This window comes from Labrus bergylta, chromosome 17 (assembly GCF_963930695.1).
Source record: "Labrus bergylta chromosome 17, fLabBer1.1, whole genome shotgun sequence".
Lineage (NCBI taxonomy): Eukaryota > Metazoa > Chordata > Actinopteri > Labriformes > Labridae > Labrus > Labrus bergylta.
In genome coordinates, this window is record NC_089211.1 from 21,968,607 (window position 1) to 22,110,670 (window position 142,064).

General features: G+C 41.2%; 8 protein-coding genes across 15 annotated transcripts in view; 3 read left to right on the forward strand and 5 right to left on the reverse strand.

Annotated features, from left to right (window-relative positions):
• The first annotated feature begins 11,334 nt into the window (after positions 1-11,334).
• Positions 11,335-69,367, forward strand: znf462 (zinc finger protein 462). The gene is made up of 13 exons (XM_020648676.3): positions 11,335-13,555; positions 41,987-42,240; positions 42,452-47,670; positions 47,991-48,125; positions 49,570-49,982; positions 52,918-53,036; positions 55,021-55,218; positions 58,533-58,788; positions 58,884-59,023; positions 59,848-60,071; positions 62,062-62,368; positions 63,107-63,245; positions 64,866-69,367. The coding sequence occupies exons 2-13, from the start codon at positions 42,027-42,029 to the stop codon at positions 65,083-65,085; spliced, it is 7,584 nt and encodes a 2,527-aa protein (XP_020504332.2). The 5' UTR covers positions 11,335-13,555; positions 41,987-42,026; the 3' UTR covers positions 65,086-69,367.
• Positions 69,368-76,506: 7,139 nt separating this feature from the next.
• LOC109995083 (aryl hydrocarbon receptor) lies at positions 76,507-94,866 on the reverse strand. 2 transcript variants are annotated; one of them, XM_020648685.3, is made up of 11 exons: positions 94,479-94,866; positions 90,467-90,645; positions 84,748-84,854; positions 84,565-84,654; positions 84,233-84,353; positions 83,943-84,082; positions 83,537-83,742; positions 83,332-83,441; positions 83,029-83,170; positions 80,555-82,166; positions 76,507-79,016 (listed from the first exon to the last, which is right to left on the reverse strand). In XM_020648685.3, the coding sequence occupies exons 1-11, from the start codon at positions 94,535-94,537 to the stop codon at positions 78,891-78,893; spliced, it is 2,892 nt and encodes a 963-aa protein (XP_020504341.2). In that variant the 5' UTR covers positions 94,538-94,866; the 3' UTR covers positions 76,507-78,890. The 2 variants fall into 2 exon arrangements, with proteins under 2 accessions (XP_020504341.2, XP_020504340.2); XM_020648684.3 differs by having other exon boundaries at positions 76,507-79,019.
• Positions 94,867-95,796: 930 nt separating this feature from the next.
• mat2al (methionine adenosyltransferase II, alpha-like) lies at positions 95,797-104,991 on the reverse strand. 3 transcript variants are annotated; one of them, XM_020648695.3, is made up of 10 exons: positions 104,852-104,991; positions 103,064-103,150; positions 100,140-100,217; positions 99,044-99,166; positions 98,837-98,949; positions 97,661-97,804; positions 97,286-97,504; positions 96,996-97,178; positions 96,278-96,411; positions 95,797-96,187 (listed from the first exon to the last, which is right to left on the reverse strand). In XM_020648695.3, the coding sequence occupies exons 2-10, from the start codon at positions 103,134-103,136 to the stop codon at positions 96,085-96,087; spliced, it is 1,170 nt and encodes a 389-aa protein (XP_020504351.1). In that variant the 5' UTR covers positions 103,137-103,150; positions 104,852-104,991; the 3' UTR covers positions 95,797-96,084. The 3 variants fall into 3 exon arrangements, with proteins under 3 accessions (XP_020504351.1, XP_065822017.1, XP_029136020.1); XM_065965945.1 differs by lacking the exon at positions 104,852-104,991 and adding an exon at positions 103,249-103,436; XM_029280187.2 differs by lacking the exon at positions 104,852-104,991 and having other exon boundaries at positions 103,064-103,436.
• A 129-nt stretch (positions 104,992-105,120) lies between these two features.
• si:ch73-234b20.5 (uncharacterized protein LOC449923 homolog) lies at positions 105,121-109,590 on the forward strand. Of its 2 annotated transcripts, none has more exons than XM_020648701.3 (3): positions 105,121-105,277; positions 107,311-107,481; positions 108,957-109,590. In XM_020648701.3, the coding sequence occupies exons 1-3, from the start codon at positions 105,275-105,277 to the stop codon at positions 109,092-109,094; spliced, it is 312 nt and encodes a 103-aa protein (XP_020504357.1). In that variant the 5' UTR covers positions 105,121-105,274; the 3' UTR covers positions 109,095-109,590. The 2 variants fall into 2 exon arrangements, with proteins under 2 accessions (XP_020504357.1, XP_020504358.1); XM_020648702.3 differs by lacking the exon at positions 105,121-105,277 and adding an exon at positions 105,538-105,697.
• hnrnpd (heterogeneous nuclear ribonucleoprotein D) lies at positions 109,444-116,799 on the reverse strand. The gene is made up of 7 exons (XM_020648696.3): positions 116,300-116,799; positions 116,005-116,173; positions 114,369-114,530; positions 114,153-114,284; positions 113,944-114,043; positions 111,440-111,595; positions 109,444-111,324 (listed from the first exon to the last, which is right to left on the reverse strand). Exons 1-7 carry the CDS (start codon positions 116,464-116,466, stop codon positions 111,257-111,259), a joined length of 954 nt encoding a protein of 317 aa, XP_020504352.1. The 5' UTR covers positions 116,467-116,799; the 3' UTR covers positions 109,444-111,256.
• A 1,676-nt stretch (positions 116,800-118,475) lies between these two features.
• Positions 118,476-124,241, forward strand: enoph1 (enolase-phosphatase 1). The gene is made up of 6 exons (XM_020648672.3): positions 118,476-118,820; positions 120,302-120,403; positions 120,681-120,883; positions 121,827-121,959; positions 122,154-122,277; positions 123,374-124,241. The coding sequence occupies exons 1-6, from the start codon at positions 118,737-118,739 to the stop codon at positions 123,511-123,513; spliced, it is 786 nt and encodes a 261-aa protein (XP_020504328.1). The 5' UTR covers positions 118,476-118,736; the 3' UTR covers positions 123,514-124,241.
• Positions 124,242-126,281: 2,040 nt separating this feature from the next.
• tmem150c (transmembrane protein 150C) lies at positions 126,282-130,132 on the reverse strand. The gene is made up of 8 exons (XM_020648693.3): positions 129,952-130,132; positions 128,377-128,460; positions 128,204-128,257; positions 128,086-128,118; positions 127,916-127,983; positions 127,635-127,759; positions 127,353-127,530; positions 126,282-126,776 (listed from the first exon to the last, which is right to left on the reverse strand). Exons 2-8 carry the CDS (start codon positions 128,448-128,450, stop codon positions 126,568-126,570), a joined length of 741 nt encoding a protein of 246 aa, XP_020504349.2. The 5' UTR covers positions 128,451-128,460; positions 129,952-130,132; the 3' UTR covers positions 126,282-126,567.
• Positions 130,133-133,990: 3,858 nt separating this feature from the next.
• sec31a (SEC31 homolog A, COPII coat complex component) overlaps positions 133,991-142,064 on the reverse strand; it is an 18,697-nt gene continuing 10,623 nt past the window's right edge. Inside the window, exons 16-30 of one of the 4 annotated variants that reach the window (XM_020648678.3) lie at positions 142,030-142,064; positions 141,391-141,685; positions 141,107-141,285; positions 140,900-141,026; positions 140,509-140,654; positions 140,059-140,232; positions 139,264-139,521; positions 138,688-138,780; positions 137,540-137,639; positions 136,566-136,943; positions 136,006-136,061; positions 135,114-135,371; positions 134,726-134,845; positions 134,552-134,623; positions 133,991-134,235 (exon numbers count right to left, since the gene is read on the reverse strand). The exon at positions 142,030-142,064 is cut by the window's right edge and continues 274 nt beyond it. In XM_020648678.3, coding sequence (XP_020504334.2) covers positions 134,056-134,235; positions 134,552-134,623; positions 134,726-134,845; positions 135,114-135,371; positions 136,006-136,061; positions 136,566-136,943; positions 137,540-137,639; positions 138,688-138,780; positions 139,264-139,521; positions 140,059-140,232; positions 140,509-140,654; positions 140,900-141,026; positions 141,107-141,285; positions 141,391-141,685; positions 142,030-142,064 — 2,471 coding nt within the window. In that variant the 3' untranslated portion in view covers positions 133,991-134,055. The remainder of the gene's footprint in view (positions 134,236-134,551; positions 134,624-134,725; positions 134,846-135,113; positions 135,372-136,005; positions 136,062-136,565; positions 136,944-137,539; positions 137,640-138,687; positions 138,781-139,263; positions 139,522-140,058; positions 140,233-140,508; positions 140,655-140,899; positions 141,027-141,106; positions 141,286-141,390; positions 141,686-142,029) is intronic. The other 3 variants (XM_020648679.3, XM_020648680.3, XM_065965430.1) reach the window with 3 other exon arrangements.

Genomic DNA, 142,064 nt, shown 5'->3' on the forward strand with positions numbered 1-142,064 from the left:
AGTGCTGGTAGATGAATGTTGGGTCTTTGTAAATAATAAAACCTGCTCTGTTAAAGTGTCTTCAGATAACAGGTGTTGTGAATTGCAACTATATGGAATTTGGTTTTAACGCAAATAACACACCACCACTGTTTGCTGGAGAGAGGAACTTGAGAACGTGTGGACATTTAATACACTTTACTCCAGAGGGAAAGATGGAATTGGTCCCATTAATGAAAGAAGCACTAGGATCCCGGATGTTGCATAATGGATTCAAAAGACATAAGAAAACACTTTTGGACTCAGGCACAGATAAACACAGATAGATATGAGCAGAAGATTTATAGTACCAATATGAACTTTGTTTGGTTTAATTTCTGAGGCATGCTGTATGTGCTCTGTTTAAGTCAGTGTTGATTAACTCAACAGTTAGGAGGCAGGTAAATGCTTTCGACTATTTTCCCAAAGTCAAGTACAATCATTTGCAACTTGGGCTTTGATTGCCAAAAAGCATTTAAGTCAACTTTTTACCCTGTGCAATTACTCAGAGGAGATGTTGATGCTTTGAGGCTTTCGGGAAAGTCAGCCAATAATGTAATGGAATCTCTAAAAGGAGAGCAAGTTTAAGAGAATCTGTCGGGAAAAAGCAGAGTGCATGGCTTACAGTAAGATTAAATGCTTCTCAGTGATTCAGGTGTGATTTTTAGATATGCATGTTGGTGTCTTTGTTTGTCTCTTTCCTGCACTCTAAACTCTCTCTGTATTAGCCGATGTGCCTTTAAGGGGGGCTGACAGCAAAATGGATTAAATGGGGTTTGCTGACGGAATACATATCAAATCTGCGGGCATGCAATTGTGGGCTGCGGCATTTGCAAGGCTTATGACTTCTGCTGAGGCTGTGGATCCATCATGCCTCGCACCGCTCTCTCCTCTTCTCCTTCTTGCGTTTCACATATGGAGGGAGTGGAGAAGGCAAAGGGAAAGGGCTCTTGATCACCTGCTTTGTCTGAAGTGAGTCACCTTGCAAATATATGAATAGCAAATGCAGGAAAAGTAATCTTGTGGCACACTGGTACATCCTCCTATTTGCATACCTGCCAGCCCCTGTAGTTAGCTACAGAATTCAGGATGGCATCTCAAATACGCAACTGTACGCATATTTTTTCTTCCTTTCTTCTGTCTCTTTTTTTTTTATTTCATCACGCCTTCCTTTGTCTCCTTTTTCACTCCTGTCCACCTTTCCCTCCCTCTTTTATTTGCCCTTCCCACCACCTCACTCATCCTTTCCCCCCCCCCTGTCTCCCTCAGACATCAGGGTATATTTCCCCCCCGGCAGGATGCATGACAGGGGAGCAGGTGGAACCGAGAGCAAATGACAAATCTCCCTCTCCCCTCTCTCCCCACATCTCACCCACTGTCCTGCCAGAGGGCCCTCCTCAGCGCTACGTCCTCCCTCCTCCCAGCACCTTCCCGTCCTATCTGACCGCATTGATATTCAAATCTAACCCCGCTGCATTCCACCTTCTCCTTTGTCGTGAAGGTCTCGACAAACCACCGAGGGAAGGGAAGGCAGAATGTGAGCTTATGTCCCCACCCTGATTTCCTGAAGTGACAGGGCATGTGCTGTAGGTGGAGCAGTCATGTCCACTTCAATAACCTAAGATTTGCCCCTAAATAAGCTGGAGCTGGTTAATGAAAGATTTGAGACTGCTTAGGTAAGAAAATAGTCCACTGCTGGGGAATGCTTCATGATTTAAACTGGTTTATACACCATACGAGACACAATCCCCAAAGATTAAAAGCATAAGAAAGTTTGAAAATACTATTTGTGTGTCTGTTCTTGTTGTTATTGACATGGTCCCACATGACATGCAAGTACAGCCAACGTCTCACATCTGGCCATGAGCTATCATTATCTTTGCCTTCTTCTCTCTGATGAATCTCTCCAGTTCCTTGCTGAGGAGCCAGGCTTTATCTAATGGGCTCTTTCAGCCGTGGTTTGCTCGGCGGAAGCCTCTTACAAACCCATTTAAAGAAGGGTCTATGGATTTCATGGCTCCCCGGGCACTCTCTGCTTCTTTCAATAAGGTGAAGTCCAAGGCTTTATCCATCCGTCAATGGGCCGAGGGGAACAGTGGATGCAGCAGTTTTTAATCCCAGAGATGCCACTGTCTACTGTATGCTTCGGCTGTTCCCTGATAGGAGACCTGAGTCACCTGGGGACTTTTTAGTTCCTGTGGCAGAGCAGATTTATTGTAACATAGATGGGGATAACAACAGGGCACACTGGACACCGCCTCAAGGCAGAAACATGGATGGACGGAGAGATGGAGAGGAAGAGGCAGGTTCAGCTGATTCTGGATTTGAAACTAGAGGGTACAAATTTGAATTTATAAATTTGACCTACTCTGCAGCTCAGAGTGATATACCTACTACAACACTTAACAAGAGGAAGAGCCTAGAGCCATGTAGTGATGTTGCTAAATGCTAACATGGTCTATGATAACAGCCTGATGCAAAGCAGGAGTAATCGTGACCATGTTCACCATTATATCAGTCTGTTAGCATTTCACATTTGAACCCCCTCCCCCATTTAAAATCAAGGGTCCAACAGTACCTTTCTGTCAACGGTCAACTCTATAAAGGAGTCATCACCCAATGATTTCTCAAGAAACGCTTTGAAGCCCAGAGATGGTGGTTGCTGCACTGGAAATGCTATGTCAACAGAACTTTCAAATTAAGTTTTGACTAAAGTGGGTGACCAATAAACTGACAAACTTGGTGACAAATAACATAAAGTAAAAATGTAAAAATGTAAAAATGTATTGCTTCACATTAATTCCTCTTCCTGTTCAAGTAAACTCCTAATGTTTACATTCATGTTTTGCCTTTTTATTGCCGTTGATAGATAAAAAACATAGCTTAGCCTTAGCTTTAAAAACATTAGGATGCCATTTGTTACATCCCATTCATTTTAACATCTTTCTCTGCCTCAGCCGCTGGAATACAAATGAAAGGCTTAGTGGTCGAGGACCAATCGATGTATGATTCAGTTAGTTGGAAGCAAATAAAATGTGGTCAATCTTTTGCCCTTTGATAAATCAGGACCAAGAAACATCCACACCTCTCTCTCTCTCTCTGAAATAAAAGTATTTTCTGTTCTCAGTCTCTTCTACTGCGCCCCAGAGAATTGTAGGGCAGTGGTTAATGGCATTATCCGGGGCAATCACTTCACTGAGGTCAGAGAATGAGGACTTGAAAGCAATAAAATTCCCCACAATGAGAAATTATCCACCAGCACACACACACAGAAAAGCACACGCAATGATATTCCTATCGTGCAAAAACATCGAGCAAATCACTTCATCATGGATTAAAAAAACAAATCGAGGAGAACAGCGTCTTTACATTATTCATCACACATATTTTCATCTGTAGAATTCTTCACAAAGCAGAAAACAGACAAGCCACAAACTGTAATCAAAGTCAGACATGTTTCATTTTCTGGTTGAGGTGGAAATATGTTACTTTCTACAACAACATGGTAATTGAATGCTATGATGTGGTATTTTGTTACAGACATTCAGGGGCGGCTGTGGCTCAGTTGGTAAAGTCGGTCGTCTCTCAACCGGAAAGGTTAACTCCCCAACTCCTTCGACAACATGTCCGATGTGTCCTTGGGCAACACACTTAACCCTGAGCTGCTCCAGCTGCTTCGTCGGTGGCACATTTATGAATGGGATAAGTTACTTCTTATGGTCACTTTACATAACAACCTCTGCCATCAGGGTGTGAATGGGTTGGTGTGACATGCAGTGTAAAAGCACTTTGAAGTCCATTTAACATTCACGGTTTCCAGAGGATGACTTCTAATGACCCTGTTTTTTTTTTTTTTAAAGGATATTCTTGGTCGTTTTATGCCTTTAATGATACGACTATAGATAGTGATAGGAAATATTGGAAGGAGAGAATAGAGGACAACACATGACAAACATCAAGGACTCAAATCGCAAGTTGCTGCAAGGACTGTGGCATCCGCAATAGCGATAGTTGGTAAAGTGGAGAAATAACAATGAAACTGTATAGAGCCACAACAGGCTTCCTCAATGAAATAATGCACTAAAATGATTAGCTAAACCACTGCTACCAAGCATTGACTCAAATCCGAACTTGTCCAGGAGACCCAGAAAACACGAAACGAAAGGCAAAGGCTGCCCGGGAGACCTTTGATAACCCAAAAGGCTGGAGTCACAACAAAACTCTCCAGCACCCCAAGTTATACACTGGGAAACAGGCATCCATCCCTCCATCCATTTTCTTCCGCTTATCCGAGGTCAGGTCGCGGTGGTAGCAGGCGCAGTAATCAACCCAGACCTCCCTCTCCCCAGCAACGTTTTCCAGCTCCTCCTGGGGGATTCCTGGGCATTCCCAGGCTCAACGGGGTATATAATCCCTCCAGCGCATTCTGGGTCTGGTCCCAGTTGGTCGTGCCTGGAAAGCCTCTAAAGGGAGGCGTCTAGGAGGCATCCTTAACAGAAGCCCAAACCACCTCAACTGGCTTCTTTCGATGCAGAGGAGACGGGCAATTGACATCAAATACACACAAAGTTCTGAGTTGGTGTTTATAGATACACCGTCACTACCTCTGAAGGTGAGATAATGAGTCAGCACAGAGCACTGGAGACTCGGGGTATATGAAAGCTCCCCACACCTGGGCTTGATCAAAGCCAATTAGTGCCACACACACCTGATTGCAGTGAGTAGATTCTCTCACCACTCTCACGGAGACCGAAAGATTGAGTGCCCTCACACTCGGTGCACGGAGCTTGAAAAACGAGATTATCACGGTTAAATAAGGACGTATGGTCGCCCTATAACGTGCACAATTAAGAAATCGTTTAAGCTTACTAGCTTAACTAATAACTAGCCAAACGTACTACCCGTAAGTGGTCGTTTTTGTTTTTAGCAGACACAACTTTGAACAATCTTTAGCCTTCTACTTTAACTGATAATAAGCCAAACATCAATATGCTTTCATTGTGGTTTTGGACAGGCCTTGCCTGCATTAGCATTTAGCTTGATCTTAGATTAGCCACACAGAGCTAACAGAGTGGTTAAACACTTCAAAAGAAATTGTTCATGAAAAAGTATAGCCTTGGGTGACTTTATGATAACATTCAGTTTTTCAATTCTGTTTTTTATGTGTTCCTTTATTCTTAAAACTCGTTGGTGATCTGACAGAAATATGGTATCCAGACATAAACATTCATTTACATACAGCCCTGATCAGCAGCACCATCAGGAGGAGTCACAGTCAGTCAGCCATGGAGGAGAGGAAGGATGAACAGGAGAGGCAGAGAAATCCCTGAGCGCTTCAGAAAGGTGATGCATCCAATGACATCTACAGATCAGAGTATGATAGACAAATGAAAAATGGAAAGGTTATGCAAATCACCAGGCAGCAGTTTGCTGGTTCTGTCATGTTTGCACCATTCTTTCAACATCAGGGATTTTTTTTTCAATCTGTGTCTGCAAAACTGTATAAAAGGTTTAAATACAACGATTACTTTAATCAACCTTGATGCTAAATGGATTTCTCTCCATTTTAAGGTGCTGTGAATGAAAATGTATATTTTGTCTTTTGTATATGTTGTTTTTGCTGAAGGTCAAAGGAAGCAAATAATTGTAATGGCACAACATGTTTTAGTTGTATTCAAGCCAAACAATACATACACAATTTGCATTTCATAACTAAAGATGCACTCTAAATGAGTAGTCATCTTTTACAGGGAGTAGCTTTTTTTAAATATTGAGAGTAAAAATGAATCGCTGCCTTGATTTGTCTGCTGTAACAAATTGTCATGTTCCACGAAATACATAAAGTGCTCTCATTCAAAAGAGTGTTTTAAGTTCAGACTGCTGGAAATTGCATTCAGATTACACAGCAGGTATATGTGTTGTTCATTGTGCTGCCTTGATATGTTCTGTAAGTGCAGTGTAATGATTGCACCGCTTGTTCTCTTTTTGATTTGGAGGAAAATTTGACTAGAAACGACATGAGGTGAACAAATCCAACAAAATAAAGGACGCCTGAATGACAGGTTTTCTTCCTTTTCTAGACACCTCAAAAGTAATTTCTCGACTTTTTTTGTAAAGCATGTTCACAGGTTGTCATTCTTTTCACTCTCTGTATTTGCATATTCCTCTTAAGAGTCTTGTGGAAGCTGGACCGAGCATGCATTGAAAAGACGGCACAGAAACATACAATGCAATGTCCCCAGTCTGCAAAGGTAACCACAGACAAACACAGACATGCACACCTTTCAGGCAAGGTAGGGCCTCAAATCCCCCTGATTTGCATCTTTTAACTGTTGGAAAAACAAACAAAGAAAAAGACAGGCGACCACGAGGAGAACAAGCAAACATTCAAATGTAAGCACAGCAGGTCAGGTCAAGATTTTTCTTTAACAGAAATGCTTTCTCAGCCATCAATAATAAGTGTTTCTGAAAACATAAAGACATTTCTGAAGCATTTCTGACGAGTTGAAGGGCTTATCTAAATGTAATAGTCATTGAAGTGTCAATAATTCAGGATGATTCCTCTATTAAGACACATGCCACGACCATTTGCCGGATGTAACACCCCTGCCTGAAGGTCCTCAGTAGCAGGAGACACCTGTTTAATTCCCATTTTATGCACCTTGTTATAGTTCTCTATTGGCATTCAGGTGATTCCTCAAGCTGCAGCCGCAGTGTATTTCTTTTCTGTGTGGGGGAAACTATTCAAGGGAGACGACGTAGAAACTAATGAAAGAAACAATGGTATTCATTGCTGTTTGTTACATCATAATCGTAAAGAAAAATCAATTATAATTAGGTAGACATGACAAACTGTTGGAGGAATCTGTCATTCCCTCTCCTGCTTACTCAAGATTAAAACAAAAAAAGCATCAGAGAACCTTCACATGTTCATTATGTGTGTACGGGGTTGTCTGCTTTTCATGATGCAGAGACATCAAAAAGAAGCAGTATCAGAACCAGCTTTTGTTTCACCATGTGTGTTTACACCATACAAGGAATTTGACGGTTTGACTTTGCTCTTAAAGGGATTCTTCACCCGTTGAAACATGAATCTGTATTGACATTGGGTCATATATGTAGTAGAAATGTGAAATAAATTTTGAAGTTGGCGCCTTCTTGGCTGAGAAAAGGCAGAAATTGTCTTTTTGGCTCATGTGGATGAAAAACATCAAATCCCAGAATGCACAGTACCGCAGGCCATTCCCACTAAGGTCAGGTTTACAGACAGATTTACTTCAACACATAAGGCCGTTTCTTCAACTGATTCTGAGATTTCTTCCAGAAGGAATTGGTGTCTTGGAAATTCCTGGCAGAAAACAGACTCTATGTCTGTGTCCATAGGCAAACAGTGAGAGCACTGACACTACCAGTCCGCCCCAGCTCGAGCCGGCCCCAGCTTGAGCCGGCCCCAGCTCGAGCCGGCCCCAGCTCCTCGTCCTCACCGCCGCCGACAGGCAGGCCTTATGTCGCGGCTGCTGAGCTGGCAGCGGCCAATGACGCAAAATGACGATTTTAGCCTCATCGGAAGCTCCTTTTCAAACTTAAAAATACAAAGATTTCCCATCTCAGGGGAAAATGAGGGCGGGATGCACGACCAAAAAAAAAATACTACCAGGTTTCTAATGATACAAAGCTTAATGCAAATGGGTGAAGTATCCCTTAAATATACACTCAGAAGAAGGACAAGCAGCCTGACCAAGGTGGCAAAAACATTAAAGCCCCTGCGAGGAGTTTTTAACTGGTTATGAAACCAATTGAAAATAATACTCATGAGTATTAATGACCTCAAAAAAGCAAACAAGACAATCAGCGTCAATATTGACAAGTCTGTATTTTATTTAGAGGCAGGGTTGGTAATTTTCGAAAACTAGCATGATTTTGAAAGTAGCATTCCCTCAGTGTGCCGTCTGCACCCACCCCCTCCCCTCTGTGGTCCCTCAAAAGCCACGCCCCCTCACTTACACCCAGATATTGGTGAGAGTTTTTATATTCTTACAACTTCTAAAGATGACAAATTTTCTTTGTTCCTTTTTCACAGCGCATGACTTATTATCGTCTGTCAGGACCTGAAGACAATTTCAAACGTGTATCTGGAAAATATTACCAACTCTGCCTTTAAAGGCTTTATATGCGATTTTTTGATCCAGCAGATGTCGCCCTTGAGCACCAGCATGAAACCAAAACAACTCGTGCTGCATTGTTGTGTTAGCATGCTAATGCTAGTGATCTTTATTATGCTCGTATCTTCACACTGCATGTAAATTTACCTGAAATGAGCGTGATCTAGAAACACAATTAAGCAGTGAGTACAGTATGTTATTCTTCTTTTCTCTAGTCCCTCAATTAAACAACTTTTATACGTGAGGGGAGGAGTCAGCCGGCCGTCCAGGCGATGTAAACAAACAGAAAATAGGACTCTGAAAACTCTGAAAACATCACAGACAGTGGGACTCGGGTGTTACACCCATTGTAGACAGTCATGACTCACAGAGTTATTTTCAGAGGATATACTTGATTTCTATTATATTTAAGTGTGAAAAATCGCATATAAAGCCTTTAAAGCCTCTGTGCCGCCATACAGGTGATTTCAGTTATTCTGGCTGAGTAGACCAGGACAGGTTGTGAAAAGGTGGCGCTATGGTGAGAATTGATCAATTCTAAGCACCAGAGGATATGATAACAGGTCATCAAGCACTTCTTCCCAAACGGTTTCCTCAGCAGCCAAGTGGAGCTGTCAGTCAAACAAACTAGACCACACCCACATATTCCTGACAAGAGGTATTATTAAGGTGTCAATCACTAACACCTGTGCGGGTGTACAGAGGCTTTAATGCCTGTAATTGCTGCCATGGGTCAGACGAGCATTCACTATGAGTGACACACTTGACTGTTATAAAAAAGGAGGATGGCTTTAATTTTTGAGACAAGATCAGCAAAGAAGAAGACGTTTTGCTTTGTCCACAGGGGGCGCCAAAATCAAACCAAAAAAGTTCATCTCTGGAGCTTTAAAGGCTTGATATGCGATTTTTTTGATCCAGCAGATGTCGCCCTTGAGCACCAGCATGAAACCAAAGCAACTCGCGCTGCATTGTTGTGTTAGCATGCTAATGCTAGTGATCTTTATGATTCTCGTATCTTCACACTGCATGTAAATTTACCTGAAATGAGCGTGATCTAGAAACACAGTTAAGCAGTGAGTACAGTATGTTATTCTTCTTTTCTCTAGTCCCTCAATTAAACAACTTTTATACGTGAGGGGAGGAGTCAGCCGGCCGTCCGGGCGATGTTAACAAACTGAAGATAGGACTCTGAAAACTCTGAAAACATCACAGACAGTGGGACTCGGGTGTTACACCCATTGTAGACAGTCATGACTCAGAGTTATTTTCAGAGGATATACTTGATTTCTATTATATTTAAGTGTGAAAAATCACATAGAAAGCCTTTAAATTACTATGTGAATGCCTACAGATAAAGTTGTATTTATATAAAAAAACATTAACATTTGTAGAAAATGTCAACATTAGTGAAATGGTGTGTAGTACAAAGGACACTAAATTAAATATAATACACTTGGTTATGATGTCACAAGTTGCATATATACACAAATAGCTTTCACTAACATCTCTTAGGTTTATGTATGACATGAAGGTTTCCCATCTTCTGCATGTCTACATGTCCTATAATCCAGCGAGACATAATCAAGTATAATCTTATGCCAGTGTGTGTTTTAGAGAAACTCCGGCTTGTTGTTGAGGATCCTTGAAGCCTCATGCTGTGCGGGCGACAATCCGTTTTATCTCCTCGTATCTCTTCTGGCCTCTCTCCACTGCAACACATCAGACCTCTCATAATGTTTGCTGACCCATGCAGGACTCTGCTGCGTCTCAATTCCAGTCTTGGGAACTTTTCAAGGAGGCGCATTTGAGCTCTCACCTGCTACATTTTCATTCACCTCTCTGATGAAACTCATTTATTCATTTTTTATTTGCAAAAAAAGAAAAAAACGAACTGAGAATGCTTGTCTGAACAATAGACAAACCCTGTTGCATAATATTAACGCTTCCAAAAAGCCACGTTCTAAATCTGTACAGCGACCTCACTCCTCCTGCTCTCCCACCGCCCTGTCCATCTGAATCCCTGCAGACTGCTCTGTTTTTAGCAGTGCTGGATGGAGTGCGGGGGAGGCCGGACCAGTGGGGATGTCCTGGTGCAGCCTGTCCTCTGCTGCACGCCGGACTCCTGCATGGCCATCCCATATTAATCAGATTTGCCGCAGCAGCCATATGTCCGAGCAGCGTGATAAACCCTGGCTGCTACCTGGCACCCACAGGACGCACTGTCAACACAGTGTGTGTGTGTTTGTGTGCGTTTACATGCAGTGTGTGTATTTCACACCTTGTTTCCCCTGAGACAATCCATCAAAGATCTGTTGAGACATCAAAAACCACTACTGGCAAACATATTACAGGTGTGTTGGTGTATTTATAATAAAAATTGACAAGAATAATTGAATAAAAGGGCGTCAGAGACAACGCTGAAGGAGCAGGAAGTAATTTTTGGGCCAGCTAAACATTGGCCAAAGTGTTAGGGAAATACATGCAGCTATGTACGTCACTGCAACAGGGGTACTGGCACTATTGACCTCAATTTAAAAAAAAGGCTCATTCCTGTTTCCATCTGTCGCCTTCTGCGTATTATATATTTAAAATTCTTACATAGCACTGTTTAACAACACTGTGCATAACCCTGTGTTACTAAAAACACCGGTGACACAAAGAGCAGCTCACTTGATACAAACACTGAGCTTTTCTATTACATTTCACAACACAAATATACATCTTCCACAATCCATAATTCATATAGCCGAAAACCTCGACAAGAGGCAACACCAACACTTGTCAGACATGATTAACTACGTCTGTATCTTACACAAATTTAATTCCTCTCTGTGTCTCTGCCTGTAAATCAACCAACAATCACCGGCGGAGCGTGCGCACAAGATATGTGGCTGAGGCGTGTCAGGTGTTTGAACGTCACACAGCATTGTTGAGATGAAGAAAAAAAAAGATTTTATGGGATGCAAAGTACTTTTTGTCATTTTACTGTTTAATTAAAAAAGCTGCGGAGTACCATTTAGATGCTTCTTTTTAAAATCAGGGAAGTTGTCATTGCCATCTACTGTCTGCAACAGACAAAAGTACAACACAGTGCACCTCTTTACAAACTGATCACAGTCATTCATATCATCAAGTACTATATAACAATTATTACCTTTATAGATAGAACACTTTTGTTAGCAAATCAGTGATTCTCAAAGTGGGGTCCCAGGACCCCCAGGGGTCCGCGAACCATAGCTTGGGGGTCCGTGGAATAATTTACAAACAATTGTAAAAGTGTGCTATATCATTGAAATAACATATCTACAAACTGGGACCTCTTGCACCAATAAAAATCAGCTATTTTGTCCAATAGTCCCGCCCACTTTAGTTTTGTGCCTTTAGATCAATTCTGATATGATCGTGACATGTCTGTCACCTTATAGTGTGATAAAAAAAACCTCAAAACAAAAAACACCTCAGAGACAACATTTTCTGAAAGTTTATCAAATTAATTACTTCGAAAGTATAAATGTTGCCTAATTCGTTGCAAAGTACTACATAGTACATTATCACATAGTATTAATATATGCTTATCAACGTTACGATAATGAGGGGGTCCTTGGAAAAATGTCTCACCTGAAAGGGGTCCAATGGTCTAAAAAAGTTCGAGAACCCCTGCTTTAGATGACCTGAAATACATGACAAGTATTATAAACATGTTGGCATTCTGCATCAAAGCTATTTAAAGCTACTGTGAGGAGTTTTTTAGAAGGCTGCGAAACATACTGAAATTAATACTGATGTGTCTAAAAATTGATCTAGAATAGCAAACAAGACCATCAACATAAGGATTGGTTATTTCTATACAGTTATTTATCATGTTGCTGCAGGGTAGGTGTCAGATGAGCACACTGAAGGTTGTTTGTTTTCTCCTTTTCCATAGGAGACAGCTAAAAATAAAGCAGAATGTGATTTTTTTTCATCTGATTTTCGTTTATGTACTGGACAAAATCTGCAGCGATAAGATTTACCTGTTTGTCCACAGGGGGCGCCAAAATCGCCCACAAACTAACAGTTCCTCACAGGAGCTTTAAAGTTTGTGTTTCATTATCTTCCTCGTATTATTTTGCTACATGGAAAATAAAAATATCTCCTGAACAAAGGGATAACTTTCATGGCTTTAATGTGAGCGTATGATACATTCAGATGCAAGAATCTAATGAGCTTTTTATCAAGCAATTCATTTAAATATCTCTCATTAAAAGTAGCATTTTACATAAAAAGACTCAAAAAATATCTTCTGCTGCAAGAATACGACAAGAAGTAAATATTCTTAAAATGTTACAGTGCAGCAGTCCCATAGTGACAACATGCTACATGATTTCCATCAGAAGCCATCCATGCAGATAAATCTGCCAAGATGACATTATGGTCACTCGATCATGCATGGTATAGACATCTCCTCACTCCTCACTCCTCACTCCTCACTCCCCATGCACCATGCCCGACCCACCCTCCTCCTCCTTCTCACCCACCCACCCATCCTTTACGCTGACATACATCTGAGCAGGACCCTGCACCTTTTGTCTTGGGCTCATTCTTTGTTAGCAGCTGGTGGACAGAGCTGCAGAAACAGCAGCAGCATGTCTACATCACACTAATGACAGCGTGCTGCAACACACAAGGCTTCTTCTTTTTTTTCATTTGGATTTAACACCCTTATAAAGTGTTGTTCATCATTATGATAACATATATGTATAGAATATATGTGAAGATGATCAACCTTTGGGAGGAGTGGGATCATGTTGTAAATAAATTTTATTGTTCATGTATTCATTTTATTTATTTAAAATGTGATGTTTTATTTTGCATCTATCTATCTATCATGTGTCTGGATGAAGTATGCAGCAGCATCATCATCACCACCAAAGTGAACTGCAGATAACCTCATGACGTGGCAGACACACACTTACACACACACACAGTATGGAGAGCCTATATAAAATCTACAGCTTCCGCGTGTATCTGCTTGCTGCTCTGAGCCGCCGATAAGGGCTTTGCAGGCGATCTGACTTCAGTCTACATGAAGGATGAGCTTCTCAGACAGAGACGTTGTCCATCCTGCTGATGCTCCCTCGTCTCGTCGTAAACTCTTGTGCACCCTCTGGTGCTTGCTAGTCTCCCAAACTTCTTTGTGTGTAGCCCTGCTTTGCAGATTGTCTTCCTTGTCTGTGTGGTTGCTCATTATTCAGAGACAGACGGATCTCAGGTCATCTGCAGCTGCAGCAAAGGAGAAGCAGGAAAGATGGCGATCATCCATTAGACCGACCGGGCGCACGCATGAAATACGAGGACAACTTTTGGGAGGATCGCTCGAGGAGAAGATTGTACCAGTGAGTTTTTTTTTTTTTTGCACTATATTTCCAGTTTTCGACCCTAGAGATTGTCGGCTGGGGCTTTCAAGGTCTTGCGAGAACGTCGCTATGGTAGATCATGGGATATAATCTGGAGAGCGCCTCGTGAATGACCTGGAAAGAGCTGACCCCCTCTCTCTGTTCTTTCTCCGTGTCTCCTTTTTTTTTAAAGTCCAGGTCCTTTTTGGAGAGGAAAGGGGAAGCCGGGGGGGTTTGAGATTTTTTTTTTTTTATAAGTCGGGTGGGCGCTCCATGCAGCCAAAGTCAAGTGGGTCTTCTCGCCAGTTAATATCCTAACCCATGTAGCTCTGCCTCGCCATGTCGCCCTGTCGGTTTGTTGTCAAAGTGACACAAGGAAATGGACGCTTGGCGGTGTTAAAAAACGAGGGCTCGTCTGCGTGTGTTTTTTTTTTTTGCGGAGTGTTTTGTTATTCTGACATGTCTGGTCAAGGGAATTACTGTAACCCCGGCTGTGCATGCATGCGTCCCCCCCCTTCCTCCCCCCCCACTCTCTCTCCCCCCCCCCCTCTCTCTCTCCCTCTCTCTCTCTCTCTCTCTCTCTCCGGCCGGTTGTGCGTGCGTGTTGTTGCGCGTTAGCTTCATGGGAGAAGCCATTGCACGGATTGCTCTCCTCTCCCAAAGCAAGCCTCCATTAGCGACACAGAGGAGCTGGCATCCAGTCACACACACACACACACACACACCAGGAAAAGCTATGTCCAGTGTGAGGAGGATACATGTACCCCCCCCTGTCCTCCCCTCCTCCAATTTAAAAAAAAAAAAAAAAAAAAAAAAGCAGCCTTATCTGGTGACGATTTCGCTTCTCCACAGAGTTGGAGCTACATGTCACCCAGATGGTTCTGAAACGACTGTGTGGCTTGATGTAATCTTTTTTTTTTAATTCTACTATTTTGTGTTTGTTCCGGGTGCTTCTGGATTATACATTGCCAACCCCCCCTCCCCACACACACACACACACACACACACACACCCCCCCTTTTGCTCTGTGTTTGGATGTCTAGTCGCTGTCATTGGTCTCAAGTCAGGTATGTCACACTAGGAGGGCTTCACCATAAAATGGAGGAAAGCAGATGAGTCTCCAAGGAGAGCCCTGGAGTCAGACAGGCAGGGGAACAAAGGTTGTGTTCAGGAAAAAAAAACCTTCTTCTTCTTCTGCTGTTTTCTTCTTCTTCTTCTTCTTCTTCTTCTTCTGCTTCCTCTTCTTTCTTTTTTTCTGCTCGGAAGTTTAGTCAGCTAGAGGAAGCAGCAGAGAAGTGAGGTCCTTTACTGTGATGCGTTCAAGGTTAACTCCAGACTTTTTAAACTCCTTGCCGTGAACTTGCTGCTGTACCTAATTGTAATGATTTTAAAAACACACAAGTTTGACTGAATTTTTGAAAAGATCGTTTTTGTCTGCAACTTTTATTGGAGGACCAGGTTGTGTTGCTCTGATGGCTGAGGGACACATGAATGCGATGGGAATTCTAATGCTGATTTATGCAGTTGTTTTGGCAGTGGAGGTAGTTAATGTTCAACAAAGTGGTCTCAACACACACACACACACACACACACACACACACACACACACACACACACACACAGTTTCTCGCTCGTGTGTGTGCAAGAAGTGCAGATCGTTTTGTTTGTTTTAAAAGGGAAGTTCTCGAGATGATTCTCTTCTTTTGTTTTGAACGTTTTCTGACGACAGTTTGGTTCCTCTGTTGTGGTTTTGAAAGAATTTGATGGCTTGTAATTCCAAAATGACGTGTTTAGGTTCCTTGTTTTACTCCTAATTTACAGCTAATGAAACACCAGGTTTTAATTGGAGGCTAACACGCTTGCTACTGTCAGATTATACACATTTAAAAGTTACATGGACTGAAAGTTGAGGTACTTTTTTAACACGTCACATCCTGAAGGTGTCTTGTTGGTCAGCCTGTCAGAGGAGGTGTGCAAGCAGGAGCGTGTTCCTCCTGTGTGTGTGTGTGTGTGTGTGTGTGTGAGTGTGAGTTTGTGCTACGCTCTGCAGTTCCCCTGGCCACTGTGTGAAATCTTGCTGACAAGGAGACTGTGAGCTTGACACACTGTGCTGCGACAATGCCGGGGCTGAGAAGAGCAATCAAAATGGTGGCGATGCTCCTTCTCCCATGGCGTGGCATGCAGGGCAAACAGGTTCTCAAGGAGGAGCCGATAGAGGACAGCCGGGGCGGGAATCTGCTGCCGTCAACACAATTTGCCTGGCAGACGGGTGCAGTGCATGTATAGTCTGGAGGAAGGTGGATGTTCTGCAAACGAGATCAGTGATTTAAACTCAGGATATGATTGTTATGTTTGCTTTTTTTTTGGTGTTGTTGTTGTCTGGAGGACGCTCTGATTGTCACAGGGATTTCTAAAAAAACGATGTCCTGTCATCTCTGTGTGCACTCCAGACTTGGTGTAGTAACTTTCACAAGTCTCCAACACATTCTTGACTCGATCTCAGTTTGTAAAGCTTGTTCATGCTACACGAGCAGCTCGTCTCGATGCATTCTCACTCAGGATTTCAGGTCAACTCACCAGCCGGGGGTCATGGGTCAGAGGTTGTTTGCGTTCATCGTGGCAGAGATGGCGTTCAAATATTTTGTGTTGAATTGAACAGAAAGCTGGAAATGTAACATGGGCAACTTCTCTAGAGGCCCCCATGGTCTTCATTACATATGGCAATGAACAACAAGCACAGGACCTTAATGTGACCTTTATTCTCTCTTTTAGCCCTGCCTCAAAGAGCGCCATTGTCTATGAATTTAGATCTTTAACTGTAAGAGGTATGATTGGTTGTTTGATCTACAAAAATGGATTTACACTGACAGTTGAATAAGCATTTCAGTCAAGAAATATGCTAAGCTTTGCCCTGTTCTCCCATGTAAGGATAAGCTGCTTTTCTCTGTTTTTGTAAATGTTATGATTGTAATCCACTGTTGAGATGGTGGACAGTTGGAGCTCCTGTGAGCATCTTAAATCTTTCGTTGGTTTTGGCGCCCCCCCAAGTGGGACCTCATCTCTTTACTGGACTTGCGTTCAAGTTGTATTTTAAATCCCACCCAAAAAATCTCACCCTTCTTTCTTTTAACCATGAACTGCATCACTCATGAGAATCTTTGTTGTGGAAAGTGTGAAAAGAAGAGGCTGTTTTTTGGGGCGTTGTTGTTAATCGTCTTGTTTGACACCTTTTAGCAACCGTTTTAGAGTCAGACGCCAAAAAAGAATTGTGGAAATTCTCAACCTTCTCGCCGATGGTCACGTTTGCTTGTGTGGCTCGTAAAGAGACATCAGTATTACTTTTATTCTGTTTGGTAACCCGCTACAGGAGCTTCAGTCAGACAAAGCAAGGTACATGGGGTTGTGGCCTTATTGGCCAAAGCTCTTTTTTTAAGTTATTGGCAATAATGAATAAAGGATTTAGTTTTAGTAGACACATTCATACTTCTTAAAGCATACTTTAAATAACTGAATGTTATACCATTCATATTTATGGAAATATTATGATTGCATGGTGCGTGTCTTTAAGCAAATTAGTTGTGAAACAAGTCAACACAAATGTAACATTCAGCAAACCTGGGACCTGGTTTGCTTCAAGCTCAGAAATCTATGTTGTTATGAGGGAAATGTTTAAAAAAATACTTATTACTATTACTTTTGTGTTTGGGGGCGCTCTAGAGGGGGCCCATAGCTTTGTTTTGCCCTTGGTCTCTTTCTCAGGTTTTCCGTCCCTGCCTCGAACACCTCCACATTTCAAAAGTGGCTATTATTTAGTAAACAAACTCTAAATATTATATATTTACACATCATTGATTTATAAATTGGATAACCAGCCAAAGTTGAAGCTGGTCAATAAGATTAAGTTTCAAATGACCACTAAACTATGTATTTTCCTTTTAAGCTTTCGTTGTATTATTCATGTCCAAAGAGTGTAACTGCCTAAATATTTCTGCCATGTTTGGAGTGCTATGAAGAAGGATTGTCATGACACCAGAATTTGAAACTTAGATATGATACTGATCAAAATCAAAGGATATTGAATGATATCATCTTTGAAACCCTGGCAACACATTTAGAAGATCTAGGTACCCAGTATTGGGTAATTTCTTGATTTTACTTTGCAGATAATGCTAGCAAACCCCTCCACTCTGACTTAAAAGTTGACATTGTATTTGTGCTATTAGACGGTGAACAAGCTTCCTTTTTGGGTTACAAATGCGTCCGAAGATTTGATGGAAAAACTTTTTGGTACCTTTTGATTCCTTTGAAAGCTAGTCCAAATCAAGCTAGTTGAAAGTCTGCCTCTGCATTTTATATATTCTACATGAAAGTGCAGTTCAGCTTTCAGGTTTACGGTGACAGGGCAGAACTGGACTATGTTGGCTACTTCTGGAGTAGAATTACATAACTGGACTGTTGCAAGGTATTTCAGGATTACTCTTAAAAAGCTCGACAAAGAGGACAGATGAAGAGAGACTTCTGTGATGGTTTGAATGCTGGAAGGAAGTGGTTGTGAAGCTCACGTCCCTCACTCAGATACTCTTTCTCAGTCACACACACACACACACACACACACACACACACACACACACACACACACACAGACGCAGAGCAGCCCTCCCCTCGCTCTCTCTCATTCACTCACTCACATTGGGTGATGCACTCCTCCATTCTTCTCTACCTGGGGCAGTGAGGAAGGCCAGGGAGACGCACAAAAGCAAATTGAAATGCTCCAGTGAGTGCTTTCTTGACATGATGCATGGCTCATGAGATGCAGCCTGGCCCTGCTGCTACACTTGTAAGCGTGCTGGAACAGACCGGCCCCAGTTCAAAACACTAGTGTCTTCACAGTGCAATGCAAAACCCCTCTCACCACCTTCTACCGCATTTTCCTGACCCCCCACCCTTAACTCCTTCAATACACTGTGTTTGATTTGGACTTTGATTTAAGATGTTAAAGTTTGACATGATTGCAGAAAAAATAACATTTGACTAATTGAATGATGTGTGTTCATGGTTGGACTACTGAATGGGGCTACTGGGCGCAGGCTTAGGGGCCCATGGGGTCATGGGGTCCCTAGACCAGAGAGGGTTTTTTGTAAGACTGTTACCATTTGTCTTTGGGCAGTTACTGAAAAAAATACAAAACTTTCTCTAAAGGATGCAAAAAGGACTACAAATAGACACAAAACAACTACAAAGCCATGACAAATGACTGCAAAGAGACACAGAATGACTATTAATGGACCAAAAAACAAAACTTCAAAGAGGCACAAATGAGAGCACATGACAAAAACTACCACAGACAAACTACCACAAAAACTGCCCACAAGCAACTACAATGAGACACAAAATAACTAAAATGAACTCCCTGAAGGAGACACAGGTGACTACAAAGAGACACAGAAGGACTAATAATGGACAAAAACAACTTCAAAGAGACACAAAGACAACTTCAAAGGGACACCAAACTACTTCATAGGGACACCAAACTACTTCACAGGGACGCCAAACTACTTCATAGGGACACCAAACTACTTCATAGGGACACCAAACTACTTCATAGGGACACCAAACTACTTCAAAGGGACACCAAACTACTTCATAGGGACACCAAACTACTTCATAGGGACACCAAACTACTTCAAAGGGACACCAAACTACTTCATAGGGACACCAAACTACTTCAAAGAGATACCAAACTACTTCATAGGGACACCAAACTACTTCATAGGGACACCAAACTACTTCAAAGGGACACCAAACTACTTCATAGGGACACCAAACTACTTCAAAGGGACACCAAACTACTTCATAGGGACACCAAACTACTTCAAAGAGACACCAAACTACTTCATAGGGACACCAAACTACTTCATAGGGACACCAAACTACTTCAAAGGGACACCAAACTACTTCAAAGGGACACCAAACTACTTCAAAGAGACACCAAACTACTTCATAGGGACACCAAACTACTTCAAAGAGACACCAAACTACTTCATAGGGACACCAAACTACTTCATAGGGACACCAAACTACTTCAAAGGGACACCAAACTACTTTGACACAGACAACTACATTAAGATACAAAACAACCACAGGGAGAAACTACAGTGTCATAGTAGGGAAATTTGCAAGATAATAAAGAGTGTATTTTCCTATGATGCTAACTATGTTTAGAGGAACTAATTTCCTCTGCCATCATCTTGTTGGTCTACTCTCTGTACTCTTGTAACATATAGAGGTATTTGTTTGAGTATCAAAGCACACAACGGTTTAGTGCGTCTTGTTTTAAGGTTACCTAACAACTGCTTCTACAATGACGAGTTTACATGACTCAATTTTAAGTAACCACAGGGTAAAATGTTCCTCTGACCTTTATGAAGAGTTTAATTTTTTTGCAGAAATGTTAAGACGTAGAAGCCAAACAATCAGCTTATAGCAGTATTAGTTTTGCCTTCATGAAGGAGGTGGCTGTTTTCAGTGGGGAATTAATCAATTGGAAATTGAACACAAGTTGGTGTTTCCGATTAATTAAAGCTCCTGTGTGGAGTTTTTAGCTGGTCATGGAACAAACAGAAAATAATCATGATGTCTCTACATGGCCGCCAAAAGCAAACACAACCAGCAGGTAGAAGATTGATGATTTCTAGATAGTTAATTATATGCCTGTCGCCCCTGCTGCAGGGTAGGTAGGTGTCTGACGAAGCGATCAACAGCATGCCTCAGAATCAGCCTTTTAAAAGAAAATGTTGAGTTGTCCTGCTTTGTTCACAGGGGACGCCGACAACAATACAATCTGAATGTTCCTCACAAGAGCTTTAATGTATTTAATTTGCTGCTGCAACATTAAGGGGAAATGTTGTTTCCGCTTACTTAGATGGATGAATCAAAGTTGTAAAGCTACTAGAGTGGAGTTTCCCCAACTAAGGATTTAGAGATAGTCAGTATGTGATTAGTAATATTTTGACTCAGATATAACCTTTGCACTCATTGGTCCATATTCTCATTTGCAACATAAGAGATAAACCAAGGGATTAAACTATTTGTCTTCTAGACTCAGTTTAAGATAGGACTTGATCCATCCCTTTTCAATAAGTTGATATTTAGTCTTGATTTATTTGGAGAACACTGACAAATCTATGTGAAATTAGACATTGAGCACTCCTACAACCCAATATAACCAGGTGAGGTCGGCAGTTAAATTAGGCTCTTTTGAACAAGTCGTCAAATAATCGTCTAATTGGGGTCACCCCTATTAGCTACTACCTATGTAGGCCTATTGATACTGAGATTAATACTGACAGTTTTTTTTTTAGTGAGCATAAGATGAAAGGTTTTTATTTCTGGTCGAAGAAAGTGAAATGACTTTCAGACCAGGCAGGTAATCTAATCTGTTTGACCTCTGAGTAAAAGGGGCAACACCCTTTAACTCATCAAGTCTGCTACAAAGAAAGACTGGATTACTAAAGACAAAGAAAGTCAAAGAAATGCAAAACAACCACAAACAGACCCTAACACAAACAGCTAGTATTTCTGTTAAAGAGGAAGGGTGTGGGGCATTTAAATATCTGTGTCCAAGGACCATTGTCTCATCAACTGTCTATGTCGAGGTCACTAGGCAGGCTGTTGGCCTTCTTTTTCACATCAGGGTTTAAATACAACAAGGAAGTGGTTTGCTGGAGGTGTCATTCCAGTTTCTGTTGTCAGTTGCCACCTCTCAGCGCTGTATAACTGGTTCCTCCTCTCTGCTGCTTTCCATCAGAACATCAACAGCTCAAGCGTCACCTTTCCCCTCCTGAAAACACAAATAGCTCACAGTCGTTTCTATCCTCGTCTGCAGTCTTTCTCACTCCACATCTGCTAAGCACATGGGGAGCTAGATTTTAAGTAAATTAAGATTAATACTGTGAGTACAAAGTGGCTGTGTTGGTGAGACAAGTTTCTACAGTGAGGTAAATTAAGCCACCTAGATGGCAAACTCAGGTTTTTCTGCATTCAGGATTTTTGTGCTTCTCCATTAAGACACAGAGCACCAACTCTGTCAGCATCAAGCTGCCTGTGGTGGGGGAAAAAAAAAATCTTGAATTCTTTGGAGACGCCCGTTCCTTGGGCAGTGTGGTGCCATAGCACAAGGCCTTCATTGAGCAGGAACAGGAGTGGTCTTGTAGAAGGGATCCACTCTGGCTCGGCCCACGAAGCAACAGAGCTGTCCAAGGACGATTAAATATTTAAGAGCTTGGAAAGGAGGTCTCAGTGGTAAGTTAATATTGATGGGTCTCTCATCTTTCCCTTCTCAAAGTTGTTGGGTTGCTTCGTGTGGATGGTTTGGTGAACCTGGAGAGAAACTTCAACACTTCTCTCTTAGATCAACTTAGAAGCTTTTTAAAAATCGTCCAAAAACCAGCCTTTCCTCAAACTTTTCTGTGATGAATCCAGATTTATTTTGACATATTTTAGCACTTTTTGTCATTCGCTTCCTGCGTCTTCTTTGGGTCACTCTGAAATTCTCCATCCTGTCAGGCTTGTAACCTCACCCACTCCCTGTAACTGGAGTAAGTGCCATGTCAGGCTTAGAAGGAAGTCAGCATTGCAGTGTTTTCTGGCAGTTGTCCATTAAGCACCACTTTTCTAGAAGCCCTTCAGTGCATCTCAGTGTTTTCTTGTAATCTTCTTTAAATGTCTCTTATTGGTGGAAAAAAAAGATGCATTTAAATTGATCAAAGGAAAAAAAATAAGAAAATCAAAGTTTGAGAATTTTGATGGAGAAGAGATAAGAAACCTTCTTGCTCCCAGTTGGTGTTTTCCCACATGCAAAAATCAGAATTCACTCGTTTCTTCATACTGTGAATATGTCAGATTACAGGTAGAATTCATACAAAGCCAAAAAAACTGTAGTGTCAGATTTGTCCGCCATCTTCGATTCCTGCTGCAGCTTCTTTACGTCATATCCTGCATTCTGAGACCCCTCCACAACCCCCACCACCACCTCCAATCAGACTTCACGCTATGAGAGACGTGTGAATAACAACTTTGGAAAATTCCAGGTGCAAGCTGTCCTTAAAATTTCCTCTTAATTCAAGGTTGGAAACGTTTGATGGAGCTGAGATAAGAGACCCTTTCGCTCACAGCGAGAACAAGAAGTCTGATCGTGGATCCTTAAAATAGTACTGTAGAGTCTGGTTTCTTGGAAGCTGACCTTCGTCTGTCTTTGTTCCCTGTTGTCTATATATACCTTCTGAGATAATACAGAGTATATTGGAGACATGCAGCAGATAGATTTGCGTCAGGAAATGGTTTCCTTGGAGAGATGGACTCCAAGGCTGCGTGGAATGTAACGCTTCCCGGAGTGATTGTCTTTGCGGAGAAAAAAAAAAAGCCACTTCCTGGTTTCTCTCCAAGATCTGTCCTTGGACTTCCTTCACTTGCCCCACTCTTGTATTTTTCTAGCCTATGAACCCTGTTTTCTTGGGTTGCAGGAGATCTGAATGAAGCATTTTTTCAATATATCTGACTGTGTTTGAGCATGTTTGGATTGTGCATGGAGGTGTAAAAATGTTGTTTTTAGTAGTAGCCCACTTGTCTACAGTCCTTGATAGGATTCATTCATTGAGAATTCTCTTCAAGCTTGAGGGAAGAAACCTCTTGAGAAAAACCAAATATATCCACCTATTCCTTCCCATATAAGATTGTAAAAATAATCACGCCTAAGGCTGTTAATTAAATTGTGCACTTAATCATTTTTAGATGGAATATTTAATCATGTTGCACAGGGCTGCCCCAAGTTTTTATCTTCTGTGCTTTTCAGTCTAGAGATCTACCTCGTCTATTTGGAGCACTGGAACATGTTGATGTATTTTTGGGTCACCTGTTTTTGATAATCTAAAGATAAATCCTGACTGATGGCTCGAGACACAATCCTCAGATCTACTTCATGACGTCGCCTTCAGCTTTGAAGAAAAGCAGAGCGGCTTTCTTGGTGGCCATCTTTGCGCAAAACAAAGCCCACACGTCTCACTTCTGCTTTCTGCCGACCTGCCGTGACAGTCAGCAGACGAGCAGACAGGAGGGGAAGCTGCTCGCTCAGGTCTGTGCTCTTAAAGCTAAACACTTCCATCTGTGTAACAAGATAGCGGAGCGGAGCAGAAGGCTGCAGCTCCAGCAGGGACGGTCAGAGAAGACCTTGAGGAGCTACAAAATGGTGGACGGCCAATGCCACTGATACTCCGGCTATGATTGGCTGTGTCTCTCCTTGGCCACGGTGGGGCTGGCTGTGTGAAATGGAGTCCCTCTTGTGTGTGGAGCATTGGCCCAGCCTCAGCTCTGATGCAGAAGATAATTCTGTCAGCCCCCAGAGAGAGAGAGAGAGAGAGAGAGAGAGAGAGAGACGAGAGAGCAGCCAAGTGAGGTGACTGTGCCGAAGAAGGTTGATCTGTAGACTTCCACAGAAGTCAAACCAATGCATTATCTGCTCGCTTCCACCTCTTATCTTCTCTCAACTTCATCATTCATCGGCTTCTAACTTCTTGTTATTAACCTTCATTTTTTTTGATTTCTGCATTAAACCGACCAGAAGTGGCTCGAAAAAAGAAAAAAGATCAGCTCAGATAAAAAGATTCATTTTATGGTTTTGTTAACAGGAATGAGTAGAGCGACTGTGAGGGTATTTATTATCTAACCTCTACACCCTGCAGGCTTTAGCTGAGGGATTTACCAGCCCTCTGTTTTTGTTGCTTTGTGAACATTTCAGGCTTGAAGGTCACATAAAATATCTCTGAAGGCTTGTGATTAAAAGGTAAACGCAGGAGAATAAAAAAAGCTGTAAGCGCTACATTTTGAATGGAGTACTTTTTTCCTTTTTTTTTTGTTTTTTTTTGTTTTTGTATTTTCTACGGCGAGCTTTCACCATGACTACCTGAACGATAGCACTCGCATGAAAGGCAACCATTAATGTTTGTCTCCTTCTAATCTGCTTGGTCATTATCTGCTGCGCAAAGGAGGTCAAATGTTGCTCCTGTGAGCTGTTTTCACAGCCTACCTCCTTTTTTTTTTTTTTTTTTTTTAAGGAACAATCTGAGCCATTTGCTAAACACAAAAGCTACCCTTGGAGCAAGGTTACCTGGTGCACCGTGCTCAACAGATCCTTTTTTTTTTTTTTTTTTTGGCGTGAAGCTTTAGAGAGAAACATGCAATTAGTAAGTCTGATATCTTTGATTGGGAAAAGAAATGTCTTAGTTTACAAGGAGAGCATATACAGAGACGAGTGAGTGCAGCAGTGATATTAAGTATTAAAGGCTGTCTGACTGGGTGGGTGATGTCAGGTAACCATCTGTCAGAGGGAGACAGGCTGACACAGGCGCTGTCTGACCTTGCAGTATGGACGACACACACATAAAATAGAAAACGATCATCTCTTCCTGGGATTAGCATAGCGCTGCAACTGGAAGCCAAGCGAATGGCCCTCCTCTCTCTCTCTCTCTCTCTCTCTTTCTCTCTGCTGTTTGATGTGAGGACTTGCTTGTTTGAAGGCCTCAGTCGGTTGAATACTTTGAGGTCTGGAGATCAAAATCCTTCAGTCCTCCAGATGTTGCCCTTTATCATCGAGATAGCACACATCACATCATTAACTTTGTATATATATAAACAACATGTCTTAATCTCCCTGTTGGACAAAATCGAAGCCAAAATACCACTTGTGTAGGGCGCTCGCATACTGCATACTGCATACTGGTTTTATTTGGAGCCAAGACAAGTGCAGTAGAGGTTGGCTGGTGAAGCCACGCCCTCTCCCCTTACCAAAAAAAACCCCACATTTAACGTATCGAGTAATGTCTCCAGCAGATTTACAGATTACAACAGATGTTTGTGTAGGTTTGAAGCAGACACTCGCTGATATGAGATTTCTTATAACTCCTGAGTTAGTGTTTGTGTTGGTTCCTCTCCCCACTCCTCATCTAATGCTGATAATCTGGTAAAGAACTCAGGAGCAGGAGCCGCATTTGTCAACAGAGCTGTCAATCATGACTTTACGTCCCCTCTTATATTCATCAAGGTACTAATCAAAACTAAGGTTCTCTTGGACATAAATCATCGTGATGATAACTAACCATCACGGCAGTATCTGGGTTTGAGAGATAAGAAAATTGATGTGTGTTTTAATTTTCAAGTTTTGTGACTACCCTCCCGCCTGCATTTGTGTTTTGCCCTTCTGTCTGTGGGTTTGTGTCCTGCGTCGCACCACCACCACAGCGCCTGACTTGCACCATTTGTTTGTTGTATAGTAGTGGTATCATGGTGATGTTTTTGGTAGTAAACCCTACACCATTTGGTTAAAAACTGTACTTTCTTGTGGTTTTGTCAGGCCTTAAGAACCAGGTCGTGACAGTTTGTCCATGTCACAGCTGTTAACATGAAGGAGGCGGGGTTTATGAACTATACTGCAGCCAGTCAGTAGGGGAGCTTTTTACCTTTTGGCTTCACTTTGAGGGGGCTTGTCGGTACATCCATCTTTTTATTCAGTCTATTGTTCATGCATAGATTTGATATCAATTTAGACAACATCCCCAGCATGAAAGGTAGAAGTAATCCAGTTTTAAGTGCAGGAATAACACCTTTAGTTCCATTATACTATCATTTAGTCAATCTTAATGCATGGTGGTAAGAAAACACGATCTTCCACTCTACCCAGAATTCTTAAGGGTCGTCTGGGCCTGTGATGGGTTTCCTTTTTAACATCCTCTTGAATGTGACACCATTGAAGGTCAGGCCGGAGACAGATCAGCAAAGCTCACTGGATTGCAGCGTCTGAAAGGCTCTCCACCTGTATTTACCCATCCTCTGAGACAATCTGGGATTACTTAACTGTTTCCCTGAATGTTCTCCAAAAACCCAGACTTTCTTTGTGTCTCATTCAGTCTGTTAAAAGGAAGAAAGTTAAACGCAGAAGGCTACTGTTGGTAGTCACTCTGGGCTTGGAATGGGTTAGCATATTTGGCCCCTGTATGCATGGACATACCTTCTTAATAAAGGGTTGTTAAGATTCAGTGAGTTGCACTGGAAAATTAAAAAGTGAGCTGATGTGCGTCTAATTTGATGAAATTCAACTAGATAGGTCGGAAATGTCAAAGTGTACAGCAAGGAGCCAATGCAGCATTCTTGAGAGGCTACTGAGGATTCAGATCAGGCAAACAGGTTTAAAATCAGATTTGAGACGCTTTAACTTTTCATTACAGAAGGAGGACAGAAGAATAATGGTAGCACCAAGACCATATCTAGATCAGGTTATCTTTCTGTAATGGAGGAAGCACTAAAGGAAAAACTACCAAGAGGCAAACAGCATGCTAAAAATAACTGACAGACCGTGTAGCAGAGTCTGTCCTCAACCTGCAAGACTTTCATGTGTTCTGATTTCTTCTGAGCTACTAAAGATTACTAAAGAGTGCGTGTGAATTTTGCAAACATGACAGGGAATACAAGTTGTCATCTGATGAAACGGAGGAAGAATGTTTTGATCTTAAATCCTAAATATAGGGCACATACACATGGGGTGATCAGGGGCGTGTCCAGAGGGATGGCCAGGGGGGGTTGCATGGGCCCCCATCTTGAAATCTGACCGGCCACCCTTGGTGCCAACCCCAAATCCTAAACTTTAATTAACTATTTGCCTTGTCAGAGGCAGGAAAATGTTCAAATCAACAGTTTTGGCTGCGTTATAAAAGACTGATTTGTTACAGTAAAAAAAAAAAAAAAAAGTCTGACAAAGAAGAACAAGTAAACTAGAACGGTAAGTTTGGCTTATTAACGGTATGTAAAGTTTGCTGACTTTGGCTAGCAACAGTAAGCATAAGCTAATGGTCATATCAGGCAAAGCAGTCATAGAATTGAGCAGGGGCTTGTTATATTTCTTATGAATTCACCTTTAATTTCAAGAGTATGTCATTTATCATTTGAGTGTTGCCTTCATTACGAGTGCTTCTCTTCCCTCTTTGACATTTCAGACGGGCTTGTGGCTTAACATGAAGGAGTGCTAGAAGAATGTTTCTGGTCTGGGCCATGTTAGCTGGTTGATGGTTGACCTACTTTTCTGAATCCCATAGGCTTCCTGAAACAGATTTGTTGGCAGATTTGTTGGCAGATTAACGCCAGCGTTTTTTGGTCAGGTGGCCGGTAAAATCTTATGACAACATTGAGATTTTGGCCACAGTCAGAGAAGTTTGGAACATTTTGGCAATCCACAGTTGGTTGATTAATTATTAACATTGCACAGTCTCATTTGACTCCAAATGATGGCTGTATGGCTGGGCATTTAGCTAAGAGGAGTTATTATTGTTGCACAATCCTTTATGTGTAGGTTATCTTTTGGATATAATTTAAACCTACATTATCAAAACCAACATACTATAATATAAAATGTGTGTGAGGGCGCAGCAATCATACAACCTGCCCTATTATGTTTTTTCCTTTTTTTCCATTCCTGTAGAAGTCTGATGAATGTGATGACAAAACGTTCATACCGAACAGTATTGATTCCTCACATCTCCACTGAAATGAATGAGGGCTGGTCCATTGATCGGCCAGGTGGGATCAATGTTTCATCTCTGTGTATCCAGACTTCCTGAAAATGAGCAGCAGCATGTGATCGCGTCATTTTAAGACGCTCTCGGAGTCAGGAGTCAGGTCTCTGTCCTGGTCACATGTTGTTCTTATCATGCAGGAGCTGAAACACTATTTCTGAAACATTATGTCTATCTGTTGCATTAAGGTTGTCTGATTGTGGAATTTTGAAGAAAGACAGGAAATGTTGGAAAGAGAGTGGTGTTGATTTGCATTTAAAGGACAGAGTCAAACCTACAACTGATGCATTAAGGACTGTAGCCTCTTTATATGGGGCACCTGTCCTACAGTTCTACAGACTGAGCCCCTGAGGTTTCCTGTAAAGTAATATGGATTAGTAATGTACAGTAATGACTGGAGTCCTAATTTAGTATTCACAAAGCTCCTGAAAATTTCCCAGAAGTTTTGGGATGTACACAAACAGACTTTCAGACTTTCAACCTGACTTCATCAGGAGCTTTTTCCTGCCAGCCACCTAAGAGAATTTCTGCAGAAGTTAGGTTAAGCCATTGTGGGAACCCAAGTATTAGTCAAGAACATCATTGTGAGAAATTGGTGGTTGATGACATTTATAGCCTGCGACCAGCTCGCAACAAGTGCAATCAGTGTTGAAGCAATGAAACTGCTTCATCGTGCTTTCTGTTTACCAGTATGTTCCTCTTTGCTCTCTTGTTGATACTGCAAATCTATCACCCCTCCAACTCAGGTTAAATGAGTAAGATTGAAAACAGCTTTAGTGAGAATTGGTCTTATCCCAGTGACACTTTAAGCAAGCATTGTTACATGCTAATAACGACAATGCCAACATCTGAGGCAGATCATGCTGTCCGTGTCTGCTAAGTGTGCTAGCATGACAGCATACGTATGTGTTTACTCGTACAGCTGAGGTTTAAGTATTTGGTTCTGAGTCAAAGAAAACTTTGACCTGATCATAAAGATGGATAAATGTCAAGAGAAAACCAAAGTAATGACAATTTGTAATACTCAAATCAAAGTCTTTTTCACTTTTCTCTTTTTTTCCTGTAAAAAATAGTAAACCGACTAATACTGAAACTGGTAGCTGCTGCCACATTTTCCATCTCATTGGCAGTTTTTTTTCTTTCGTTCCTCTTGTAGTTCCTCGTCTTCTTCCCTTTTCCCCCCACTCTTCTATTTGAGTCCTTCTACTATCATGTAGATGTTGTTGACTGTAAACTTTGGTTAGTTCCTTATGCAGGAAACCCAACACTTCAGGTCACAAGGGGACACCTGTGTGGTAATCTGTTAAAAAAATTAGTGATACACAGCCCTAATGTAGCCTACTGTATCTCCACTTTACATGCTTGCTAACATAATATGAGGCTTCAATGCAGTGCTGTGGTTGTATCTGTCAATATGTTATTCCTCTGTGAAGGACTTGGGCACCAGCACAGTATTGGAATATGAAGGTCATTCGGGTCAGACCAGCTTTTGAATTACTGTTGTTATCTGCTACATTGCCAACCGATAAAAGCCCGACTGTGAGCCAACACAATCGTAAGCTGAATGCAGACCAAAGCATCACTAAAAAAACATACACGTTTTTTTAATGTCTGGGCACCATTCCTAATCCGAACCAAAATAACCCCAAAGTGAGCATTTAGACATTTCGGGAGATCATTTTTGAAGGAGAAATGACGCATATGAGACAATTTCAATTGGTCTTAATGCTTTGTTCAGAACCGTATTCATGTCATTGTGTTTTTTTAGTTAAAATACAGAAAAGAAAAAAATATAGGCACACGTTAATTCGGCTACATGTTAGCCATCTATCCAAATGCTAATTATGTCTTTCCTGGTTACCCTTTTGGCCGTGGTCTCTCCATTATCCATACATCATGCTGTAACATGATTTTATAAATGTACCCAGCCCACTGCTTATTCAAATGTAGATGGGTGCTAAGGGGCGACATGAACAGGCTGTCAACATACTTTGAGTCTTCATCCCTCTTCAGTTTAACTTGTTAGCAAACAGTTGCAATTTTCAACATCAGTCGGTTACAGAGCAACATTAGTGTTAATTTGGACTCATATTTCTGGCAACCAAAAGAATCTAAGTCCAACATTCAAAGTCTTTTATCTCTGTTTTTGGTCTCTACCAATTTAGGAAATATCTGGCGCTATAGGTGCTAAATGCTCTGCAATGTTCACCTGCTAGTTGTGTATGTTTGGTGCGTGTCACTTTTGCTGAAAAGTAGCCACTGTTGTCAAAAGTGACATTACATAATCATGATTATTATCTGATTAATCAGATATATTAACATACAGTCAAAGATATTATTAACATATTGTCAAAGTAGAGTAAGCTTGTGGCAGACTAAGGATTTCCATAGTCCAGGTTGATTAGTCAGATTTGTCTCGACTGAGGTTCTGACGAATGAATCGTTGAGTCATCGACTTTATCAGGTCACCCCTAAAGTAGAGAGTCATTAAGTTGGACAACTGCTTCAGTAACAGAAATGACTGAGGTATAAACTTTCCTTGCTAACATGATTGATGATGCTACCTTGAGCTAGTTATTAGAAATTATAATAGGTACCTTTTTGGACAATATATCGACAGACATAATGGGATAGACGGGATCAACTGAAAAGCCATTAGTTTTGTGTTTTTTCTGTTTACTGAGACCTTTTACTCGCTGGCATGACAACGTCACACACAGGGAGTTCATTCAGGCCTAAATGTAATTTCCACTGGTATGGACACTGAGACGTTTGTAGAACACATTTTAATAAACTATTATAGCCAAAAATGTTTTATCAAGATACAGTTCAACAACTGTTTTTGGGGTCAAAGAGGATACAAGGTTAAGCGAGTTCACTGCGGCTCATCCAGCAGTGGTGTGCTAAGATTTCCCACAGATGTGGAAGGAGTGACTCAGTTGAGCATCTAGTCTGTGGTGGCTCCATTTGCAACTCAGGGCAGCCAGGCTGGTCACTGAGACTGAACTGTTTTAGTGTTCTGGTATAATAATGAACTCCAAATGGCTAAATCCAGTCTAGCTTAACATATTGTTACCTTCACAAAGATTTAACATTATCACTTTATAATAACTGCACGCTGCATCATTAGTTAAGAATTAGCTAAGCCAGGATGCACTATATCTTATGCCTTAATAACCTCAAAGGGACAGTGGGGGTCCCCAGTCTCTGGAACCTTTATTTCGGGAGTACTGAGCAGAAACGTTTGGAAACCCCTGAAGTAGCACACAGCCATGCATACACACTAATAGATGGAGTTGATACTCAAAAGAGAAAACAATGTTTTTAAGACATTAAAATAGTCTGTATGTGCACAGTCATAGTGATGCTTAGAGCTGCAGCTTTAATACCTTGACATCAATTACTCCGGCAATTATTATCTCAGTTTCAGTTTAAGCTCATGTGAGGAGTTTTAAGCAGGTTATTAAAAAGAGTGAACATAGTGATGCCTCTATGTGAGCTACAATAGCAAACAGGACTGATCATTTCTACATAAATGTAGTATTTGTTTAAAGCGTGTAGATTCTGTCACCTGAAGTCAGTTACTGATGAACCACTCTTTGTTTACTTTTTTAGTACCAAAGATTCTCAGTAACCGATATGATCGACTGTCCTGACAGGTAGAGGCGCTGCTTGGCAACAGGCAAGACAGGCAACTGCTTGTAGCCCGAGCCCAGTAGGGGGCCCCTGAGGGCTAAAAAACTTTAAACCAAAGCAGTGGCCTACAATGTGCAAATTTTGCAATGACAGTAGGAAACCTCCCTGAGGGGGCCCCATCTGACAGGTCTCACTCTCGTTGCCCTGCTAAGGAGAGCACCAAAGTTGGCCAATGACAGTCAACAACCAGTTGAAAAATTAAGAGTAAGCTTTGGGACACTGGCAGACATAATGGTTATGAATGCAGGTTGGATGGTCCCCAATTGATGTTGGCCGAGGGCCCCAACAGACTCTAGAATCGCCACTGGTCACAGGAGCTTTAAATGAAATTTTATATAGAATGTCAGAAAATTAAGAAAATTTTGTTTCACTTGAAGGGCAATCGAAAACCTAAACATTTATTTAACTCTTATTCAGTGTTATCTGTAGAAATAGAATCTCCAACTTCTAGTTGAATCTGTTTTTACACATCAAGGAATTATTTTTTTGTCAAATGACTACTTTGCAAAACAATTTGATAATCAAGATTTATTAGAAAATATCTAAAACACCTGCTGAACACTGTGTGGTTCCCTTTGTTGGGCATAAAAACATCTCCTACCAGCAGATGCATGGACTGTGAAGGTGTCCTGTGGTATCTGGCATCAAGGCGTCAGCAGCAGATCCTGTAAGTCGTGTTTGCTGCAAGGTTGGGGCACAATGGTGGGACAAAACAAGTTATTTCAAAACACCAACTTTTGACTCTTTGAGAAACCAAAAGCTCAATGAAGATATCATCAGAATTCCTGAAAAAAAAAGACAGTTTGCTTGTTGCTACCTCACTTCAGTTTCCATAATGTCCCTGCAGTGTCTTCACAGTGAAAGCAGCTCGTTGCTGCCAGTACTGTACTCTTTTAATGACTCAATCTTTCTGTCCCATTGATTTAAGTTTGAATGATGTAATTTAAGATGTAAGCCCTAAAGTGCTAATTTTTGATTCAGTCTTTTTTTTTTTTTTTACCTGTTACAAGGTTTTAGTCTTTTAAAAATCCTTCTGTCGCAGCATCGTATTACAAATCTGTAATGTTCATGTCACCAAATATCATTTTAGTTTTGAGCTGTATGACTGACTTATGACGACTGTCAGACAAAAAAGCTCCACACAAAGTTTGTATCTGCTATATTAGGAGTTAAACGCTCATGTAAACCATCACATTTTAAAATAATCTAATTGACAGGCTCTAATCATCACAGTAATCTTCACACCTAATGATGCTGTCACCAGGGGAGGGGCGGGTGAAAAAAACAAAACGGAAACTTTGGCTTCACATGTAAGCCTTTCTTGAGTATTTCTATATCTCAGTTGTATCTGATAAAGGGAATAATTAAAGGTTTAGTGCCAAGATAAATATCTCTTGTTGCTGCTTGACTTGGCTCACACTTGCATCAGCAGATGTTGGATTTCAGGACGATGATTTGAGCCCTCAGTTAAAAAGCTGCAAGAGGGCTGCCGAGTTTCCGGCAGCAGCAAAGACGGGGGAGTTCTTACAAATCAACCAAAACAGACAGACTGTACAGTCGTTTAAGAAAACAACTGGAAACCAATACTAATTTCAATCAGGATTAAAATAACGACTTTGTGAAATAAAATGAAAAGTAAACATTCTTTAATATTTCAGACATGCTTGTGCAAAGCAGTTTCACACCATTTAAAAAAAATAAAAAATAAAATAAAAAGAGGTCAACTTTAACAACTTAAAGTGCCAAAGTATCCTTAAAATAATACATTTGATTGAATTAATACATTTTGGCAAAACATCCATGTTGTCTATGGACAAAACAAGCAGTATGAACACATCATCCAGGCCTTTTTTTAACAGATTAATAGGGGTGGGGGGAAAAAATTGATTTATGTAAAAATCAAGATTCTTATCTTCTGAGATTTTAAATAGATTCACAACTTCCAAAAGTTAATCATTTGGCTAATTAGTCACTCCGTGCTAAGCGCTAAGGCTAGCTCTTTAACTCAGTGGAATGACACATGGAGCAGCAATAAATTCAGCTAGTCTTATAGGTGACTGGAGTAGGTCCTGAAGTATGTGCTTATTCAAAAATAGACTTTGAATCCATGAATCATTTTGAATCAAAAATAGATTCTCATTCCAATCGTGACCTCAAGAATCGAAATCGAATCTTGACACACCCAAAGATTCCCAGCCCGAACGGTTGAATCAGTCTAATGAAGAAAGGAGTCAGGAGTTGATCACTTGCTACATCAGAGTAGTCTCCACACCTGCAGCTGCTTCACCTGTCAGTACTGCAAATATTTATTTTTAAACATGACCTTTTGTCCTTCCTCTTTTGAATTTGATATCATTTCAGTGTTGTTAGAGCTCTGGGATTATCGCCATTATCTCTCATTGTCTCCAGATTTCACTGATTCTTAAACCATCACTAAACCTGTTTTCTCCAGTATCCAGTCACAAGGAGGCATACAGTATGTTGTGGCAGGAAATGCTTTTAAGTGAAGTGATATGCCCAAACAACTGGTGCATTTAGTCACTTTGGAAGGAAACATCAGGTGAGAAAAAGGAAAGGCATCGACAGGCTCCTCACAGAATCACATTATTAGTTATTTACACATAGAGATGGTGTGCGAGCATGCAGAAGCTTCTGGTTAGGAACCTGTTTGCTTTGGGGTGCGGCAGACTTCTTGTCTCTTGTGTCTGCAGTAAATTTATTATTCGAAAAAAAAAAAACTCACAGCAAAGAAATGCAAAACCTGAACTTCTCTCTCACACCAACCCTGCGCCAGTGGGGTGGAGACCCCTTTATTTTGAAACCTTGTTTGTTCGGTACTTTTGTTAGATTTTGCTATTCGAGCTTTAGGCTGTCAACATGTCTGAGGGTGGAATTCAGGTGGATACAAACTTTCTATATCAGATAATATCCACCTGATTGAGAAATGTTGAGAAAAATAAACATTGTAACTAATATTCCTGCCCAGCTCTGTGAAGAACTCTCTGGTCTTTTGGAGGCCATTTGTGCTGAACTGTCCCTACATTGCATTATGCAGTCTGTTATCATTTGTGTTGTCGAGCACTCTTATCAGACCTGGTGCTCTGCGATCTCCAGGGCTGATGACATCAGAGGATGGGAGTAGCCATCTTGATCTCCAGCTCTCTATCTCCTGTTTGTGCAAGAGGCCAAATTCACACTGGTGCTGTGACGCAACATTTTTTTCCTGCTCTTCCGCAGACACAATGAGATCTTTTCTCTTCTCTGCATAAACCTGGCTAGAAGAAGCCTGCCGACTCAGAAGATCAGAATTTGAAGTATTTTTTTTTTTTTCTCCCTAAAAATAAACAAGAAAATGAATCAATGTTTCTCTGATGCTGTCATCTCATCTCTGCAGAAATCGATTCCCTCAGCTCGGGACTATATCTGCAGTTATGGCAGCCAATGTTGTTCTCCTCTAAAAAGCCGTCTGTCAGTCACAATCAATGGGTCATTCATTATCGCAGCGCTGACGAGATGCACGTCCTGTCTTGTTTGCCAGATGAATTATCTGCAGCAGGGACGCCCGCTGTATGATGATAATAATAATGATAGAACACATCAGTGGGTTTTCTCTCTCAGACGAGCTGAGATGGTGGCGCTAACCAACAGTTAAGGACAAAACCTCTGTACTCCTAATCAGCTTAATGCTGGCTTACTCAAAGGCCCTCTTTCAGACGGAGCAGCTGCTGTCAGGCCGTTTGAGTAGAGGGTGTGACTGCTGGCACAGCTCGCCCATGCAGAGAGACCGGTTGGTGATTAACAAATGTCAGTAGACTTTGGAATCTGGGGAGCCCAGTCTGATGGCTTTGTCCTCTGTTGGTCTTCCAGGTGGCTCTGTCATGCTCCCTCTTCCTCCCACCCTTCCCGGCTCTCCCTCTCCTCTTCTCCTCAGGGTTTTTTCCTGAGATAAAGAAGTTCAGACATGCCTCACATTTTTAGACCCCCCCCTGTGGAACGTCTAAGCAGCTTCACCAAAAAATGCTTCATTCCCCCCCCCCCCCCCCCCCCCCCCGACCCTGCCGCTTACCCTGACCTACTCTTGCCTTTTCTTTTGGGAAAGAGGATTCTAGCATTTCCCCTGAAAAAATCTCCCATGATGGGAGAGATAATGTCCCGGAGAAATGAAAGGAGCGAGCGGAGCAAGAGTGTGTGAGATGTTTTCTGCTGAGCCCGTGTGGGCAGAGGGCTTGGGTACATCTGGCGGATAGATTTCTGTCAGCGGCTCTCCAGTGTCAGGCCGCCTGCCTTTGAGGAAGAGGATCAGATCTGTGGGTCCATGTTGTGCGCTGGCTGAACACCTAAGTCAGCACCTAAAATGGCTGCCCTTGAAGCTCGGCTCAGAGGAGGATCTGAGCAGCTCAGTCACTGCCTGTTAGAGCCCCGGCTGACTAGATGAAAGCAGCAACACAATCTCAACCCATTAACTTGGTGTGTCGCAGGGGCTGACTGGCTGAAAAGACACATCTCGAAGGCAGATGGTGCTCGTGTAGGAGGCTTTTTTTCTTCTTTTTCTTTTCTACCCATGGTGTTGCTCTCCAAAAGGATTCTCTTGATATCCATGTCAAGGAACCTGGCATTAGGAGGAAACTTTGTTCAAAACAGCAGTGAACTGCCAAGAGAGCAGGGTGGGGCCCCATGGTGAGGCTGTAACCTGACCCTGAACAACAATGGATCCCCTGGTTGCTCAGGGACATACTGGCAGCTTGGCTAGCTCAGGGAACAGGATTCCCAACAGTCTCTGGTTGGATCTCACTTGTAACTTCTTGGTTTCACTATCAGTAGAAAATCATTTGATAGCTAACGATACACTTCATTACAGCTCTATTTGAATGGAAGCTGACTGTGTAACTCAAGAGCCAGTGACTACTTTTTGTAGGAATTTGTTGAATTTGTTTGAGGCACCGAAATAGAAAATCAGGACCAAAGAGTGGACGTATTTAAATTCTTGTCAGTTGCCCAGTTTCTTGAAATGTCACTGGAACGTGTCTTGCAAACTGCATGTTGCTGATCTTTCTCAGAGACGGTGTAAGACTTGAACACTGCCGGCTTTTTCTTTTACATTTAGCCATGAAAACAAATCAGAGTTTATCCAACGGGTGACCCACTATGTGCCCATTAAAAAGCCTCTTTGTCAGGTATATTAGCTCACCAGCCTTAAGTATTGCGACGCAACAGATACATATCGGCTATTGCCATCAGTGCATGTCCCATGATGTTAGCGCAGATATTGGCGGTTTAACTGAAGTTTAACTTATACATTCGAGCATCCATATGAAAATCTCATGGCAGACTTTTTAATAAGATCCTCTCTCGAATGAAGATAATTCATATTTATCATGCAGAGATTAGGAGTTTTATTCATTTGGACTCTTTGTCTTCTCCCAATTTGTTTTCCTTTTCTGAAACTTGTAACAATCAAACCATGGACTGTATAAAACATGGACATAGTATCAGTGACATCAACCATTGGTTTCTGAAGAGGCAGTTTGAACCCAATGATGGCAGTCGCCATATTGGAAATGTTATCTCAACTTAACTTTCAATCAATCTAGAAACAGACAAAGAGGCGCAACTGAGGCCGGCATTTAGCCTCCTACTAATCTTCCCATTAAAAAAATGTGAATTATTTAAATGAAATGGTTTTTAAACCAGGCTGTAAATGGGTATTCCAGCATTAGACCTAATGGGGATTCCTTGGCTTGGGGAGCCAGCCTCTAGTGGACTCTTAAGGAACTGCAGTTTTTGCAGATTTCTGGTAAGATGAAAACACACAGTGCTGTTTTATTTATGACGCTCTAGTTCTGACAGAAGCTGAATGAGGCGGCTGTAGTGTGAGCTTGAAGTCATAAGTGTGATTTTCTCCTTTAGAAATTCGTTTTGAAATGGATTGAATGATAGAATGCATATTATTCATCATTATGAGTTTATAATCAGTGTTTTGTGTTTCTATATCTGAGGTCATTACTAAAGCCATTGATGACACTCCTTCATCCTCTGATATTTCAGGAGGAACGAGAGGGAGGTGATGGTTTAGTAAGATTGGATTTGGGTGGATTTTCAACACGATTCACTTTGTATTGTGATGTCATTGTGGTCTGGTTGGATCTACAAAGGAACATGGGTTCTGGGTAAAGCCCTAATCCTCTTTGAATACGTGCAGAATATTTTTATGTGCCCTAATGGAATACACAAATGAAAACTTGTTATTAGAAATGCACAATAAGTCTTTTTTTAGCCAATACCCATAAATACCTAAAATCATAACCTCAAGTTTATTCCCACCTGAAGGGGTCAACTGCTATAATGTAGGACGCAAAGATGCATGATTACATTATCAATCTGTCTGGGATCCCTTTGTGTAACATTATAGCAAACCTTTTTTTTTCTCAATGGTTTAACAATGATTGCCAATAACAAAAATACTAATATCTGTCCAAATCGCTCTCAAAACGTAGCTCTGAGTGCGTTTTTCTTTGGGAGATGTCCATCATCTAATAACTTTGTTTCTGTAAAATGAATGTTTTCCATATCTGCTGAAACATGTTGTGTCCAAGGTAATCGTCATGTCAGTTTGAGTGGACCTTTTTCGCACGTCATCCCTCTCTTTTCTCTTTCTATTCTATAATGGGAAGCTTCACAGAAAAGGCAAAAAAGATTTTCCTAGACAAATGAGCATTGTACAATGAAGATTTGATGCTTGTACAGCATCTGTCTTGGTCATTTCCAACGGTCACAAATAGAACTGACCTCAAGTGTGCACATAGTGTGTGTGTGTGTGTGTGTGTGTGTGTGTGTGTGTGTATGTTTTTGTGCATACCTTTGTGTATGCACAACTTTCGACGTGCAAAATCTTTCAAGTTTTTTTTCTTCATCTGACCTTGATATGAAGGGGTGGTCTAAATAAAGGAAACATCTGGCATCATATCAAAGAGCTTCTGAGGAAAAACGTCATCTTGCTCATTAAGAGGAGATTTGAGCTCCAAACGCTGTCTTAAGCTCTATTCACACATGCACAAAACTTGTGAAAAAGTCCCTGAAATTTACATGGTGAGCTGCATGTGTGAATGCAAAAGGCCATATTTTTCATGCCAACTATATCAAGACTTTTTTTCTGCCAGGTCCCTAGAAGGGATGGGCTGATGTGTGAACACAGCAGGTTAGAATCAAGAACATCCAATGCAAGTGAGTGGGAGTGGGTGATGACGTTTTTATCATGCCACTAGAGTACGACTGTTGTGATGAACCTGCCTCAATATCTTTTCTACTCGTCAGTATGTTCTTCTCTGCTCTAATGATTATACTGTGAATATGTCCAATTACACGTAGCATTGATATAAAGGCAAAAAACCTTCATCATAGCATTAGACTTTGTTTCTCAACGTAGGAACATTTCAGGTGAAGACTGTCCTGAATGTGTGAAAACGGCTATACAGGTTCTACTTGTATGATGATTGAAATATGTTCATGCCTAAAAAATAGTCCATAGTGTCCATGGAGCAGCTTTTAAATTCTAAAACTGAAATGATCTTGAATTATGGAAATAGAAAGAGTGATTTTGTAAGGGATGCAAACGGTCCTTTGAAATGGTCTCATACTGTAACCCATTGGCCAAAGTGCTTCTATGCAGAGCGCTCGACAGACCTAATGGATCTTAAAGACATATCCATACCCGAACCATAGCAGTCCCTCCATGTCAGTTGTGTCTTTGTGTGTTAGCTTTGGATTTGAGCAGTTTGGGTATGAATGGGAGCCTTGTTTTAAATCTCAGCTTTGTAGACTCACAAGTGCAGTCTTGTAGAGACTGGGACACAGAGGTGCTGATTCAGTTCCTGTTAAGAAGCATCTATTCCTTTTGCTTCCTTTAAACAGGGTTATTCTTGGTTGATGCAGTTTGTTCATGTATAACCGTTTTATGTCTGTTTTCATTATTTGTTCTCCTACACTTTTTTAAAACCAGAGCCATCCTTACAATTTCCAATCTAATTCTAATAGATGTAAAGACGTTTGTCTGACTTTGAATTGTAAGTCAAATTTCTCAAAGTCGGACCAAGAAAATGGGATTTGGTTTTCTCTTGCATGTATACGCCTTACTCTGACTCAAACTGGACTAGGCCTTCTGCACATGCTCCAAAGCTCGTGCTCCAGGCTTTGACCCGGAAGTTGAACAGCGTTAATGCGTCCAAGAAAGGCGGGAAGAAAACAAGGTGACGTCATCAACATGGCGAGTCTAACTTTACAACTGTAAAGTTTGACATACAACCAGTTTGCCGCTTGTTAAAACGTGTTTAATTATGTTAAACAGGTTGACTGGGAGAAGGTCCAATCGTAATAATCTGATTGGGGTTATTTCGGACCGTCGTAGCGGAGTCGGCCACCAATTCTACCCTGGTGCTTGTATACTGGGACAAGGACAGAAGTCCGATCCAATGGGACAACTTACTTTATTACTGTAGGCTGACTTAACTGTGCATGTAATTGAACAGGCTGATAGATTTTTTTTTTTTACGTTAAGCAAAGTGCTGCACAGAGAATTACCCTCTCACAATCATGCATCAGCAGCATGTTTGAGCCTTCACTCAAAGATTCACCAGAGAAACTATTAACTTTGTTCTTCTGTGACTTAAAGTTTTTTTTGCTATTGTGCTCTGGAGAAACTGTGAAAATATTGTATTGATTGGGTTTGGATTCAAGAGTCGAGGTTAAAACTGTGCCCTTTAACCACCTGTCTCCAAAACCAGTGAGCTACAAATCCTATTTGTGATATTAAATTGTTTTTTGAGACAAAAATTACAATTGATTGGGGAGCCATGATGAAAGAGCTGTGAAACAATGGTCACATCATCAACATCCATTTCTCAGGCCAGGGCCCAGCTGAAGAGAAGCCCAGAGACATAAAGCCTTCATCTCTCAGTTGATTCATTCAATCTTATTTCAGAGCAGTTGAAACAATCTGATGGAATAGTCTGCTCTAAATACTGAGCTATGGAGCTGCTCTCCAGCTGTTGCTTATCCCAAGGTAATACAAATGGGACAAATCAGCCCATAATCCCTCCTCAGCCCTTCCATTGTTCTTGGAACGATGCTTTGCTAAAAAAAAATGAGACCTTCTTAGTATTCTGAGTAACATCAGCATCTGCTGAAATCTCTCGTTTGTCATGTTTCGTGAGGCTGGTGGACAGCTCCGGGTATTTCAGTGATTGATGATGTTCTCATTTTCCGATGAATTTGTGAGTCTCTATCTATTTAAGTCTTCTTAATGAGGCAGCAGAAACAAACCTATATCTGTTTTTCATGTTTGAAAAAGTAGCTTTTGCAGTAACAGAAGTTCATTATTTAAATTTGGCATAATTGTATTTGTTGGTGTTATATCAGCAGAAAACATGAAAACATGATTGCAAGCTTGAGATTTAAATTTGCCATCTTTAAATTCCCAAATATAATCCTACAGTAAAACCACCATAAAGGAGTAATTGCTTAAGATGTTGTGTCTAAATTAACTCTAATTCTAATTACAGACAAATTATCCATAAAAAAAAAAACATTTTCCTTCCTGTGCCACATTTACAACAAGGTGTCCTTTTTTTTTTTTCTTTTTTCTTTTTTAGCTCATCATTGCAAACGCAGCTTAAACAGCATCTAAAAAGTGGCCAAATGAGGCTCTGCTTTAGGAGAATATCTCTCAAGAACATACTCATGAACATTCGAGAGCTTTATATCTTTTCTCTGGCTATTGTCTTACTTGCGGAATAGGATGTGTCATCCATCCTGAAGCAGATCATTCTTTGTTCAAAGCAGGAGTTGCTGTTTGTAATCATACCAGATCATCAGCAAGCTCATTTTTATGGAAGAGCGTGTTCACCACTAAGAACGCTGAAGCATTATGGAGGATAACATAAGTCCAGATGTCCTGAAATGACATCCCAACAAAGCTTTGTAACAGCTCTGTGCAGAGATTGTCCATGCTTTAGTAAAATGTTTTGTAAGCCTAAAGCTCCTATGGATTTCTTGATATGATTCTCATACTTTGACATTTATTCTGCTGCGTGCCCTAAGTATTTTTTTCCCCTCTCTTCTTTTGCAGGTTTCCCTGATTTTCCAGGGAGTGCTCCCTCTCTTTAGTGATGGAGGTACTGCAGTGTGATGGCTGTGACTTCCGTGCCGAGTCATATGACGACTTGAAGACCCACATTCAGGAAGTGCACACTGTTTTCCTGCAGCCAGCAGATGCCGATGAGTCTGACTCTCTGAAAGACGAGGATGAAGATGAGCAGGGAGAGGAGGAATGTGAGGATAAGGAGGATGACAAGGATTATGCGCCTGCTAAAGCTGGAATGAGTATGCTTTGCACATAAAATCTGATTTTGGAGTTGATTTCTTGGGTTTAAGAAACACTCATTGTGGGATGATTGAATGGGGGTATACACATTGATTTATGTATTGCTGGTTTTCAATGACAGTAAAAACAAGAAGGCTTCATAATATCAGTAAAATGTTGCAATGAGCTATTTTTAGCAGACATTTTATAAATATTTCTTTCTTTTTTTAGGCCCCAAATCTACTGATGATTCCAACCAAACACCGCAAAAGCCGACAGCTGAGACTCATCTGCCGTTTTACCAGTGCAAGTTCTGCGTCCGTTACTTCAGATCGCAATCGTTCTTAAGAAACCACACCAAAAAAGTGCATAATGTTGTAGAGGAGGATTCAGATGCAAGTGTCTCCTTGCAAACAGCTAAGCAGCCCAGCTACACTGTTATAATGCACAAGGACAATTCTAAGGTGTATTCCTGCCAGTATTGCACATACAAGTCTCCGCGCAAAGCAAGGATATTGAAGCATCAACTGATGTATCACAGCAAAGTTCCTTCGGAAAGTGTCGGCGATCCTTCTGAGGCTGGAGAAGATTCTGATCCAGCCTGTGGGCTGAAGGGGACGTTTGCTTGCGAATGGTGCGACTATCAGACTGACCAGAAGGACAGCTGGACTGCTCATGTGGTCAGAGAACACAGCGACAAGGTCAAAATAGTTTCCAGCATTGCAGAGCTGGAAGGGGAAGCCAGTGCAAGCTCACCCAAACCAGATTCTCCTGCTGCCTCCCAGAGCCCGAATCGATCAAAAATAAGTGTCACTGATGAACATGAAAAGGACGATTCAGTAGAAAAAACAGCAACATTGGAGAAGCCCGCCCTAGAGATTGCCTCCCTTCAGTTTGCACAGATTAGTGCTGTGACTCCTAATAGCACAGGTTCCTCTATTTTGTCCAAGAGGTTTGCATCATCTGAAGTTCCAAACAGTGTCATAAAGATGGATTCCAGCTTACTCAATGAGGAAGACTCCCGGAGCAGCTTAGAGGACGACGATGACGAAGATCTTGGCGATATCGACGATGACACCAGCTACACCGGGACGCTGTCGGCAGACGCAAAGCAGCTTTTAACTGATGAGGATAATAAACTTCTAGAGACAAAAGGAATACCCTTCCGGAGGTACATGAACCGATTTCAATGCCCATTCTGCTCCTTCCTAACCATGCACAGGCGGAGCATCTCCCGCCACATCGAAAACATTCACCTTTCTGGTAAAACCACAGTGTATAAATGTGATGAATGCCCGTTTATTTGCACCAGCCCTCTTAAACTAGGTACGCACAAACAGAGCCACAGTTCCTCAGATTTAGACACCTTGGACCTAACAAGTGACAGCCCAGAACCTCAAAATGACAAAGCTGCGGAGCCAGTTAACGGGGGCAACGTGACCTCCAAAGTCAACGGAAAAAGGATAACCAGCACACCCAACGACCAGCAGAACCCTCATCGCTGCTCCCTCTGCAGCTTCTCCACCACCACTCTGAAAGGTCTACGGGTTCACCAGCAGCATAAGCACTCCTACTGTGATGACCTTGACCCAACTGTCTTTGAAAGCCAGATGACCGACCAGCCAGACTCCGAGGTGGACGCATCTCCAATCTTCCTCCAAAAAACCCAGACCTCCATTTTAGGACTTGCAACCAAAAAGCCCTTAGCTACAGGCAAACGAGCCAGGAAGTCCATCAACGACCTGCCTTTGGATTTGTCCTCGGTAAAAAAGCGAACAAGAATCGATGAGATCGCCAGTAACCTTCAAAGTAAGATAAGCCAAAGCCAACAGGACATGATCATAAACCTGGATGAAATGGAAGATGAAGACGCGGGAGAAAATCACACCGGCGCTGATAAAGATAGTGGAAACCATGACGGTAAGAACCCTGTCTTCACTTATAATGCACAGCAGCTTAACGCGAGAGAATCGCTGATATCAAATGATGGAGGCAGAATTGGGAAAAGAAAAAGCAACCCTAAGTCGAAACCTAGAAGCATTCCTATATCACTAACTCTGTCAGACGATAGCGAAAACATCTCTGTTGACCCAAGTGATGGTGCAATCCAAGAGAACACTGATTATTCAGAGGAACCGGGGACTGCTCGTTTCTACTGCAAACACTGTGACTACCACAACAAGTCGGCCCGTAGTGTCAGCACCCATTACCAGAGGATGCACCCTTACATTAAGTTCAGCTTTAAGTACATCCTGGATCCCGAGGACCAGAGTGCGGTTTTTCGCTGCCTGGAGTGCTACATTGAATACACCAACTACAACGATCTACACCAACACTACATGGATCACCACCCCGAAGCAAGCAACGTGCTCAACTTCAACCAACCAAATCTGGTATACATGTGCCGCTTTTGTTCGTACACGAGCCCGAATGTCCGTAGCCTGATGCCCCATTACCAAAGAATGCATCCCACAGTGAAGATTAACAATGCCATGATCTTCTCCAGCTACGTAGTGGAGCAATCCCACAAAACTGGTGAGTCCCAAACGCTGAGGGAAATATTAAACTCTGGCCCCAAGAATTTTAATTCCGCTTCCTCAACCCCTAGATCCTCTTCCAGCCCGGTGCTTAAAACTCCCTCTAAGACGCCGGAGGTTTGTGCTGAGACGGACACTCTCAAAGAGCCGATGGGTGGAAATGTTGTAGTATACGATTGTGATGTGTGTTCTTTCGCTAGCCCCAACATGCACTCTGTTCTGGTCCACTACCAGAAAAAGCACCCTGAGCAGAAGGCCTCTTACTTCCGTATACAGAAAACCATGAAGGTCATCTCTGTGGATCAACCTCAGCCTGTTGCAAACTCCTCGTACAATCTCAGCATGGCTACACCTTCAAAACAGTCGAGTGCCCCACTGTATGGAACAGATGAAGAAATGTACTACTGTAAGCACTGCGTGTACAGCAACAGATCTGTAGTGGGCGTGTTGGTCCATTATCAAAAACGACACCCAGAAGTTAAAGTGACAGCAAAATACATAAAACATGGTGCTCCCACCCCTGGTTTGATGAAACTAATGGACGAATTGCAAATCTCCGCTCCCAAACAGTTTTTGAAGCAGTTTCAAAATAACGGTCACGATGGATCTAACAACTCGAGCCCTAAACAGGGAAGTGGTGAGAAAGGAGAGGACGAGTTGTTCTTCTGTCAGCAATGTGACTATGGAAACCGCACTGTAAAAGGAGTGCTCATCCATTACCAGAAGAAGCACAGGGAAACCAAGGCCAATGCTGACCTCGTACGTCGTCACACGGCGGTCGTCCGGAGCCAGCGTGAGCGTGCGCAGTTGGTTCAGTCGAGCAGTGTCTCTTCTGCTGTGATCCCAACCCCTCCAGATCCTGAAAACGCCACATCATTGCGTTCCCTCAAATGCAAACACTGTACCTACACATCCCCTTACGTCTACGCCCTTAAGAAGCACCTGAAGAAAGAGCACCCTACTGTGAAAGCCACGGCGATGACTATTTTACATTGGGCTTACCAAGATGGCATTCTAGAGGCCGGCTACCACTGTGAGTGGTGCATTTACTCCCATGCTGAGCCCCAAGGCCTGCTCCTCCACTACCAAAGACGCCATCCTGAGCACAATGTGGATTACACATACATGGCCAGTAAGCTATGGGCTGGCCCGGAGACCACCCAACAAGGAGGCAATATGGAAACTAAGCATTACAAATGTAGAGACTGTGCCTTCGAGGCCTGTACAATATGGGACATTACGAGTCACTACCAGGCAGTCCACCCGTGGGTCATAAAAGGGGATGAATCTGTGCTTTTGGATATCATCAAAGGAAATGGTTCAGCGGAAAAGATCCACCCACAGATTGCCAAAGAACATCTGACTTTCAATTGTGAGCCTGTTGAAGATGATGGCGCTTATGTCATTGCTACCCCACCTCAAGAAAGCAATGCCCATCCTTCCCACCCCCGTCTTTCCATCTCTAACAACTCGTATCAGTGCACTGTATGTCTGTCAGAGTACAACAGTCTACATGGCCTCCTCACCCACTATGGGAAAAAGCACCCGGGCATGAAAGTAAAAGCCGCAGATTTTGCACAGGAGGCCGATATCAACCCCAGCTCCGTGTATAAATGTCGTCACTGTCCGTATGTAAACTCCCGGATCCACGGGGTCCTTACTCACTATCAGAAAAGACACCCTTCAGTGAAAGTCACAGCAGAAGACTTTGCAGATGATATAGAGCAGATTCCCGACTTAAACGAGGGAGACGACAAGTGCAAAACTCAAAGGCAGGGCTACGGCGCGTACCGATGTAAAATGTGCCCGTACACCCATGGGACACTGGAGAAACTCAAAATCCATTACGAGAAATATCACAATCAGTCTGCCTCGGATATGTTCACTCCTTCTCTGACACATTTCTGCACAAGTAGAGACACAGAGCCAGTAGCCGAATGCAGTACTGGTAATATATCAAGCACAGCACAGGTCCAGGAGGTCAGCGAGTTGGACCTTGCCCTCTCTCAGTTACCCATCAATAAGACGGAGAAGCATGCCGTTTTCAAGTGTCAGCTCTGCAAATACTTCTGCTCCACCAGGAAAGGCATTGCTCGCCACTACCGTATAAAGCACAACAATGTGCGCGCCCAACCGGAGGGTAAAAACAACGTCTTCAAATGTGCTCTTTGTGCGTACACCAACCCCATACGCAAAGGCCTGGCAGCACACTACCAGAAGCGGCATGATATTGATGCCTATTATACCCATTGTCTGGCTGCTTCCAAGACTATAACTGAAAAGCCTGCCAAGGTGGTAGCGCCCCCACCGACAGAGGGAGAAAATTCAGAAATGAGTGAAGATTTGCGCTTGGCTGTAGAAAGACGAAAGTGTTCCCTTTGCGCCTTCCAGGCCTTCAGCAGGAAGAGCATCGTCTCGCACTACATTAAACGCCACCCAGGTGTCTTTCCCAAGAAGCAGCATAATAGCAAGCTCGGCCGCTACTTTACCGTTATCTATGCCAAAGAGCCGGAGAAGCTTGCCGTAGATTCAGTGGCAGAGGAAGGCAAAGAAGTGCTGGAGGTCCCGCTTGAGCCAAAGCAGGACGGAGATGATGATTGGCTGCCTTTCAAGTGTCTAAAGTGCTTCCGGTTGTCCTTCAGCACGGGCAATCTGCTGTCTTTGCACTACAACGACCACCACAGCGGTGACTTGAAGAGGGACTTTGTTGTATCAGAAGGTCTAGGGGATGAAGATTCGGAGTTGTACCAGTGTTCTCACTGTGAGCTGAAGTTCCTGGATCTCCCAGTTTTGGCCAAACATCTGTTGAACCACAATGAAGAGTTTCAGAAGAGAGCCATGAGGCAGGAGAGGAGGAGGCAGCTCCACAGCAAACTGAAGGCCACAGAAGTACCCGAGAACAAACCTGAGAAGGTAAGCAAAGATTAGTCGTCCATAAACTGTTAAATGACCAAATTAAACTGGCATTAATTTATGTTTGGAAAAAGCTACTTTCAGGTATCATACGGCTTATCACATGGTCTTTGGCTTCTATTATTAAAATGAATATATGTCAATAACAGAGTGAAAACCAGAATTTCCCTGAGGGATTGATAAAGTAAAATAAAATAAAAAAATGTAACTGATCCAGAATCTTCACTGTGGAAAATGTCATCGCTGTGTTTCTCCTGCATGAAGTTAATGACGCTGTGGATAACAGTTTTTTTGTATTTATTCTCTTTTTCTGTCAACAGGATAACCCTGCAAACAAAGCTCCCATTGGATTCAGGTGTAACTTCTGCATAGAGGTCCACCCCACCCTCCGAGCCATTTGCAACCACCTTAGAAAGCATGTCCAGTACGGAGAGGTCAAAGAAGGACATGTCAAGGTAAATGAAGTTGAATTTCTTGAGATGAACACATTGAAATTGTGTTTTAAGAACCATACAAATACCATTGATAAAACACCAGAGAATGGGGGTGCTGGTGGCCTAGTGGTTAGTGCTTACCCCCCATGCACGGCTGTGGTCCTCCAAGAGGGTGGCCCGGGTTGGAATCCGACTCCTCACAGGAGCTTTAAGTGATATCAAATTATTTTTTAATATCTCAGAAGCCCAACTTTTCCTTTCCACAGTTTCTGTGTCTTGTAATCTTACTCTTGTCCTCCCAGCACTGCAGTGACCTCTTTCACTGGACTTTGGTTCTGTTTCCCTTTTTGTTCATTAGTAAACAGCGGCTTCTGGGTGGACGGTTTGTCAGCTTCCCCCAGAGAAAACAAGTACTGCTGTCCCATTGCAGTGGCAGGGGGAGGAAGAAGAGGACATTGTGGTGTGCCATAACTTTTAGGGCAGCGGCGGGTAACCATTCAAACATTAGTATTCCACTGAGGCTGCCAGTGAGGGAAACAGGCCTCGGGATCCAACGCGTCACCCAGACGGAGGCCTGGTTACTGCGCCAGTCACTCAGTCTGCTCCTACTATATCTAGGATGAGACCGTTTCAGGCAAATGAGCGTGGACGAGTAGTGATGTTGCAACTTTGACTTTTAGGTTGTTCAGTATGTTGGGAGCATAAAGAGCTCCTCAACAGATGGAATAAACTGTATGTTAAAAATAATCACAGCTTTTTATAGTAATATGAATACAGTGTGAGCTCCAGAACTGCACTGGTTTCTGCTACAGTTGGATAAAGAACAGGCTGACAGTGCAGTCAGAGCAGAGACTTGATGGCAAGGTTGGCCCATTGGATGCCACATCTTATTTATGGCTGCGCGAAGTGCAGGGTCAGGTCCTTCCGCAGAAAAAAAATGAGCTTCCTCGGGGCTATAAAAAAGTCATGGTGATTGTCCATCCACTTGTGATGACTACAGAAATCAGCCTGCAAACCAGCAGATGAGGCAGGAAGAAGATATAGATGGAGGGTTTTCTTGCAGTTGGATGGTGTTATTGTTGGCAGATAGAATGTTGCTCTGTTGTTTTGTTGTATGAATGATTTTGTGCTGTTTAAATGATCTTTGGGGTGATTTAGCTTCAGAGCAAGCAGAGCATCAGCCCCAGTAACCAAGCAGACCTTTTTTCTATCATTAAGAATGAGAAGGCGTGTGATGTGCATGGCTGTGTGCAGAGTGGTGGCCAGGGGTGGCTTGAGCCCACATTTCCCATGTCAGAGGGATTAGTTAAAATGAACTATTTGGGCTGTGTCTCAACACGCTGCTGATGAAGTTGTCTTGGTTTTCTTAACAGGAAGGGATATTGTTTGATTTTGACCGGTCTTGTATGAAGTTTAAAAGTCATGAAGGTCACTAAACATTTAACACTTCTCTTTGTTTTTGCAGCAGGAGGTCAGTGAGGTGCCCCTGACGATGCCTTCAGAGGGCTTGACTAACGGCGACCTCGAGGGGGACGAAGCAGCCGAAGCAGATGACCTTGACGGACCCCCGCCTCCGATGATGGTTTCCGCTGTCACCTCTGGTGTCGGTGTTGCCGCGGAGACACAAGAGCCGGAGAAGGACACAGTTGAAGGATGCGCAGCTGCCCTCGTGGCTGCAGCGAGGGCCGTGGTGTCGGAGGACCAGCTGAAGCAGCGATTAACGGCGGGGGGTCACCCGTGTGCCCAGTGCGACCGAGTCTTTATGTCCATGCAGGGACTCAGGTCCCATGAGAGGAGCCACTCAGCCATGGCGATGTTCAGCAGGGAGGACAAATACAGCTGCCAGTTCTGCCAGTTTGTCTCTCCCTTCAGACACAAGTAAGTAAAGAGGAGCAGAGCCTGTGGTTAGAGAGACGTGACAGTGGATAGAGTTGGAAATCGGGGAGATAGAGAGAGTGGGGAATGACATGCGGGAAAGGACCTACAGGTCGGATTCAAACCCGGGACACCCAATTTAAGTACATGGTGTGTGCGAACTAACCACAAGGCCCCTGGTGCCCCGGAAAAACATTCATTTAACAGTGTAATTTCTCACCAATGTTAATGTCTCGATCCAATTATTCTCCATCCAAAGACATATATTATATATTATATATTGTATTTGTTGAGTTCCTTTTTTCTGTCGATATATTACCAGTACTGCATTCTGCTACTGGCTCTGTATCTTTACTTGTGCAGAAATGTTGTCAGAGAAGGAGTGAACATATCTGAGGCAGACTGATTGTGATGTCCTTTTTTCTGTCCTTAAAGGTCAGATCCTGTTTTTGACCCTTTAGATTTCACTTCTAGTTGATTTGTGAGATTTCTAAGGTTCGATCAGGTGAAGACATGTCATATTGTTTAGAAGTGTGACTTGTGCCGGTTAAACACTACAGAAGTATCAGGCTGATTCTGGGCCCTCGTTACTTTCAAAGAAGAAGAAGAAGCAAAGTCCAGATTTATTGACCCTTCTAAAGATTATCTTGTCAGATATATCCCTGTGCTGTGAGCTGTGTTCAGGGTGCTCACTCTGATCTGTGCGAGGGACTCGGGAGAACATTAATGCCACACTGGTTTCCAATCGTAAAATATTAAATATGTTCAATATTCACAATCTGATATCCTGTTGTCATCATCGTCCATCTTTATTTTTATATCGCCAACTCATAAAAAATGTTATCTTAAGACACTTCATAAAAGATCAGGTTGAGAAATACAAACACCAATATGAGATGAACAGCAATAAGAAATAGAAACAATCAATCAGTCTATCCATTTTTATTTGAAAGGCAACAATTGGGAACAAACATTACCTGAAGATTCTTAAAAAAAACAAACAGGTCTACAACGTACCCTTTACATTTCCATTAAGTTTCCAAAGAAACAAAGAACAGTAGCTAATTGAACGTGATCCACGTACAGCCCGTGTTCAAGCCGCCTCAGCGACTTCCTCATGGTTTTTTCTTCTTGAATTTTCCGTTAAAAGAAGTCCAAAACCTACGATCGCCTGCTCATCGTTCCCGCCACGTTTGTTTAAAGAGAGGTCGCGCTTGACCTTGAGAGATTTTTGTTGTTTGTGAGTGTTGATCTGTTAGTGTGTTAGTGTGTAGTGTGCTGTTTTGACGTTGCTCTCCTCACACTGTAGGAACTAAACTGTTAAATCTATCAGTATTTGTCTTTGTTTCGCCCCATCGAAGAAGTCCCAGGTTCAAACCCCCCGGACGAGGCCTGCATTTGTTACGCCCCACCATAAGGCGGCCCTGTGGGGGGTCTAACAACAAACCCACAATTTGACAATAAAAGACATCATACACCATACCATAGTCAAAAACTAAGGAATCTATTACTGTCACACAGACTAAATAATGAAACAAAGATCAACTGAAAACAAATGTAACTAAACATAAATCCCTGACTGAGAGGCACAGCCGCTCTCCTCCTGAAGCCAGCACCGGGTTTTTAATCTCTGAGGTCAGGTGCTTCATCGTTGTTCAATCAGTAGCTTCACCTGGGCTGGAGACAACGGAAGGGGAGAAACATACAGCCGTAACAGTCTTCTTGTGTGTGGTCTGTAAATTCATCCTCTGTGAATCATTTCATAATGTGTGTGCCAGGTTTTATTTATTAATAATAATAATAATAATAATAAAGTTTATTTATGTAGCGCTTTTCGCAGACAAAGGTCACAAAGTGCTTTACATCAACACAACAACAACAACAACAACAGCATACATACAATGAAAGAAGAAAAAAGAAAAAATGAGTACGTCATGGACGACATTATAAAATCCTGTTATAACCAGGAACAGTAATTGGCACAATAAAACATAGATGAGTAGGTACACTGGGTGGACCTGATAATCCATAGGCCTGTCTAAACATTAACGGTTTTAATTGTTTTTTTAAAAGACTCAACAGAGTCGGAAAGATATTTGACGTTTCAGCCACTGTAATGGAGCAGCAGCACAATGGCTCAAGTTTTTTTTGGCTATCTCTGGGAAGTTATGTGTTTTCACTGCCTTACAGTGTGTGCAGTAGCTCTGGAGTATAAAAACCTTCACTGTTATATACAGTACCTTACTAGTCTTGCACCAGCAGGTCTACAAATCAACTGGATGCAAACCCATTTTGCAGAGACCACACTCTCACACCTTTATTCTGTTTACCCTATCACATCCTCCCAAATCTTCAATCTTCTCCCAGATTTACCGCCTCCCCAGGAGAAAGTAAGACAAACATTACAGCGGTGGCTGAGATTTTTTTTGGTGGGATGATTTTTGTTTTATCCATCGCAGAGAGACAGCGAAGCGAGAGTGGGGGGGGGAGAAGAGAGAGAGAGAGAGAGAGAGTCCTCGTCTCCTCTGAGCTCCCAGGTGTAATCCCTCTGTACTGTATGTGCCCTGACCCAGAAACAAGCCGCATTCCCGTGCCACCCTAGGAGGCTGGCATTAAAAACACAGCCACCGTCCCCACAGGCACACACACACACGCACTCAGTCCCACCAGGGGGATTGTGGGTAGATGACTTCACCCCACGGCTCCTTGTTCTGTAGTCATTGGAAGTGTGTTGTTGGTGGGGGTAAACAGAACGCAGCGCCTCAGATGCTGCAGGAAAAAAAAAAAAAAAACCCCGCTGTTCAAATCATCAAAGTGAAAGCTTCTCTTCCTGTGCTCTGTACCTGTCACGTTCTCCCTTTAGCTTCATCCCTTTTCTACTGTCTTCTTATCTAATATCTTGCCTTGCTTTTTCTCTTGCATTTTGTCTCCTCACCAGTCTGGACAGACACGTGCAGTCTCACCACGGGCATCACAAGCCCTTCAAGTGCAAACTGTGCCCCTTTAAATCTGCCTACGTGAGTCGCCTGAAGAGCCACCTGCATAAGGCGCACACAGGTAAAAAAAAAGAAAAATACACACTCACACATATACTTTTAATCACATCTAGCAGCTGTATCCATGACTAACAAGGTATTCCCGGATCAGAATAGCAGCCTCCTGTTTTATCTCCTCTTCCATATAAAGATACTCTGCTTGATTTAGCTTATGCAGCAAAAATCCAAGCGGGTGGATTATCTCGTCGGAGCAGCTTCATCTTTTCACTGAGAACATTTGGTATACCTAAAAAAACATGTTCTTAAGAATCCTATTTGGCTCCAGATTATTAAACAAACAGCTCAAATTGATCTAAGGTTGAGTGTTGTGTTCTAGAAAAGCTAAAGACAACACTTCAATCTCATTTTACTGCTGTTGTGTTTTTTTTTTTCATTATTATTTTAAGAGAGGCAGACAAAAACCCAGACGCAGTCGAGAAAATAAAATAAAAAAAAGCTCCAACTGAGCAATCAATATATGAGCAAAAGAATCTTTTAAGATGGGGGAACTAGACGGGCCAATTTTCAGGAGGCGTTTGAGTGCTCTCGACTGTCTGATGGGAGAGAACGAGAAACGGGAGTTAACAAAAGCTGCGGATAAATGACACAAAATGGTTTTGATCTGCAGAGGTGTTTAAAAAAAAAAAAAAAAGTATTTGTGCACTTTGTGAAACCGGTCAGTATTAGATTTCAACAATGTGCATCAGGTCTTCACCTCAGTGTCCTTTGCTTTCAGTCCAACAAGCTAAAAAAAGAGCTGTCTGGGTGCAGTTTAGTCCAAACATGCTTTTTTTGCCATGAAGAAGTTTCCTGGAGAGAATTTGTGATGGTCCAAATAGTGACTCAGACTGGCAGGATAGCCGGGCCGATGTGAGATCCCGACAATCGCAGAGTTGCACCCGACTCAGTGGCTGCTCGGAAAACCGATTATCTGCCCAGATTCTCTTGTAGTGTGAGCGATATAAAGATCCGATCTTTGCATCCCCGATCTGCTCGCCAATCGTCAGGGGACGTTGAGATTGTTTGATATTTAGAATTTAAATTCTGGATGAAAGGGTCGGGCAGAAGTCGTGTGTTATTACAGTCACCGAGAGAGAGAGACGCATGTTTTGAGATTATGGAGAAGAAGAATATCTGTTAGGATGAGTGTGATGCTACCTGAAATCAAAATGGGGAAGGATTTTAAAACTCCTGTCACGCTTAGTCAACATCGTCAAAGTTGGTCAAACTACCCTAAAATCCGATGTAAAGGACGCACTTAACACTCTATGTTAAAGAGTCTGCACATGTATTTCATGTAATGTGGTATTTCATATTGAATAAAGTTCATGTGTAATACTGCGAGACATTCCTGTTAGAATTTTGATGGAACTTTTCAAAACGCTGCAGCTCAACTCTTTTCCTTTCAAAATAAGAGTAATTAGTCTAAGGGGAGAACTAAGTGAGAACATGTTGCCATGTTTGTCAGCTCAGAGGGGAATACACACTGAGTGGTGGAGAGTTTGTTAATTATCACCATGTTTCTTCATGGAAGACCAGTTCATGCTCATTTTTTAGTCCAACACTGCCTCTGCACAGCGCAACTCATGTGTTGGTCAGAATCAGAATCAGAAATACTTTATTAATCCCAGAGGGAAATTCGATTGTTACAGTTGCTCCAAAATATACAACATAGCAGTAGAAATATAGTAATAAAAATATTAATCAAATAGAATAGGAATGTAAGTAAGATATCAATAATAAGAATAAAAAATAAATATTTCCACAAATAAGAGTCAGAATATATACACACATTTTCGAGATTATTGCACTGTTTGTTTCAATATTGCACTTTGTTATCATGGAGATATTATTCATTATTATTATATTGCAGTTTTAATAAATAATGAGTTACGGTGAAGGTTACAGTTTTTCAGTTTTTTTTTTAATTTAATTTTAATTTTTAATAAAAAAAAAAAATGTTTAAGTTTCATGTCGTTGACTCATAACATGTCTTTATTTCCCAGGTGAGCAGCACACATACAAGTGCTTGTCGTGCCCCTTCTCCTCGATGACCATCAGCCAGCTGAAGGAGCACTCGCTGACCGACCACGGCGAGGCGCTGACCCTCCCCAAACTACGCGCCGCTACCCAGGCTGCTCAGGCCACCGCCAGGCCGTCGCGGCTGCCCGGCAGCACCGAGCAGACTCCGCTGTCCCCGGATGGTAAGAGATCACACCCTTTAAATCATTCTTATCAACAAGGGTTCAAACCAGACATGGAACATAGATGAAAAAACTTTCTAAACTGCTTAAAAAAGTGAACGTTTTTCTCACCAACACTTTGTAAACATGATGTGTTTAGATCAAATTTTACTGGGAAATCTGCATCTGTCCCACAAGACACGTCATCAACCGATACTTTAAAGCTTAACCTTCGAAGCTGAAGTGCGAGGTTGTGTTTTTTTTTTTCTGTAAACGTCCTGACACACCAACGAGATGAGCGATCGTCGCCCTATGTTTTTGCGGTGTGTCCAGTTCTGTCGCTACTCGGCCTCTGTTTACCTTTTTTCGGTTAATGTAAGAACATGGTGGTCAAAAGTCCGGGTCACAGTGACCTCAACGCCTTTTTTTTTGGCGGGGGCGGACTTGGGAACTGATTGGCAAACCATAACAACATTTCACACGTCTGATGGGACCTAATGTTTTTTTTTATTATTATTATTATTATTGATTGCCCATATCTACACCTCTCTGTCCATCCTATTCATATGAACACAAAATCTCAGGAAGATTTCTTCAAAATTTGGTTCAACAAGACGCCCTTTTTTTTTTCCATATCTTACGAAATATTCCCAATCAAAGAGACACCATCACTTTCGGTTGGCGAAGCAGCAAACTCCCTGCTGTGATGCCCTGCTGTAGGTGTTCCAGCGTCTGCACAGCCGCCTCTCTAGCTCACAGAACTGTGCGCTGCTGCAGCAGCTGTCACCTTGCTCCTGGAGCTGAGGAATCTCCCCCGGAGCTGAAGCAGGGCAGCATTCCTCAACGCACCAACCACCGTCAGCTGTGCCCCAACCAGGACAAGTGAAGCATTGAGAGAGAGAGAGAGAGCAGAGCTGACATATTGAATGTCTCTGTGCTTTGGCAAACCAGCTACCTTCAGCTGAATGTCCACATTTAAGGTCCACGTTGCAGTGGAAAAGAGTCCGTTTTGAGTTTGTTAGCGTTTGATTGACTCTAATAAGCAATGGTGTTAAAGCTCCTCTGAGCTCCTTTTTAGATGGTAATGAAACAGATTGAAATGAATACTGATGCCTCCGACATGACCGACAAAAGAAAACAAGACCATCAGCTACAAGATTGAACATTTCTGTGTCATAATTTGTAATGCCTATTACCACTGTCACAGGGTAGGTGATAAACTGCAAGCTGCAGAAACGGCCTTTGTTGGCGTTTTCCACAGCAAAACTGCAGCGAGTGGAAGGTTTGATATTTTTTTGGTTTTGTTTTTTTGGGCCTTTTGATTTTTAAAGGACAGCACTATTAACAGCTAAGAGAAAAGAAGTACTGCTATGTCCACAGGGGGCGCCAAAATCAACACAGATTCAATAGTCCTCACAGGAGCTTTAACCTGGATTTCCAGTTTTAACAACTGCACTTGCTAAAATCATATTTTTCCTCTGACCACATCCCCCTTGAAATAATCCCCCCTCCGTCTTCTGCTCCTCACAGAATTACTCCATCTTTCATTTATGAAGTGTTATAGACAGCTGAGGCCGTTAATCCCTTCAAGAAAACACATCCCCGCCTCATGACAGGATTTGCTATCTCATCTCTGTAACATCTACAACAATGCAGGGGAGATATTAAAAAGCATGAATCAACTGCGGCATTGTTTGATTTGTATGAATTCCTCTGCCTCCTCTGAAAAAAAAAGCGAGAAACTGAATCTAAAGCATTTTTTTTTTTTTTTTTTTTAAAGTCAAAGTTTTAAAAGAAAAAGTTTCTCTTTCTTCAAATGCCTCCTCGTAGCTGTGTGCGAGTTGCTGAACGAGGCATTTTTCACATGGATAGATATTCTATTAGTGTCACTGTGGTTTATTTATTGATGTGTCGGGGGCTCAAAGTAGGACGAGAAGATGAGCTTGCTCGCTGATATTATAGACTCTGAAGAAAGGGAGTGAGAAGGGAGAGACGTAGGGGGACAAATTGATGACTGTCTCAGTTATACGTCTGTGTCTGTACGGTGGGTTGGGGGGGCGCATGGGGGGGCGGCTGTGACTCAGTGGTAGAGTCGGTCGTCTCTCAACTGGAAGGTCGTCCGATGTCTCCTCTGGCAGGACACTTAACTCCAAACTGCTCCCGCTGCTTTGTCAGCAACATGTTAAAGTGTATGAATGGATTAGTTAAGAAAGTGAAAATGGACAAGAATCAACTGGATTTTGGTTGTTAGTTGTCAAGGTCACTTTCAAATACATCTTATTTTCATTAAAGGCGTTATATGCGATTTTTCACACTTAAATTTAATAGAAATCAAGTATATCCTCTATAGTCCTATCTTCAGTTTGTTTACATCGCCGGGACGGCCGGCTGACTCCTCCCCTCGTGTATAAAAGTTGTTTAATTGAGGGACTAGAGAAAAGAAGAATAACATACTGTACTCACTGCTTAACTGTGTTTCTAGATCACGCTCATTTCAGCTAAATTTACATGCAGTGTGAAGATACCAGCATAATAAAGATCGCTAGCATTAGCATGCTAACACAACAATGCACCGCGAGTTGTTTTGGTTTCATGCTGGTGCTCAAGGGCGACATCTGCTGGATCAAAAAATTGCATATAAAGCCTTAAAACACTAATCCTAATGGAAACATTAGATTTTCTTCAGCATGCTTGTTTGATTCTTCCCTGTTCCAGCGTTTTACAAGCATTCAGAATAACTGTTTGGGGCCTGGTGGTGCAGTGGTTACTGTGCACACCCCATGTATGGAGGCTGTAGTCCTCCGCGGGCGGCCCAGGTTCAAATCCAACCTGTGACTCCTTTCCCGCATGTCATTTCACACTCTCTCTCTCTCCCTAATTTCCGTCTCTATCCACTGTCCTATCTCTCCAATAAAGTCACAAAAGCCCCAACAAAAAAAAAAATGTTTGGAAAATCATTAATCTTTATACTGATGGTCTAGTTTGTTTTTGTAGGTCGTAAAGATGCAGCAGTATTAACTTCAGTCATGTTCATAACCTGATAAGAACTCCTCAAAGGGGCTTAAATAACTCTCCTCTGTTCATTTAGACCCTAAGGGATAAGAGCATGTTTACTGGAATCATTGATATATTGATAGATTTTGTTGAAGTGTCAACGATCTCTCCGGTCTAAATGAAGGTTGATGATGAAAACATGGAAAACATGAGAAGCAAACGGGACACTGTCTCTCAGTCCTCTTCACATATCACTGCATTTTTAAAGAGCGTGACCCGGCATCTTCACGTCTCCTAAATGATGAACACTTCCTCTCTTTTTCGTCTCTCCTTCTCTTAAGACCCATCGTATCTGGAGCCGGCGGATGTTCGTCAGCAGCTTAGTCATTACCAGCTGGCCTCCCGCAGTCAAATGTCTTCCGGCTCAACACCTGGTGGCTCGACGGTGGCTGACAATCGACCAGACGGCGTCCTCACTTGCGAGTTCTGCGAGTTCAGCTCCGGCTACATGCAGAGTCTGCGCCGGCACTACAGGGACCGCCATGGTGGCAAGAAGCTCTTCAAGTGCAAAGACTGTTCCTTTTTCACCTGCTACAAGTAAGAAAAGAATAGTGACACAGTATATCATCGGAGAGTTCCCCTCAGGATGTTTTTACATCATCTTTCTGCATGTGTCTCTGAATCTGTCTCAGGAATACCTTCACCATGCACGTAGAGGCCGGTCACAACAGCAATGCACCTGAAGACCTCCCCAAAGACCTGCGCTGCCCTCTCTGCCTCTACCACACCAAACACAAGAGCAATATGATCGACCACATCGTCCTGCACAGAGGTACACATTAACACCAATTGTTTTATTTTTTTATTTTTTTATTTAGAATCACACATTCACAGACATTTGTACATATTGTTAATTTGTGGTTAGACAATAGAGTGATTCCTCTTTTCACATTTTTCTAAATTTATAGAGAACAAAATAAATCAAATAGAAAAAGGATAGAAATAGAACCGAACAAATCAAATAAAAAGACAAATTGTAAGACATGGGGTGATTTTCCAAAGCTTCTTGTCTTATTTCTTATTTCTTCTTCTTTGGGGAATGTTTGAAACTTCTCTCTTTACACAAAAACTCTAAACTCCTCTTTTCATATCACACAGCCAGTATAGGGCAGTAACTGCAATTTTTTTAATGAAGAATCAAATGGTTTGAAATTTCAATGCAAAGTCTGTATTTCACCAAATGCTGCAAAAATGATTTTGGAAAAAAAACATGTGCTACTCATTTTTTTTACCATCCTTGTAACCCTACATTAATTTGTCATCATGAATGCAAAAACAAAATGTGTTTCATTTCAAAATGTGTTTCATGGCATGTCGATGTTGTACCCAGAATTTTAAGACAGTTGAAAAACAGTTGGGTCTCAGACAGAGCGACACTAATTTCACCCCGTTTTGCTTTAAATGATCACATTCAAATGAAAACCTCACATCCTCGTGTGGTGTGACTTGTTTAAAAGAAAGTGACACATATGTTAGGGTGGGAGTTTGTTCTTGTTTGTATGTAAAAACAAATGTCTTGTGATATCTCTCCTGCATCTCCTTCGCTCTCCTTCTTATGATCCCCTTCTCTCTCTCTCTCTCCTCGTCTCCCACCAGAGGAGCGTGTGGGTCCGCTGGAGGTCAGCCGATCCAAGCTGTCGCGTCACCTTCAGGGCCTGGTGTTCCGCTGCCACAAATGCACCTTCACATGCTCCAGCGACCAGGCTCTGCAGCTGCACCTGCAGAAGCACGCTGAGATCAAGCCCTACCAGTGCCAGCTCTGTTACTATGACAGCAGTCGACGGAGCCAGCTAGAGGAGCATCTACGCCTCGAGCACAAGGTCAGAAGGAGTCGATGATTTACCTGAAGTTTGGTGTAACTAAACCTAGATGTAAGCTTATGAAATTGGTTTCTGCAGGCAGCTTTAGTCTGGTATAGTGTTTTAACTCAACAGGAAGGTTTGATAATAAGGCTGCAACATGACATTTTGCATTCAATTCTTTATATAAAGCCAATACTTTTTTTTATGTGAGGTAATAATGAAGCCTGTGTCAATCAACTGTCTTTATTAAATTAACTCCAAAATCAAAGTTATCTGCAGAAATCAACTGCTGAAAAACGTCACCCTCCATCAAAGCATCTAAATCCCAGATATCCAGATGTTTTTTTACAGAAGAACATGCAGACTGGTTTCGACCACTGACTCACAATTTATACATTCTGTGGCCTCAGTTGGTAGAGTTGGTCGTCTCTTAAAGGCTTTATATGCGATTTTTTTTTTTTGATCCAGCAGATGTCGCCCTTGAGCACCAGCATGAAACCAAAACAACTCGCGCTGCATTGTTGTGTTAGCATGCTAATGCTAGCGATCTTTATTATGCTGGTATCTTCACACTGCATGTAAATTTACCTGAAATGAGCGTGATCTAGAAACACAGTTAAGCAGTGAGTACAGTATGTTATTCTTCTTTTCTCTAGTCCCTCAATTAAACAACTTTTATACGTGAGGGGAGGAGTCAGCCGGCCGTCCGGGCGATGTAAACAAACTGAAGATAGGACTCTGAAAACTCTGAAAACATCACAGACAGTGGGACTCGGGTGTTACACCCATTGTAGACAGTCATGACTCACAGAGTTATTTTCAGAGGATATACTTGATTTCTATTATATTTAAGTGTGAAAAATCACATATAAAGCCTTTAACCAGAAGGTCGGGGGTTCGATCCCCATCTCCTGCAGCCACATGTCCGATGTGTCCTTTGGGCGAAACACTTCACCTCAGGTTGCTCCCTGTCAATGGGAGTAGTTACTTCTGATGGTCACTTTACATAGCAGCCTCTGCCTTCAGTATGTAAATGTGAAGGTGTGGTCTGCGGTGTAAACGCGCCGTGCACTCCCACACCATTCACTCCAACTATAGACAATGATTATGTTTCCACTGCATGCGCACTCTCTCCGTCTCTGGAGCGTGCCATCAGCGCCCCTCCATTCCAAATACGCACAAAGACAATTTTTTTGACGCTGTCTGCTGCAAGCACACTGTGGAGATTGCGGGTCAGGGTCTTCTTCAGGAAGTGTGAAATAAATAAAAAACATGTAAAAAGATTAGAACCAAAACAGGATGTAAAATCTGTAACTGCTGCCTGATTTTACGGGCTTGGAAAAAACTTTTTCAGTGATTCCCTCGAGGCTTCCAAACATTGTTTGTGGTTAAAAGTTTTTTATTTTGTATAATTAAACTTAATTAGATGGAAAACTATCGGTCGATTCCCATTACAGTGGCCCGTAAAGTCAGTCAGGTTTGTTAAAGTATGTAAATAATCTAAATTGCAGATCCGTTTTTTTTTTTTTTTTGTGTCCCTCCATTTTGGACTTCTTCTTTCGGTGTCTTTAAAGGTGACCGCATGGAGAGGATTTATCAAAACAACTCAGAAAAGTCTCAAAAGAAACTCAATGCAACACCCTGACAGATAAGGAGATACAAATATCTGATACATATTTCTAGTGAAGGATGCGGAGGAATAAGACGACTATGTGCGCACACAGCTTCAGTGTCTGTTCTCATCACATCAGTAAAGAAAACACTTCATCTCTGAGGCTCCACAAATCAGAATCATTCATGAGATGATGTGACAAAACAAAAAGTGTATTTTAGAAGTTCAAAGCACACAGTTATCATTTCTAACTCTTCACCAGATTTCAGATTATTTCAATCTGGCACTCAGTCGTAGAAAATCTTTATTGTAAATTGTGAAGGGTTAAGGTGCATGACCATGTAGTGGTAGGAGCTCACATCGTCAGGCTGATTAACACCTCGTGTTTTCGATCAGGTCATCCGAAACTTCGAGCTGATGGGCCGCGTCAACCTGGACCAGCTGGAAATGATCAAGGAATACGGGAGCAGCGTCGAGGACGAGGAGGAAGAGATGATGGAGATGGTCGTCGACGGGAAATCAGCTGCCGCCGAGGAGGAGGACCGCGACGAAGAAATGGAAATGATGGAGAATCTGGCGCAGGAACAGAGAGAGATGGATATCGAAGGAATAGAGGACAACATCAAGGAGGAGGAAGAGGACGAGGAGGAAGGAGAGGAAGAGGAAGTCAAGGAGGTGGAGGAAGACGGAACAACACAGCAAGGTAAAGAAACAGATGAAGTAGTTCTGTGTGCTATGAACTTTCTTCTGTCATAAACCACCGCTGAAGTTTAATAAAAGAGTAAATATGGACTTCACATCTAGACAGACGACATCAGAACACTACAGTCAACTATTTAATTAATGTATGAGTCTTTAACAAACAGATTCATTTACAAAAAACTGCAAGTCTGGGATTACACTTTAGAGGGGATGTGTCCACTATCAGTGTTTTTGTGCAGGCAGCATCCAGGACCTCAGAGCGCTTCAAAGCGTCGCTTAATGTTGCTGTGTTAGACCCATGACATGACCCATGACGAGCTCATGGTCCTTAATGGAGGCTGCTATTTCCCTGTGTTGTGTTGTTCTCAGTTATATAATATGAGATTGTTTACTGTCTCCCCTCTTCTCTTATTGTGTTTTTTTGTTTGTTTGGCTTAAATGTGGTTGAATCCCAACACTTACTTGAGTTTTAGCTCCGCTTCATGAGGATAGTTTCACTTAAAAAAAGCCAAACACTAAATGTAATCTGAGTTGATTTTGTCCTAGATTATAATCACTGAGTGTACTTGTCTGCTCACAGAAGGCAGATGTAGATTTCATACCAGAATGTAACTGGTTATTCCGGCTCCACATGAAGCAAACGATCATTTAAAACGATCAATTTTGAATACTTTTACGATCAGGAAAAAAAAAAAAAAAAAATCAGAGACTGACCAATCGTGTGGACTCTCTTTCCCAGAGGTCTTTGCATCCCCTACCAGCAGCACCAGCAGCAGCTCTCAGCTGAGCGGTGCAGAGAAGCGTCTCCCCTGCGAGTTCTGTGGCCGCTGCTTCACCAACAATCTGGAGTGGGAACGACACGTCCTTCGACACGGCATGTTAGTACTTCTCCTTTCTCTTCAACTCCCCTCTCTCTCTCTCTCTCTCTCGCTCTCTCTCTCTCTCTCTCTCTCTCTCTCTCTCTCTCTCTCTCTCTCTCTCTTTGTGTGAGAGCTTGTGTACTCTCCTTCCACCACACAGGAAGCGCCCATGGTCCTGTCTACCTTTTCTTTCTGGTCCTTGTGTAAACAACATGCTGCTTTAAAGTAGGTTTTATATGGTGAATGCAGATGTTTGTACAGTCTGATGTTAGAGTTAGCATGGTGTGCTAACTGTCACTCTTAACTAAATCACTACTACTGAACCGTTTTCTGCCATGCTATCAAAGAGTCTCTGTGGATAATATTGGTTAGCGTGCGGCGGCGTCAGTTAAAAACATGGAATTAGTCTCAGTGACATCACCTCTTGATATCTGAAGAGGCGTTTTGAAACTCAACAATGGAGGCCGCTATCTTGGAAATGCTATTTCCACCGACCTTTCCATCCATCTAAAAAAAGACATAGAGGTGGAGCTGAGGCGGGTCTTTGGCCTCCATGCAAAAATGATATGATGAATGATACACGCACCTGTCAGTCAATGAGTCACACACCTTATCATGCAAATTCATGCAAACGTTTAACCTCAATATAATCTGAAATTTAGAAAAAATGTCAACTTGGCCTTTACTTTGGTTTTTGCCCAAATACCTGAAAACGAATGCAATTCCACTGCTGTGAATTTTACAATTTAGACTTTAACCGATTGATAAACAAAACGAAGATGGTGTGTGTTAAGCGTTCCAGTTTAGCAGAATATCCACTGTTATCATGTTAGCATTTAACAGCTGTGTCTTAGCACAGCTTTATCATTCCTTAAGTGTCGCTGTGGATTTAAAAATCCTGTTTTATTGCGCTACATCTCTAAAGCTGTGCTCCTTCTGTCACTGGTCTTATGTTCCTCCATTTCTTTCCACTCCTCCGTCTCACTCCTGTGAGGACGTTTTAGCTGCTTGTGAAACAGACTGAAATGTCTGTTGATGTCTTTAAATGACCGACCAAGAACAACATAGTCAGAGGCGCTGCTTGTCAACAGGTAAGGCAGGCAGCTGCTTGGTGCCCCGGATCAGTAGGGGGCCCTAAAGGCTGACAAACTTGCAGTGGCCCAAGATGTGCAAATTTTGCAATGACAGTAGGATAACCACCTAGGGGGGCCCCATCTGACACACACACACTCTGGTTGCCCTGCTAAGCATTGTATGCATTATTGCTGTGAAAAGCAAAGTGTGTCAGTGAAGGTCAACGAAGGAAAATGAAGAGGGAATTATCTGTCTATCGGAGAAAAAAAGGAAGAGGATAAGCATCGGGTCACTGGCGGACATGATGGTGAGGAACGCCGGTTGGAGGACCCCAAATAAAAAAAATTGCCTAGGGCCCCAACAGACTCGAGAAAGTGTGATAGGACTGACTAAAGCAGGGTGGCATTTTTCATTAGAAAACACTACTTAGGCATGAACAGGACAACATCAGCAAAGAGATGAGAGGTTCTGCTTTGCCCACACGGGGGCGCCAAAGCCAACATTAACCTTAAGCTCTTCACAGGAGCTTTAAAACACCTTTCTCTCTCTCTCTCTCTCTTTTAGGATGATTAACAGCAGCCGCTTGGACACCAGCACCACCTCCGCATTAGAGACCACGGCGTCATCTTCCACCAGCTCCTCAGTCCTGATGGACTCCGAATTGGACCTGTCCAGCAACAAGCCTGAGGAAGGGAACCCTGCTGATGTGTCGCTGAGCAGTCAAAGCCAGTACATGGAAAACAAAGAAATGCTCAACACCAAAAAGGATCCACTGTTGGGTTGAACTTGTCGTGACCTCTTAGGGTTATTGTGCTTGAAACGGATAACCTGGGGGTAGAATCAGCGCCGAGTCGGATATGAAAAAATAGGACGGAGAGAAAAAGATTGAAAACTGAAAAAAGTGACTTCTTCTGAGTTGGCTCATTTCTAGATTTTTAGGTGTTACATATTTAAGTATTAGGTTGTGCTGCATAAAACGGCTGAGCTCTTTAAACGGGCAGTCCCCTAGGACAGATTTTTAATATATTGGTAACCAATAGTGAACAGAACTCTTTATTGCTGACATTCTGGTCAAATCTACAGTGAAAGACCCCACCTAGATACAACGAAGCGAAAGCTCAAAAAGAATGTTGTCACAAGATGATTAAGTAAGTTTAGCATTATTTTGTTTTAAAGCACCTTTTACTGCTCACTCCCCCCGACTCATAGAAATCAGGGTTACTGTAAAATTGACAGAAAAGGAACAAACAAGAGATGAAAGCATTTACGACCACGGCCCGCTGTAGAGCTACTTTTTTTCTTTTCTTTATTTTTCTTGTTTGAATCTGAGACTTTTCTCATCTTAGCTCTGTGTTAAATGTGTAGAAGTATTCCTGAGGAAGAGTTGCACCTTAACTATTTTAGTAAATAAATTCAGAAATTGTGTTTTGGTCATTGTAGTGATACGGAATTTCCCCCTAATGTTTGTAGCAAATTGCTACATTTAGAAACCCATATTATTATACTACGTATAAGCCTTCACCCTGTGGCACCCTTTGCCTTTTTTCGACTGTGCTATTTTACTGTCCTGTTATTTCACTGATGAGATAACAAAGAGAACGAGATACGTTTTCATGTGAGACATCCTGTTGTTTGTTGTACATGTTGAGAAATGTCACCTGGAACTCGACTGGTTTTAAGAACAGTGGCTTAATGGTTGTCCTCCTAATCAATAGACAGAGATTACACTTGTCTTCTCAGTGCCAGATGTGTGATTGGATGTGCAAGAATACAGCACCGTCAGCATACTGTCCCTGCATCCATCAATAAGATCAAAAGGCGTGTTTCCACCGCATGAATTCTCCCCAAGAAGCAGGAACCTTTAGAGAAACTCATACTCTGTTGCACCAGCCGTGCTTAAGTTCTGTCTCATGTTTGAAAGGTGAAAGGTCATCCTTAAATCTTACATTGAAACTAGTTTGTTTGTTACGTAAGTTGCGTCTCTGTTACTCACAGCGTTTTATTTAAGTAACTCTTTTAAACGATCTAAAGAAGAGAACTAAAGTTAAACGCAGCACATTCAATTCTCCTCCAGGGTGACTGTTGAAGAACTGTTGCTCAGAAAATTATACCTTTCAGTCACTTAATCAGGCGTCGAGGTTATTCAATAGTCATGCAAGAGTCAAATTTCATCGTTACTGGACTAAATTCTCAAATGTTCGCTGTTGTGGAAATGTAAACAGCGAGCTTAAGGAACCTAGATTTTTAAAAATGAGTTCCTGTGACCAAAAAAAATTAATGTAGTGTCCATGCAAAGTACTGAGAGTTGTCCACAGTGCTGAAGTGCCTTAGAATACAGATCCTTTTAATGGACAGGAAATGGCTTTAATGACCTTTTAAAAAAAATCCAATTGGTTTTAAAGTAAATGGAAACATGTATCTGTTTGTTTCTTTAATTAAACTAAAACTAGATGAGATTAAAAAAGACCGGACTTGGTGCTGTTGCCGAGGTGTTGAGGTTCCTGCCGATCCAATCGAAGCTAATTACATTAAATTTGTTGTACTCACAGTATTGAAAAAAAAAATGAGTTGTTTTTTTTTCCTCAGAACCTTTACAAATAAATAGTCCCAATGAAAACGATTGCACTTATAACTGGAGTGAAAGATTGTTCTGAGAAAAGAAATGCTGCTAGCAGGGTTGTCAACATTATCCATACTTTGGTACTTTTTGATACCACATGTTTTAAAAACGATATAATCGCCTTTGTCTAAATTATTTAGAGTATCAAAAAGTACTGAAGCTTTTAAAAAAACGTTAAATATTCACTCATCTTTTTAACCAAAAACTTGCCCGAACAAAAGAGAGAGGGCCGTCTTAATTGCACTAATTTGTTGGCAACATTTCGGTGTGTGCACGAGTATGCCTGCTTTTTTAAACCAAAAATTACCCAAGATTGGGTGCCTATGATTTATGTATTTGTTGCCATGGTAACGAACAAGGAAGGTATCAAATAATTAGATTTTTACTAGAAAAAACATGTTATGGAGACAACCCGAGCTGCTGGTACTTTTTTTAAATACTGTGAGCACTACAAGTAAAAAATGCATTAAAAACTGACAAAATGCAATTATTTTATTCTTGATCGAAAGGTGTTTGCCTTTTAGCCCTCGTGATAACCTCAACTCTATCTAGTTCCCTAAAATTGCCCAAATTAGTTTTTTCCCGCTAAAAATGGCTGACAGGATGGCATTAAGAATTCAAAATCTACGCTTTTACTTGTCTCTTCACGAGCTTGTTGTCAATGCAATCCTTCAGTCGGTGGTCCAATTTTGACACGACTGCAGACACTGAAAAGACAAGTGTAACCAGGTAAAAAACATTTTTGCCACTGGGACTTTAGTGTATGACTCCTCAAGGGTTTCATATCCCCCAACTTTGAACCCCTTTAAATTCTCTTCCTGTACTGACACTGTTGTCTTCGCCTGCATTTTATTCTTTTCTTCTTTTTTTTGTTGCTACCTTTTTAGGAAGTTGTGACGTTGTTGTGGATACTGACAAAAGGCAGGGAATGCATTTGTTGGAAGTTGCTGCTTTGATCGCCTTAAAGCCTTATAAGATAAAATAAAAAAAAATAGCAAATAAGTCAAAATGTATGTCCAATCCCAATCAGACCAATAAGCAACAGTCTCAAATTTAAACAGCTGAAATTGATGAGAGGAGCACAAATTGTACATTTGTGTTCTGGGAAACCAAAACATTGGCCAGGCCTGCTGTGTTTGCTGCTGTGATTGTATTTCATGAGCGTTAAACCATTGGTGGAGACGGAGAATCGGGGTTTGAACCATTGAATTTTTTGGAGTTCCACGTGTGTTACCCAGTTGAACATATTTGCAGCCATGTATAGAAAACAGAACTACTTGTTAAGTGTTTGAACTGTGATGTTTCAGAAAGGATTCTTTAAACTTTTTTTTTTCCCCCTTTAGGTGTTCTCATTTTAAAAGACGACTTAAAAAAAGTAAAAGCTAAAGATGACCTCTGACCCTGTAAGGGTTGTTTTTTTGAGTCCCCAGTCCAACATTATTACTCCGTTGTATAATGTCTGATTAAAAATGAAAAATATCTCCTTTTTTGTACTGTAATGGGAATGGGCAGAAAGGAAGAGCCCGGTGGTTGTACAATATTTAAACACTGGATGAAAAACGATTTTCAACTTTCTTATCGCCAGACGCTTTTATGAAGAAGAACTCGGCGAATAAAAAGACGAGAAAAAAAAAAAAAAAACTGGTCCTTTGGCGGTATTTACTTCAAAATGCTTCCTGTGGATTGGCAATCCATAGATCCGTTAAGAGATCTGGCTCTTCATGTCCGATCCAACATGTGACTCTCCAGTATCTTCTATCCACGACCAGTAAGGGCAGGGACTCCCAGTAGGCCTGCTCGTAGTCTACCCAGTCAACAGTAGGTGGGAATGTAGCAGCCCCACTTTGCTCCTCAGTCCGTGTAACACCTGAGAAATCCGTTTCAATTGGTGCTGTATCTCTAAGCCCTTTTTTTTTTTGTTGTTTGTTTTTCAGGACCAGCTTGTAGCTCTTTCAAAAGTTAAACTGTTGTTGTAGAAAATGTTGCTTTGTTACGGCAGCTCGTTGCCACGTTTAACAGACCAGTGCTAACCACACAATGCTCTGGGTAACCCAAGCTGTTCACCCCCGAACTGTTTGTCGTTTTGTGATCATTTGACTAGAAGATGACTATGAATCCCTCACTGTGTGCAGTCTCCGGACTCTTTGATCCCCAATGTTTACCCAAAGTTACGCCCCTGCTGACAACACACTGGATACTTGTATATATGTTTGGTTTGTTTTTCTCCGATGCATTTCTCTTTTCAGACTGTTGTCTCCATAGTTGGACACTAGAAATCTCTCCTTTATGCCTTTCTTCCCATATAAATCTGATTACCTGATGGTGGGTTGTGATGTTGCCTAGAATGATTGTTTACAACTTTATTCCATTTATCTCTGGATATTCTGTAAATATTGTAATTCATTGTCTTTTTTTAACTTGATAATAAAGTTATCAGATAACGGTTCATTGTGTTTATATTCTCGTTCGTCAAAATCAGTCAGGGCTCTAAAATGTGACTGTTCGTCTCTCGGCTTTGGTCAGCGTCCAGACAGAAATATGTGATAGAATATTTTTTTTATATATATAATGCAGGAGTTTGCTAACCTTATTTTTTTATTTTTGGGATTTGTGTGCCTTTTAATGGAGAGATAGGACAGTGGATAGAGTCGGAAATCAAGGAGAGAGAGAGGGGAGAATGACATGCGGGAAAGAAGCCACATGTGGGATTCGAACCCGGGCCACCATACATGGGGCGTGCGAACTAACCACTGTGCCACCAGTGACCCAGTTTGCTACACTTCTACATTGTCCAAAAAAAAAAATATATATATATATATATATGTATTTATTGCAACTTGTTTCACTTGATGGCACATCAACTCGTCACGTTAATAATAAAAGGTCACATAATATGCAAAATACACTTCACTAATATGTGTCCCTAGTCTGTCTTCAAACCCTGCATTTATGAGAAAAGTCCATCCTATCTCTAGGGTTGACTGCAAATCACGATATTTGCATCAATATTGAGCGTTAGTGTGTCGTACCAGGCCTTGAATTGATGAAAATACAAAGTTGGACTGATGTTACACTGAATTCATGAAGACACAATTAAAGGCACGGTTGGTTATTTTCTCCAGATTCACTTTTTAAGATTTTGGTTGAAATTGTCTTTAGTTCCTGACAGGAATTAATAACTCAGGTGTTCTGAAAAAGGAACAAAGAAAATCCACCATCTGTAGCAGTTGTAATGATGTAAAAACTTCCACTAATGTCTGCCACGAGGTACCAATCTGATGAACCAATCACACGCCTCCCTGTCTCCCTGTGAGCCCACGCCCAAAGCATGAGCTGAGGTCCAATTCTGGCCCAACAGCGCTTGTGCATGTAAGTGAGGGGGCGTGGCTTTTGAGGGAGCACAGAGGGGAGGGGGTGGGTGCAGACGGAGCACTGAGGGAATGCTACTTTCAAAATCATTCTAGTTTTTTGAAAATTACCAACCGTGCCTTTAATTCACCTGAAAGGCAGACATTGGATTAACATGAAAATCTGAAGGTGTGTTGTCGTAGAACCGGTTGATGGGTTGATTTCAGAACCAGACGTTGAATGACGTCTGGCACAAACATCCCATTGGTTGGACGGTTCTTGAGAAATCGGGGCGTTAGTGTTATTCTGCATGACCATTTCCTCTATGTTGTCATGTGACAGCTCCCACCACACAGGAGGAAGGTGGGATTGTTGGTGGGAGTTTTTGGAGCAGGATCTGAAACAAGAGGTGAGGGAAGCACTGCAAAACAAAAACAGGACATTCATAATAATGCAGAAGTAAAGGAACACGTGATCTTAGACGCAGGACTGGACATCACAACGGCAGCTTTAATTAACTGTGTACAAGAGTGACTGAGAAACAGTCTGATATAAACAGGATTCTGTGGACGTGCGAGCGCTCCTGAGATGGTTGGGGGGGGGGGGGGGGTCCAGTGCCTTACTCAAGGGCACCTCGGCAGTGCTCAGGAAGTGAACTGGCGCCTCTCCAAACTACCAGAACCAGTGTCCAGAATTTGTCCACGCCGGGACTTGGACTTCCCTACAGATTGAGCTACATGGCTTTTGTTCAACATGTTTTCCTAAGTCAGTGATGGACTGTTTAGGATTTCCTTTTGTAACGTCTCCACTGAGTCCTAAGAACAACCAGTAAACATCCCGGCAGCTCGTCCACAGGAAATAGCTTTGCGCTGAGAAGGCATCTCGGTGGCCTTGACTTTGTGTTACACCCTTCTCTTTCTCTCTTCCTCTCTTCTCTCCGTCTACTCCACACCCTGCAAGAGTCGACACTGACCAAAACCACTAACACTGTGAGTGGGTGTGTGTGTTGTGTACGACTTTGTGCTATGTACAGGCTTGCTGCAGCATGAATACCAAAAGTAACTCAAGAGCAGCAGTGTGAACAGCTATGTTTGTACTTTTTCCCTTCATCACAAAAAAAAAAACAGAACTGAAGGTGACGTCTTTATCAATTCTCTTTTGATCCTAAGGAGCAATTTGGCACATGCCCTCCTCGTTTCCTCTCCTCTAATTAAGAAAGGGGGTCCAGTCTTTATTTCACATGTCTAACATCATCTCTTAAAAATATCCCAGGGTCACTAGGGATCAGATCGTAATCTCTGTGGCTCAGATCAGAGGGGGGGGGGGGGATGGCAGACTGACAACCCCTGGAGACAAGAGGAAGAGGCACAGCCACAAAGAGGAGAGGGGAGAAGAGGACACACCAGTGCTGCTGCTGCTGCTGCTGCTGCTGCTGAGTGGAGCATCACAGGGAATGCCTGATGAGCGCGGGGCTCAGGCCAGACGAGGGCTCTCCTCCTGTCGTTAAAAAAACTGGAGAAAAGAAAGAGAGAGGATGGGAGAAGACTGAGTGGAGAGATGGATGAAAACGAGTGATAGTGACAGGAGGACTAAGAGAGAGAGAGAGCGAGGGGAAGATAACGGTAGACAGACCCATACAAACCGTCACAGAAAGTGAGTAAGAGTGATGTGAGAATAAGGGCAAAGCAGAGTGCAGAAGAGACACTGTCACACAGCAGCATATTATCTAACGCTCTTAAAGAGTTCTCTCAAAGTCAGAGCCGGGGCCGCATGGCAGACTGTAGACACAAGTCAATAAAGCCTTTGAATACTGAGTGCTGGATATAGAAATTCCTTCATGCTTGAAGGATCTGAATTTTGTTTCAACCCTGTGATAACAGCGTTGAAAGTTATCTCAGGGCCAGCGAGTGCAGCATTTGTATTCCACCAATGTCAGACTTTTGATAAAGAAGCAACAAAAACATTCAATTTTTTTGCAGAATGTGATGGTTTTTATTGGAGGAACAGTATTTATCTGACGTCGACTTAAAGTTGAAGTGAAATGGTAGGTCCATAACTGAATGCTTTTCTTTCTTCTTCTGTGTGTTAAAAGAGAGAGAGAGTGGATTCTTACATTACTTAGACATTTTGAAGATAATATTTTAGGTTTCTTGCATTTAAACCAAAGATGCACCGATTGAGAAATCAGGGCCGATGCTGATACTGATGTTTGGAATAGCAATTTTGCAGGTTTTTTTTTTTTTTTTTTTTCAATATAGGTACTTTATTAATCCCCTGAGGAAAATTCTAGTTTTACACTCTGTTATTGAGAGACATGCTTCTCACACACATAGGCCCAAAATCACACACTTGCACAAACCGGATCTGTGGAGAGATGTCAGAATGGCTGCTTCACAGGGAGCTATCCAGAGCATTCCGGGATTTTGGTGCCTTGCTCAAGGGCACGTTGGCAGTACTCCAGAAGTGCCCTGACACCTCTCCATCTACCAGACCACCTTCCATATTATGGATTTGAACCGACGACCCTCCAGTTCCCAACCGAAGTCAGGTGGAGCTACTGCTGATTCTGTTACCAATTTTATTTTCACGACTTCTTTTGGTGTAAGACTCCCATAATGCCACATTTTCCTCTCGTGTTTGACAATGAAAACAAGTCAGCGTTTGTTCAACAGGTGACTTCATCTGCCCTGTAAAAAACCTCTTCTCTGAATCAGTAGTTAGGTCTACTAGATGTTAGCATTAAATTGATTCGGCACAACAAATAAACATCAACTACTGACATCGGTTCATGTCACATTATTTCCCAAAGTGCTGATGTCTGTCATCAAGGGCCAATATCAGCTAATACCGATGATGAATCAAGGCATTGGTGCATCCCTCATTCTAACACTGAATCAATGAGAATACATGCTGCAGACAATTAGCTTAATATTGGTATTTCTATCAGACTTCACAATTCACTTTTAATGTTCTATTCTGTGACAGCATTCACTTTACAGATGTTGTTGAAATCACTCATGTCTCTGCCGTGATCCCCCTGAGCTCATGGAGGAGGAACATGCACACCTGTGCAGGCTGCCGTAATCAGCCACAGGTGAATCCACTCTCACCTCAATCAAGACTCTTATAAACAGGACGAGCGCCCACTGCTCAGTTTGCTCTTCCACCAACGAGACCGGTGTTCACCTTTCTCTGCAGAGTGCGTCAAAAGTGAGTTATTGTCTAAGCTTCATTTGTTCGGAGATTGAGTTTTATTGGTTAAGCTCATGCAGACTTGATGCATTATCCTGCTTTTAAATGTAACAGTTGATTAAGATAATTCAGCTTATTAGTTGAGCAAAATTTAGCATATTTGGCATTGTTTTGTAAAAGACAAGCAATTACTATATAACCCATTTCTGCCAATAAATCCAGGATTCACTGCATTACCCTTTGATTCAGGATGACCAAGGCTTTAATTCTGTCCTTTATGAAATAATTTCACCAGAACCAAAAATTCACAAGTTGATTGGACTGCCTCGCAGATCTGAAAGTGTTCCCTGCTTCATTTTGGAGTTGTGTATTCTTCTTTAGAGCAACTGTCTCTAGACCTTCTTTTAAAGAAGAAAAAAAAACAAAACTGAATGGCTGAAGTAGCACATTTAGTATTCTTTCTTACCACAAGATGGAGCCAAATCATCATTCTGGAGATGAGTTGCAGGTATGAGCTCTCCAGTTTCAGTGCTACAGTGTGGGGTTGTTAATAAGGAATGGAACCGAAGGTGTGTTTTAATCTAATGTGAGTGTTCAATGCATGTTTCAGTGTCGAGCTGCTGAGCTCCTAACCTGAAACCTTGAGTGAAAGACAATACAGTTTCTCAATCTGTCATTTTATAAATAAAACTATCCAAGGAGTAAGATGTCAAAAAGCGACTATTTCCTATTTTCGTTTTGTTGCTAAAACATTTTCTATCTAGCCTCAAACACAACCCTAGTTGACTGAAAGGAGACGCAAGTAGCGTCTGTTTCTTTGTTTATGCTCACAAATCTGAATCTGAGGTAACTTTAGCTTTCAAATAAACTAAGAGAAAGGATGCAACATAGCACCTAAACTAAATCCAAGTTTAAAAATAAAGTGACAAATTAATACACGAAGAAGAGAGAAAACTTTAGCCCTACCAGTTTGACTGAATGCATAATTCCTCATCACTAGAATCACCATAGCAACAACCTAATATGTCACAAAAAAAACATCCTGAGGAAGTCCTGCAATCTCCAATAATCTGTTAAATTGACCGGGAATGTTTATTTAATAATGGGCTCATAGAAAGTCAATTAGTCTTTCTTTCCCCACTTTTGTGGTCCTTGATCTCCACTGTGAATTTAATCTGATCTACTGCTCCTTTGGCCCTAATGAACCCACTCCCACAGCAGTCATTTGTTTTACTTCCTCCCTCTATCTCCCCCCTTTCTCACAGCCAGTCTTCCTCTTTCTTCTCTTTCTTTCTTTTGCTCCCTAATAGAGCATCAGATTCCTTGCGTGAGAACGTTGTATCAGGTCCGGTTGATTGGGATATAAGGTTACATGATTTTTTCCTTGTCTGTTAATCCCTCGTTCAGGGAGAGCAGTCAGCCTTTTCTTCAGGGACAGCTTGGATTTCAGAGCCGGACTTGGACAAGCTGGACAAAAATAACAGAGCTAACCTACTACAGCAGTTTTCCAAGAGTGAAATAAAGGTGTAGCATTTCATTGGGTGGTTGCTCACTTAAAGATTTCCTGAACACAAAGCAGGTGGTAACAGAAGTGTGTGGGATTACAGAGGATGAATATATTTAATGACAAGGGCTCACAAGAGGCTTTTTGAGCAGTGGTTGATATTAATGTAGTGCTGTATGTGTACCGTATTTTCATTTAAAATTATGATTCAGGGACATCTGTGCAAATAGAGGTTACATGGTGCTGAAAGCAGGTGATTTAGGCGCTCTGAGGAAATGGGGTCGACACTATTCTTCTCCCTGTATTGTACTTCTGCCTCTATCCATCCACGTCAGAGGGTTTTCTCTGCAAAAACAAAACACTATTGTTCTCAACTGTACGCCCAAGTAGTACCAGTAAAGATTTGGACATTTTAGAGTAAGTATTGTACTTTTGAAACTACTCTTTTAAAGGTCACATATTTTGCAAAATATACTTAACCAGGTTTTTCAAACATTAATGTGTCCCTAGTCTGTCTACAAACCCCCAAATTATGAGGAAAGTCCATCCTCTCAGTCTTTTGTCTGCTCCACTTTTCAAAAAAATATGTGCTCAAACAGGCCGTTTGGAGATTTTCCCTTCATGACATCACAAAGGGCAGTAGCCCCTCCCCCAGGTGGGTGACACTCCCACAACTAGGTGTTTGTTCTGCCCTCTGAGTCTGTCTTCTCACCGTAAACAATAGGACATGGAGCGAGAAAGCCCGAGACACGCAAGCCCTTCCAGAGAGGGGGCGTGGTCAGACACAGCTCATTTACATATTTAAAGGTACAGACACAGAAACAGCCTGTTCTGAGCAGGGCTGAAATAGAGGGGTTTATAGACATGATCAAATACAGGATCAGAGTGGATTTAGAACAAGAAACTTCACACACGTTTTGGGGAGCTCTGAGAATTATTTAAACTGGTTGAAAAGGAGGCGAATATATGACCTTTAAGGTGGAAAAGTCACATATTAGTGCTTTCTGTGTTGACATTTTTATTTCATGTTAGCATGGTGATATTAGTATTTTGGTCAAAGTGAGTTATCTCATGAACGTCTCTACCAATGGCTCATTTTCGGATTATTTATGTCCATGTTAGTACGTTCGGCTAGCATTCCTCTGGGCTTTTTTTGTTTGTTTTTTTAAATCTTATTTCCTGTCAAAATACAGAGCACACGCTTAGCCGGGTGGCTGCAGGCAGTAACGTAATCGCCTGCGGGGAACGCATACATCTCTGAGGAGCGACGATGAGGGAGTAGAGAGACTGGTGGAGAAAACATTAAATGTGCCATCATGACCTCAGATAACATGCACAGATATCAATACAAGTCTGCACTGGTGCTGCAGACGGAGCATATGCTTATAAAGGGCTTCATCTGATACCTGCTCACACACACACACCTGACGTCTGGAGTTCTGATGTCAGCTGGTGACCTGACTGAATACACTCTCCTCGCATGAACTCCTCCGCAGACAATACTGCATGTGTGGCATGAAGAATAAATCATGAGGCTGAGGGACGGGGTTACAGTTCTTTAATGGCAAAATAAATTAGACTCGTCCTTAAAGGTTACATGTGGTACACAAGCAGCTATAACGTTACCTATAATTACACAGGCACGATAATATGGCCGCCTCCTACAGGTAAATATGCATTCATGTGCACATTTCTGAATATAATTTGACTCCACAAGGGACAAAAAAAGGCTCTTCTTTGTTACAACTGACATGGATACAAAAGTTAAACTGAAATATAAAGTATGTGATTACACTTCTGAATCATACTCCCCAGTTCAGATCTGTTCACATTGAGCACTGCAGCTGCCACATCATGTGAAAACAAGAGAAACACAATACAATTCACACATTTTGATGTTTTTTTTTACTGGTCGATAAATCCTCGGCTGAAGGTCTTTTTAAGACCTTGGACCAGGTTTCATTGGGCCTCTTTGGAACAGGCCTTGGATTGGCATTCATTAGCAGTAATTGTTTAGAACATACTTTAAGTCACTGTTGGGTTGTTTGCACCTTTGAGGACTCTTTGAAAGGCAGAGTCATGTTCCAAAACTGTCATTTTTTGAAAGCAGCATTCCATCAGTGCTCCGTCCACAACACATATCAATACTTAAAACGTCCTTATTGAACTTTTTGTCCCGTCTTAGAATAAAAGTGGGTTCTTTTTTTTAAAGGTGCATCCTGTTTGTTTAAAACAAACGTTTATAATTTAAAGATAAATGGCAAGTTTAAATGTAATCGTCTCAGTCACAATCCTGTCCAACATAGCTGCGTTAGAGTTGGTACAGATGAGCGTCTACAGTCTTCTTTGGGTTCACAGCTGAATAAAACAAAGCCAGTTTAATCAAAGGGCATAAATCTCAGAGTTTGTCTTAAAAAAAAACGTCTCTCAGGCATACATAAGCACCTTGAAACTGTGTTTGCTGTCTGGATAAATTCCTCCTGTTCCTAATGGAAGCCGAGATCCCCACCTGATGAAGTTTGATAGTAACTGATGGGGTCTATAAACACACACAGTCTCCATTTCGTGCAAAAACCTGTCCAGAATTCTAACAAGAGTAATGCTTTAGATTTGATTCAAGTGTTCATCTTTTGGAATCAATCTCAGCTCCTTGGACAACTCTTACAGGCCGATCAAAAACAAACCGAAACACGGAACTCTGCAGAAAAAAAAAATCCTCACTCTGTTCTGCAGTTGATTATTTCTCCCATCACTCAAATTGGAGGCGTTTCATTTTCTAAACAGGAGGAAAAATTCATAAACTCTTCCAACCTAAATGTAAATATTTTGAGTATTGCTTCAGGATGGACCTGAATTCACATTTCAAAGCTGAGAAATGTCCCTTTTGTTTGAGTTCACTTTCTTAAAACAAAGCTGAATCTGAACATTGGTTGACTTTATTATTCATGTATGAACAATAAATTAGGTCCCGCGTCCACTAATGCTGGTTTGTGTGCTGGCTTTTCAGTGCTCAACCTCCAATGTAAAAATGTCAATGTCAAGTGTCAGTGTTTGAGCTTCCCTCAATGACCAATCAAAATCAAGAAGGGGCGGGACTTCTGGTAAAAAAAAAATGTCAACAACAATGGCGGAGGAGAATCTAACTTGTCTTTTGTAAGGTACGAAAACTGCTGTTTGCCCAAACATGATTTGTTTACGGTTTTCTGTTTCCTTGGTGATTTTACTTTAATAAAAGAAAATGTTTGATATACGGAGCAACTCTTGCAAAAAAAAAGTCCTTAAAGTCACTACCAAGGGAAGCAGAAGTGCACTGAGCAAAGTTTGGTCACCTAGCAACAGTAAGAGCCAGTGAGAAGCATTCTGAAATTGAGGATATGAGCGCTAACAGTGCAGACAGAGCCATCAGTGGACACAAGATGATCCTGATCTAAGGGCGGGCCCTCCAGGTGCCACTCAAAAACAACCCAATAGAAACTGCATGTTGGCTGGATATTGACAGAAGGCAGAGGTAACGGTTTGTAGAAAAATCAATTCCCAGATTCACATTGTGACAGAGGGAGTTGAGCTGTCGTGAGAAAGTCCTCCATTCGATGAGTGCGGTCCTTTTTAGTCCAAACAAGTTATTGAATACAGAAAGTCAAGAATTAATCCTGTTGGGACCAGCTTCTCTTCTTCACAAAATCGTTGGTTACTTTCAGCACAGCACGTGTAAAGGCCAATAACTGGGTAAGAAATTTTTGATAAATATTTAAGAGTCAAAAATGGAGAAACTTACAACCTACATCACCGGCCAAAGTCTGTAATGTAGCACAGTTTGAAATGAGAAGGTCTATTGTCTTCAGTGAGCCACAGCACGCACAAAAATCACTCAAATATACGTATCCACGAAGGGGAAAGTCCTCGTCCTCTCACGTGCGTCAGTCCCTCAGAGTCTCTGAGGATGGGGCAGAGGCGGCTGCGGCAAGCTGTTTTGGGAAAGGTTGATGTTCCCGGTGGGACGGGTGGGGAAGGCAAACGGGTCGACGACTCCGTTCAGGGGACGGTTGAGGATCTGCTGAAGAAACATGGAGACAGTGTGCAGTGTGGTCATTATTTGATCTCCAGTGAAAAATGGAGAGTGGAGAAGATCAACTCCCATGTCTGTAATCTGAATATGAGGGATGGGGCGGGTTAGCAGAGAGGATTGTTATTTCCTGCCAGCCTCGAGGTCACCTTTTTGTTATTGCTTTGATTGAATGGAAAATGGACTTGAGCTTGTATAGTTCTTTTCTATTCCGCTGACAAAGATGTGGGAGCAATGCGGGATCAAGTGTCTTGCCCAAGGACACATTGGACATGTTGCTGCAAGAGCTCGGGATCGAACCCCCGACCTTCTGGGTGAGAGACGACCGACTCTACCAACTGAGTCACAGCCGCCCAAATTTAGAGCCCCGTGGAGACGGAATTTAAATACTGTGTTTAACTAGAACCAAAACTCTTCTAACCTTAGTTTTAAGGTCACAAGTATCGTATCACATCATCACTTTTTCCACTGCAGAGGACATATATATTTCTAACCTCCAAGGGCTCATGTACACATCTATCTATCCTTTCTTTTTCTCACAAAGAACAAGATGTTCCCTCAAAACAGAGATGAGTATACCTTGAGAGTTTCATGTGCATGAGGTCTTGGACGTGTTCCAGCTTTCAGTCCCTAAAGATTGTGCAGACAATAAAATGTGACGTCTCATATGACTCCTCTCACTTCACAGCTCTGTGTGTTTTTTTGGGAATGCCGAGATGAAGGAGAAGCTTATCCAAACAGGGCCAGAACTGCCTGAGGACTTTGTGCGTTTCCCGCAACAAATTATAACCATCTGGACCAACAGTTGGGAAGCACTAAGATCAGTGATCCTCAAACCTGAAGCAGGCGTTTGCCATGATTACATTATCATTAAGTCCCCTCCTGAATTAGCTTGAAATGACTTCACTTTTCATTCTTATAGCTTTTTCATTACCTGTTAGGTTGTGACCAGCCAGAGTTATCAACTTCTTTAGGATTCCAGTAAAAATCCAACCATACTGATACCTGTTTCAATACCACAGCAACAAAAACACAAGTCCTAGTCATCCAACATTGGGTAATTTCTTGTTTTTCATCACCAAAAAATACAGGCAATCATCTGCAAACTGAGATCTTCTGCTCAAATACATTGGCAGCATTTTCCTACCGAAAAATTGCCAACGTCTTTCCAATTTAAAGATATTTTTGGGCCAGCTGAAGAGAGATAGGAAATGTTGGAAAGAGAAAGCGGGGGATGACATGCAGCGAAGGGCCGAGGTCAGATTCGAGACCACGGCCGCTGGAGCGAGGACTGTATCCTCTGTACATGACGCCACGTGACATAAGCGCTAGGCGATCCTGGGCCCCCGTCTTATCAGTAAGACGGAGCTCTCTCTCTTCGGGTGAAAAACATGACTGAAGATCTGCGTTTTTCTTGTGCCGATACTTTCAATATTTTTGATCATTTAAAAATGGCGACTACTTTCTTTGTAAAACCCATGGTATCAAAAAGGAATACAGTATGGATAATGTAGGACCATAATTACCTGAGCTTCCTCGTTCCAACAGAAGAAGGACGACTGCACTGCGCCATTTCCATTTGGGTAATCTGACAGAGATGTTCCCAACGCAGCGTTGTCTCCACTCAAATGACCCAGATTAATGTCGCCAACATCAGCGCAAGCACTCATGAAAGTGTTGGAACCTGAAGACTGAACCATCCCCTGGCTCATGGCTCCAGCTGCCACACAAGGATGGGAGAGGGTAAAGGGGCTGTTAGCGGTCGCGGTCCCTGCACCATGTGTGGGGGGTCCTCTGGACCTCGCAGGTCCCTGGAGAGGTCTGTTCTGTCTGGTAGGAACAGTAGCAGCGTTCGGTATGTGACCTTCTCTTTTTTCATACATGCAGCTGCCAGATAATCGCTGCATCTGCGGTTGAAACGACTGAGCAGTTGAGTTCACACCGTGCGGTGTGTGCGAGGAATGTGTCAGTGTGTGATGGGGAAAATGTTGCGGCGGCAGCTGCTGTTGCCACGCCGAGGGGCTCTGAAGTGGTTGCCCCACATATGTCTGCTGTGAACCAGTGTGGTTCAGTGCGTATTGTACCCTTTGGTGCGTCACCTCCAATCCAGATTTGAGCACATTGTTTTGCACAGGTGGCAGCCAAGACTGTTGTGTCATATCAGGCTGTGATTGAACAGCTTGGAATGATGCACATTCCTGTGTTGAAAACAATGACTGTGTTGAAATCATTTGGTTGCCACAGTGCTGATCGCTGCCACTAGGAGGCCACGGTGAAGAGGTGTGTCCCGGGGGATTGTTTCGACACTGTGTGTACGCTCCTCCGTTTGACCGAATTTGGGATGCACCATTTAGTCCAGAACAACCAACAGCACCACTAAACAGAGCCTGATCTGCAAATCCAGAAGTCCTGTGAGCCATCGGCTGCTCATTATCTGAGAAAAGTGACCCAGGAGGCTGTTCTTGGTTGGATAAACCATTCACAGAAACGTGAGGTCCAGTGGGATCTGAGCTTGGCAAAAGTCCACAAGACTCTGTCCTCAGAGCCTCCTCAACGTACGAGAACACATCATTGGCAAGGATGCTGTTTATGTGGTTTATGTCTCTTGAAGCTTCCTCTCTCTCATTGGTTGCCCTAAAAAGAGTTTTCTCCCACTCCCTCAGCTCAGTCTCCTCAACTTCAAGTCCTTCTATCATTCCTTCCCCAATGTCCTCCAATATTTGTTCCAAAGAGTCCATCATGGCTTCTGTGGCGAGGTCCCCTGTAAAGGAACGTTTCATGGAGGTCTGTCCCGGCACACTGAGCAAGGCATGGCTGTCCATGAAAGCTTTGTCAAAAGCTGATTGCTCATACTCAAGCTCCTCTATTTGGTCTAATATTGGGAGCTGAGGACTTGGATTCTGTGGTGGCGGCTGGGTGTAAACTGAATGGTCCTGACGGTTAAGGGATCCAAGAAGGGAGGCGGGGTCCAAAGGTTTCTCTGTCGGCGGCTCTGTGGCGCCCGGTGTGCCTGGGCCAGGAGGACCAGACATGGAGGAGGCGTCCAAAGTGGTGTGGTACAGAACACCTTCACCGGTGGCGAGGTTGAAGGGGAGCTGCTGTCTCCTCTGGCGCAAGTGTTCCTCTCCTTCCTCATTTCTACAGAGAACGAAGAAGCATCAAGCAAAGTTAATAATCAATTTAAACACGATGCACACAAAAAAAAACATTATTTAGCCAAATTGCAAACACTCCAGGTGCAACAAAAGAAGGCAGGCAAATAGCCACTAAGAGTAATTTATGTTTTTGATTAAAGCTCCTCTGAGAAACGTTTCCACTTTATCTTTTGGTTGATGTTGTGCTGTACATGTGCAAGTGGACAAAAAAGAAACTCATCCTTCATTATTTTAAAAGGCAAATATGCAATTCACATCAATTCTTTGACATGGAAATATTGTCTGACACCTACCCTGCAGCAGGGGAGAGAGGCCTAAATATTAACTATAAAGAAATGATCAATCTTCTCACTGACGGTCTGGTTTGATTTAGTAGGTCATAAAGACGGATTTGTTTTCAGGTAAAAAGTCCTCACAGAAGCTTTAAGTTTGGTATTCAACGACAGATGCTTTCTTACCGAGTGTGGATGTAAAGATTATCATGTTCACTACTTACATTTTTTTTAAATTTCCAGTATGAGCAAGTGGAATCCTTTCTCAAGGCAAAACTTATTTTATTGTTACATTGTTTGAAGATAGGCTCGATCTCCAAACTCTTTGACAGTTCACACTGACCTCGACCTTTAAACACCCAAATCTAAACATACTATCCTTGACCCTAAAAGGACTTTTTTTTGCTAAATCTGAAGATATCCCTCCCTGGTGTCAGTTCTTAAAATTCAGCACTGGAAGCTGATAGATGTCTCGGCTGCAGGCATAAGATGGGTAAAGCTATCCTTAAATAATACAGAATTCAGAAAGATGTCATTGATTAAACCCCCTTGTTGAAAGAAGCAGGTGCTTACGTGAGCGCTTTCTGACGAGCGATGATGAAGTCGGGTCTTCCTCCCTTGAAGACGACTCTTGCATTGGCCTGAACCCACAGCCAGTGTCCTGTCTTTGTCAGCAGCCTGAAGAACGTGAAGCCGCTGTCTCCTGTCTTGATCACTGAGGACAAAGCAGGTAGACACAATAAAATACTTGTTAACACAAACATTTAAAGACACTTCAATGGTGGAATGGTGGTCATATTGATATCAGAATTGAGGCATGGCAAGTGTTTGATGGTACTTCGGTAAGTGCATGATGTGTCAGACAGAGTCACTCACTCCTCAGGTGGTTGTCGGCGCAGTACATCATGTCAGCAGCGTGGATGAACTGATAGCCAGAACCTGTTGTGACCAACTCTGTCTCTGAATACCCTAAAACCAGCTTCCCCCTGAAAAAGACAAAAAGAATGTTCTTGAGATCTTCAGTCCATCTCATTTAAAAAATATATATATATTTAAATATCGACTATAAATAAATGCCTACCTGGTGTCAATACCCATGGGAGCAAAGTCCATCCTGTGTTTGGACTGGAAGATGACCGTCTTGGTCCGGATCTCTATGACTGAAGGAGGCAGCACAGGCGTGGCGATGGCAAACAGAGCGAACTGGGGGAGAGGAGCTGCTCTCCCATCGGCCTCTGTGTTTCCTTGCAGATGCAGAAACTTCAGGCGTCCATTGAAGTTTAGAGCCTACAAAGAGGGAAACAAACTCACATTATTGGCTGCAGTAACAGAAACAAACATATTAAGCTGTTTATCATTAACTTCAACTCTTCCACCTAAGCCAAACCTCAGAGCCGGCTACATTTTGGTATTCCCCCTCTGAGCATCACGCTGACATAAGCATTCAGTCTAAATCAGTGGTTGAACAGATAAGCTTTTCATAGTACCAGGAATCCAGAAGTGTTGTCGAGGAGACAGCGAAGGCGACAGCAGAAGCTTCGTTCCAGGAAAGAAGAGTTCTCTGGAGGGATGTACTGAGGTAGCAAGCTGACCGAGCTGCTCGACGCTTTACTGCCTGGCTGTTCATCTGAAGAGAGAAACAGTGAACTGAGACTCGTGTTTCTGTGCACCACCTCTTTCTGCTCTCTGTGGTCAATAGCATCTGATATTCTGATACAGGACTGGGGCAATGTTTTTAAACATGTGACAGGTAGAGACTGATGAGTTACACTCATACCTTCAGCTCTCTGGTCTGAGTCGGACTGGTTGGGGTTCAGGGCGAAGTGGAGCTGACATTTGAATGTCTCTCTGTCATCCATGTGAACAAGATCGAACACACTTTGATGGACGACATCGGACTGATGACAGAAGGAGGAAAGTTCAAATTCATACAGTTATACTTAACTTGCATTTGATGCTGTTCTAAATCTCCTGTCTTCTTCATTTCAGAGCCAAACTTTTGCTTAATTTATTGAGAAATACAAAAATGCATTTGAAACTCTGGCTGATTAGATCTCTAAGCCTGGTATGAGCTGGTTGGAGCTATGTTGTGAGTGTCGAGAGTTTTACCTGATGGAAGCCCAGGAAGTCCTTGATGGTCGGGGACGTGTAGAACACAGTGCCGTCAGTGGTCACGACCAACACGAAACCATTTAAAGCCTGCAGACATATCAGATATCCAGATACTGATGATACAAATGCAAACAGTAAACAAAAGAAAAACGATGCATCATGGAACGCTGTCTGCATTACCTGGAGAAGCAGATCTCCCTCTGAGAAGCTGACTCCATCCAGCGACACCGAGTGTCCATTTCTGCCGTTTGTAGTGACAAGGGGAGCCGCTCTCTTCTGGAACGCTGCTGCAAGACACAAAAAGAGAAAGATGTCAAACAATCATTCAATATATAGAAGCTGCAAGAGTGGGGACAAACATAGAGCTTATCATTCAAGGAAAAGTGTCAGAAACATTAAACAGCGTACTCAAATACTAAGAAGATAAATGCATTTCATAAAGACTCAAAGTGGTCTCAAGGAGGTGGAAGCTTTTGGGCTTTTTGCCTTTATTTGATAGACAATGGAATGAGTAGGAAACAGGAGAGAGAGAGAGATATGACATGCGAGAGGAGCCACAGGCCGGACTTGAACCTGAGCCGTCGGCTTGGAAGACTATAACCTCCTAAATGGGCCATCAGTGCCCCGACAGAAGCATTTTTAGAAGATGTCGTTGCAATTTTCAGAGTTCATTGAGAGATGCACAGAATACATCCATTCAGCTTCTTTGAATTGGAGATGCAAAAGAAAACTGTTTAATACTTAAAGGCTTAATATGTGATTTTTCACACTTAAATGTAATATAAATCAAGTATCTCCTCTGAAAATAACTCTGTGAGTCATGACAGTCTACAATGGGTGTAACACCCGAGTCCCACTGTCTGTGATGTTTTCAGAGTTTTCAGAGTCCTATCTTCAGTTTGTTTACATCGCCAGGACGGCCGGCTGACTCCTCCCCTCGCGTATAAAAGTTGTTTAATTGAGGGACTAGAGAAAAGAAGAATAACATACTGTACTCACTGCTTAACTGTGTTTCTAGATCACGCTCATTTCAGGTAAATTTACATGCAGTGTGAAGATACCAGCATAATAAAGATCGCTAGCATTAGCATGCTAACACAACAATGCAGCGCGAGTTGTTTTGGTTTCATGCTGGTGCTCAAGGGCGACATCTGCTGGATCAAAAAAAATCGCATATAAAGCCTTTAACCATCTACTATACATCAGGCGTAGCTAGCTCCTTTATCACCAGTCATTTATGTGAACCAACAATTTGATTTTCAGCTGTTTGGATGATCTAAAATCAAATGTATCTCAGTGCACGTTGGTTATTTATTTACTGCATAGTTTGTGTTGTTTTTCAACCACTCAAGCTCACCGAGTTAGCAGTCGACATCAGCTTGTAGAAGACGTGTTATATTTGCTGTCTCTGTAGATCTGACACATCAAAAACTTCTGTCCACATGTGTTCTTTATCTTACACGCTGGTCCTTTAAGACTCGTCACTACATGCTCTGAAACTCTCTCTCTCTCTCTCTCTCTCCAAAGCAAACAAAAAGCACTCAAACACCATAAGGGGGATCCAGTGTGTTTCTACACAACACACTCACTGCATGTGTCTCAGCTGCATCCCTGATAATGTTTCACCCGTTTCATTAAGTATCGGTGACGTCTCGCAGGCCGAGAGCGATGCAGCGAGTGAGAGCGTGTGTTCACATCTTCATAGTTTTCATGCGTTTGTGTATTGTTGAATTCAAAGAAAAAGAGGCTCACATGTTTAAGTTTGAAATACTTGATTCAGAGAGTTGCTGAATTCAGGGGGTTTCCACCAAAGTCTGAACACAAGGGAGTTTTATTTAGCTCAAACAGGATAGAGCAGTGTGTTTTCTCTGATGCGAGTTTTCAGTAAAAATCTTGTGTAATCTAATCTGTGATCGCTGGCATTCATTCAGTTAAGTAATACCTCCTTTCCTTTCCTTACAGTAATGACTCTATGGCACGCTAACAAACTTCCCAACCCTCCCTCTCCCTCTCTCCCTCCCTCTGCCTCCCCCTTTTTAAAACAAACCCGCTGGATCTGCCTCTCGTCCCAGGAATTTGCCCTGTCATCTCGGTCAAGAGCGGCTTGCTCCGCACTCAGACAGCTGAAAGAATCTCCAGCTTGTTATTACAACATAAACTGTAACCGACTCCGGGGATCTGCTCAAACTGGTGCAACACATCCTCACATCCTCGAGAGTTTAACTCGGTGTGACGCCGAAAAACAAAAAGGACACAATGTGCAACGTACAAAAAGTGTCAAAGTCTGAACAAATTGAACAAGTTTTAGTGAAAAGTCAGAAGTTTTTTATCCTGAGTCTTTCATCTGACCCCCTTCCTCTCTCCTCCTCCCTTCACTTCCATCCTTTCCTGCCTCCCCCCCCACCCCGTCTTCCTCTGCTCCTCGACGCTGTGAGATTTCAAGGAAGAGGGATCACACGCAGAGTCAGAGCACCTCGCCAAACAAAGACACAGGTCTGCACAAGAGGGAGGCCTGATGGGGGGGGGGCCTGGAACCCTTCAGACTCTGTGGAAACAGCTGCAGCCACAAAGATGGGTTTCAATTTCTGAGTTGAACAGGAAAACATTCATCAAAATTTAGAGTTTCAGCACCGTTTTCTAAATGATCTACTTCCATCATAATGATGGATTTAAACACTTTTTTTCACCCCTGGAAATCAACAATATGATCGAAACATAACTCTGACCGATTCCTTCCCAAACGGCAGCAAACCAAACTCTAAAAACTGGAAATCTCACAAAAATCTCCTGCGATCGAACGGGGCTTTAGAGTCAACAAGCATGGTGGAGGACAGGCAGGGAGGATTGGAGATTTCTGGACTACTTTTTACTGAAAATTCACAAAGACAAAAGTAACACTATGGAAGAAGTCAGACAGACGGCGTAACCATTGGCTGTACATGTTACAGTACGAGCTGGAGGTGTATAAATAATGATTTGCTCCTTCATTCAGTTTGCTTCCATCCACTATCAACCCACAGAGCGCATTCTCAGCCGTCATCGAGGTTCCGCCCAACACAACAGGATATCAGATATTAAATATTGAACATGTTTAATTTTTCACAAAAAAAAAAAAAAACAAGTGCGGCCATGACCTTCTTCCAAGCGGACCAGGTCACTGTTTGCACATCTCACACCACGGGGACAAACACTCTGAACTCACTGTGACCTCGTTCCGCCTCCTTATCGACAAACAGGAAGCAGATTTGAACAGCAACTCACCAGCCACAAACTGCCCAAACAACACAAACACCCCCCCACCTCCCCTCACCCTCCCTCTCTCACCATGGTAACCTTTGCTCTTGGTGATGGATGCAGCAGCAGCAGCAGCATCATCTGGGACTCATTGAGGTCAGAGCCAAACGAAGGGAAACAACAGAGTCAACACTTGGGACTAAAACTGAGGACCTAAGTCTCTTTAACCTCCGCAAACATTATGTTTTAACTCTCCACGAGTAAACCATCCCTTGCTACTAATCCTGTATCAATTCCATTTTGAATGATCATTTCTCAGGTAATAACCTGGATGTTCTGTGTTTTTATAATTCTCTGCTCTGTGATCCAGGCTGAGCGAGGAGAAGACAGACAGGACGGTGCTTTGTTCCCATATTCTCCTGGATGTTAAAATGTTTAATCATCTGGTAGTTTTCAACAAAACATGCTTCTAAAACGAATGATCCACAGTGTTTCCCCTACCATTATATTGGGGGTCAATTGTGCAATTTAGACAGTCAGTGGTTTACCTGAATAGGTCAGTTGATCTACGGTTATCGCTGGATTAGGTCATTTTAAATGGACTCCTGTCATTGTCCCAGTGTATAAGGACCTGGGGAGATTCGATTTATTGAGAGATGTCTGACGCTGTAACAGTAGTTGGTGATAGACCCGCTTTCATCTAGTAACTTGCGATTCGACCTTCTTCTGATTGATCCGTTACATCACAATCACAAAACAAAACGATGCGAGTTGATGACGAGAGCTAGGAAGTGATCCAGTCTAATGACTGTCTTATTTACAGGAAATGCTCCTGACCATAGTCATACATTTATTGTTAAATACAAACGTTTTCTGCTGTCAAATCAGAAATAATAACATTCAATTTGGAAAGCGGAAAGTTCAACAAGACGGGATTTGCAGCTTGTGTGTGATGTCAGGTTTGACGAACATCAAAGTTGAGAGAAGATAACATTTTCACGACTGCAGCAAGCGGTTAATCTGGCAGCTTGATGCAGATAGGCTTCATCTGATAACGCTCAAAACATACTTATTCTTATTCAACAACATCTCCAACTTTGTCTGTTTCCATTCCACATTCCTCCTTTTTGTAAACTCTGCATCAAGCATTTTGAAAAATCTTTTTTTTTTTTCTTAAAGTCGAATAACTCTGGTCAGAAGAAACCAGACCGCAGTGTTCAAACGTCTCCATTCACAAACACTTCCATCTTTTTCAGAAGCCCTCATGTCGTGCCACTGTGCTTCACGGCCCCCCCCCCCCCCCCCCTTCTGTTTCCCCCCTCTGCTCCATCAGCAGCGGTGATCGGCCGGCCGATAGCAGAGGCACAGAGTTAGGGGGAAATGCCTGCTGGACTCTGTTGCCACGATGGCACCGCTTACGTACCAATTTAGTTTAAACCACGCCTATGTTTAGGTCCGCTTTGGCCAGCAGCTGGGGGAGGCATCTCTTTTGCGTTCTGAATGAACTTCTCAAATCGAGCCACATAAAGGACTCTTTGCCAGGCTGTGAGGCGATTCCTCTGCCAGTGTTCACTGTTTTAAAAAGTCTTCTTGGTGAAGTCTGTGAAGAATGATCGCTGATGGTGTCATCGAGGTTAACTTGGAATGAAAAAAAAAACTACAAATCTATGACATGTATAACAGTAAGCCTGTGTGATAAACCTGCATTCTGAACATCTGCACAAGTTTTTCCTTTGTGTTCTCCAGGGCCTAAAGCTAACCCTGGTGCAGCACGATTTCCTCTGGCTGAAGCGAGTACTTGAAGGATCGGTAAATCCAACAGTAAGAGAGGTTTGCTAGGCTTGCCACTTTCTGATCTGAATGTTTCCGGACTACAAAACTTCTCTGAAGGTAGCGTTGGTATTTCCAGTCTCCTGAGTGGCAGCAGGGAAGAGACCCAAAACCAAATGACAATCTGCAGCAATCTCCCCCGATGTGTTGGATCACGCTCAAGCAAGCATCCAGTAAAGTTCCAGCAGGCCAGAAGAAAAAGTTATAGGCAACAAGTCAATCAAGGTTATTTCAATCAAAAGCTAGTTAAATGTTTGTTCATTTTTAATTTGAATAATTCTGTAAAATAGCATCGTTCATATTTGCTTGTTTGAGGACAACGGTCATGGTTTTTAAGGACGCACTGCCACTAGGTGTATTTGTCCCGTACTGTACCGTAAAATCATACATAACCACACTTGGGATTAAGTGTCCATAAGTTCAACACTTTGACTCTTAAAGCTTTTGGAAAAGTTGAGTCTGTCATGTCAGCAGAACATTCTGACACCTGAACAACATACTCAATGTATAGGCACCTCCCCCCCCCCCCCCCTCTCTCTCTGTCTCTGTGTGTGTGTGATCAGCGTCGGAATAAAGACCTACTGTTCCCGTCTGCAGGTCTCATGTTGCTCTGCCTAGACTCTCGCAGCAGCCCGCAGCACACTCTCCTGTTTCCCTGCCAGCGGGGCGACTGTTCATTATGCACAGTGTCAAGTTCTCTTTCTGACACCCCAAACACTCAACGCTCAGCCACAAAAATGTCTGGAGCTGAATATTTGCACACCTGACTGACACGCACACACACCCTCTCACTTTCAATATTACACCCATTTGACCTGTTTTTGAGTTCACTGACCGTGGAAGTAACTCTTGGCCTTGAGGTATCCCACGCTGAGCCGCAGCACAGACAGCTTGTCCAGGCGGCCTCTGACATCCTGAGAGAACGGCAGCATGCCGGTGAGACGGTCCAACTCCACATTGAGGCGGTCCCGGTGTCTCTTGGACGGGTTTGTCTTCACGGGAGGAGGCTTGGGGCTTTAAAAAAAAAACACAAGACACAAGAGGACATATTCAGTGTCAAGAGATGCTGCCTGCTAAAACATGTGTGCGCTGTTTAATAATCTGCAGCAGTCAGAGGAATTTCCATTTACAGCTCAAGTGGGAGTTTTTTTTTTTTTTTTTGATACAAGCTGCTCTGATTTTTCATATCCTGTAACAAAGCAGAGCACTGGAGCTGTAGGAGGCCTGTGTGTGTCGTACTGACGCTACACGACCACAAGAACAATACGTGCACTGAGAATTCCATGGGTTGAATTACACAGCAGTGAAGTCTGCCCCGAATAAACTCTGAACCACATCAAACAAAAGCGTCAACTTCCTGGTTTTAAGAGCCAGAAGAGGATGAAAGTGTTGTTCGTACTAGAAGCTTTTAACACGACTGGAAACACACACGGAGAATAATGTGTTTTTAGTTCGCACATTCACAAGTGTTGGAGCCATTTTTGGTATTTTGGGTTTGACCACAGGGTGGCACTGTGATCCAAGTGTAACTGTATTTAAACGGCGCTGATTAGCAGCAGGTGTTGCGCATACAGAAGGTCAGCGGTTTCTCACTGTGGCGAGAGTTTTGGTATGTTTTTGAGTAACTGGATATTACTGCTGTTGTGAAAAAATGGATCGGCCGACCTGAACTTTGTGGCCTCGTAAACGTTTGTTTTGAGGGATGACGCAAACTACAACACCAAGCCACACATACAAACCCGACCAAACTACGATTTTAGTCAAAATCAGACCCTAACGATAATTACTACAGGCATCAAAAGTCATGATATCCACCTTTTAGCAGGGCTCAGGCAGCGCAGGTTTGAGAGCTAAATGCAAACATTTGCATGCCAACATGTAATGTAAAGAAAGGCTGATACTTAGCATGTAATGTGATGATGGGTGAAAACGTGGGGAAGCAAAGTTAGTGGGATACTTCTTCAGGGGACCATGAATGTCTTCGCAACAACATCATGGCAATAAAACTAAGAGTTGAACAGACATTTCACTCACAAACACAAGATATAATTATCTCAGATGATGCTTTAGTAAAAGTAAAAGGATCACCAGAGTCAGGAGGTTTTAATCTCAGGAGACCATCAATGTTCATGGTAAATCTAGCTAGCACGACCAGTGATTTAAATTCCAGGGAGAAGGGCTGCTAGTAGTTCTCAGTAACTGAGACAGAACAATACACACTGTGCCCTCCTTACATCTGTTTATTATTTTATTTCTAAATCATAGCAACATTATACGTTTTTTCCGACTGACTGTCTGCCTTCGTGGTTAAACAATAAAGATTTGTGGAGTCAAAAGAACCAAATTGTCTCCAAACAAATAGTTGCATCATATTTTTGAGACGTGTTTCTGTTGATCTTCCACTTGGCCTGTGCCATTGTTACTACAAATTTACCACAACATAGTTCCTCTCTGACATGTCGGGACACGCAGCCAGCTCTGTGTGCCATCCCTCCCTGACTAAACACACACAGATCTAAGGACAGAGATGGAGGGGAAGAGGAGCGAGAGAACAAAGGAGGGCAGGAGTGAAGAAGGCCAAACGCAGCGAAGAGAAAAGAGAAAGCAAAACGAAATGGGTTGAAAACAAACTAAAATCAGAGTGAAAATGAAGACAACGGAGGACTTATTATCGATGACGTTGATGCTGGTGAATAATATGACAGAATGTGAGCAGTATATTTGTGACAAATTCACAACACCAGCATGAGTTATTGAATGAAACCAGTGTGTTTACTCGTTCAGTACATCAGCCTGACATGGCCTAAACACAGACTCTCATTTAGAGGCCACATTTCTGCATCGAGTATCTGTCAAACTTGAAGTACAAGAGCTCGACCGATTTAGCAGCAAGCCGATAATAATGGCCGATAATAGCGTATGCAGTGACTATCATATCGGCTAATTTTATCGCAGATATTACTCGATTTATTCACCAGTCAAATAGCATTTAATTTGATTTTCATTCTATTACACTAGCAGTTCTCTGTCACCAGCAGAGGGCGCTATATGGATCACAACAAGCGTTATCGGTCTCCAGAGAGTCGAGCTGTGATGCACATGCATTAGCCGTTACTTTCCATTGACCATCTTGTCTTCACTATAAATCTGCTGTAAGTTACGAATGGACAGTAAGTGTATTCAGAATATTTTAAGAAGCTGAAAAAACACTCTGACTGTTCTATGATACATTCTATCATTCCCTGATTATAACCCATGTATTCATTTTAAAACCCTTCACTCGATGGTTGAGGAGGAGCCCGGTAAGTAACGTTTGGTCTGGAAAACCAAATGCGATACCTGAAAGTATAAAAATTATTTACATATAATAAATATTTTTTTTAAACTCTCAAGGGTATAAAAACAGTATTTAAAAATGTAAATATATTGTAATTCATGGAGAGGATTCAAGTGGAAGGTAATAATGAGATTCTTCTGGACGCCAGTAATAGTGGCTAAAATGGGCCCAGCACACTCTAACACATTACAATTGTGGTACACAAACTGGCAACCATACCCACATATTCTGGACATGCACAAAATGAAAAACATTTTGGGAGGAGGTTTTTAACTGTTTTTACTGTGGAACTACTGGGCCTAACACCAATAGGCATTGATGGTAGAGCTAAAAAAAACATCTTATCAAATACAAATTAAAATACAAAAACATCAAATACTTATTACAGCAGCTCTCAAATGTATAACATCTTGTTTTGTTTTTTTTTAGTTGTTTTTTTATTATTGTGTTTATCCTTGTAAACATATAGATACAGCTGTAAACAAAAAAGGAAAATTGAAGAACTGTGAATATTATTGTATAAATTGTTGAATCTGACATAAAAACTAAGTTTAAAAATGTAAATATATTAAATACAGAGTAGAAAATAAATTGTATGCCACATTGTATTTTCTGATTTCAGAGGTTTCGTTGCAGATGTTTTGTTCAACAAACAGTACAGGGGTTGTGGAACTTGTGCACTTAATTGAATTCTCAATTAATTGATTGATTCTGTTGCATGAAAATAGTCTTCTTAATATAGCTAAATTAATTAAAAGTATTACATAGCTTTTATAGCTAAATAAAAATAAAAAAAAGCAAAAGATAACATTTAAAGAGCTGCAAACTGGTGATGTTTCTCATGTGCAAGAGCTGTACTGTAATTAACTTGTGGATAGTTTGTGTTGTTGTGTTTTACAATGCAGGACACAAATCTTTATTTGTCAATGCCAGTTAAGCTGTCCGAAAAAAAAAAAGGATTAGTAAATGGAATATTTAGCCAACTTCTTAGAGTAGATGTTTAAAGAGGCATCAATATGAAACTGAATCTGTAATATAGTTACAGTAGATTAATTCAGTATCTATCTCTCCTCCATGATTTAATTTTATTCCCACACTTTTGTGCATTATAATGTCCTGCTAATTTGGCTTTTATAAAAAAAAATCGCTGCACTTGTTCCATCACCACCTGCTCGACTTACCTGACCTTATCAACACCTGACGTCATCACCTTTGAGTGACATTATGTTGCGGTGAAACTTCCGGAAAATCGTGAATCACAGGATTGAAGCTAAAACAACAACCTTATATGTTCACATGGAGGTTAGTGGAAACGGATAGGTTAGGATTAGTAACACTAGTAATTACTTTGTAACAATAACAGTGATGGTGATGAGGGATTGTGCCACTGAGCTCTAACCCCGCCCACGCGGTACAGGCCTGTGGCTGAATGCAGTGGCTACTTTATACCCTGCGGAGACGTATAAAGAAGTAAAAAAGAATATGACGCTTTTAAGATAGTAAGACTTACATTTTCTGAACGGGCTTCTTCCTCCTCTTCACCGCGTAGACTCCACCATTCCCCGGCATGGCGGCTCTGAGATTTTCCCAAACTCTTTCTGTCGTTAACACTTCAAAGGCAAAATGTTTAAACTTGCATTAAAAAAAAAAAAAAAAAAAAAAGTTTGATTTCTCCGAGTCTCCGGACACACCCTTGCTGTTATTCTCCTGTAAAAACTCTAAAAGCTGCCGGTTATTTCACTGTAATTCAGTTCGGGAAGGCTAAAACTGAAGATATAATCCACATCTGTGAAGTCTATCGGGATTTTGCAGCGACCCTGTCGGTCAAAGTCTAATTTTAAAAACTTAGTTTGCAGTGGAAGTACAGAGAGAAAGCACAAACCGCGGCCAGCCCTCCGTCTGTGTGTCTTTTACTGTGTCAGCCAATCAGAAACACTGTGACATCTTGTTGCAACTGATGCCTTTGTACCGCCGCTTCTGATTGGTGGAAACGTTCACCTTTGTTTATCATCCGTGTCCTCAACTGTAAAGCACACACACCGTCTTTACATAATTCAGGGGGCTCTAGATACATATAGTTTACATTGTTTACTTCATGTTAAGCTGTGCAGTTTGAAATTCAAGTCTTTTTTTTTTTCGATTTATGACTTTGCTGTGTTTTGTAATCTTCTGCCTGTAAATTGTTTTTTTAAAACTTCAACTCCATCAAGTGGTCGCGACAGTTCAATGCAGGAAAGGCATTTTTTTTCAATATTATATTATATAACATGAGTCCATAAATAACTAATAACCACCTCAACCAATTTAACAGTAAATCCCTGCTTTTAATTTACATTATTTTAAAAAGTAAGTACATCTTCCTGATTATACTTACATACTTTTACTTAAGCATGAGTTTCTATGCAGTGTTTTTTTTTTTTTTTTTTTAAGGAGCATATTGTCTTGTCTGGTATATCACTTTTTTAAAGTTTACTGAAAACTTGTTCATCCAAGTTTGTAATCACTCCCACACATGTATGAAGTAGAGCATTATTAACGTAACTTTGGTAATACCATGTTGGTAATTAAGGGAATGCAGAATTGTGACGTTGATTGATAAAATAAATTTGCCAAAGACACCATTTTACGATGCACTCAACCTAATTTAAGAATTCCCTTTAAAGGATATAACTGTGTTCACTGCATTTATTCATAGTTCTACATCACAATGTTTCTCTGGAGAGGAGGTGAAAAGTAGCATTTACTGAAATAATGGAAAAATAATGTGAAAGTACTTTACATTTTAAATACAGTTAAGTCGTCAAGGAACAAATGATAAAACAATAACATAGAGAGGAAGTCTTTATTCAACAAATATTGTTTATTTCTTGTTACCAAAATACATGATTTACAGTATTTACTGTCTTTTAAAAAAATCACATTTATTGCATAATTTTTTAACAAGCACAAAGTACCTTGATTAAATCAATTTTCATTTCTCAACAAAGGCGCTGACTGTTGCCTCGGGTCAGAAAGGAAAAGAGACAGAGAGAAAAGACGCAGACCTCTTTTAGTTACACAGCTGTCTTCAGTTAAACTGGACTCTTGATTGTGTCGTAACTGGAATGTGTTGAGACTCAAAACAGCAGAGGTTTCGGTTTTTCCCAGGGGAACTCCTCTCTGCCGAAGTGACCGTAGCAGGCAGTGGCTTGGTAAATCGGCCGCTTTAAACCCAGCTCCCTGTCAAACAAAGAGGCCATATTTGATCGTTTTGGTTTACAGATGATTACAATGTTTACAGCTATGACAACAAAAAACAACAACACATACTTCACGATGACCCCAGGCCTCAGGTCAAAGTTCTTCTGCACTATTTGCAGCAGCTCGTCTTCGTCCTTATTCGACGTGCCGTAGTGAAAAACGGAGATGGAGAGCGGGTGGCTCACGCCGATAGCATATGAGATCTAAAAAGGGAAAACAGACAATACATGAATGCTTTCAGAGATATTAACATTTAACTAAATATTAGACCCCAAACTTGATCTCACATCAAGTTTAAAGATTAAACATTTTTCTTTTTTTTTAAGTGTAAAACGACATGACTAGGTGGCAATATCTGAGCTCTTTGAACAGTCAAAAAGAGTTTCTTTTTTCTGATTCTTGTGAGTCGTGTACTCATCCGATATATGTTATTATACCCAAAAAGTAAAGTGCCTTCTCTTGTTTCATACAGGCTTTTTAAAGATCTAGTTTCTGAACTACTTAGGGAAGGAAATGGCTCTGTATTATAAATGTGAAATGGTTTGCAAGTATCAACATGTGTTTCAGTGTCTTTGTCAGTATTTTACGTGTGTTTATATGTTTATATTTGTTCTGTTGTTATTGGTTTTGCTGCAGGGTGCACCCCAGGAAAAGAGGCCTCGACCTCAGTGGGTCAGAACATTTTGTTTGTCTTTTGTAAATAAATAGAATGATGCATATCAGCTGTGGTGCGTTTTTCAAACTGTTGAACAAAAAGTAAGCTTCACTCAGGTGTGGACTTCCTCACCTGAACGAGGGCTCTCCTGCACAGTCCGGCTTTGACCAAAGACTTAGCGACCCAGCGTGCTGCGTAAGCTCCGGATCGATCCACTTTGGAGTAATCCTTCCCGGAGAAAGCCCCTCCCCCGTGACCACCCCATCCTCCGTATGTGTCCACAATGATTTTACGCCCCGTGAGTCCGGCATCGCTCTGTTGACAATACAAAGCGTCTCTCAACATGTGTATGTTTGCCCTACAAACACTAAACAATCACACTTTTCTTTTTACTCTTTGACGTAGTCCCTTTCCTCACTCACTTGTGGGCCGCCTTCAAGAAATTTCCCACTGGGTAGGAGATGGTAAATGGTCTTGTCATCCAGGTACTTGGCAGGAACGACCACCTTCACCACCTTCTCCATCAGGTGGTGTCTGATCTCCTGCAGGGTGATGTCCGGCCTGTGTTGCACTGAAATAACCACGGTGTGAACACGCATAGGCTCCATGGCTCCCATGTTGTCTCTGTACTCCACTGTGACCTGCAGGGACGAGAGCAAGAAGACACAAGTGAACCTCTAACTCCATAAGAATTAAACTAGCAGCAAAAGGAAGATAAAGTCAAATGTTTTGAGAGTTGATTGAATGCCTTTTTTTTAAAGAGATAAAGCATCTATTTGTAAGGTGTGGTGGCTCACTTGTGATTTGGAGTCTGGGAGAATCCATGGACACTCTCCAGTTCGAGACAGCTCCTTCATCCTGAAGTTGAGTTTGTGAGCCAAAAGAATTGTTAAAGGCATACACTCCTCCGTCTCGTCTGTGGCGTAGCCGAACATCAGACCCTGAGGAGACAAGTGAAGTTTTTTGATACAACTGAAAAAACTTTTTTGGAATCTTGTAAATGATGAACCTGTTTGTTTGTTAACCCCTCATGTGGTCAACAACTTCGGTCAGGACTAACAAACTGCAAGACTCTTTGGAGAACTTTTGTGGATTGATTGCTGAAAATGGCTAAAAATGGTTTTTTTTGTCAAATGCTTTCAGAGAGTTTGGACATTTCTGCTTTCTAGTGGCTCAAAAACTGTTAACTTTCAAATAAATTCCTTTAGTACAATAGGAAGAACAAATTTCAAACCTTTATTGTCACTTAAACGCTTAAAAGCTTTTTTTCAAATATGCCCTCCAGAAAATATCTATATGATTTTTCATATAGGTGTGTATGCATATACTACAATTCACTTAGCAGACGTACATCAGAGAGTAAGTACAACACTAATCCATTCATACACCACCACAGAAGCAGCGGGAGCAATGCAGGGTTAAGTGTCTTGCCCAAGGATACATCGGACATGTTGCCCAGAACCCTCAACCTTCCAGTTGAGAGGCAACGACTCTACCAACTGAGACACAGCCGCCCTATATACATGTACGTGTTTGGATTGGAGCATGTAGAGCGCTCCTTTTTAGTCTTCTGACTACTCAAAGTGTTTTTGTACAGCAGGTCACACCTACACATTCGCACACTGATGACAGAGGCTGCTGTGTAAAGTGACCATCAGAACAAATCCCATTCATACACAACCATACACCGTTGACAAAGCAGCAATCAGGGGTTAAGTGTCTTGCCCAAGGACACATCAGACATGTGGCTGCAGGAGCTGGGGATCGAACCCCCGACCTTCCGGTTGAAAGATAACTGACTCTACCTACTGAGCCACAGCCGCTCTAAATGTGTGTTCTCCCAAATGAAGTCCTGTATTGTAATGAACTATTGCTCCTTTATCAAAGTGACTTTGTCTACTCTCCTGACAGCATTTGTGAAAACTTTATACCCCCCATGTTGTAGTGCACAGTTAAGTATTAAAGGTCTGTACCTGGTCTCCAGCACCAATGTCCTCCTGATCCCGTCCTTCAAACACACAGTCTGAGATCTCCATGCACTGCGGCTCCAGCGCTAACAGCACGTTGCAGGTCTTGTAGTCAAAACCTGCAGATCACAGTTGGATTTCAATCACTTTCTTCACTCTGAGTGGTTAAAAAAAAAAAAAAAAAAAAAGGTGATAAATTCTACCGTACTGCACCTTTGGATGAGCTGTCGTAGCCGATGGACTTGATGGTGTTTCTGACCACTGACTGGAGATCCACTATGGCCTTAGAGGTCACTTCACCAACCAGTAAAATCATGCCCGTCTTTGCCACACACTCTGTAATAAAACAGTGTTTGCATTGAAAAAACAAGCAAATGATGCATAATACAATTAACACTAAATTCATTCAATAATCCAGAGATGTTCACGATTTGGTAGAATTATTGACTACCTCTTTAACTAAATCTAAAGCAGCTTCAAAAAAAGGTTCATATGTCAAACTACACGAAGCACTCAAACTTGGATATAAAGACCAAAATTCTCATTATAACATCAGACTCTGTTGCTTCATCTGCCACTTCTGAGTTGTTCTTTTTAAGTAATGTGTCTGCCTCCTGAGGACCCCACCCCTCTATCCCACAGGGATAATCTCCCGCTGTAAGGTGCATGCAGGATCAAGGAGGTCAGAAGGATTTCAGGGGCAGCCTGCCTGAAACTTTCAGGAGTGCATATTGGACATACTGTTAATAACATGGACCTTGTCTCAGAGATGTCAACAACTGGTTTCTTAAGCACACTTTTGTAGCCCATCCATATCTCAACCAAACTTTCAGTCAACCTAGTAACAGGCAAAGCGGTGCAGCTGAGGCGGGCCTTAAGCCTCCTGACAAGAAGCTACACCGCAGCAGCTTGGAGTCAGATCAGTCATACTCCTACTAATGCAAAATTCTCATCCATAATGAAATCAAACCAGATGAGTTATAAAGTAATCACCCCTGTGTAGTGTGTGCGATAAAGACCTGAGCTTTTATCTATCTAAATCGGGTTTTTTTTGTAACATGCTGTCAATATTTCTGCACTCAAACATATTTTTGATATGGAGTGTTTATGGGACGTCCAGATCTTTTGGAGCCAGCCTCAAGTGGACACATTAGGAATTGCAGTTTTTTTGCACTTCTGCATTGGCTTCCCCTTTTCTACACCTGAGGTTTCCGCTTGATGAAAACAGCTTTACTAAAAAGTTAGTAAGGCTATCCTCCAGTAAGGCTTCGATATGATAACATCGGTATCAAAAGGACAGAATACTTACCACAGGCCACTTTAGAGTCTGGGTCTTTGCTCAGGTAGGCATCAAGCACAGCATCACTGATTTGATCACACATTTTATCTGTGAACACAAAATCAGACTCATGAAATGAAGGAACAAGAACAGATGCCCCCATTTGTATACATACAGATAAGATGTTTCTATCATAGCCACCCCTGGGTCCTGTTGACCCCCAATGTTTGAAACTCGTCAGAAAATGCAGCTGCAATGTTTTCTATTGCGCCCTTAAAATTGAGAAAATGTAATCCAGTGTCCTGTAGGAAGCCATTATAGTGAGGGAACATATGATAAGGCACTCCCTAGAATACCCTTCCAAAAACAGGATGTAGTTAATAAGCAACACCAATAAAATGTAATAAACCTCTTTGCCGCCCCTCTAATCGGGTAAATCTGATTGGGTGCCCTCTCTGTTGCCCCGAAGTGGATGTCCTTTGATGTTTCTTATCCATCATTGCACTACGGTCACTTTATTTATCTCTTTTTTACCTTTACAGTTATATTGTTTATATTAGTTCTGTTGTTCCATTATTCACCATGCACCTTAATAACTTATCATTTAGTATTTAGCCTACTTGCACATAGCTCTGTATATATATATTTATTTCTCGTTTACTGCACATAGTTCTGTTTACATCTGTTAGTCCGATCACTGTCCACTTATATCTACTCTTTTTATATTTTGTATTTTAAGTTTAAGCTTTAAGTTGTATTTAAATTGACACTTTATATTTAGGTTAAAATGTTTCGTACTTGCACTGTTGTGAATTTACTGCTCTGTGTGCCTTTGAATTGCCCCCCCGAGGACAAATAAAGTTTATTGAATTTGAATCTGAAATAAAAGGAACCCACCACCCAGAAAGGTGCCTTTTTCAATAGATAAATGTAATGCTGGGCGCCCTAAGGTGCCGTTTCTGTGGAGGAAAGATAACGCTGTGTGATAATCGACGCCCTTTTGAATGGAGAAAATTGATCCAATGCAAGCTAAAGGGTTTAATCAGTGGAGACATAATGATAAAGTACCCTCTCTGACGGGCCCATCCAGTGAAGAAAACATGATGACCTGTCTGCTCTGAGGCTGTCAAGATTAGATTTGCTCGTATTCAATAAAAATTTGTTCAAACATGAAATTATACAAATCCATGTTGGTAAGAACAAGTGTGTAGGTGTATTCTGAGAGGGAAACTATTCAAATTCATGTTCACTTATGAAAGCAGTGTCTCATTTTTTCCTGTGGTGTGTTCCCTGGAGGGGGGGGGGGGGGGGGTCAGATTGTCATAGATACAAGGTCGGGGGGGCTCCAAGGAAAAATGGTAGTGAATCACTGCCTTAAGTAATACAACTTAAATGAAATGATAAGGAGACCTATAAGCTGTTCTTTAATTTATTTTTTTTGTATGGTAATGCCCCCTTTTTTATGTTTTATTTTTCCTTTTCTCATGATGCTTTTGTCTTTAGTGACGCACTTTGAATTGCCTTGTCGATTAAATGTGCCATACAGATTCATTTGCCTTGAGGTTGCATGTGAGGTGCAGGAAATAAAAGGCAGTTTCCCTTTAAGTAGAAAAACAGAGCAACCTCTGTGCAGTGTTGTCTACAGTGGCCTTAAATTCGAGTAAATATGAAGCAGTGCCCTTCAACTGAATAAAATAAAATAACTAACAAGGTTACTTCTATGGTGTCTTTCAGGTGAAGTAAATATGATAATGTGACCTCATAGAAGTCAAAAGTTCATGAAGTATCATTTAAGGTTTCTCTTCAAATGGTGAAACACGAAGCCCTTGAGATCGCCCTCTAATTAGAGCTGGGCAATTAATTAAGTGTCAATAACAGTTATGACTTCCTGCGATCATGAAAAACAAGATCATTTAGATTAAACGATTAACTCTCTATGCCTCATGTCGTGTTGCGCTCAGTGAGGACCATGTCTGGAATTTGGTCTGGTCAGATGGAGAGGTGCCAGTTGAGGTACCCTTGAGCAAGGCATCGAACCCACCAGCTCATGAGCGCTTTCTGTGGGCAGCCCCTTCACTCTGACATCTCTCCATTAGTGCATTTCAGTATGATCCTGTTTGTGCGTGTGTGTGCGTGTGTGTGTGTGTGTGTGTGTGTGTGTGTGTGTGTGTGTGTGTGTGTGTGTGTGTGTGTGTGTGTGTGTGTGTGTGTGTGTGTGTGTGTGTGTGTGTGTGTGTGTGTGTGTGTGTGTGTGTGTGTGTGTGTGTGTGTGTGTGGAGCATGTCTCAATAACAAAGTTTAAAATGTAATTCCCCCTCGCGCTTTTAATAAAGTATCTTATCTTGTGGTGCATTTTGATTATAATCAAATAATTATTTTAATATTTTATATATTTTAATTATATAATTTTTAATTTGAATTGTTTTTGAATTAAGTGTTTTGTTTTAATTAAACGCTTTGTGAAAGAGGGGGCAGATATTATAAGATTAGTCTTCTTTCTGCTCCCTTTCATTCAAAATATGAGTTTTTATGTTTGTTTGTTTTTCTTAACTTTATTGTTTGTTTTAATGAAATAAAATGTACAAATAAAAAAAATAATAAAAAATAAAAAATGCAGTGCCTATTCAAAAAGTTGGCCTAAAAATGCGTAGAGATTTACAAGTTCCCTATGTGTACATTGTTACATAGCAGGAGCATTTGTAGCCTATTTTAATTATAACCTAGAGGTCAAACTATTAAACTATTAAACATTGTAGCTGTGGATGTCTATCCGGCACTCTGTCGTTTTTTATAAATGAAAATACTTCCACATGAAGTAGCAATATGTTGCGTTCAAAGTCTGAGCACCCTTTCCTTTCTTTTTAACAGACACATTGTATGATGTCTCGGCGTGTCCTGTCCTGACATGTCCCATTCAGATTATAAACCACAATAAACACGTTAAATACAGTTACCGGAGTGTCCCTCTCCAACAGACTCCGACGTGAACAGGAAAGTCTTCCCGCTGCGGGTTCCGCTCGGGTTCATCTTCAGGCTGGTCGCTGCAGAACAAAAAAAGTTGAATTTATATGCAATCAGCTTTGAAGGTGTCCGAGCAACGTGTCGCTGTGAAATCAAAGCAGCTTCTGATATCACCGACAGTTATATTGTAGCCTACGAGGCAGTAATGATTAACTCTGCAGGGCTGAGCTGATCTGACACATCTGCGCGGTCGACACGAGGAAACCTATTGACGACGGAAGAGACTTGAAGGCATCATGCTGATAAAACTACAACTCCAGGGTCTTATTCCTCCTCTGTGGTCGTTTTGCTGTCTCTGCCTATGTGCTGCTAAAGCAGGAATGTGGGTTAGAGTCCTTCAGGCAGCAGCCAGGACAGCCTCAAGATGGCGCTGTTATGACGTAACAAGTGAGGGGATATTGGAAAAAAAAAAAACACAACTTTGTGTCCAGAGAAATAACCAGTTTGCTTCCTTTATTACATCTTTATCATCATTTTTCCATCTTCTAGATAGATAGATAGATACTTATTATACAACTCAATTATCCACATGCTTTTGAAATTTAAATAATGTTTCTTTGTATAATATTTAAGGCTTTATATGCATGTTATTTTTTTTTTTTTTTGCGATAATAGAAATCAAGTATATCCTCTGAAAATAACTCTGTGAGTCATGACTGTCTACAATGGGTGTAACACCCGAGTCCCACTGTCTGTGATGCTTTCAGAGTTTTCAGAGTCCTATCTTCAGTTTGTTTACATCGCCCGGACGGCCGGCTGACTCCTCCCCTCGTGTATAAAAGTTGTTTAATTGAGGGACTAGAGAAAAGAAGAATAACATACTGTACTCACTGCTTAACTGTGTTTCTAGATCACGCTCATTTCAGGTAAATTTACATGCAGTGTGAAGATACGAGCAGAATAAAGATTGTTAGCATTGCGAGTTGTCAAGGGCGACACCTGCTGGATAAAAAAAAAATCACATATAAAGCCTTTAACAAAAGAGCGGGTAAAACGCCTTGCAGAAGGAGATTTAAAAAGTATGAAGAGAATATAAAATACAATCATTTCAGAAGATTCAAACAACCAACAGTTTTTGTTTTTATTTAGCCTCCTAACATTCGACTACACTTTAGTGTCCTGTTGTTTTTTTTAATTCCTACAAACCTTTATTTAAGTAAAATTTGAATTAGCACATTTTAGTTGGATTACAGTGTTTTCAAATGTGGTTATTGCTACTTTTATATAATTGAATAATAACATTGCTCATGTCATTTTGTTACCATCATGCAGGCTACAGTTGATCCTTTTCCTCCCTGCACTGCACTTCACACTTGTCCTACTTCCCCATTTAGAAAACTGATGATACACAGGCTACTGTTACACACACAAACACACACAGACACACACACACACACTGTTGCAATGCATGAGGGGGGAAAAGAGACAGAATGCATACCTAACTTCATGGTTAATCTTATTCTAAATTTGCAAAAACAAACATGCGGCTGCTTTGAATAAAACTTGAAACGAGCTTTGGACCCTAAACACATGACAACACGGGTCCTTTTCTCATTTACTTCCATACAATTTAAGTTGTTTTTTTGTTGCTACCAGTGGAGTCGCATCCATACTGGCCTTAAGAAAAAAAAAAGCATGTTTAAGTTTCACATGAGCTTTTCAGATCGGAGATTGAGGCTAACATTTATACAAATTATGCTCAGAGTAAAATAAATGTCTACCTTGTTGTGGGAGAAATGAGTCCTTCTCCAAAGTCCATCATCATCTGGAAACTATTCATGTGTTTCAATTACATTTCATAATAATTTTACTGTAATGTGTAATGTTCTGACCTACGAGAGCTCAGCCTCTGGGGACCATGAATGTTTGCACCATTTTTTTTTAAACACTGGCTTGTCTGAGCTAAACCCAAGCATGAACGCAGTTTAAATACGTCTATTTGCATACATGAGCTGCCAGTCGTTGCTACTGAAAAAACAAGCTGCACACACACACACACACACACACAGACACACAGGATGAGGAAATGAAGCAACTGGAGTGACTTCACTCCTTTATTGCTTTGCGAATAGCAGTGTGCCGAGAACAGAGCCCTTTGCCCTGAGAGATATCAGCTTAGACCTGGCCTGCATCCGAATCAGCTGATGGTAAGAACCGAGACTAAAGAGACGCTTTAAAATGATGTGTTGCTTTTGGAAAATGTAAAAACCTAAGGTCAGGATGATCTGCTGATATTTCTGTACTTGTGTGAATGTGCGCCATGAAAAGCAGGAAATGAAAGTATTGCTTGTTGATGTTCAGAGTAAATCCAGTTCTGTGTGGCGTTGGTACTCTCGCTTTAGTGAGGCCAATGAGACTTTGATTGAGGCAGCAGGTTAGTTAATGTGTAACACGGTAAAGGTGCAACCTTCAGCAGACATTCAGCTCGTACTGTTTGACTGAAACAGTTAGAAGAAGACCAGATCTCTGTGTTTGTTTGTAAAGCTTTTCAACAGGACTTTGTTGAGGTTTTTTAATTCTTTATATGAAGTTGATTAGCTGGTTGTGACCGTGAGAGTGCTGCTATGGTAAGTGTTGTACTTTTAATGCATTTTAAATAAAGCTTTAATCTGTGACACAGGCCCTTTTAGGTGTTATCTCTGTTGATTTCCTCTCTGATCTTTAATCCTCAATGATTCTGTACATGTCTGTCCGTGTTTGTTAAGCACGTTCACGTCGAAACAGGAGGGTTAAAGGTTTTCATGTGACTCTCACACCGGCTGCTTTCACTGCTGAGAAAGCATCTCTTTTCCTGTTAACTCTACAGGAAGTGAGGTTTGGTCATTGAAAATAATGACTGTTGAAACAGACGTTATTCCTCAAACATTTGACTTTTCTCTGTCAGTGTTGTATTCATTTATAATTCATAATATACTCTGTTTGTGTCACCAGCACTCAGCACTCAGCACGAACAACATGACAGATACTTTGATCTAAATCCGATAGGCCGACAGAATAATGGATGGTATCTCCTATTTATCACACTGTCCTCCTTTTTTTGAATGTACAAAATAACTTATCTTGGTGTCTGACAAATTATTTAGCTTCATGCTTTTCATTAATTTGATGTATTTCCTGTTTTTCTGTATGATTGCTTGTTTCTTCTTCATTTCTCGTTTCACATGTTCTACACAATTTTAAATCATTGAACTTTTTTTTAATTATGTTATGGAAGGCATCTCGCGACCTCCCTCTCAGTTTTCTCACGACCCCCCCAGTGGGTCCCAACCCCCACTTTGGGAACCACTGGGATATGATATGATACTATATGATATGATATGATATGTGTATCCTGCATGGTTTATGTATTTTCACCTGTGGCTACTTTCCTGTCTTCATCATTTCCGTCATGATATTTCTATTTGTAGCTTTTAACAACGTTTGAATTTGGGTTTTTTTGAGGACAATGGATGAAAATTTGCCTTTTGTCTAACTCTGGCATATTTACAGAAATGTTTATTAATATGCACTGTCCCTGTAAAATAAAGAATAAATACAATAAATAGATATATAATATAGGATACGATACGTAGGATATAAGATAAAATAGGATACTATATGATGCGATAAAATACATCGGATATGATACTATATGTAGAATATGTGGAATAGGATACTAAGTGATTTAAGACGATACAAAGGATAGGGCGATACAATTAGATTGGATATGAATAATATGACAACATAATACGAAATAATGCACTTTATTGTCCCCTTGGATAAACATGTCTTGGACTCCTGAGCAGCAGAATCAATAAACAAACACCAGTACATGTGCAGTATGGGTTATGTACAATGACCTTTGACCTGCTCTTTTGTAAAGATAACATTTGTTATGAATGTGTGCTATACAAATCAAGATTGTTTGATTGAACAGAAACGATGATCCACATGTAAACATGGAAGCACCGATGTAAAAAAACAAACATTTTCATTACTATCTAACTGAAACGTTTCACAGTCATTAACATATACAAGGTCTTTTTTATAAGTAGGCTACTCTTCCCCCTCCACTTTTCCACTCGAGCTTCTCTAACAAGTGTATTTTCACAAATGTTGAGTCAATGAGAAGGGCGTTTTCTTATGAAGCAGACTTGAGTAAGATATACACCGTTCAATATCTTCATTTTCGGCTCCTCAGGCTGACTCATACCCTCAGGCGCCGGCCTCCGGCTCGGCCGCCAAACTGGACCATGTGCAGGGTCAGGTGAACGAGGTGAAGGTTATCCTGTCAGACAACATCAGCAAAGTTCTGGAGAGAGGAGACCGGTTAGACGATCTGATGGGCAAGACTGACGACCTGCAGGCGTCTGTGAGTACCTCCTGTTCATGACTTCAATTCTTATAAATGACCCATTAAAACAACAAGGGCGTCAGCTTTATGTGAGATCGTTAACTATGAGGTGTCATCAGAGGTGCTGCTTGTTGACTATTTTTAAACTCACAAGAGTAAAGCTGTCTCGAACCTTTCTGACAGTCCTGTAGACGAGTTCATCATAAAGGTATTTCTCCTTTAAATATCAAACATCTGTTTAAGGACAAAATGACAAACGTTTTTAAAAGGCAAAACTTGGAAATCGTTCAACAGAGGAAACACTATCACTATCTGACGACCCTCACAAGTCTTACCTAAGGACTCTTTATAGTAACCTAACCTCTAGTTTTTGAACCAGTGGTCTAAACTACCTGAATGAAAATAATTAAAAAGACTTTCCACCTCTCCTCTGTAATGAAGAAGTGTAGGACTGAAGGAGCCTTTCGGAGGAGAGGTGAAACATCTTCAAGATTTTCAACCAAGTCCAGCTACCTTTGGATCACGCTTCAAACTGACTTATTGAATAGTTTTCTTAAATTTTTGTCCTCTGTAATCCAGCCTGAAACCAGCCTTCTGCTGCAATCAGGATAATCCAGATTTTATTTTGGGATTCAAGTCATCCATTTTCCTCTGAAAAGTTTTTTTAAAACAATATAAACCTGATATTTTATCCAGTTAATAAAACAGATTGGATTACCAGATTTTACCAGATTACGTTATGTTTTCTTTGAACAACTTGATTTCAAGATTTGATACTATTTCATAGCTTTAGTCATGTTGAATTTCAAAGTCTTCTGGATTACCTGATCTTGAATGTAAGTGCATTACCAAATCCTGATCACTCTTATCCAGGTTAAACCTTTAGAACAACAGGACCCCAAAACCGTCAAAAGACCTTAAAGGGGACATGTTATTAAAAATCCTCTTCTACTGTGTTTTTGAACATATATTTGGCTAACCTGAGTGTCTACAGACCCACAAAATGTGAAATAAATCCATCCAGTCCTTTATTTGTGGTCTGCATAAGTCTTACAACACCGAGAAAAATGCTCCGTTTCAAATGTGCTCTCCTTGTGATGTCACAGTGGGATTCTGGTAAAAAAGAGAAATCCCCTCCCCTCCACTGATATCTCCACCCATGGACTCCACCCCCAGCCTAGAGAAAAACTCTTGCACATGTCGTCCATTTTTATTCTCACTACAGAGGAGTGATGTCTACGGGGAAAACTCAGGGGGGCTCATTGCATTTAAAGAGACACACGCACCAAAACGGAGCGTTCTGAGAGAGCTGGTTTATACAGGGTCACAAACCTCCTCTGGTGCTTGATTCATGTTATATGATTGTTTGAAAAAGGTGGAGAAGGGGGATCATATGTCCTCTTAAAAAAGGTCTAGTGTCCCTTCAGGTAAAAGAGGAATCTGAAAACATCTTCCGTCACTTGATATTATTTTTTTCCCTTCCCTCCCTTCAGGCCGACTCATTCCAAAGAACGTCCACGCGGGTTGCCAGGAAATACTGGTGGAAAAACATAAAGATGATAATCATCATCTGTGTGGTCGTTCTCATCATCCTCATCCTCATCATCCTCGCCGCCACAGGGGTGATTTAAGCGATCACCGTTCGCTCGTTCACCAACTCAGGACTCAACGTTTTTATTTTAATTCAATGTTATCTTCAACTTGAGTGTATTTGATCATGTCAACAGGTCTCACATTTCAAGATAAATATATTTGTGTACATTTTGAAGCAGACGTGATTTTGTTGCGTCTGGAGGTTTTATTGATTAGGTTTCTTTTTGTCCAGCGCTGATGTCGTGAAAATCTACTTGTTGAAATCTTGGCTGAAATGTTTCCTGAAACACTCCACACTGATATTTGATATTTCACAAAGGATCACAAACTCAATTAGTATTTTATTGTTTTTATTGTTGCATTTCTTATTGTTTAATTACCTGTGTGTATATATATATATGTATATATATATATATATATATATATATACATATATATATATATATATATACTGAATGTTGTCAAACTCTGTAATAACATGTGTATCATATGACTGATGGCTATGATGGGGAGGATAAATAGCGACAAAGCGTTTGTTTTTTTTTTGTTTTTTTTGCTACCACATTTTTGTATATATATATATATATGTGTGTGACCTCCCCTCCCCTCCCCCCAATTAGTCTATGATTTCCGTTTATGGAATAAATGAAGCAATTCACAAGAAGCATATAAGAACAATAAATACAAAAACATGAAGGATGAAGAACGCAAACTGCAGGAGTCTAAATAAATGCAGAACACCCCAAAGAATCCAAAACGATTTAGAGACACAACGAATACTTCGGTAAGTTTAGAGGACAAATGTTTCGTAGGTCAAAGTGCTCCTCGTTTATTTTCTTACGATCTGCTTAGAGATCTTTGCTGGATACCATCATCTGTGTGTGGCCAACGCTGTCTTTTATCACTCTGACACCTGTGGAAAACAAACAGAAACACACGAGTTATAGACGAACGACTCCCAAGGTTTCACTCTAAAATAAAATAAAAAAGTATAGGAATCCCCCGTGTTTATTATGTCCAATGTAAAAGCAAAAAGCAAACTGAGGAGAATTATTTTACAGTTAAAAAAAAAATTATTAGTTAGTCCATAAGCTAGAAATCCTGAAGTGCAATAAATTGAAGACGTCAAAATTACTAAATGGAAGAAACCTTCAATTGGTCAAAAATTAAAATACACATTTAAAGAAAAGCATTACATGCAAATTACGGGAGATGTAGCGACACTCTGATTCTTCTTTGTTTTACATCAAAAAAAGGTTATAAGAGGAAAAATTGTTACAAGAAAATTAACAAATGAGGAGTCTCTTCCATCGCTGTCAGTAACACAGAACAGAGCAAATACATGTACACAAAGTAAAAGCACTTTATCCCCCAACACGGTAGCATCCAGGTTTTAGCTCATGGACTACTGGCTACAAGAGCTAAATAAAGAAACAAGCGTTTAAGATTAAGATTAGGAATGCATGTGTATATTAACAACTGGAAAGTCCAGAGAAAGCTGTACGTATCCTTTGAAAAGCAAATAGTTAATTGTATTCATTTTATTTACAGATTACTTGTGGGGGGGAGTAAGGGCCTGTAAAAAATGACAATTACATGTGTATATTTTACGTTTTACATTAACAACAGTTTCAAACAACTTAAAAATGGAAAGAAAGATGACAAAGCTGGACGTGTCCCATATTGATTTTTTTTTAGATTAGAAATGCTGATACAGGATGTTGTAAGACCATACCAAATGGCAGCATTCGAGAGCGTATGCTTCTCGTACCCGGTCCGCATTGAGCGGGCCCTGAGAGTATCTGGGAGTCAGCTCATGGCCTGCAAGGAAGCTCCGCTGGCAGGTACAAACAAGGTATGTCAGAGTTAGGAGACAACATACTTCCTTTTCTGTTTCCTTGCACATCCTTAACTTTGGCAACTGTAGTAGCAGTACTTTACCTGTTAACTTTACAGTTTAAAAAAAAGAAGAAAAAAAAAAAACGAAGGTGCAAAAGAGGCAGCAGAAGGCCGGCTGTTAAAATAAATCACCACAAAGAGTGTAGCCTCTATGTTACCACTACTGTAAGGAAATTTACAAGAACAAATTACACATAATGTTACCAAAAAACACCAAAGTCAATAGATCTACTTTTTAAGTTTACGGTAAGTGGAGTATTTCTGTCTTTACATACCTACTTGAAGAAGAGGTTTTCACTCTTTAATACGGCTTGTAACTGTTGGTGTGACCACCACGCCGTGGCGACTTGCCATATCCACCAGATTGATCTACAGGTGTGGCACAAAATTTAATTTCAGACAATTTTATGGTTGAAAAAAATAAATGAAATAATTGACATGAAACTGAAGCGTATCAGGGTGTTTTATTGAAGGGTTTTCTTACTGTTGTAGTCACCATATCCATAATAGTTGTTGTAACCAGGGTAGTCATAGCCACCATATCCTCCATAGCCTTGATTACTGTAACCATAATTGTCATAATTGCCATAGCCTTGATTCCAGTAGTTGCCGTAACCCTGGTTCCAATTCTGATTGGGACCTGAAATTCAACAGGATTTAAATTTAATCACATTTCATCAACACATCACCTCACATCTGTTTCACTTCACCTAAAACTGCAAATTAAAAATCGACAGAGGCTCTCTTCATGTTGCTCTCTCTTGAAGAGTTTATCGTCTATTTTTAATAGAATGGGACCGTTTATTAATAATTGGACATGATGCTGTATTCGAGAACACATTAAACTAGTGATTAAACTTGTTAGGAAAATGTTTATTGAAGTCATAAGTCCAGTTTCCAAGAAGGCTCATTTTCTCAGACTTCTTTGCAATGGTTTAGTCGCCCCCTGCTGGCCTTTAGAGGGAATGCATTTTGAAGCCACTTCTGCCTGGCTTCACACTTCACACCAGGAGGCTACATCACCTTTTTTTTTTTTTTTTTTAAACAGTCTCTGGTTATCACAGCAGAACAGGAATATCAGTGAACCAAAAAAATGTAAGTGGAGGTTTTATGGGGGGGGGGGGGGGGGGGGCATGTACCAGACCAACAGTAACATAATGAGCCCTTGGTATACTTTTAACCCATTTAGATAACATCAGTACTGTGCTTACGTCTTAGGCCACCATTAGCTTTGTCGTTTTAGCAAAGTTTTAAAGAACGTCTGTATTTAGTAGTCAGTCTCTTTATTAAGAAAAAAAAAAAAAACAGAAATTACATTCAACATGTACACTCACACACACACATACACAAAGAAAAACACATTTCAGAACAACCTGGCTTCTACAGGCCAAAGTCAATATTGAGTGTGGCTGCCCTTTGCACTTTCCACATCTTGCGTTCTTATGGAAAGACTGTCTTGAGTAATCTTTATTACACCAGGTTTTCACCACACATACCACAGTTCTTCTTTAGAGTGGGCCTGTCTGTTATTACGTTATCTTTCCAGGTGATCCCATGCTGCTTTCATAAAGTTCAGGTCTGACTGTCGGTGTGTTATCAGCGGTTGTCTCTCCAAAGGCGGTGGTGTTTGGGATCACCGAGGCTGCTTACACCTTGCATTAACATCCGTCCTGGGCGATCTGACAACCAGCTGACAGCACTGGAGTACAGGCGTTTTACACTTTGCATTAACGATGTATTTCAAGCGCTCTCGCGTCATCTCAATATCAAAAGGACTGAATGAGTCATTGTTTACACCCGATTGGAGGCAGCACTGTTCTCCCAGTTAAGCGGGCGGTCCTCAATGCATCAGCGTTTACACTACCAAACCATTGTGGACAAATGCGTGCAAGACCTACTCAGGACACTTTGGGTTGTGTTCACATCTAATGTTAACGTAATCCACTTGTTATCAGAGATCACCCAGGACGGATGATGTAAGGTGTAAAGAGCCTCATCGACACTACAGACATGCAACCCCAAACCATGACAGACCCCCTCCCCCCCCCCCCACCACCATGTTTCACTGAAGGCAGCGAGCACTCATTCTTCCATCTCTTCTTCTCACACATCGTCGACACTGGACCCAAAAAATGTCAAACTTGGATTCATTACTCGATTATCCATTTTCTTTCCAACCTTTGTAAGCGTTTGCATAACTTTTCACCCTTCTGAAAAAAGCTGCTTCTTGGGTGCTAACCCTTCCAACAAAGACACTTCCTGTTCAAGCTTCTTCGGACCGTCGAAGGGTTGCACTCGGCATCCTTATCGCACGATGAGCCGGATCCTCGCTGAAGTTCTTCTGGACTCTCAAAAAGAAACTCTGAGAAAACTTCTCACCACATGTTGAGAGTCTTCAAGTCAAAATATTGGACTTCCACTTATTTCCCTTTGAGAGTGGCCGTGCCGAGTCAATGTCCGTCAAAGTTCTGTGACGTTTAACACTTTGAAAGCAATGATGTGATGAAAGTTTATCTTACACCAAAACCATGAATCTAATGGTGGCCTAAGTCTTTTTGCAGAGTACTGTGTATTCCCTCCCAAAACAATCCAACCCTATTCTTCTATCAAATTCATGTTTTCATCATAAAGAAGAAGATTTGATGCGTTCTTGTGTGTCTTCTTAACCAATTAAATCACGACATCAAGCCATCAATCATATTTAAATTTGTCGGTTAGCTAGCGACAGCCACTTTTTAACATTTAACTCCAACAGCTCTCAATGAAAAGTCCAACCTGCCGGTCCTATTTAACTCTGAAACAAGTTCAAGCAGCTAGTTAATATCAACATTTAGTTTCATCTCAACTCTACAGAAACAAATAAGATATGATTAAATAGGTCCAACATCATAATCTCTTATCTTTGTATTTATGTGTCATAATCTGCTGTTTAGTAAACATTACTTTATTTAGCTCTTTACATGTAACACGAACACGTTCTTCACTTACCGCCACCTCTTCCTCGAGACCTGGATGAGTATCCGCCTCGGCCTCCCCAGTACTGCTGCTGCTGGTACTGCTCCTTGGACATGGCCACTTTTATTTCACACTGAAGAAACACGGACGATGTAGATTTATTTACTGAGTGATCGTCTGTCACGCCCAAACAATAACCAGGTTTTTAAGAAAATGTGAAATGTAAAGGAAGAAGCCCGTACCTTGCTGAGTCCGATATTGTGGTACTTCTTCTCCATGATCAGCTTAACTGGCTCCTCCTCTTTGAAGGTGATGAAGCAGAAGCCTCTCCGCTTGTTTGTCTTGTTCTCCATGGGGAGTTCGATTGACTCCAGCTGTTTGATTAAATGATGTTAATAAAAGGACGGGGTACATGTTCATTAAAGCTCACAGTCGCACACATAAAGAAAGACGTTCACCTCTCCGAAGGCACCAAAGTACTCTCTGACTTTCTCCTCAGGAGTGTCTGGAGAGAGACCGCCGACAAAGATCTTCTTCACCGGCTCCTTACTCTTCATGGCCTTGGCTTTTTTGGGGTCAATGACCTTTCCATTCAGTTTGTGCTCCTTCTGCAAGGCGACCTGCACAACAAAACACACGACGAGTAAAAGCAGGGTCACACTGAAAGATCAGAACTTCTTGATTCAACTTTGTGTTTATTGTTTTTGTACCAAAACACCAACTCAGAGTCTTTATGTGTGTGAATTAACTCTGCACTATCTGCTTTTTAAAACATTGCTGTACATATATAAACAACACGACTTCAGAATGTCAACACTTTTTTATATTCAGGTCTAATTACAGATTTTTTTCCCTCAACTGTTAATAGGTTCTTGTTTAAATCTCACATGTATTTTTATCCCTGCACGGGTCATGTACATTTCTTGTATAAGTCTATTTTTAATTGCACAGTTTAAGTTTGATTTGTAACAAATGTTTCATGTCATGTCTTTGTAACCTGCTACTGGATGCTTTGAATTTCCCTCGGGATCAATAAAATATCTATCTATCTATCTATCTATCTATCTATCTATCTATCTAATGTGCTTGTCAATAAACCAGATTCTGTTTTTAGTTGCATTTTAATTCAGACATTCGGGTTTTTAATTCCATGTTTTTTCTCATTTATCATGTTATAATAATATAATAATAATCATAGGACCAGGCACTTAGTTTCTTTGGAATCAGCGAGGTTGGAACAGATTCTGAAAACATATATTTGTTATATCTGACAGCTTCTTTTTCCACGTTATGCTTACAGCAGCATGAAGCTTGGTTAGTGCTTCATGCACATCATGTAACCACGGCGTATTGCAGCCGGATAATACTCGGCATGGAAAACTCTACAGACTGAATTAAAACTCCCTGAACTTATTCCACATGGAGATTTCCGTTCCATCTCGAGGGACAGACGGCGGGAGACCATTGAACAGCGCCTGTGTTTTTAAAACCTTAAATCGTTTGTTTTTATTGTTGCGTCACAGCTCACACACTTTCTTTTTCTTTTTTATTGAAAGCACTATGTTTGTTAATCTGTACTGTCACTGTTCTTTTAGCATGACATGGGGCGGCAGTAGCTCAGTCTGCAGAGGGTCGCCGGTTCAAGTCCCGGTGCGCGGACCAAATATGGAAGTTGGTCTGGTAGCCGGAGAGGTGCCAGATCGCTTCCTGAGCAAGGCACCAAACACCCTCCAGAGCGCCCGCTGTGGGCCGCTCCGTCACCCTGACATCTCTCCATCAATGCATGACCACATGATCCTGTTTGTGCATGTGTGTGTGTGTGTGTGTGTTGCATTTACACCCCCCCCCTTTGTGGAAGAGATCCTGACCTCAACGGGTTCTTTATCTGTTACAATGACATGAGCCTGTGTTTTTAAAACCTTAAACTGTTTGTTTTTATTGTTGCGTCACAGCTCCCACACTTGAAAACACTATGTTTGTTAATCTGTACTGTCATGTTGCTGCTGACCTCTTGGCCTCTCTTTTCCCTTTGTGGAAGAGATCCTGACCTCAACGGGTTCTTGATCTGCTTAAATAAAAAGGTTAAATAAATACCTTCTCAACACTCTCAGGATCTTTGAAGAGCACAAAGCCAAAGCCCCTTGAACGACCGGTCATGGGGTCCAGCTTTAACGTGCAGTCTACGACCTCTCCATACTTGGAAAAGTAGTCTTTCAGGTCCTTCTTGGTGGTGTCCCAGCTGAGTCCTCCTACGAACATCTTCCTGTCAAAATTGAAGGCGACAACTGAGAAAGCAGCACTTTGGTTTTTTTTGTGTGTGTGTGTGTACAAACGCAGCTGTGTGACACCTGGATGGCAGCATTAAAAGAAGAAGAAGAAGAAACCGTACCCCTCGTCCTCCTCGTTTTTACTGGCGTCGATCCTTGATCCCTCGGCCTCGCCCCCCATCAGGCCACAGTCCCCGGCCGCAGACATCGGGTCATCACTGTTTGCTTCTCCGTCTTCTTCCATTCTCATCATGGCTGTGTCTTCGCTGAATTCATAATCTTCCGACATGTTTCTTGTTTTTGTTTTTACCTTTTCACGGTTCCAGCTGAAGTTCTCCAAAAAGAATAAAATCACCTCCAGCTACGTCAGAAGCAGCTAAGTTAGTTAGCTTTGTGTGTGTGTGTGTGTGTGTGTGGGAAATGTTCCTCTATAACTCTGAAGGTTTACAAAGAGTCACGTTAGTTTGAGTAAATGGAATTGATGTCTATGTTTCGGCCGAATGTGTTGCAGTAAGGCAGAATTTGGTGTCGCTAGCTGCGATTTGAGAGTAGATTTTTTTTTTTTTTTTTGGGGCTTCAGTTTGTTTTCATCGCAGCCTCTTTTCCTTTTACTTCTTCTTCTTCTGTTTTTTTAGGTTTAATGGCGGTCGGCAAAACAACGGATTCGTGCATTTCCGCCACCTACCGGTATGGAGTTTGGATCGGAATAAGATTAAGATTAAAATAATCCTTTATTTATCCCACAGCGGGGAAATTTACAGTGTTACAGCAGCAAAGTGAACACAGTACAATATTAAATAAAATAAAAAAAAATTAAGAATGTACAAAAAAATAGATACTAAAAATAGATTTTGAAAAATGAAAAAAAGAAAAATAATAAAAAATAAATAATAATAATATATCTAATTATATATATACTTTTCTACAAATAAATTAAATAAATTAAAAACAATTATTTAAATAAATTAATGAAAAATTATATCTCCTCAATCTTTTCAGTTTTTCTAAGTTGCCGAAATAAAAATCTATAACATTTATTCTCAGAGTTTCTATGTAGAACGTGTATTATATTACAGTATTATTTATTTATTTATTTATTTATTTATTTATTTATTTATTTATTTATTTATTTATTATTTTATTATTTCATTACATTATTATTGTCTCTGCATTGCTGTGGTACAACACTGCCTCTCTTCTCTGCTGTTTACATTACTTTCTGCTATTTTATCACACAAAGTCACTTTAATCATCACTTGTCACTTTATCTTGTCATTCCTTTCACACACTGTCTCAACTCCCTGCAACTTCATCATTCATTTTATACTTGTATATACCCCCTATTTTTATTTTTATTTATCTTATCTAATCTATTCTGTTTAATGTGTATTTTGTATTTTGAACCTTACTTGTCTGTGCTGCTGTAACGCCCGAATTTCCCCTCTGGGGATCAATAAAGTACTTTCCTATCCTATCCTTAACTTACTTCTATTATAGCTGTATATTTGTAAAATTGATGTTTTTAATTTAAATTTTATCGATTCATTGTTACTTTGTTGTGCATTTTTATCTCTGCTTTTTAATAGGACCTTGAGTGTTTTTGAAACGTGCCAGTAAACAAAATGTATTATTATAACTACATTTATTATTATTATTATTATTATTATTATTATTAGATCAGGATATAATTTTGAGATATGACAATCTGTGATTAGCACTGCCGAGATTCATATGTACACCTTTTTATGTGTTGTTGGTTGTTTCTTTGCCTTGTCTTGAGATTAATATATATATACTGATTTTTTGGTGTATGTTAAATGCTGAAAAACAATTTTAAAATGTTCTCTTAATGATGTGTTTTGAATCAGCTGTCTTCTTTAAACAGCATATTCCTGACAGTGTAGTATAACATGTTCCACTGTGTCCTCTTGTCCACAGTATTCACATCTAACTTACTATGTTTAGCTTTTTTAAAATAATGTGGTAATCCAGCATGTTCAAATCTTAGTCTAGATATTATTGTTTCCTTTTCTACTATTTATTTTTTGCATTTCACCAACCTTCATTTCTTCCTTTGCCTTTATTAATTTAGGCTATGTATAATATTTAAAAATGTAAATATCCCTCTGTATTTTTGTTCAATAATTTTTTGTCCAAATATTATTTTACATTTTCTATTTAAATTCTAAAATGATAATAAAACAACCAGAAAATAACATAAAAAAAATAAAACATCGCGACTTCTTCTACGGTCGCGGTAGCACAATCACGCTCATCAGCGCCACCTATCGACCGGCAGGTTGCACTTACAGCTCTGAGCCATGTGTGCTGCTCACTTCCAGTCCAGTAGCTCCGAGGTGATGGCGAGTGTAGCTAGATGGTAGCTAACAGGTAACCCAGGTGGTACGTTTCTTAGCGTTTGGATTAACCTACTCTACTGTCAGCTGTCCCGTGAAAGTCTGCCGGCGAGGAACAACTCTGTCCCCCTTTTTTATTTACACACTGCAGCTAATTAAAGCTAACGCCAGCTAGCTGACCAGCTGCAGACTCTCCTTAAAAATGGCCACTGTTTCAGTCCCTGCACGTACCAGTGCACTCTTGCTGGATATTGAAGGAACAACCACGCCAATCACATTTGTTAAGGTATGCTGTTTTACATGTTTTTGTTTTAGCGGTGGCATGCTTGGTCTTTTTAATAGCATTGTTAGCTTCTATGCAACGCTTTCCTGCTGTCATGCTAGCTTCCTGCAGCCTGTCACCAGGAGTAGTCAGCTTAAGTAGCTCAATTACACGGTGTTTGACTGTTACAACCCTCAACCGAAGTCAGGTTATACCTCTTCTTATTTATTTTTCATGCTTACACACGTTTTGAGTCATTTCTTTAATTATTTTCTGCTTTAATTGTAAATTACGATTTTTTATTTTTCCACACTGTCTTAAGAAACAGACCATATGTTGCGTTCAAGTGATATCCAAGTAATCGGGATTTAACATGTTATTAACGTTGACGTTAGCGTTTAAGTCATCCTAAAAAAGTAAATAGAGGTGGGAAAATCTGAAGTATACTTTTATGAAAGCTAATGTTTCGTAAGAAGGGAAGTGCCTGAACACAACAACAACAATAATACAGCTTTATCTATATGGCACCTTGAAAAACACAGGTCTTAAAATTGCTTTGAAATACATCGAAAGCATACAAAGAATTAAGCAAATAGAGGAAAAAAAATCGAAACCACAACAACAAAACTATGGAGGACGAGATCTGACAGAAGTATAAATAAATACTGGAATAAATAAATAAAAGAATGAATAAATAAATAAAAACTGGTAAATAAATGGGACATAAATAATTAAATGTCTTGAATTTATTTCTACATTTATTTATTTCTACATTTATTTATTTCCATATTTATTTATTTCTACATTATTTCTACATTTATTTATTTGCACATTTATTTATTTATACATTTATGTATTTCAATATTTATTTATTTATACATTTCTGTGAATAATCTATAAATAAATGTAGAAATAAATTTAAGACATTTAATTATTTATGTCTCATTTATTTACCAGTTTTTATTTATCTATTCACGCATTTAATTATTGATTTATTGATTTATTTATACTTCTGTCAGATCTCGTCCTCCATACAAAACAAGTCTACAGCAAAATAACCGCTGCAACAAAATACTCAACAGACATATTTAACCCAACCATCATAAGAACAAACATGAAGAATAATCGGCACCACAACAGTGTTTGACACAAAGTAATACAACCTGATTGTATCAGTAATCCTCAATAGTGGATTTTATTATAACCCGCACAAACCATTTTGAATCACACAGCTGTTATGAGTTATCAAAAGACACATTACTCATCGTTTCCAAATGTCCCATATGCTGTGAACGCCCCATAATATAATGCAATAGAATAGGACATCTGGGCTTCATACTCAAACTGATGCAATGTCATAGAAAGAAGCTGAGTACATTTTTCATTTAGAGTTCGTAAGCAAATGCAAAGCAGTACTTTGTCTGTCTTAATTGTGTTACATATATTTTTTCTCTCTGTGTAAGTAGCCTCTAACACATCTAATGACTCAACGTTTTCTCTTTCAGGATGTATTATTTCCATACATCAGGGAGCATCTTGAAGATTATTTGTCCTCCCACTGGGAAGAAGACGAGTGCAAACAAGATGTTCATCTCCTAAAGAAACAGGTAAAGGAGGGCGGAGTTGCCGGGAAGAGGGTGTGCAGTTATACCAAGATGGTCATGCAAAATGTTTTTTTCTATAAAAGTCTTAAAATTACTTTTTTTTTTTGGGCCCAAATTGGTCGTAAATAAAAAAAAATCCTTTATTCTTTCTGTTTTTTTTTTTTAAACATGTCAAATATCATTAATGGCTACAAAAAGGCCAGACTCAGTATTTCGACAAAAGATGACACAAAACATGCGGTAATGCTGCGTTCAATGAGACATGTGATTGTTGCTGCAGATTGAAGAGGACATGAGACAGCATCGTTCGTGTCCTGTCCACACCGTGGATCAGACGGTCCACACAGACGAGGAAAAGGCCATCAGAGAAGTGGTGGATAATGTGCTGTGGCAGATGGCAGCGGACAGGAAGTCCACAGCACTCAAACAGCTCCAGGGTCACATGTGGAGAGCGGCTTATTCTTCAGGGAGAATCAAAGGCGAGTAAGTACAATGGTCCTTTTCCTCACTTTGTGATTCAGACAGATGCTTTTGTGATTTGGCAAGGTTTCCAGAAACATTAACGATATGAATAATTAACGTGCCTGGAAATGTCATCCACAAGGAATGTTTGAAAACATCTTGGAAACATCAGTTATAACACACATACTGGAAAATAAAACCTCACATGATTGAGCTTGAATAGTGAGTTTTTGTCTTGTGCAGATATCTTAAAAGTTCAGGGAAGTATGTCAACACTGAACTTGTTGTTCAGTACTCTGCAGAGAAGTTTTCACTTGTAGGGGAGGCTGGTAATCCTGGGCGTGACTCCATTAGCCCTCCACATCAATGAAATATTAATAACCAAGATGTAAAACTCTAAAACACAGTCAGGTTGGTGGTGTTCAGTTGAATTGGCCCACATGGTGGTCATGTGACTGCACATTTCGAGCTGATAAAGTTAATTTATTTGTCTGTTGACAAACTGTAAATGTGCAAATAATCTAGGATCAATTAATAAATGATTTTAATTATTTCTCTCCTCACTATTATTGTTCTTTTTGCTTTATTATGTTCATTTTCTATTATTTTTATGTCAGTTTTATTTATGAAAAACCTTCCCCTGATACTCTTTAATTCCAGCCTGTGTTCATTTTTCATTTAAATGTATTAATAAAATGATTGGAATCATATTCATTTATAATTAAAGCAACACTCACCTGGAGTCTCACAGTTACTTATTGATTTTACCGTCATGACCAAAACTAATAACAAATGGATCCGAGTCTTTTTTGAACAATTTGAAATGGCGCTATATTTGATGTTTATGGACGTTAAGTTTATGCATCAATGTTTTAATTATTCATCAACAAAGATTGTTCTAATCATAATGTCTTTATGATCCATGTTTGAAATAGTTGTGAACACATGCTCTTGTTGCTCACAGGGTCTATCAGGATGTAGTTCCTTCCATCAAAAGATGGAGAGAAAAAGGACTCAAAGTGTTCATTTACTCCTCTGGAAGTGTGGAGGCTCAAAAACTTCTGTTTGGATACTCTGTCGAAGGAGACGTTTTAGATGTAAGTGACCCCAACTCTTCACTCACAATGTGACCCTTCCTCATTGGAAGATATTTTAATACAAACATACTAACCAGCTTCAACTTTGTACCATTATTCATGTCACTTTAAACCTCATTTTATTGGTTTAATTGTGTTAAAAACTCAGGCTCTTGGTGCTCTGACTAACAAGATGCTGTCATTAATCTTCTCAGTTATTCGACGGTCACTTCGACACCACTATAGGAGCTAAAGTAGAGAGTAAAAGCTATGAGAGGATTGCGGAGAGGATCGGCTGTCCACCTGAGGAGATCACATTCTTGACAGACGTCACTCGAGGTCAGTATGTTCGTAACATTCTGATTATAACCGTCTTGAAAAGTGGCCGAGATGTCTCACCTTTAATTCATAATTTCCACTCCACGAGTAAAGAGACTTTTCTGATCCCGTGACACCAACATTTCCAGTTTTGTTTTTTCTATTGAGGTATCTTTTCAGCTTTTGTCATAAAAGGCCGAATTGTAAAAACTTCCCCGCAAACTTTTATGAAACACAATCTTTCACGACTGTTCATGAAGGACTAATGGTGCTTTCACACTTGCACAAAACTCCACAAAACCTGAGCTGGCAAACACTTAAAGTTTTTATCACGACTTTTCCCAGAGTTTTTTCTGCCAGCACCCTGGTAAATTATTATCTGCTTGAAGTTGGGGTGAGCTGCATGTGTGAAAGCAGCAGGAGGTCTTCAGGAAAAGTCACCACCAGTGAGAGTTTGGGGATGATGACATATTATATCCAGCGTCTGGTACAATCTCCGTGCACTTAATGAAACCGCTTCATTTTGTTTTCTCTTTACCAGTTGTTCTTCTCCACTCTTTTGATGATCCTGAGAATATGCCGATCTACACGTAGCACTTATATACTTTAATTAAAAGAGGAAAATTCTCATTAAACTCGGTTGCATCGTTCATTTCACGTCTTATACTGCCTCCTGAGACGCTCCCCTCCGCTGTAAGGATTATGTGTGAACTAAGCAAGTCAGGAAGATTTCAGGGGCAGCCTGCCTGACATTGTGTAGAAATGATCAGGAGTGAATTTGTGAAAAAGACTCAAGACCACAAACTTTAAAACTACTGCACATCATCAGCATGTCAGCAATAGTATCATGTAAAAATAGCATTTGGTTTAAAGTTCCTCCTCACAAAGTTGCAAGTTGTTGTTGCCTTTGGGAGTTTCCATGTCAACAAACTTTTGTTTGCATTCAAAAAAAAAAAAAAAAAAACAACACATTGTGTTTATCCCTGAGGTCTGACAAACAGGTTGAGTCATTTTTTTATTTCCTTAGAAACGGCACACCAGTATGCATTTCCCTTTTATTCAGTTTCGTTTGTATTAATGTGTGGAAATCTCAACATTTATACTCTTGTCGTTGCAGAGGCTAAAGCTGCTGAAGAAGCCGGGGCTAATGTGGTGGTGGTGGTCCGTCCTGGAAACATGGAGCTGACGGATGAAGAGAGGGGTCACTATAACCTCATCACATCCTTTAGCCAACTTGAACTGTCGGGACGTGCTTAACACAGAGAGCATGGATTTTATTGATCTGTTCCATCTCTTCTCTACCCACAAACCCCTCCTCACACCTTACCCGTCACCTTTTTTCTGACTTTTTTTTTTGTTTATTCCACTTTGACCATTCAGGACGTGTATGCTGCTGGGACAACAGTCAGGCTACAGAAGTCCCAGCCTGTAGGACATTTATCACTATTGGTCTTTCAGGATGCCTTTCCTAGGAACCTCTCATGGACCTTTTCATGAATCTGCAAAGAAAAAGAAAAAAACCCTTCTCATGACCCTCAACGTTACTGTTTTAGACCAACCACAATTGGTATCCAGTTTTCAACCACTCCAATGTTAGTCCAAACTGTCCCTCTGTATGTGTGTGTGTTGTATTTGTCCCCATTTTCTAAGCATTTCCCAGTTGTGCCGTTTCCTCCCTCTAAAGACATGAAGTTTTATCCTGTGATAGAACCTTGTTGATGTTTTAGAAAGTAGAAACCACAGTAGAGATGTATCGAGAAATGGTGCTGCTGACAGAGAGTTCTCATTTCAGACTTTGTTTGAATGTCTTAATTGTACTCCCTCGCAGGTGAATGGTGTCTATTTAAATGTGCCATCCTTGTTGGTCATAATGTACTGTTGGTGTTGGAAAGTTACCTGATATAATTGCCAAAATCGATAATTTATGTGTGAAGCATAATTGCTATTGGTAATCTAAAAACTTCCAATAAATGCCTTGTCTCACACTTGTGTCTGTCTCCTTCTTCATTCAAAATATTAACGATCAACATTATTTTGTTCCCTAATCTTGTACATTTAAGATCTTAAGCTATAAATGTACAGCGCTAAACACAAAGGCAACCATCCTTAGTGGACTCATTTATACTTGCATGTTTTTCTGTTGTGAAATTCTACAATTCACTTAGCAGACTCTTTTATCCAAAGCGACGTACATCAGAGAGTAAGAACAACACAAGCAAGGATCTAGAAAAAAGGGAACAATGTCAGTAAGAGCAAACGATCAGCTTTGAGTCTGATTGGACACACAGGTGCTGACAGGAAGTGACCAGAGGCAAAGCACAACATTGAGGGCAGTTCTTGAGAGCTCTAATCAGTATAGAAACCATCTTATAAGTCGTCGTTATCAAACAAAAACCATCGTCATTACCATCATCATCATCAATAATATGGAGACCATCATCATTAAGTTAGTAGGTATTCATGAAAGAGCTGGGTCTTTAGCTTTTTCTTAAAGGTGCAGAGGGACTCTGTTGAGGGAAATGTTGAAATGTCAAAATATTAGGAGTTATTTTTATTCACTTTCTCGCTTAGATTTAGATTAAATTCAATTTTACTGTCTTAATTTGTAAAAACATAATTCAGGTGGTAGGATTTGTTATCTTTGGAACTAGCTAGCTGTTTGTCGTTTTCCCAATGTTTGCAGTCTTCATGTTTGACTACGCTAACTTGCTTCAGGCAGTAGCTTCATATTTACCATACAAACATTAGAGTAGCATCTTGAGACGTGATAATGGTCAGGTGTCAATCAAGTGCATTTCTCAAAATGTTAGCTTAGCATTAAACCACACACAGTTTGCCTGGCTCTTTCCAGAGGTAACAAAATTAACCAATCAGCCCCTCTTTAGCCTAATAAAAAAAAAAAGAAACAACCTATGATGATAATTTAAATGCTAAAAAATCTGATATTTGAAGAAATGTGTGGGCGTAACCAGATTATATTTTTCTTCTTTTCCCAGTCATCATGCTCCACCACCCAGCTGCTACTTCATCATCCAACCAAGTGTTAACAGGAGGAGATGGATAGCCTACCACTCGTTTGTCTGCCTGTCGAAGCTTAAAGTCCCTGTAAACCCAAAAAAAAAAAAAAATGTTTTTTAGTTTTTTATACAAAAGAAGAATGTATTATTAACCACTAGGCCAAATTTCAGCAACGAAAAAAACTTTTAAGTTTATCAAATTAAGCTTGAAAAACATGAAAAATGTAGCTGTTCTCGCTCCTCTGGGATGCAGTGGGCGTGTCCATGGAATGCGCCGAAGCCACGCCCACACAAATTAATGCACTAATACATTCTGCAAAGTTAGCTTAACTTAGAAGAAAGAAAGGAAACAATGAAACAGTTAGTTTGCCTATGTCCAAAGGTAATATCTTTCCAAAAGCACCTCTCAGGCTTTCAAAGTACAACATGATAGTTTGTTTGCTCAATGGTACAAAAGCTGAAGGGTAAAAACAAAATGTGGGCAGAGACAAAGCTAGCTGATTCCAACTGATTTCTTAAGCTAAGCTGGCTGTTCTCATGTAGCTCTGAACGGCAGCTTATTGGTATTCTCTTAAAATATTTAACTTTATCTTTTTTGTTGGGAAGTCGAGTGTTTAATTCCCTGTCTCAAAATAATAATCAAATATTATTATTATTATCAAATCAATAATTCAAAGCCATTCCTGGTGGAAAATAAAAATACAAGACTAGCAACATATTAAAGTTTTTTTACCAGGACTAATATTTCCCCAAAGTTTGGGGTTAGCGCCTTCACTGTTTCCAGGCTTTACTATGCTAAGCTAAGCCATATCCAGCTATAGCTTTACAAAACAATGAACCAGTACTCTTTCATGGACTTCAATCAAGCTATTTTAATTGGAACAATATCTTAATGAGGTAGGTAGGAAAACTGAAAAGGGCTTCATGAACCAATTTAAAAATATTTCATACAGATTGAAAAATGTGCAAAATCTTGCATTTCTAAAACTGAAAAATAATCTTGAAGACTTGTGCTTAAAAATAATATTTAATGAAAAAACAATTTTACCATAACAAACCATCCTCACATACATACAGAGTAAGGGACTGAAAAACAAAACAGATCTTTAGTGTGGGGATTTAAACTAACTTTTTAAAATTGTAAAAATAAAATCAAAACATGGAAACTCAAAGTATTCATATAAAAAGTGGAACTAATACCAAACAAATAGTAACAACATTTACATCCAGTCCAGATGAGATACATTTTGAAACACAGCCCTTTAGTTCTTCAACAGAAGACGAAACAACACCCCTACAGTTCTTCTGGCCGGTATCTAGACACGTCTGGGAGCATCTCTGAGTGATTTTCTGGACGACCACAGTTATCCGTGCACACAAGGTCAAAGCGGTTGTGGCGAAAGTCGATGCCAAAAGTGCTGAGGAAGATGAGGAAGAACATGACGAGCGCCCACTGGCTCTGAGCTGCCTCCCCGTGGAGACGCTGAGAGATCAGGGAGAAATCTGCACGAGGTGGGTTAAGGGTGAGACATGACAAGTAAAGGACTACAAAACATTTCCCCTATCCTTCTTCCTGCACATTATCCTTTCTCCCCCTATCACATGTTCAAGCCCAGAACAGTTTGGGTAGATGGCTTTTCATCATGAGACTGGATTTCTGCCTCTTAAAAATACGTTTTTTCTTGCCATTGTAACTTTTGCTAAACATTTTTTTTTTGCTATGCATGATGGATTAACGCTGGGTCTTTGGAAAACAGCAATGAGTAAGGTCTTTTTCCTGCTTTTTGTAAAGTGTCTCGAGATAACACAAATAGAAATCGATAAATTGATAAAAACAAATCACTTTCTGCAGCGTCCAATAAGACACTTTGTCTGACACCTACCACGCAGCAGCCATTTCAGACATTCAAAATAACTAATATAGAAGAACGTCTTGTCGCTGATTATCTCAGTTGCTTTAAGAGGCATCACTATCTATTTAAGTTTGTTTCATGACCAGCGAAAAACTCCTCACAGAGGTTTTAAGTATATCAGTTATTTGCTTTACAACATCCTCCTTAGATCCGAGTTAAAGGATACACAGTATCATGCAGACTGTGATGATTCCAGACAACAGGAAACGCATGATTCCAGTCTTCCTCCCCTCGTTCTTTAAATCAACTCTCAGAGTGATGAAAGACTGAAGCCAGCAGAACAACGTTCCCAGGCCGAACGTCATGAAGGTGCCGAGGTTGTGGATAATCTCGTCTGTAAATATCTGGAACAAAAATAACATCAAGTCTCCTAATCAGTCTACAAACTGGCAGATCAATTCTAACAAACACGGTGTGTGTGTGTGTGTGTGTGTGTGTCAGTGTTTACCCTGAAGTTTCCCAGGAGTGTCATCCCAAAACAGCCAAAAGTAAAAGCCAGCAGAGTGACAACGTTCAGGTGTTTGTTTATTTTGTGTTTCAGTTGAAGGTATCTGAGGAAAGCAATAATGAACCCTGTGACATAGAAGAAAAACAAAAGGTTAGGTTCATTTAACGACTCGCATATGACACATTATCACTTTTTATTTTCCATTTAAAAGTGTTTGCACTAATGACATATTGTATTTAAAACTGTAATAACATGATGAACACTGGTGGATTTTTTTTTACCAAGAAACGCAGCCAAGTTCATGACCTCGCTGAAGATGCTGCTGGCTGGAGGAAAATTCCCCGCAATACTGAAAAAACAGGGAAGACATTTATGTTTCCTCTTCCACTCTGAAGATTATCATGAATCATAAATATGCATTTATTGTTTAAAGGAAATCATGAATACAAACCTAATGTAAGGAGGATACGATGATCCATTTCGCCTAAAAAAAACAAATAAAACATCTTAGCACCAAGAAATATTACCATGGTTCTTATCTTTATTTGTTTTTATCTAATGATTCTTACCTGTACTTTGTACCCAGAGGGACTATCTTCTCATCATAGACAGCCACAAAATATCTACAAAAACATCAAACACACAGACTTTACAGATGAGCTACAGATGAATAAATACACACAATTCATGTTTTTATTTCATGTTGGTTCAGGAGTGAGTGGAGGTTAACGTGTGAACTTACACCACCCACAGTCCAGCAGCAGTGAGACCTGAGTACACAGGAGGCAGCAGAGCCCAGGGACTGAACCCAAACATCTTATCTCACCTGAAACCACAGAAGAAGAAACGGTGCTAGTCTGTCTTGGAAACAATTTGTTTAATCGGCAAATTTTAATATTAGGGATGTGGTGTCAAATGAAGCAATATGACACGTGAGGGAGTGATTTACTGAGTGACAGAACCGATGAGATCCATGTGATAAAATGATCACAGAACAGCATCTGGACGAGTGCACCTAAAACAGTTTAACGACCAGCATTTACAAGTAAGCAGTCAAAAGAAACCGCAGATTATTCATGCGTGTATGTTTTAAATAATCATGCAGTGAATGGAGTGAGAGGGGGGGGGTCCCTCCAACACAGCCTCAGCCAGTCCCCTTGATACAGCTATACTGTAACCACACCTCCATTAGGCTACACAAATTACCCATTAAAAGCTTTACAATGAAAATGTCAAAGAATTTGAAGTCACTCCTTTAAAAGAACACAATCTTTTATTTTAATGATTTATTGAAAAGTATCAATGCTCGTAAACAGTGGTTCTCAACTGGACCCATCACCGACTGCTTTGATTAACCGTGTTTTCTTATATCGTTTTAGCCTGGACTACTTTCATTATTTCTCTGTGTTACATGTTTAACATTAGGAGGGCCTCTTGACAAGCCCCTCTGTGTTTCTTTGGCTTTCTCCTGCACATTTCTTTATTAAGTTATGTTTTGTTTTTACTTCCTAATCAATGTGCACTGCTTTTTATTCTTCTTTATTTTGGTCTTTTTTTCTCCTTATATGCAATAAAAATGAAATAATTGCAATCCAAATGTGTTATATTTTCAACCAATCAGATTTATTCACTGGAAAACTGTGTTTCTGTGCGCCCTCAGGCGGGTACAAAACATGATGCAGAACAAAGAAATGGAAGAAAACATATATGTTTAAAAAGAGCTTCATAGACTTTTTTTTTTTTTTTTTTCAGGCCACATATTCACGACCCACTGAAAATGGTTCCACGACCCACTTTTGGGTCCTGACCCTCTAGTTGAGAACCACTGCTCTCAAAAAAAAAAATTAAAAAAAAATCACATCTGTTTCATAAGACATGAATCAAAACAACATGTTGAAAGCAAGAAAAATGAACCCAACTTTCAGTGTTTGGATCTTCTCTTTGTTGCAGCCTAATCAAACCAGGTAGCACTAAGTTTGTTTTGTAGTAATAATGATAAAGATAATAACTACTTTAAATAAACAAAACTTTGTGTCACACCCTTAAAAACTAGTTATGTAACAGTGGAACATCTGGCTGAGGCGGGGTTACACATGAAAAGTCCCACTCTGAATCAGCACTCTTATAATAATATAACATAATACTTAATATAATATTACACATTTAGGCTTCACCTGTATCATACAGCAGATATTTAGTTGTATTTATTCAAATGCATCAAAATAAAAAAAAATCCAGGATGTAACAGAGGAAAACGGTGCAGCTTTTCTAAACGCAAACATCAAACACAGGAAGCAGGGAACTCTGACGTCCGTACCTGTCCCGTCTGTTGGAGTTCCTCAACGGTGCAGTCTGTTTTCGGTGTGAGTGCAAACTGTAAATACTGAACACACACTGCTCATCTACACACTGTGTCTATGTTTATTTTCGGTAGGCTGTGAAAGGCAAGTAAATGTCCAATGAACCATCCACACACCGCTTTAATGTACCGTCTGCGTCGTTGCTTCATGCAGCAGTGAGATTATAAAGATTTCCGCTTTGTGTGTCATTCCTTCAAAATAAAAGCATGGCATTTATTAAGTATTCACAGCCTTTACTTAATACTTTAAAAGTTCAAATACCACTGGTATCTATGCTAGTGATGTTAGTATTTAGAAAAAAAATACAGGACATGTAGCTTAACCACCTTTTAAGATAGATATGTTTATGTTTTTGCATCTTACTTTGTTTTGTCTGAAGCCTTTTAACAGAACTACATGGCTCAGGATAACAGTGGTGGTTCTGGCTTTTTGGGCTAATGGCTTGTTTAGCTTTAGACCTTTATGTGTTTCAAATACTTAAACTCATTTTTATCAAATATTTTGTGGTCTGTATGTTGAAGTCAAACTAAGCATCCTAGAATTTGAGTCTGTTGCTATGAAAAGCCTCGGGACACTTTGTCTGTCTCAAGTTCAAATCTTTATTTGCTTTATTGGCGTGAACAAATCAGTGGTTATTGCCAAAGCCGTGTACAGAGCAATGATTACAGTTACATTACATATACATATATCTCACTTTCTGCAAGTCAGACGCAGTTAGACGGCTGTTTAACGAGATGAGTCTGGTTCTGTTTAAAGGACGTTTTTCTCTGTTACATCCTTCCTCCCAATGGTGGATTAATGTTCTCTGTTAATAATATAATAAAGAGTATGCACTAATTCTGCTCTTTTTGTAAAGTGTATGTTATCATATCCTCATATTTGTGCTTACCTCTTGAATATTATAAATTTAAATTGTTTTTTTTTCATTAACAGTGTGACAGAAGTATTCTTATATAGAATACTTTTAAATGTGGATAGTTTTCCATAACAGGAACTAAAAGGAATCAACTGTAAACGACGGCAAATAACCCAAGGCCCCCAAAAACAGGTTTATCTGGCCTCAATAAATAATAAAGATGAGTCATGTTAAAGCAGCAGAAGCAGCAGTCTGAAACAGTCTATGATCAGTTTAGTGTGTCTGGTAAATTACGCAGAGGTCAAATTCTGCAAGAAATGGTTTATAAATGTATAGTTTGATCTACATTTTAAAAGAGGAAACACATGAGCATCTTACTTATAGTGAATCCTGTAAGATGTCTTTTAGTTTAGCTTTGAATATTTTAAACATCTGAGAAATCTTAACGGTCTGCTAGACTTTGTAATTTACAAAGGATCAACAATCTTGACCGACTGTGGCGGCTGTGGCTCAGTGGTAGTCAGACGTCTCTCAACCGGAAGGTCGGGGGGTTCGATCCATTAAATACATATAGAGGTAATATGAAACCCTTCACAGGCTACATTTCTAGTATGTCTTTTATTTATAAGTCCGAGTCTAGTTTTTAAAAACTGATCTTAGTTTTGTTGATGTGCCTGAATGGTATTTGTTGTTTTTTTGTGTGGTGTCTTGACTGTGATTGCAGTTGCTGCTGTGACGGTGTAATTTCCCTGCAAAGGATGAATAAAGAACCCATCGATCTATCCATCTTAATTTATAGAAAGAAAGGAAGAGAAATAATAAAAAACATGACATTGTAAATAAATACTATTTATTGAAAATATTGCATGTTGTCAATCTTAAAACAAAGACTTGTTTTCCTTTATTAACAACATAAAGTGTGGTTGACCACTCAGACTGCAGCCCTCATCGTAGTTGGAATGAAAATCAAGCAGGAGTCTCCTTCCAGTTTCCCTCTGAGGTGGGATTAATTAGCAGGTAATTACCTCCAATGCCATCAAAGAAGACTGTAGCGTTTGTTTGAGCATGCGTACTCTACAAATGTCCTAAAAGCAACAGCGTCTTTAAAAAAAGTCCACTCTGCTGAGCTGCATGGTTACACTGAAACATGTTAAAAAAAATGAAATAAAACATTAAACATCCTCCTCGTATGGGACTACAAATCCCACACGCGCTGACATTTAGCTTGGTCCAATGTGTAGTTTGCAGCGACAGCAGTGGTGAAAGTAAGCCGGAGAAATCAGACAGTAGTAGTTTAGAGTCAGAATGACGATGCAGTTTGACATTATGAGAAACTTTGAGAGAAAAAAAAATGACTCTAAATGAATCTAAAAATAATCATAAGAAAGAAGTCAGAAGTACCTCTTCCACTGCGTACCAAGAATCCAGAGGAAAGGAACATATTGAATCGGTTATTCGTTCTTTAACTGAATCTTTGTTCTGAGATTTTTAACTTATGTCAACAAACAATCTTAAGTTCTAAAAAACTAACTCGTTATTTCATTTGTTTTATTTTGTTCTGTTTAAGGAGTTCAATGTAGGTGCGTCTGTATTTTCAGTTTTTCATATTTAAACACAAACAAATGTAGAAATACAAACTTGTTGTATTGAGACGTTAAGTCTTTATTTTTAAGTACCAATTCAAAAAGTTATTTTTCTGTCTTTTATTAGACAGGACAGCCGAAGAGAGACAGGAAATGTTTGGAGGAGAAGAGAGGGGGACGACGTGCAGCAAAGGTGCCGAGGTCGCTGCGACGGGGACGATATCCTCTGCACATGTGACGCACGACAAAACCGCTAGGCTATCTGACGCCCCAGTTTCCATTTCATTTTTCAAAGAGACATTGGCTCATTATTTTGAAAATCCAACTCCCAATTCTGCTCATAACATGACATTAAATTACTGACTTATTATTCTGAAATATTTCTACATGATTTCATTATTTTGAAATTTGTGCTTTTAATTTGAAGATATTTCCTCGTTTAGATCAAAATACTAACTCATTGTTTTAAGACACTTGCACATTTTTTTTAAGACTCAAATTCCTATAATGAAATACTGAATTCATCTTTTCAAATTCTGTTTCTGTTTGAAGATACTTCCAGAAAGTTTCTCTTAAAAATGACTTTGATTGATCTGTTATGATTCACCATAAATGTGCTTTAAAAACGGGGTTTAATAAAAAAAGATCACATTTTGTATATTTAAAAATAATTAGGACATCAAAAGTCAATTCTACTTTAAATGATAATTAGAGGTTGTTCAAGTTTTCAGTCCAACTACTAAAAAAAAAAAAAAGGACGCCTTCCCATTCTACTCTGCAGCTCCATTTTAAGGTCCGTAGCAAAGTGCATGCAGGCGGTGACGCATTTACATGTAAACAGAAAGCATGATTTTATTCTCTCAAGAGAAAGTTCTTTGTATTTATAAAGGATGAAAAGGTAATGAAGCATCGTTGTAGTGCAACAGTACTGAACGATTATAAAGATGATAAGCGAGTATATTCGAGATGATTGTTAGTTTGCGTGATTTCACACTTTGGAGACAGAAAACATGCTGCTATTGATGCCGAATCCACTGAGGTGACCTCCATGATTTATTAAGTGGTGACGTTTAATATCATCGTCTAGATACAAGCTGACAGAAATGCCCCAGACCTCATTTTTAACTTTCCCTATCTTTGTTTCCATTCCTGATTAACACTGAACACTGCTCGGTAAATGAAGTTTCTACATGTTCATTTATAAAATGCCCTTTTGTCTGTGTGGCTTGCCTGTTTGGACTTTATGCTGCTTTATAATTTCATTAGATGCTCACTCATGAATCTGTTTGCCAACATGTTAAAATCACTTGTGTTATTAGCCTTAGCATTAGTATGAAGGTGGTAGTTGAATTAAACCGTCTGCAGCCCTTTAACCGTTTTCGGGCTCAGAATTTACTTTCACCACTGAGTGCCGCTGACAACATGGCTTTTGTTACGTCTGAAAACATGAATGGCACAAAGAGGAACCCTAAACAAGATTTCCACACTCGTCAGAATTCCTCCCGATCAAATCGAGTTCCCTGTGAAACGAGCTCGAGCTCGACCCCCGACCCCCGACCCCCGCCCCCCCCCCCCCCCCCGACCGGTCCAACAGGTCGAAGTCTCAGAGGAGTTTTTTTTTTTCAGACCCCGAGTTTGTTGGCTTGTGTCAGCACCACCTTGAGGACGGGCATGAACGCCGACGTCTCGCTGAAGTTGCTGCTGCTGACGATGTGCGTGTGGATGTTGAGGCCCTCGGTGTAGGATCGAGACTCGACGCTCCTGGCGATGTTGTGAAGTCCTCCTACGATGGCGGGAGAGAGCTGGAGAGAAGAAGAGCAGAAATCAGATCTTTGACGTCCTTCCTGAACTTTCTAAAAAAACGTTGTTATTAGTCAGGAAGAGGCAGATCCCTTATAAAGTGCTGAACTATGACAGAGCAGAATTTAATACATCGAGGTCCAAAGTGAATCCTTGAATAATAAAGTGCTTTGATATGAAACAGATGAAGCTGCAGAGAGTCATCTGAGGTTTCTCTTGCTGCTCCTTTTTACTTCCTAGCTAAACTGCACATGGTAAAGCTGCCTCCCTCTCTTTCTTCGACACGTTATATAAACATTTTTATTGCTGGATACTCACCGTCTGCTCTCGGAGTTTGTCATAGAGCGCTTCAAGCCGCTTGGTGGCGTCGTCGAGCTTCCTCTTAGTTTGCTGCGAGGAGACACAAAAGGAGCACAAAAAAACACTTTGAATGATTCACGTTGTTTGAAGAAGAGAGACGCTGGATTGTTTATCCCCTTCAGGCGGACTCACGGGATCTGTAGCTACAGCCAAGCACTTCTGAATGAGACCCTCGAACGTGGTCTTCAGGACCAGGTGCTCGTCGGGGATCGGCTTCTTCAGGATCTTCTCTGCGGGGATCGACTGCAGAGGCTAAAAGGGTTAAAGAGGAAGTGACGATTACCTTAAGAATGATCTCGTTAATTCATTAAAACAGAGCAGGCTTTTATTTTGAAATGTGAATGCAATGTTCTTCCAAACAAAGCACAACAAAGAATCTAATTTAAAAGGAAATCTGAACAAAAATGTAAACAATTCTCAAGTTGCATCGTCTATTTGAGGCACATAATGCACCCAGCTTTAACATTACTCACACCTACAGTATGTCATTAAGTGTCAGATTCTATAAGACGTTGTGTACCTGTATGAAATCTCCAGTCGGTGCTCCAGGTGCTCCCTCCATACTGGTCTTGGGCATGGCAGGGTTCATGGGTGGAGGTGAGAGCTGCTGCTGCTGCTGCTGCATGCCTGAGTAAGGGACCTGGGCACCCTGCTGCCCACCCTGTACCATGGCCTGAGGAGGGCCAGAGGGGACCGACTGGGCCTGAGGGTCCGCACCCAGAGGGGTCATGATAGGAGCAGTGATGGGGGCAGGAGGGCAGAAGTTCTGTGGTACCTGCTGAAATATGAGAAAAGGGGCTTTAATCCTCTTCTCGGTTTGCTTTGAAGGCATATAAAAGTCGAGACTGCCGATAATAGAAAAGGTCAAAATACAGAGGAGGGATAAGGGTGTAATTTCCTGCTGTAGTTTCTTCAGTGAATACAACTTTCTATCTTGTCCTTGGTTTTCATTTCTTGTAAATTTGTGACTGTAATTGCAGAGATTTTCACTTTATTTTTCACTTGTAAATGTATGACTGAATAGTATCAAGAAATATTTTTTTTAAATCTGCAAAATCTTCAAGTAATTCACCGCAAAAACCTTGGATTTCATGGAGGTGCTGTTAGCCTAGTGGTTATGTCACATGGTGCATGTACAGAGGCTGCAGTCCTCATCACAGCAGCCATAAGTTTGAATCCGACCGCGGCCCTTTGCTGCATGTCATCCCCCACTCTCTCTCCTCCCAACATTTCCTGCCTCACAGCTGTCCGATCTCATAAAGACCAAAATGTCTCCAAAAAATATCTTTAAAAAAAACAACAACCTTGTAACGCTCTCTGGTGATTAATTTCCATTGTTAAAGCCTTTTTGGCACACTGAAGTTGTACACTAATATTAAAAGTTTTCTTTCTTCATGGGGGGGGGGATTTACCTTCTTCTTTGATGCTCTGCTCAGAGCCGGGGGGTCGTTCCAGCCGTTCTGAGGTCCTAAAGAGAAAAACAAAATCTCCATCATCCACTCCAGCTCACAGTGTCGGGGTGCATTCAGTCCGTTTAAGGTTTAAAATCATGGGTGAGAAAATGATTCTACTAGTTAGCAAGCTTTGATCACAACTATATTAGATTGAGAGGCAAAGTTTGACATTAAGGGAGATTAATTTCCATCGCGATAATTGGCTGAGAGGACCGATACAACATCTGTGCTCTTAATATGAAGCTGCAACCGCTAGCTTTGTTTAGCATTCATTAAAACTGCAGGCAGGGGGATAAAAGCTGCTTATATACAACTTGTTTTATAACTCCAAACCAAAACTTGAAGGTAAATCAACACACAGGGATTTTATGTCGAACATTTGATCCTTCATTGTGGGAAAATATCTGGTATGTAATTAGAGAGTCATCAATGAACACAGGGTGAGGACATTCAGTGATCAGAGCCATGCAGACCTGTTCTCCGAGAGGCCGGGACCAGCTCGGGGTCGGGGTGTGTACCTGAGACTCCGCACGGTGGAGGAGGAGGCATGTACGACGCAGGAGATCCCGGCCCGCCATGCTGGAAAGACGCTCCGCACGATGCAGGAGCAGAATAGTAGGAGGAAGAAGAAGAGGAGGAGGATGCAGCAGCGTTTGGATAGAAAGGAGGATGTGAAGGAGGAGAGGAGGAGAGGCACTGGCTGCTGTAAGGTTGACCCGGATAGACCAGAGGAGCGGACTGAGAGGGGACGGGCTGTTGAGTGTACTGAGAGAGGAAGCCAGGAGGCTCTGCAGGAGGATGAGCGGCAGAGGAGGAGGAGGAGGAGGAGTACTGGAGAGGGTGATAGATAGGAGCCCCCCCAGTTCCAGGGGGGTACTGGCTGACCTGAGGGTAGCCTGGGGTTCACACAGGATACAAACAGACGCTGTTAGTGAAGAAATGACTGAACCATGCAGCAGATCAAACAAGCAAACATCAGAGTGGTTCAAGAACAGCGCATGCTAACGTGCTATACGTTTAGCATTTAGGTGATAAACAGGCAAAGAGAAATAAACATCATAAAGTTAATCATACAAGACGCTCTCAGTTCAGTTAATCCAACAGCAGAGAAGAGAGCAAACATTTCATGATCAAATGTTTGTCAGTGTTTGAAATAAAGGTTGTATAAAAAGATGGAGAACGTGACTGATCCTTAAAAGTGAAGCCAAAACCTTTAGAGCCCCCCCTACTGACTGACTGGCTTTGGGGCTTGACGTCAGAATTGCTGCTTCACCAGCCAATCTCTAAATGCACAGACTCTGGGTCCTAATGCACAATATGTCAGCAACCATGTCGAAAGGTGTTTGACTTCACTTCTGTACAACAGGAGGTGGTGTATACTCATCGTCCATCTTTATATACACTCAATGGTTTTAAAGAAGAAAGTGTTGTAGTTGTTTATGCAGCACGACATTCGAATACAAGTAGTAATATGAGTATGTGACAGACTTACGCTGATACTGATGGGAGAGCATGTATGCAGGAGCGGAGGAGGGTGGAGGCGCTGCAGCAGAGGCGGAGGGAGGCATCCCGTACGGGTTTGAAGGCTCCGCCTGCAGGAGGAAGAAAATGAAAATTGCAGATATGATATTCACATATAGTAGACACTTTCACCGTCTCAGAAGCAGCAGATATCTCCTTAAGGTATCTCTTCACAAAACTGAAAAAAAAATCTGCCTTCTCAGATTATTGAAGAAATATAAAAAGACAGAAAGAAGAGTGAAGGCTTAAAATGAGGAGCTTCTAAAAAGGACTTTTCTGCACACAGATCTTACAGTTGTGTGCTGTAAACGGAGGACTGTGTCTAATTTGCTCTTCTGTTGGGGAAAAAAAAAAAAAAGGGAATCATTTAGTGAATCGAGGAGAAGGAGCAGCATGCATGTCAGAGAAGTGCTGGAGTGTGTTTTGACCTTAGGCTGTAAATATAAACCGATGAAGCCTGAGTAACATCACCCATCTGTTACTGCAGGTGGCTTTGGAGTCCCACTGATCACACTAGCAAAGTTTTCCCGTACTTAAGAGTTTTTTCTGATGGTTGTTTTAATGTCTTAATTTTGCTTAAATGCCCTAAAAGTTCCTGACGTTCTGTTTTTAACTCTTTAAAGCGCTCTATGTATGACCGCTGCTTTGGAAATAAACTGGCCGTGTTCTCCGCTGCATCATGTAGTGGTTTGTTTTTAAGGCTAATCTTCCTGATGTGATAACATTTTCTTTTTGATGGTATAGACGAAGAAAACTCTGGTCCTCATTTTACTGCTGATGTCCTGAGTTTGTAGAATCACACAGTATTGGAAGTGGAAGACAAAGTGCGTTAATGATTGGCCTGTATATGGAAGAAGAACATTTCTGAATCTGCAGGATGGTGTATACATTGAAAGAGAAAGAGAACACAGTCAAGAACATCAACACAAAGTGGGGTAGCGATGGGTGAAGGAGGTGAGGAGTGTTACTGACGACAAACAGCAGCTGAGCATTCTTTGGGATTTCAGTTATTGATGTATTTGTAATCATTGAAGCAGTCTATGTAAACATCAGCAGAGGTGTGTGTAGAGGGAAGGGCAGGCAGGCAGGCGTGTGGGCGGGCGGTCGGTCAGTTTGTACCTTCTGCTCTGCTTGAAGAGGAGGAGGAGGGACATTGGGGAGGGCTGTGGGAGTTTGGTTACTCCACGAGGTGACAGTGGAGGCAGCCCTCACCTGAAGCACACAGAGACACACGGCACAGAGCAGCGATGGCCGCAGAATGAGGTGGGAGAAGGAAGAACCAAAAAAAAAAGACCCCAACAACCACACGGTACACAGGACCAGAGCCAGGGTTCAAATGACAGAAACACAAACCTCCAACAGTTCAGAGAATCTCAGCATAGTAAGCACATTTATCATTTAGATTTCAGAGAACATTTAAGAACCAGCACGTGATTTAAGCCCTGGCTAGAATGGAAACCAAATCAATGAAATGATTTAAACACATCAAACTGCAATGAAAAACTTCACCGGGAGCAGCGCTGCAGGGTGACAGGGGCGGCGTTTGTTTGTCCTGTAGATAATCTTCCGAGGTTTTTTTTTTGTTAACATTTGCAAGGAACAAAATGCTACAACTGAAAAATGGAGAATCCCCTTTTGTTTGCAAAGAAGAGTGAATGCAACAGATTTTAGATAGTAATAAGATGAGGTACATACCGGCTGGTAATACTGCTGCTGCTGCTGCTGCGGGGGGGCGGACGCTGCAGGTGTAGGTGCGGGTACTGGAGCTGCTGCAGAGGGCTGAGGCACCATGGGGGGCTGCACGGGGAAGCACGGGTGCTGAGGCAGGCCGCGTTGGACCTGAGTCATGGCAGGCCGCTGAGGCTGAACTCTCTGGGTCTGTGCCGGAGCCGCGGGTGCTGCCGTCTGTCCCAGAGCTCGACTGAGACGGTCACGGAGCTGCTGAACGGCGAGCTGGAAGGTCCAAATCAGAAAAGTCACATTCAGTCGGTCTCATTGGTTAGTTTACCAGCTCTCTTTGAGTTCAAAAATCTAGGGTTGGAAAAGTTCATTTGGGACCTTAACCGGATAAACTTAGTAAAATTAACCAATCAACGCAACTGTATAACTCCCACATTTTAGGTGGTAAAATTTCAGTTTTTGTGACTCGAGTCTGGTGGCTTTGAAAAGAGTTCAGGTTAAAAACGGATTCTCTCTGTAGAAGAATTTCAGTAATTCTGTCAGAGCAAATCAATCTGAGCCTGTCAGTGCCAAAATAGAAGATTTAAGTTAACAAGTGATCAACCTGAAAAGTTGCATCGCAGTCTGTTTTGAAGCTGCAGCCTTCAGCAATCTGTTTAAGCAATCCCAAAACCTTTAGTACCTCTTAGTCGTTTAGACCCCAAAATAAGTTTCATAGCTCTTTTAAAAGTACCAGAATAATAATTCCTTTTCATGTAAATAAAGGAAAGACAAACTCAGTAATGGATGGACAGCTGCTGTGTTACACACCTGGTTGGTGTTGTCAGGCAGGTAGGTGATGGCGGTGGACAGACTGCCCTGAGAGGCGAGCAGGCTGGCATAGTGGCTCATCTTCTCGGCCATCAGGATGCCGATAGCGGCGGCGCCGGATTGCTGCGTCAGCTCGACTGCACGCCGCAGCACCACCACCTTCTCCACCAGGGCCTGAGGGATAAAAACACACCACATCAGCATGACTAGAATAAAAAAGGACGAGCTGCGTTAAGCAAAAAAGAAAAAGCTGGAAAAAACAAAATCTTATGATTTAAATCATTTAAACGCAATACTGCTGTTTGTTTGGCAACAGCATGCAGAGAAAAGCAGCGAAAAGAGGAACAAAACAGAACTCAAATGTAGTGAATCTTGGACTTGTATATACTGGAAAGACTCTGATGCTGCCTCCATGTGTGCAAACAGAGCTGGAGTAACTTTTGAACAAACCTGCAGAGAGAGGGGACAGTGTCCATCCTGAGCTCTGGTCCAACAGGACACTAGTTTCTCCACGTTTCCAGCACAGATGAAACACAGACAGGCCTGGACTTGTAGGTGAATGTCCTGTGCTGCCTCCAGTCTGCCCCCCAGAAGGTCTAAAAAAAACAAACAAACAGAGAAGTTCAGTTTAAGTTAAGCAGGAATAGAGGGCAAAATTGAGTCTGTCACACAATACTTGTTACAACAGAGATGATCAGCCAGTGCATACATATATAGATATTTTAAAGTCACCAGTTATCCTAGCGAGCGAGCTTTGGACTGTGGGAGGAAGCCGGCGTACTCGGATAGAACCCAAGCATGCACGGGGAAAACAATCTTGTTTACACGGTTTCAAACTAACCGCAGAGGGACGAGAACTCCTCGGGCTTAGCGTAGGTCATGACAGCAGCCAGAGCCTCCTTCCAGTTGTGCAGGTCACACGTCTGCAGGATGTCGTGCCAGTCCTTCATCACCACCGCGCTGATCAGCTGGAGGACGACAAAGAGCGTTAAGTCATCCATTGGAATACTCTCAATCCAATTTCAAGACGAATCCTCCTGGCGGTTACCTTAGTGATCTTGCTGTGTGTGTTGGTAAAATATTTCTTCTGGGTTTTCTCCAGGAGCTCTGGCCCTCCGGCGATGGCCAGGATGATGCTGTCTGCCATGCGGTTGTCATGGAGACAGAGCTCCACAGCTCCCTCAAAGTCTCCGGTGAGCAAGGCCTGTGTGATCAGACCGTCCACATCTGAAAGGAAAACAAAAACATATTGGAAAATATTCCACGCTGGGGGGGAACGTTTGGTCAAATCTGCTGCTGGAAGTCGATGTCAGGAGCTTTTTTTTTTTTTACCTTGACTGATGCTGAGATTGACTCCTCCTTCGTGGGCTGGAGTAGGAGCAGGAGCTGGAGCGGGAACAGGAGACGGAGCTAAAACTGGAACTGGGATCTCAACGGGTTCCTCAATGAGAACTGGAGCTGGCGCTTGAGCAAGTTCCTCTAATGGAGCTGGAACCTCGGCGGGTTCCTCGACTGGAGCTGGAACCTCAACAGGTTCCTCGACTGGAGCTGAAACCTCGGCGGGTTCCTCGACTGGAGCTGAGGTGTCTGCAGGACTGGGCTCCTCCTCCACTGGAGCTTCCTCCTCCTGAAACATCAAAGAAAAACACCATCAAGTCTCTGGTTTGCTCTTCTCCTTTCCTGCAGGATATTTTAATTTTCTAATAGTTTGAAAATGTGTTTCTGCTGCAATTTGAATGATCTGACAGCAGAAACTGATGACAATATTTGCACTATTCCAAGTTTCCTGTTATTTGGCTAAGTGACAAAACTTCACTAAGAACCTGTAAATAAAGTGCTGCTAGAATACAAGTGTGTCCTTGGTTTCATATATTCAAATAAATAGTAGCTTAATCAGAGACAATGTGTTATACCCTATCCTATCAAGAGTTACCCTGTAATTACCCCAAGTGATGAAGAGATGTACTGTACCTCCTCTAGGGGGATATCTTCCTCCTCTGCTTCCC

Coding starts and splice junctions, on each gene's coding strand:
- znf462 (XM_020648676.3), top strand. CDS start 42,027: ATGGAGGTACTGCAGTGTGATGGCTGTGACTTCCGTGCCGAGTCATAT. Junction 49,983..52,917: donor GTCTCTCCCTTCAGACACAA/GTAAGTAAAGAG, acceptor TCTCCTCACCAG/TCTGGACAGACACGTGCAGT. Junction 63,246..64,865: donor CACGTCCTTCGACACGGCAT/GTTAGTACTTCT, acceptor TCTCTCTTTTAG/GATGATTAACAGCAGCCGCT.
- LOC109995083 (XM_020648684.3), bottom strand. CDS start 94,537: ATGCCGGGGAATGGTGGAGTCTACGCGGTGAAGAGGAGGAAGAAGCCC. Junction 84,655..84,747: donor AGGGAGATCTGCTTCTCCAG/GTAATGCAGACA, acceptor ATATGTCTGCAG/GCTTTAAATGGTTTCGTGTT. Junction 83,171..83,331: donor CGCCGACAACCACCTGAGGA/GTGAGTGACTCT, acceptor CTTTGTCCTCAG/TGATCAAGACAGGAGACAGC.
- mat2al (XM_020648695.3), bottom strand. CDS start 103,136: ATGAACCCGAGCGGAACCCGCAGCGGGAAGACTTTCCTGTTCACGTCG. Junction 99,167..100,139: donor AGACTCTAAAGTGGCCTGTG/GTAAGTATTCTG, acceptor GTTTTATTACAG/AGTGTGTGGCAAAGACGGGC. Junction 97,805..98,836: donor ACATTGGTGCTGGAGACCAG/GTACAGACCTTT, acceptor TTGTCTCCTCAG/GGTCTGATGTTCGGCTACGC.
- si:ch73-234b20.5 (XM_020648701.3), top strand. Junction 107,482..108,956: donor CTGACGACCTGCAGGCGTCT/GTGAGTACCTCC, acceptor CCCTCCCTTCAG/GCCGACTCATTCCAAAGAAC.
- hnrnpd (XM_020648696.3), bottom strand. CDS start 116,466: ATGTCGGAAGATTATGAATTCAGCGAAGACACAGCCATGATGAGAATG. Junction 111,596..113,943: donor GTCTCGAGGAAGAGGTGGCG/GTAAGTGAAGAA, acceptor GTTGAATTTCAG/GTCCCAATCAGAATTGGAAC. Junction 111,325..111,439: donor TGGATATGGTGACTACAACA/GTAAGAAAACCC, acceptor CCACACCTGTAG/ATCAATCTGGTGGATATGGC.
- enoph1 (XM_020648672.3), top strand. CDS start 118,737: ATGGCCACTGTTTCAGTCCCTGCACGTACCAGTGCACTCTTGCTGGAT. Junction 120,884..121,826: donor TCAGGGAGAATCAAAGGCGA/GTAAGTACAATG, acceptor TGTTGCTCACAG/GGTCTATCAGGATGTAGTTC. Junction 122,278..123,373: donor CTTGACAGACGTCACTCGAG/GTCAGTATGTTC, acceptor TTGTCGTTGCAG/AGGCTAAAGCTGCTGAAGAA.
- tmem150c (XM_020648693.3), bottom strand. CDS start 128,450: ATGTTTGGGTTCAGTCCCTGGGCTCTGCTGCCTCCTGTGTACTCAGGT. Junction 127,984..128,085: donor TCGTATCCTCCTTACATTAG/GTTTGTATTCAT, acceptor CTGTTTTTTCAG/TATTGCGGGGAATTTTCCTC. Junction 127,531..127,634: donor CACTCCTGGGAAACTTCAGG/GTAAACACTGAC, acceptor TTTTTGTTCCAG/ATATTTACAGACGAGATTAT.